At 56.1% G+C, this 104,511-nt stretch overlaps 7 protein-coding genes across 11 annotated transcripts; 5 read left to right on the top strand and 2 right to left on the bottom strand.

Moving 5' to 3' along the window:
• Positions 1 to 6,246: 6,246 nt before the first annotated feature.
• On the top strand, positions 6,247 to 12,242 carry C1QL1 (complement C1q like 1; the record flags this gene model as incomplete). Its single annotated transcript, XM_082332048.1, has 2 exons — positions 6,247 to 6,831; positions 12,063 to 12,242. Exons 1-2 carry the CDS (start codon positions 6,262 to 6,264, stop codon positions 12,240 to 12,242), a joined length of 750 nt encoding a protein of 249 aa, XP_082188174.1. The 5' UTR covers positions 6,247 to 6,261.
• A 1,625-nt stretch (positions 12,243 to 13,867) lies between these two features.
• Positions 13,868 to 25,811, top strand: KIF18B (kinesin family member 18B). Its single transcript, XM_082332039.1, has 16 exons — positions 13,868 to 13,874; positions 14,777 to 15,178; positions 17,193 to 17,350; positions 17,828 to 17,932; positions 18,207 to 18,317; positions 19,689 to 19,886; positions 20,107 to 20,283; positions 20,672 to 20,746; positions 20,866 to 20,978; positions 21,299 to 21,419; positions 21,686 to 21,801; positions 22,549 to 22,763; positions 23,538 to 24,081; positions 24,893 to 24,988; positions 25,187 to 25,275; positions 25,635 to 25,811. The coding sequence occupies exons 2-16, from the start codon at positions 14,863 to 14,865 to the stop codon at positions 25,748 to 25,750; spliced, it is 2,550 nt and encodes an 849-aa protein (XP_082188165.1). The 5' UTR covers positions 13,868 to 13,874; positions 14,777 to 14,862; the 3' UTR covers positions 25,751 to 25,811.
• Positions 25,812 to 29,752: 3,941 nt separating this feature from the next.
• Positions 29,753 to 34,477, top strand: GFAP (glial fibrillary acidic protein; the record flags this gene model as incomplete). The annotated part of the gene is made up of 9 exons (XM_082332041.1): positions 29,753 to 30,225; positions 30,851 to 30,911; positions 31,440 to 31,535; positions 31,618 to 31,779; positions 32,504 to 32,629; positions 32,843 to 33,063; positions 33,259 to 33,302; positions 34,017 to 34,102; positions 34,436 to 34,477. The coding sequence occupies 9 exons, from the start codon at positions 29,753 to 29,755 to the stop codon at positions 34,475 to 34,477; spliced, it is 1,311 nt and encodes a 436-aa protein (XP_082188167.1).
• A 3,049-nt stretch (positions 34,478 to 37,526) lies between these two features.
• Positions 37,527 to 38,771, bottom strand: FAM187A (family with sequence similarity 187 member A; the record flags this gene model as incomplete). Its single annotated transcript, XM_082331675.1, has 1 exon — positions 37,527 to 38,771. The coding sequence occupies one exon, from the start codon at positions 38,769 to 38,771 to the stop codon at positions 37,527 to 37,529; it is 1,245 nt and encodes a 414-aa protein (XP_082187801.1).
• Positions 38,772 to 41,019: 2,248 nt separating this feature from the next.
• DNAAF19 (dynein axonemal assembly factor 19) lies at positions 41,020 to 45,902 on the bottom strand (the record flags this gene model as incomplete). Its single annotated transcript, XM_082332172.1, has 3 exons — positions 41,020 to 41,493; positions 43,059 to 43,191; positions 45,760 to 45,902. The coding sequence occupies 3 exons, from the start codon at positions 45,900 to 45,902 to the stop codon at positions 41,020 to 41,022; spliced, it is 750 nt and encodes a 249-aa protein (XP_082188298.1).
• A 940-nt stretch (positions 45,903 to 46,842) lies between these two features.
• Positions 46,843 to 68,697, top strand: EFTUD2 (elongation factor Tu GTP binding domain containing 2). Its single transcript, XM_082331696.1, has 28 exons — positions 46,843 to 46,917; positions 47,242 to 47,347; positions 48,226 to 48,391; positions 48,892 to 48,970; positions 51,210 to 51,285; positions 51,547 to 51,612; positions 51,856 to 51,891; positions 52,784 to 52,874; positions 53,992 to 54,074; positions 54,567 to 54,733; positions 55,823 to 55,947; positions 57,610 to 57,673; positions 58,038 to 58,128; positions 58,540 to 58,675; positions 58,968 to 59,095; positions 60,080 to 60,273; positions 60,407 to 60,518; positions 60,736 to 60,876; positions 61,244 to 61,345; positions 61,854 to 61,936; positions 63,094 to 63,180; positions 63,473 to 63,599; positions 64,060 to 64,147; positions 64,655 to 64,773; positions 65,261 to 65,355; positions 66,177 to 66,330; positions 67,287 to 67,394; positions 68,074 to 68,697. Exons 2-28 carry the CDS (start codon positions 47,243 to 47,245, stop codon positions 68,167 to 68,169), a joined length of 2,919 nt encoding a protein of 972 aa, XP_082187822.1. The 5' UTR covers positions 46,843 to 46,917; position 47,242; the 3' UTR covers positions 68,170 to 68,697.
• Positions 68,698 to 71,368: 2,671 nt separating this feature from the next.
• GJC1 (gap junction protein gamma 1) lies at positions 71,369 to 99,237 on the top strand. Of its 5 annotated transcripts, XM_082332139.1 has the most exons (5): positions 73,685 to 73,798; positions 88,191 to 88,333; positions 92,961 to 93,074; positions 94,850 to 94,925; positions 95,059 to 99,237. In XM_082332139.1, the coding sequence occupies exon 5, from the start codon at positions 95,078 to 95,080 to the stop codon at positions 96,257 to 96,259; it is 1,182 nt and encodes a 393-aa protein (XP_082188265.1). In that variant the 5' UTR covers positions 73,685 to 73,798; positions 88,191 to 88,333; positions 92,961 to 93,074; positions 94,850 to 94,925; positions 95,059 to 95,077; the 3' UTR covers positions 96,260 to 99,237. The 5 variants fall into 5 exon arrangements, with proteins under 5 accessions (XP_082188268.1, XP_082188265.1, XP_082188267.1 ...); XM_082332142.1 differs by lacking the exons at positions 73,685 to 73,798; positions 88,191 to 88,333 and adding an exon at positions 71,369 to 71,424; XM_082332141.1 differs by lacking the exon at positions 88,191 to 88,333 and having other exon boundaries at positions 73,695 to 73,798.
• The last annotated feature ends 5,274 nt before the right edge of the window (positions 99,238 to 104,511 follow it).

Below are 104,511 nucleotides of genomic sequence, written 5' to 3'. Positions count from 1 at the left end.
GGGAGCCCGGCCCCGCGCCGCGCGCAAGCCAAATATTTAACTGCTGCAAATTGGCGGCTGGATCAATGGCGCTGCGGCTGGCGGGGGCTCGTGACGGACAGACGGACGCCCGTCCCCGCTGCACCCCCTCCCCAGCACCCACCGCAGGGCACCGCCGGGCTGGGGGCGTGCGATGCGGATGTCCTGGAGCTGGCGCTTCCCCCGCCACGGGGCTGTAGGGACAGGGTGACGTCCCCCAGTGGGGACTGTCCCCAAGGGTGGGCTGGGTGGGGGCCCTGGGACGCGTGGAGGTGGCACTGCGTGGCACTGGTGTCACTGCGTGGTGCCAGTGTCGCAGGTGTTGCCGTCCCCGCGTGGTCCCTGGGGCGTGGCACGGTGTCACTGTCACTGCGTGGTGCCAGTGTCGCGGGTGTCACCGTCCCCGCGTGGTCCCTGGGGCGTGGCACGGTGTCGCTGTCACTGCAGCGCCCCTGGGGCGTCACAGCGTCACCGCAGCTGCACAGTCCCACTCGCGTCGCGCAGCGCTGCCGTGCAGCCCTGCGGTATTGCACAGCGTCACTGTTGCTCCCTGGGGTGTCACATGGTGTCACTGTCACTGCGCGGTGCACAGGGTGTCACTGTCACCGCGGGGCTGCCGGCTGCCACGCAGTGTCACTGCAGCTCCCGTGGGTTGTCACACAGAGTCACCGTCAGTGCCTGGTGCATGGGGTGTCACATAGTGCTATGTCACCGCATGGCCCACGGGGTGTCACCCAGTGTCACCGTCACTGCCGTCCCGCAGCGTATCACCCAGTGTCGCTGTCGCTGCGTGGCCCACGGGGTGTCACCCACTGTCACCATCACCGCATGGCCTGGGGTGTCGCGCACCGTCACTGTGCAGGGTACCCCCCAGCGCCACCCCTGCACGTCCCACGGGCTGTCACCCAGTGTCCCTGCGCACCCCCGGCTGTGGCTCACCCGGTCCCCGCCAGCCGGGGGCCACCCTGGGGACACCGCCGCAGGTCCCAGCAGCCCAAGCCCCCGCTACACCCGACCCCACGTCCCCCCTGGGGGGGACGCGTCTCCGAGCCCGTCCCCGCCGCCAGCCCGTCCCCGCCGCCGGCTCCTGCCGCCAGGCGAGCGGCCATTTCCCATCGCTCCCCGCCGGCCCCATCAGCCGGGCGCTAATTAAGTAGCCGTGTTGGCAGCCCTTAATTGCCGCGCGGCGGGAGGGTGGCGGGCCCCGCCGCGTCTGTAATGAGAGGCAGCGTGACGGGGACAGGGATGGGGGGATGTGTCACCCCCACCTTGTCCCCCCGCCGGCGGCTGGGCTGTCGCCATTGGGCAAGGGACGGTGCCCGGCGTTGGGCTGGGACGTGCTGGCACATACCCGTCCTTGGGGCCAGGGCTAGCCCAGCCGGCTGGCTAGCCAATCAGCCCGCTGCTGGCCAGTCAGCAAACCCCGTGGGTCAACTGGCCAGCCACCAGCCAGCTAGCCAAACAGGCTGTCCATCAACTGGCCAGAGAGTTAGCCAGCTAGCCAACCAGCCAGCTAGCCAACTGGCTTGTTGGTAACTGGCCATCCAACCATCCAGCTAGCCGAACAACCTGTTGGTCAACTGGCCACCCAGCTGGCCAGCTAACCAACCAGCCTGTTGGTCAACTAGCCATCCAACCATCCAGCTAGCCAAACAGCCTGTTGGATCAACTGGCCGGCCAGCCATCTAGCCAACCAGCCAGCCAGGCAATCAGCCAGCCAACTGGCCAGCTAGCCAACCAACCAGCCAGCCAGCCAACCCACCACCTAGCCATCTAGCCAGTCAGGCAACTGGCTAGCCATCTACCAACCAGCCAGCGAGCCAACTGACGAGCTAGCTAGCCAAGCAGCCATCTAGTTGGCCTTCAAACCAACCAGCCAGTTGGCCAACCAGCCAGCCAAGCAGCTGGCCAGTCATCAACCTGCCAGCCAGCCAACCAGCCGTGTGGCTAGCCACGTAGCCAACTGGCCAGCTCTCTAGCCAAGTGTGCAACTAGCCAACAAGCCATCCATGTGTCCAACCAGGCAGCTAGCCATCTGGCCACCAGCCAACCAGGAGCGCTGCCTGCCCATGTCCAGCCTTGCCCTCACCTCTGTCCCGCAGCCCTGTCCCCGCGTGTCCCCGCGTGTCCCCGCGTGTCGCGGGCTGTGCGTGGCGTGGGGCCGCCTCCATGTGTCTGCGCCCGCACCGCTCACCTCCCTGCTGCCCCGCTGAGCCCTGACGCGCTCATCACAGCGAGCCGAGACCTGAGCGTTGGCTCCTGCCGGCACCGTCTTCACCTCGGGATCCGTCCCTGGTGGCTTCTCCTGCTCCTGCGCTGGTCCGTGCTGGTGCCACATCTCCCCAGGCATCGCCGCTGCCCCCGACGAGGTGGCCGTGGTGTCCCTTCTCAGGGATGGAAGCGACGCAAGTCTGGAGGCTGTGTGGCGGGGGGTGGCGGGTGTCCTCTCCGGGGAGCAGGGGACAGCCTGGACAGGGCGCCCGGCCTGGTCCCCCCGCCCCGCTCCTGCAGGGGGCTGGTGGACGAACGGATGCGTGGATGGATGGATGGATGGATGGATGGATGGATGGATGGACAAACGGATGCTTGGATGGATGGATGGATGCAAGGACATGAGGATGGATGCATGGATAGATGGATGGATGGATGGATGGACGGACGGACGGACGCACGGACGGACAGACACATAGCTGGATGAATGGATGCATGGATGGATGCATGGACACGTGGGGATGGATGGATGGATGGACTGATGGGCGAACAGACACATGGCTGGATGCACGGGTGCAAGGACGTGAGGATGGATGGATGGATGGATGGACGTGTGGGCGGATGGATGGACGTGTGGGCGGATGGATGTGTAGATAGATGGATGTGAAGATGGATGGAAGCACGGATGGGTGGATGCATGGACGGGTGGATGGAAGCACGGACAGGTGGATGCGTGGACAGATGGATGGAAGCACGGATGGGTAGAAGGAGCAATGTGCAGATGACTGCATGGAGGGATGGAGGGACGGAGGGATGGAAAGAGGGATGGATGGAGGATGGATGGATTCCACCAAGGCGGTGGGAACCAGCAGAAGAAGCCGCAGGTGGGAGCTCAGGAGACCCGGCCCCTTCCCAGCTCCGCCCCAGCCTCTGCAGCCCCGGCCGCCATCGCCCCGCGGTGCCCTGCGCACCCCGGCCGGGGGCCAAGGCCCAGCCCTGCCCTCAGCGCCCACAGCTGAGTGTCCCCCTCCTGGGGACGCAGCGTGATTTGGGAGACAGCACCCAAACCCCTCAGGGACAGCTTGCGCGCGCCAGCTCCCTCCCCAACCTCGTCAGCGTGGGCCAACGCCGGGGTCGTGAGTTATTCCTGGCTCCGAGTCCTAATTACTGCTGAGCCGCCAGCGCCGCCCACCCGCGCTAACCCACGGCGGCGGGTGCCACGGTGCCACGCGGGCGCAGGGTCCGTGTCCCCCCTGGCCACGCACGGTCCCTACGGGCAGCATCTGCAGCGCAGCTGCAGCAGCGGCTCCCGCCCGGCCACAGCACCGGGAGGGGAAACTGAGGCACGGCGCAGCGCCGACTGCCACCAACGCCCCCGTCCCGACCCGGCTGCCCTTGCTCTTCCCCCAATCCTCTGTAATGAGCTCCCCAGCGGGCGAGGGGGGTACGGCCACCCCCCCCCAGCCCAACCCGCGCCCCCCAAGCATCGATCAGGCCCCCCCCCCCCGGCCACCGGCGTCCCCTCGGCGTCGCCCACCCGCCTCCCCACGTCATGCTGCCAAAGCAAACAGCCGTGGGCTCGGCCGCGCATCGATTCTGCGGGAGCTGCTGTTTGCTTAACCTTTGCAGAGGAACGGCAGCGGCTGGCGTCGAGCGGAGCCGCCGCCGCAGCCGCCGCCGCAACCACTGCAGCCACCGCTGCCACCGCAGCCACCGCTGCCGCTGCTGTCACCTCCCGGCTTTGTCCCTTTTCCCCTCCTGCGCTCCCAAACGTGGCACTTCGGGCGCTGCCGCTCAGTTGCGCGTCCCCGGGTGGATGGAGGCGGCTCGGGGGCTGCGTGGCCCCCCCTCCCCGGGCAGGGCTTGGGGACAGGGACAGGGACAGGGACAGGGAGCACCCCGGGGTCTCCAGCAGGGTCACCCGGGCTGTTGCCCCCATCCGTAGGGTGCTGCCACCCCAGGGTGGTGCTGAAGCCTTCCCGGCTCTGCAACCAGGCTGTAGGGACGTGGCCTGGGGATGTGGTGGCCATGCCATGGGGACACGGTAGCCTAGGGACGCAGTGGGCTGGGGTGGTGGCCATGCCATGGGGACACAGTGACCTGGGGATGTGGTGGCCATGCCATGGGGACATGGTGGCCTGTGGTGGTGAGGTAGCCTGGGATGGGGACCTGGTGGCCCAGGGTGGTGAGGTGGCCCAGGGTGGTGGCTATGACATGGGGACACAGTGATGTGTGGTAGCGAGGTGACCTGGAATGGAGACACGGTGGCCTGGGGTGGTGGCCATGCCATGGACACATGGTGGCCCATGGTGGTGAGGTGGCCTGGGGTGGTGGCCGTGCCGTGGGGACACAATGGCCTGTGGCAATAAGGAGACCTGGGGCTGTGGCCGCCCCACGAGGACGCGGCGCTGGGCCAGGCCCCGGGATGTCCCCTGCTGCTCCAGGTGAGACGAGTGCCCTGACGCAACCAGGACGCGCCCGTGTCCCCTCCACATCCCCGCCGCAGCCGCCCCGTCCCCACGCAGAGCCCCCTGCCCACCCGGGCCACCGCGGCACCGTGCCGACGGGTGACTCACGCAGCCCGTGACCTCGGCGAGGCGTATTTTTAGGCGCTCGTTAAAAAAGAAAGATAACGAGGGGGGGGGACACACAACAACGGTGGAGAAAAGCACCAGGGAAGGAGCCGGTGACACGACGGTGACAGCCTGGGGGCGGAGACGGGGCTGGCAGCACCCCCACCCCAAAACGCTCTGCCCCCCCGCCTCGCCCAGCGCCCAGCAATAATTGCCTCCTTAAAGGCGGCTAATTGATTTTCGCACGCTGATTAAATTAAAGGCTCTGCGGGAGCTGGGGGGGGACACGGGGGCGATCGATGGGCTGCCAAGTGTCCCCTTCGTCCCCCCTCTTTGGGGCTGGGGGGCCGCGGTCTGTCCCCCGTGTGTCCCCCGGGGTTTGGGGACACCGCACGGGCGTGGCACTGGGTGGGGACGGGGGTTTTGGGGGCCCCATGACCCCACAGCTCCCATGGATGCCACCGGGGTTGATGCCACCTTGGCGGCGTCACCTGAGGCCACCGAACTGCCGCGGCAGGCGGCACCGGCATCGGCCCCTGGGCTGCTCTACGCCCGTGTGCCCCCCGGCCCCGCGTCCTTCGCTCACCCCGGTGCTGGCGGCGGCTGTCGCCTGCCATCGCATCCCGCGTCCCCGCCGAGGCTGACGGAGATGGCAGGCGACGGAGCGGGCGCAGCCGCGTGGCCCCGTGTCGCGAGCCCGCCGGCGCTCAGCCCCCGGCGACGGCTCTGTCGCGTGGCTGCCACCCCCGGCGAGGCCTGGCCGTCCCCGCGCTGGCACCCGTGGGTGCCCCGTTGTCACCGCGGCCTTTGCACCCTGTCCCGTGACCCCGTGGCTGACCCCAGTGGCTGCTCCGGGATGTCACCCGGGGCCGTCCCCAAGCGCGGGTCCCCTGAGACCCCGACCCGCGTGGAGGGGAAACTGAGGCAGGGAGGAGGGAAGGGCGCCGGGGAGGCCCTGGGGACCCTCCCCCGTGGGAGGCGACGGCTCCCGGGGTGTCCCCCGCTCAGGGGACGTGGCCACCAGCTCGGGGGCACGGGAAGGGGCCCCGGGGGGGGGGGGGGGGGGCCACGCAGGGCCCGGGGGTCGCGGTTGGGGCGGGCGGCGCCGCGGCCCGCAGGGATGGGCGGGGCGGGGGCGGGGCAGCAGCGGGGGGGGCGTGGCGAGGGGGCGTGGCGGTGGGCGTGCCAGGGAGGGGGTGGGCGTGGAGCTGGGCGTGCCCTGGGCGCGTGGGCGTGGCCTGGGCGGGCGCGGGGCGCACCGGAGCCAGCGGAGCGCAGCGGAGCGGAGCGGCCACCGCCGCCGCCGCCGCCCCGGGCCCCCCCGCCCGCCGCCGCCGCCGCCGCCGCCCTGCTCCCCCCCGCCGGCACCATTCCCACCCCCGGGCGACAGCGCGCCCCGGCCGGGCGGCGGCTCAGCCTGGGCCGGAAAACTTTACTGGCGGCAGCGGCGGGGGTGGTGATGGTGCTGGTGCTGGTGGTGCTCATCCCGGTGCTGGTGAGCTCCGCCGGTACCGACGGCCGGTACGAGATGTTGGGGACCTGCCGTATGGTCTGCGAGCCCTACGGCCCCGCCGCTGCTGCCCCCGCGCCGCAACCGGCCGAACGCGGCCCCCTCTCGCCGCCCTCCACCCTGGTGCAAGGTCCCCAAGGCAAACCGGGGCGACCGGGGAAACCGGGACCACCGGGACCGCCGGGAGAACCGGGGCCGCCGGGACCGGCGGGGGCACGGGGTGAAGCAGGACGACCGGGACCCCCGGGCTTACCGGGCCCGGGGGCTACAGGTGCGGTGAGCGCGGCTACCTACAGCACAGTGCCACGCGTCGCCTTCTACGCCGGCCTCAAGAATCCCCACGAGGGCTACGAGGTCCTCAAGTTCGACGACGTGGTCACCAACCTGGGCAACAGCTACGACGCCGCCTCCGGCAAGTTCACCTGCGCCATCCCCGGCACCTACTTCTTCACCTACCACGTCCTCATGCGCGGCGGCGACGGCACCAGCATGTGGGCCGACCTCTGCAAGAACGGGCAGGTAAGGGCTGGCCTGCCTGGGCCACCGGCCCCGCCGCGGGGACGGGGGCTGCCGCTGCCCCCCGGGCACCCGAGAAGGGCTCTGGGTGCTTCCCCGGGGTGCCCTGGCCTCAGAGATGCACCCCCAGGGTGCTCCATCCTTTTTCCCGGGGGTGCTGATGGGCTCTGGGTGCATCCCTGGGGTGCCCCATCCTTCTCCCGGCCTCGGAGGTGCCCCCCCGGGGTGCCCCGTCCTTCCCTGGGCCCCGAGGTGCCCCCCCGGGGTGCCCCGTCCTTCTCCCCGTGGCGGTGACGGGCTCTGGGTGCGTCCCTGGTGGGGTGCCCCATCCCTCCCCCGGCCGCAGAGATGCACCCCCAGGACGCTCTGCCCCTCTCCCGTTGGCAATGGGGAGCTCTGGGTGCGTCCCCAGGGTGCCACATCCTTCTCCTGGCCGTGGAGATGCACCCTCAGGGTGCCCCGTCCTGCTCCCAGTGCCATGGTGGGCTCCGGGTGCACCCCGGGGCGCCCCGTCCTGTTCCCAGTGCCATGGTGGGCTCTGGGTGCACCCCCGGGGCGCCCCGTCCTGCTCCCAGTGCCATGGTGGGCTCCGGGTGCACCCCCGGGGCGCCCCGTCCTGCTCCCAGTGCCATGGTGGGCTCTGGGTGCACCCCCGGGGCGCCCCGTCCTGCTCCCAGTGCCATGGTGGGCTCCGGGTGCACCCCCGGGGCGCCCCGTCCTGCTCCCAGCTCTGCAGATGCACCCCCAGGATGCTCCATCCCTCTCCCCGCAGCGACGACGGGCTCCGGGTGCACCCCCGGGGTGCCCTGTCCTGCTCCCAGCCCCGGAGATGCGCACCCAGGGCCCCCCGTCCTTCTCCCAGTGGTGGCGGTGGGCTCCGGGTGCGTCCCCAGGGCCCCCCGTCCTCCTCCAGCCCCGCAGATGCTCCCCGGGGCCCCCCGTCCCTCTCCCAGCACTGCGGACACGCTCTGCCACCCATCCTGCCCCGATGCGTCCCCCAAGGGTCCCCTGGGTCCCTTCCTTGGCTCCGGAGACATGCCCCGCCATGCCTTCGGGGTGCCTCGGGGCGTCCCCGCTGTGTCCCCGGGGTGCCCTGCCCTCCCCGGCCACGCCATCGTCCCCGCTGGGGCTCCCCGGGGGACACAGGGCTCCTCCGCAGGGGACAGTGCCTGCGGTGGCCTGGAGGGGGGCAGCGCCTGCCCCGCTTTTGGGGCGCTGCACCCCCCGCCCGGAGCCGGCTCTGCCGCTGCTGTGGCAGGAGAGACGTCCCCATCCCCGGCGGGGCTGCGTGGGGACACCACGGGGGGACACCCCGAGGCTGCCTCCATCCTTGCCGCCCCCCCCACTCCGGCAGCCCCCCCCCGATCCCATCCCTCTGAAAATCCCCCCGATCCCAAGGCGCAGCCTCCCCATCCCCGCGGTTTTCAGGCAATGCCCGAAACGCTGCCCCTTTCCCACGCCGGGTCCCCCCCCGGGCCACGACTCGAGGCACAAGAGGTGGCCGCGACCACCGAAATGTCACCCCGGCTCAATTCCCTTGGGTGTCACCGCAGCCAGCATCCTCGCCGGGATTCATCCCACCCCGCTCCCGCTTCCCAGCATTTTCTCCCGGCATCAAGCCCCGCGGCGCAGCCCCGTCCCGAGGATGTGCGACACCGAATTAACCCAAAACTGAGTTATCAACCCAAAAAAAAGCCGGGGGCGTGGGGGGGGAAGCGGGAGCCGTGGCACGGCCACCGCGCTTCACCCCTCGGCTCCGAAAACCTCCCAGCCGGGAGCGCAGCGGGGGCAGGAGCCGCTCGGCATTTTTTTCCATCCAAACAGTTTAAATTTTCTTTTATTGGGGTTTTTTTGCCTCCCCCCCGCCTCCAGCCCCAAATTTTGGGGGTCCCGGTGACGCTTGTCACCGCCGGCTGTTTCTCCTAAGCAGCATCCGTGTAACTCCGGACTGAGCATCCCCCCAAAATCCACCTCACCCCTTTTTTCCTCCCCCAAAATCCCACCCCCAAAATATTTTTGGGGACCCCCCCAAACCTTCCCGCCCCCCGCCGAGCTCCGACCCCCCCCCAGCGCGGTGGGGGATCGACGCGCCCGGGCGCTACCGGATGAATTTCCAGAAGCTACGGAGCCCCTCGTCGAGAGGAACCGCGCTCGGTCGGGCGCGCGATGCGGCTTAATTAACCGGTTGTTAATTACTAACGAGGTATCGCCGCTCCGATATTTATAAAGAAGCGGCTCGGGAGGCGGGGGAGCGCTTTGGCGGGCTGGCACCGGCGGGAGAGTTTAAAAAAGGGACCCTAAAAATGCCCCAAATAATTAAAAAATGGGGTTAATTAGGGGTTTGTTGCCAAAAATACCCCATTCCCGGCGAGGCTGGGGGGCTCCGGGAGTGCCGGGGGGGTTTCCCGGTGGATAAGGGTCGATCCCGGCATCCTCCAAGGGAATTATAACTTGGGGGGTCCCCTCTGACCCCCACTTTCTTTCGGGCGCTGCCGGTTTCTGGCGCAGCCCATCACCCCTGCGTCGGGGCTGGAGTTAATGAGAGCCAGGGGAGCCCCGGCGCTGGGCGGGAGCCGCTCCTGGGGGTTAATTAGCATTAATTAGTCTTATTTGTATTAGCCCCTAGAGGAGAAGATGCTGGATGGACGGAGGGACGGAGGGACGGCGGGGTTTGGAGCCGGGCGGTTTTGGGGTCCTCGTGTCGCCGAAGGGCTCGGGGGGGTCCCAGCCATGTGGGTGACGTGGGGACGGTCCCCAAGGGGCCCTGTCTGCAGGGGTGCACTGGGGGGTGCTGGGGGGCACCCGCTGCCGTGCCCGAGGAGCCTGGGGGGCACCCGCCACTGCGCTTGGGGGTCCTGGGCCGCCGTGGCCCGTGGCACGTGGGGCACACGGTGTCCCCGAAGCACTGAGTGTCACCGCGAGTGGCTCAGCCCAGACGTGGCAGCGCCCCGCTGCCCCCCGTCCCCCCAATGGCCCAGAGCCCTTGGTTGCAGACGGCCACGTCGGGGACCATCCCCGTCCCACAGTGTCCCCGCGGCTGGTGGCACCACCCCAGCAGTGTCACCGGGGTCGATGACAGCGGCTGCAGCAGAGCCAGCCGCCGGGACCGGGGGCCGTGTCCCCCCCACGGTTCCCTGCTCTGGGGGCTGCGCCTGGCCGTGGCCTGGGGAAACTGAGGCACAGAGCAGGACAAGGGGGACGAGGCCATCGCGGGGGGACGTGGTGCCAGCCCCCACCTCCTCTGCCGCCGCGGTGCCGGGAGCGGCTCAGCCCGGCCCCGGCGCTGTCATTTATCTTCCCTGGTTAGCGCGAAGGGCTGGCGGGCGCGAGGTGACGAGGCGGCTCCTTAACGAGGGAAGACGGATGGCACCGGGTGGCTCTGGCTGCAGCCGGGGGGGACGATGGCGGCAGAGCCCGGCGCCAAACGGCTTCTCCTGGTTCTCCTTCCCCCCTGCTTTTTCCCCCCTCCTCTTCCTTGGCACGACCCCAGTTAAGGCAGCATCCCCCAGAGACTGGGGTGCTGTGACCGACTGAGATTCACCATGTCCCCCCCCGGGGATGGGGACCCTCGTGGCGGCAGGGTAGACAGAGGGTGACTTTTAACAGGGTGACAGCGTTGGTGACGGCACAAGGGATATGGCTGCGGGGGTGAGAGCAAGCCGTATGGGACCAGCTGCTGGGCCATCAGTAGGTTCCAGAGTTAACGGCTTCTGGCTGGTGGGTTATCACGCCAGCACAGGCTGCCTGTGGAGTTGGGAAGACGCCGCTGCGATTCCCGAGGAGGAGAGGACCCCCAGGACCCCTGCCCCAGGGGCAGAGGACAGGAATCCGTGGGGACACCCCTCCTTCCCCTGCCAGCTCTGGGACCCGCAGCCGCTTGGCGGTGCTCACCCAATTAAGAGCCTATTCTCATGGGTTATAATTAGGAGCATCTTCTCCCCGCTACATCGCTTTTGCATTTCACTTGGGATTTTACCTGCCGGCTTGTCACTGTCACCCAGCACCGCGCGATCTCCCTGCAAGGCGCCGGTGTAGATTTGATTACCCAAATAATTCTGCAGCGGCAGCGGGCTCCAGCCACGGAGCCTCTTTGCCAGGCGGTTACGGCATCTCCGGCTCTGCCGGCACCTCCTGGCCTTGTCCTCCGGCACCAAGGAAACATTTATCAGCGGGTTGGGATCTGGGTGAGCAGCAAGGGTTGTTTTTGGGGGGATTTGAGCTCAGCCAGCTCAGCCCTGGCCACATGCTCGTGGTCCCCATGAAGCTCATGGGAAGATGCGTGGGGATGCGGCAGGTTCATCGTGTCGGTTCGGGGCTGGGCTGGAAGAAGGGGTCCCGTGTCCAAGCCGTGGTCTTGCATCCAAATCCGGAGACAGGGTCGTGTGTCTGAGCCGCGGTCCTGAATCCAGAGCCAGGGTCCTGTGTGTCCAAGCTGTTGTCCTGCATCTGAATCCAGAGACAGGGTCCTGTGTCCGAGCCGTGGTCCTGCATCCGAATCCAGAGCCAGGGTCCAGTGTCTGAGCTGTGGTCCTGAATCTAGAGCCAGGGTCCTGTGTCTGAGCCGTGGTCCTGCATCCAAATCCAGAGCCAGGGTCCTGTGTCCAAGCCATGGTCCTGAATCCAGAGCCAGGGTCCTGTGTCTGAGCCGTGGTCCTGCATCCGAATCCAGAGCCAGGGTCCTGTGTCCGAGCCGTGGTCCCAAATCCGGAGCCAGGGTTCTGTGTCTGAGCTGTGGTCCCACATCTGAATCCAGAGATGAGGTCCCATATCTGAGCCGTGGTCCTGCATCCGAACCCAGAGTCGGGGTCCCATGGTGGAGCTGTGGTCCCACATCCGAATCTGGAGATGAGGTCCTGTGTCTGAGCTGTGGGCCCGTGTCTGAATCTGGAGCCGTGGTTCCACGTCCGTGCCACGGTCCCACATCCGAACCCGGAGCTGTGGTCCCATGTCTGAGCCATGGTCCAGCATCTGAACCCAGAGCCGTGGTCCCACATCCAAACTGTGGTCCCACGCCTGAGCTTGCCAACTCAGGGAGAGGCTCCGGGCGATGCTCGGAGAAGCCACCTCCATCCGGGACCTGTTCACCCACGGGTGGGGATCCAGGGCACCCCACGCTACCCCGGAGCTGGTGGGTCGTCTCCCTGGCTGTGGGTAAACTGGGACGCTGGGTATCCCATGGGATCCGAAGGCTGAGCTGTCCCCTGAGCTGGGTAACGCGGGTGTCCCCTGCGCAGGTGCGGGCCAGCGCCATCGCGCAGGATGCTGACCAGAACTACGACTACGCCAGCAACAGCGTCATCCTGCACCTGGACGCGGGGGACGAGGTCTTCATCAAGCTGGACGGGGGCAAAGCCCACGGCGGCAACAACAACAAGTACAGCACCTTCTCTGGCTTCATCATCTACTCGGACTGAGCCTGGACCCACGGCATCACCCCACGGCCCTTCAGCCCCATGGCATCCCCCTGCTGCCGTCCAGCCCCACGGCATCGCCCCGCAGATGTCCAGCCCCACGGCATCCCCCAGTGACCACCCAGCCCCACGGCATCCCTCTGCCGTGGTCCGGCCCCACGGCATCCCCCTGCTGCCATCCAGCCCCACGGGCACTGCTGTCCTGCCCTATAGCCTCCCCTTGCTACCACCCAGCCCCATGACGTCCTTCTGCGGTGGTCCAGCCCCACGGCATCCCCCCACAGTGCCCCAGGCCGTCTACAGTGCCCCAAACCCCCCCTTTCCCATTAGCTCACCCCACGGCTGCTAATTCGGGGCTGGGGGGCCACAGGGGGCTGGGGTCCCCCCCACACTGCCCCACTGCACCCCCATCCCCTGGCTAAGCGCCCTGCTTGGCCCCACGGCGCCCCGCTCCCCGCTGCCTCCCCCCAGCCGGGGCGATGCCGGGGGTCCCCGCCAGCGTGTATATATGTACAGGATGCGCAGATGTCAATACGGGTGCCCCCCGCCTCGTCCCCGGCCGGCCCCGTGCTGGGGGGCTGTGTGGGGAGGGGGGAACTGCCCTTGCTGCCCGACCCCGGGGCGATTCCATGGTAAAGCAGAGCTGTGACCTCTCCCCGTCTGCTGTTTGTGTCCCCACGGGGGGCAGAGCCGGTGTCCCCCACCCTGGGGACGGGGTCCTCCTGCCACCCCCCTGCCAACCCACCCCGCTTGGCTTCCCAAATCGGCCCAGCCAGGGGTGCCAGGAGGGGCTCACCTGTCCCCGAGCGCTGATGTCCCCTCTGCCACCTCCAGCGGGGACACTGGGGGTGCCACCACCGCCGTGTCCCTGTCCCCAGAGCCCAGGTGTCCCCACGACGGGGTGTCCCTTCAGGGACATGGCGTCCTCACTGCATGGGGGGGGACACACGCACAATAAGGCCATGCAGGGCCATGGGGAGCCTCTGGCACATCCGCCCGTCACCGCTGCCTCGGCACTGGCAGGACGTGGCCCAATTAGAGGTGACAGCAGGCGCCTGGGGCCACTGGCCGCCTCCTGAGCGGCTGCAGTGGGGTCAGAGGACGCCACTGGGGACACATGGGTGGCCCTGGGGACAGGGTATGGGGGTGAGTGTCCCCCAGCGCGTCCCTGGTGCTCGTTTGTCGGTGCTAATTAACAGGGCCGAGGCGGGAGCCAGGCAGCGGGGGATCGTTAGGGCCGGGGCTGTCAGCTGTGAGGAAAAGGCCGCCATTAAGGCCTGGCGCAGCTGCAGCCACCCACTCTGGCTGGCACCAGGGGGGACCCCGACCCCCTGAGCTCTCCCCGGGCCCTTGGCTGGGCTCTCTCCGCTAGACAGCGCTTGGGCCATCGATTCTTCCGCCGTCGGGGGCCGCCCCGGCCCGGTGGCCACGGCGGGGACGGGGATGGGGCAGGGGACAAAGATGGCGGCCGGCCCAGAAACGGCGGGACTACAACGGCCGTGAGGCGCCGCGCGTGGCGGGCGGGGCGCGTGGCGGCGGGGGAGCCAATGGGAGGGCGAGGCGGGGCGAGCGGCCAATCAGGAAAGAGGGCGTGGCTTGCCGAGACGTTTGAAAGCGGAGCGGCGGAAGTGGCGGGTGAGTGGCGTTGGGGGCGAGGGGGGAGGTATAGGGGCAGATATAGGGGCCCGGGATGGGGCTATAGGGGCCCGGAGGGGTAGGTAGGGTTGGGGAGTATCTATAGGGGCTGGGGGAGTGGTCTGGAGTTCGGGAGGAGGCGGTGTGGGGGTCCGGGGGCGGTAGGAGGGGGCCTGAGCAGGGCAGAATAGAGGCCTGAGGGGAGTTATAGGGGCCTGAGGCGGGGTATGGCTGCGGGGGGGGGGGGGGGAGGCGGGCGATAGCGGCCTGAAGGGGGGAGGTAGAGGCGTGAGGGGGGGGGCTATAGTGGCCTGAGGAGGAGGGGGTCGGGCTGCGAGGGGGGCTATAGGGGCCTGAAGGCGGGGAGGCAGGGCTGTGAGGGGCCTGTGGGGGCCCGAAGGGGGTGTAGGGCCGTGAGAGGGGCTATAGGGGCCCGAAGGGGGGTAGGGCTGAGGGGGGGCTATAGGGGCCTGAGTGGGGGGGGCTGGGGCGTGAGGAGGAGGGGGTCGGGCTGTGAAGGGGGCTGTGGGGACCTGAAGGCAGGGAGGCAGGGCTGTAGGGCTGTGAGGGGGCTATGGGGGCCTGAAGATGGGGTAGGGCTGTGAGAGGGGCTGTAGGGGCCCGAAGGGGACGTATGACTGTCGGGGGGGGCTATAGGGGCCTGAAGGAGGGGGGGTAAGGGTGTGAGGAGGGCTCTAGAGGCCTGAAAGGGGGTGTAGGGTCGTTGGGGAGGCTGTGGGGGCCTGAAGGGGGTGTAGGGCCGCGGGGGACTTATAAGGGCTTCTATAGGGGCACTGGCCGGGGTTAGGACAGGGAGGGGTTGGGGGTACAAGGCCTTGCCCAGCCTCGGGCTCCCCCTCCAGTGCTTCGCTCCCCGGCTGACCCATTCCCCACCCCCCCAGAGCGCGTGAGGTTCCCGGGACGTTCAAGCCCAGAGCCGTGTTCTCCAGCCAGCACTGTGCCCCTGCCCCAGCTTCTCTCTGTCCCCATGGCGCTGGGCTCCCCGCCCGAGGAGGGCACCGTGGCCGTCATGGTGCGCGTGCGGCCCCCCACCCCCTGCGAGCGAGAGCGGGCCGCGCACCCCGTCCTGCACGTCGTCGACCAGCACATCCTCGTCTTCGACCCCGAGGATTCCGGTGGTTTCCTGGGCAGCGTGCTGCCCACCCGTGGGCCCAAGCACCAGGGCAAGGACCTGAAGTTCGTCTTTGACCGGGTTTTCGGGGAGGGAGCTACACAAGAGGAGGTGTTCCAGCACACCACCCGTGACGTGTTGGACAGCGTCCTCAATGGCTACAACTGCTCCGGTAAGACCTGGCGAGCACCTTCGATCCCTGCGGGAGCTCCTGCACCACCCGCTCCTGGGCTGGGTGGGCTCAGCGGAGCCGTGGATTTATTTTGGGAGCTCCCAAGAAGCTGGGGAGGGGGGCACAAAAGCAACACTAGGACAAATAGCTTTAAACTTTTTGGTGGTACCAAGCTGGGGCTATTGCAAGTGGGGTCAGGATGGGGATGTTCCTGACATGGAAATGCTGTCTAATCTCGGTACGTGAATGAAGGGAAGCGAATCGTGAAGTGCTCCTATGGAATCACAGGGTGGTTTGGGTTGGAAGGGACCTTGAAAGATCGTCCAGTCTGACCCCCTGCCATGGGCAGGGACATCTCTCACTGAATCAGGTTGCTCAAAGCCCCGTCCAACCTGGCTCTGAACACTTCCAATGATGGGGTATCCACAGCTTCTCTGGGCAGCGCGTTCCAGTGTCTCACCACCCTCATCATAAAATATTTCTTCCTTATGTCCAATCTAAACCTGCCCTCTGTCAGTTAAAAACCATTACCCAATGTGGGGAGCCTCGTCAGTTTTTCAGTACTTAAAGGGCAGCTACAGAGAGGATGGCGGCTCTTCTGTCACAAGGAGAAGACAAGGGGCAGCAGGTACACGTTGCTCTGGGAGAGATTTCATCTCGGTATAAGAAAGACATCTTTTACGGTGAGAACATTCACTGGAACGGCCTCCCTGGGGATGTAGCGGAGTCCCTGTGGCTGCAGGTGTTCAAGGCGCCACTGAACAGGGTGCGAGATACTCATCCAGACTCCCTTTCCCACGAAAGCTTGGACCAGATGGTCTCTCCAGGTCCCTCCCAGCCTGGGCTGTTCTGTGGTTCTGTGATAATGGGGGCCGCAATGGTGCTCGGCGCTTTCGGAGATGTGATGTAGAGGATGGAGGTGGGCCTTGGGGTAGAAAATGAGGCTCGTCAGGTGCTTTCCAGGCATTTTGAGGACAAGGATCCCTTGTTCTCCACCTTCCTGGGGCAGGAAGGTTGGGAAGAAATCAGGTGGATCCATGGCACAAAGAGCACCGTGGTTTTGCCATCCCTTCCTACCACAAATTGCTGTGATGGGCAGAGCTTCGGGAGGATGCTGAGTTTTGGAGCGGGATCTGGGGTGAAGCACACACATCCTGGGGTGCTTTGGGGGCTGCTGTGCCCCTCGCGAGCATATCCCAGGCTGGCAGTGCCATAAAGCCGGGTCTGGAAAGCTCCTCACCGGGTGTGAAAGCTCCTCGCCCGATGCCGCAGACCCTTGTGCCATTCGCAGGCTGTCAGCAGACGAGTGGCTTAACGAGCACATCACTTCTGCGAGGCAGGCACTGAGCAGGAGACGACCGCTCGCCTGTCTAATCATACGCTGGGCCGGGCAGTGGGACCGGAGGATGCTATTCCTGGCTCTCCGGCATGCTCTGCAAGCCGCTAAAGGCTGCCTCTGTCACCGTGCCCACCTGGCAGGCACGGCTCGTGTCTCTATCTGCATAAAATAACTCCAGGATCCTCAAATGAGAGAGTCACGAAGCACCGAGTGCTGCTAATGGGGAGAAGAGCTGAGGCTCTCTAGATTAGTGTGTCCTGCTCTGATGGTGATGCTTCAAAGAGGGTGTTGAAAGATGGGGAGGGAAAATGAGATGAATTACATGGTCTGGAAGAAGAAACACCTTCTGGTAAGGGGGAACGAGGCTGCTTGGCTTGTTAAAGGGAAGGTTCAGGGGTGACTTGAGCATGGTCTCCAAGCGGGTGATGATCTGGGGACTCGTTCTGTCTCTGTCTGCTAAATTAGAGAGGCTGAAACGAGGAAAAAAAAAATTGCACTAAAGGATAGTGCAGCCAGCACGGAGGGTAATTAGCTTTGCCTTGTCTTCGCGAAGCCTGCGAGTGACCCCCGCCACAGGGGTTGCTGCGGGAAGCTCTCCTCTCCGGCAAGAAGCCAACATTACGCTGCTTCCATTAATTAACGATTGTTTCAGCCATCCACCCTTTCTCCTCCCAGTGTTTGCCTACGGCGCAACGGGAGCAGGAAAAACCTACACCATGCTGGGCTCGGAGAAAAGCCCCGGCATCATGTACCTCACTATGGTGGAGCTGTACAAGAGGATTGAGGCCAGAAAGGAGGAGAAGAGCTGCGAGGTCCTAGTCTCCTACCAGGAGGTACGCTGAGGGCGAGCCGCGTCCCCTCCTGCCTCCGGGTCACCGTCGCTAAGATTTGGGGTTGATCCGGACCCTGTAGTGCTGCGCTCGGAGTACCTGCTGCGCTGCCAGCTGTGCCTGGTGTCCCCTACAGCCTGACTGTAAGCAGCCTCACCCACCCAGTTCGGTGAACTGGTGCTGCTGGCTTCTCCCATCTGGAGTTGGGGAATTTGCTCTTCCTTGCTGCGGTCCACATGGCAATGACGGCTTCCCGGCTGAAAGGGCTTTAGAGAAGTGGTGGTGCAGTGACTTGCCAGTAAAGCCCTCCCGAGCTGTCCTCTGCGTTTAGAGCACCATCAGCTGCTCTGGGTGTAGCAAGGTCCCGGAGGTGGTGTTGGGGGGACACCAGGTTGTGCATGACCCTGGGGTACAAAGCTCCTCTCCCTGCTCACCACCGGGCAACCAAACCTCAGCCTTACATCGACTTCCCTGCTCCAGGTGTACAACGAACAGATTCACGACCTGCTGGAGCCCAAGGGCCCTCTGGCCATCCGGGAGGATCCCGAGAAAGGAGTTGTGGTTCAGGGTCTCTCCTTCCACCAGGTGGGTATAAAAATGGGCACAAGGTCTGGGTGATGCTGCGCCTACACCAGCTCTGAAGGCGGATGCGTGTCCTGGGGACGTGGGTGCATGTGAAGACACGGGGGTGCTGTCTGCAGGGCTCCTGGCTGGCAGCAAACGTGACCCCGAGCTGAAACGAGCCCCACAGAGCCGTGGGATCTCTCAGCCTGAGTCGCTGTGGCTGCTTGGTGTCGGTTTGTCTCAGTGCCTGCGTACGGAGTGCGCTGATACCTCCCCTCTGCCCCTTCTCTCCCAGCCCGTGTCGGCAGAGCAGCTCCTGGAAATGTTGGCCAACGGCAACAAAAACCGGACGCAGCATCCCACTGATGCCAACGCCACCTCCTCCCGCTCGCACGCCGTCTTCCAGGTGAGGGCTGGTGGTTACAATATCGCTTGGGATTTGCGCCGAAAAGGGGGCTAGGGATCAAGCCCGTGCCCGGATCAGCATTGCAGGGTTCCTGCTGCTGCTCCTGGTGTGCCACAGGGAACATCAGAGTGGTCGTGGCTCCAAAAAGAGAGTTATGGGGCTGGGCAGGCCACTAGCCTGTGGGAGCCATACCTAAAACCTGACCCAGAGCGAAGGGGGCCGATTATCGCTGGCTTCTGCTTGTGCCTCCCCGCAGGTGCCCTGGGCAGGCTGTCTTCTCCATCGTGCCCCCCTCAGCACTGAGCCAGGAATTATGCTCCCCAGGGGTCTGTAAATTTGCTCCCCCCTGGTTTCTCAGTGCTCTCCTATGCAACCTGCAGTTGATTTCAATTCCAGCCAGGCCCTTCCCCAAATTAGCAGGGCCGTCACGGCTGCGTGGGGAGACGGAGGGCTCTGACTTTAATTTCACTCTGAACCTGGTGCCTTGCCTGTTACTGCTTCCAGGGGGGAAGTCCAGGTGTCTGGATGCTTTCCCAGCCAGCTTCCCAGCTGGGCTTGTCGGTGGGTGCTGGATTCCTGCCTGCCGCGAATCCATTAGCTGTGCTGGAGATCTGCCCTTCCCACTGCTGGCTCTGTCTCCCGGCAGGCAAATCGCAGTCTGGTGAGGATGCAGGACCGGTTACCGGCCTCCAGCATCTCCGTGGCACCTCCAGTCCATGCAGGAGTTGCTCCTGGGGGGGCCGAGGGTGTTACAGGGTGGTGGGGGAGGCGTTTGCTTCTCCTGGGAGATCTTTATGGATGCAGAAGGGGAAGTTACAGAGCGATGCTGCCAGGTGAGTCTCAGTGGCTGTGTCCCTGCTTGCCCGCACCAGCTGGGAACTGGGCTCAGCACTGAAAGCCCTGTCTGGATGTCTCCCTAGGGGCACTGCAAGACTGTGTCTAGGGGCTTGCAGCCCCTGTTGGCATCTGATTTTCCTGGCAAAATCCACAGTCAGAGTTGGGGCTGGGGCTGCCACCGTGCGTGAGCACTTCCCGGGTCACACTGGGGCTCTGGCTTGGCGTGTTGGCCCTTCGGGGACCCGAGCAGCTGCACCCTGCTCGCTCACCCAGCGTAGGAGATGCTGATTATTTTCTGTAGCTCTGTCACTTGTGAGATCCCTTCCATGGATTTGCTGCTAGTGTCATCGCCAAGTTTTTGGCTTGTCTTCTTGGTGTGCCAGGCTCCTCTTTTTCCCCCCCCTGCTCAGTCTCATGGCCTGTGTGATCCTCTTTGCCATCCTTTTATAAACATTGGAACTGGTGATGCTGGCTCCAACCAGCGACGCCGTGTGCCTTGTGGAGCTGCAGCCTCACCGACCTCTGTCCCTGCAGATCTACGTGAAGCAGCAGGACCGTGTTGGCGGCCTCACTCAGGATCTGCGAGTGGCCAAGATGAGCTTGATTGACCTGGCAGGCTCGGAGCGAGCTTCAGTCACCAACACCAAGGGAGAGCGGCTCCGGGAGGGTGCCAACATCAACCGCTCGCTGCTGGCCCTCATCAACGTCATCAACGCGCTGGCTGATGCAAAGGTAATGCTGTTCGCGTGGCCCCGCCAGGCTCTGGCTCTCTGGGGTGGGTGAATGTGAGGGCTGTCCTCAAGTGATGGTCTAGCTGGTGCGGCGCGGGTGGCAGCCTGGGCTGGGCTCTGAGAGGTGCTGAGATGGGCACAGCCGTCCCCTTACGACACAGGATTTGGAGCTGAGCACCTGAGGGCCAAAAGCTGAGCAGAGCCTTGATCTCTTGGTACAGAGCAAGAAAACCCACATCCCATACCGGGACAGCAAGCTCACGCGCTTGCTGAAGGACTCCATTGGCGGCAACTGCCGCACCATCATGATCGCTGCTGTGAGTCCCTCCGCGCTGGCCTACGAGGACACCTACAACACGCTCAAGTACGCCAACCGGGCCAAGGAGATCAAGCTGTCGGTGAGGACCTGGCATTGCGGTGGTCATCTGCCACGTGTTTGGGAGCTGCTGGGGATGGGTGGGAAGGAGCCTGCTGCATCGTGGGATAGATTAGTGGGTACTTCCCTTCTCCAGCTTGAGTTTTCCAGCTCTGGGGGTGCTGCTCTGGGCAGAAAGCAGCTGATGAAGCTGCAGATGCTGTGTGCCTGGTCTTCTGCTAAAGCTCCTCAGCTCAGAGCCCAAAAAGGCTCGTGACTCGGACAGTGGGTCCCTGAGCACAGATCATGTCCACTGCAGCCACCCTGGGGACGCTGGCGGAGGCTGGGTAGCTGTGCTGCTCCAGTGTCCGCAGAGGGGTACGTGCTGCCCCAGTGCTTCTTTAACCTCTCCCTTGCCCTTGTCTCTGCAGCTGAAGAGCAACGTGCTCAGCTTCGACTGCCACGTTAGTAAATACGCCGTGGTCTGTGAGCAGCTGAAAGCGGAGGTGAGATGCTGACGGGGAGGGTAGGGCTCTGTCTTCAGCTGTGGTTTGCTTGGGACGCGGACCTCTGAGCTCCTGGGCATCGTGAAACCATCTGAGCAACAGATGATCCTTCCTTGCAGGTGGCAGATCTGCGGGCGAAGCTTCGTGCCTACGAGGACGCTGCCCGGGAGGCAGAGAACCAGGCACTGGCACCACTGGCTCCCTTCGGCTCGAGCCCAGTGGGGCTGCCCGGGTGAGGCTGGTGGGGAGGAGGGACAGAGCTTGGTGTGAGCTCCTGCTGTCCCCCGTGTCAAGGAGCCTGCAGGGTTTTAGTGCCAGTCAGAGCCTGGGTGTCCATCAGAAAGCAGATGAGCTTCTCTGCTGGTGTGCACCACCATCTCGACTGCGGTTGGGTGTAGTTATGAACCTGACGGACCACAGCACGCAAGCACCAAGGGAAACAGGGTTGCAAAGGCCAAATCTTCTGTTTTATCTATCCCAAAACTTCTTGTGCAAAATGAAGGCTTCACCAGAGGATCTCTGGCTCAGTGGCTTCATCTCGGGCTTCTGTAGGTTGGAGGAAGCTGTCCCGAAGACATGCTTGGCCCTGGATGATCAGAGGGAGGGTGGCGGAGAGCAGCGGGAGCTGGAAGCTGGGTGGCCTGTTCAGCTGCCGGTGGAATCGGAGAAGGAGGTGAGAGAAGGGGTGGGCAGCGTGGGAGGGCTTGGCATGACAAGCAGGGCCCGGAAGAGGCTCTGGGGGGCTCACATACCCTCGTGGGGTACACTGGGCGTGCTGGGAGGGGGCAGGAGCTCAGCCGGTCCGGGAGGTCCTGGCTTAGTGGGTGCTGGGCTGTGGATCGCTAGCGAAACCCCTTAACTTCCCAGCTAACAGGGAGTTTGGGGACCAAACTCAGCTCAAATACGGGCTAATCCTGGGCTTTTGGGTGATTGCTCCAGGCTCCAGAGGAAATGCCTCCCAGCAGCCCCAGAGCCACCCACCCGACAGATGGCCAGCTGGAACCGAAGAAACCAAGCCACCTTCTACAGGGGTTGTCCGACAGCCAGAGAGAGAGGTGAGTGTCCTCGTGCCGTCCCCATGTGCCACTTCCTTCTGTTTGCCTGTGGGTGGGCAACCCACCCTCCCGTGTTGCATGTGGCCACCCTAGGGATGGTCTAGATGGACATGGGACCAAGTCTTTGCTTGCAGATGACTGCCTGCCCAGTAAAATAAGGGATTTGGCTCCTGGGGATCTAATCCCATGGCACAATCTCTCCTGGAAATGCCAGTAATGAAGGTTTCCAGGCACAGCAACTGTGTGAGCCTTAAGTGTGCGTTGTTAGTCCTGAAATTGCCTCTGTGAAGTCTCTCCTCCTGCCTCGGCTCCTCCAGGTCCTGTCCTGGCAGAGCTCCCATGGCACCGTCTGCTGATGTCTGCCCCAAGCATCTTGGCAGAATGAACCTCTTTAGAAAGGTCTCTTGAGGGAGGCTGGCCCTGACGTGTGCCTGGATCTCTGTCTGCCTCTAGCCGAGCTAATGAGCGTCTGAGGCCCGACAAAAAGTCTGTGGATGCCATTTGGCCCCTTGTAACCAACAGGTGAACACACAACTCGCAGCTCAGGTTCTCCAGTAAGAGATTTACAGCTTGGGTATCTCACAGCTTCAAAGTTTGCCTCTCTTCCCCCAAAACTCTGCTAATGGGTTCTGCCCCACCCAAGGAGGTGTCTCAGAGGTGATGCTGGTGGTGCTGAGCCTCTGGTACGGGTGACACTGGCTCACGCTCACCTGCTAACTGGTTCTTGGGTCTGTCTCTCTGTCCCAGGCTTGTAGCCGCTATCCTGAGTGTTGCCCGAAAGCAGTATGCCCTTCTGAAGGCTGCCAACCTCCTGACTCCTGACATGGCCTCTGAATTTGAGGAACTGGAGCGCCTGGTCCATCAGGAGGCTGGTGTAAGCCCGGGGCAAGCCACGTCTCCGAAGAGACCCACAGAGGTCAGCGAGGCCACCCCAGCCCAGAGGATGCAGCAGGGCTGCGATGGTGAGGATTTGGATTTGGGACAGTCAGCGCTGTCCCCTCGCCTTTGTCTCAGCCTGTGCTGGAGGAGCTGGGGCGGGGGTGGGGGCAGCTCCTAGCCATGGGCGCAGGGCAGACGGATGAGTTTCTCCTGACGCGGTGGCCAGCGAGGCACGCCGAGAGCGGCTCCGCCTCGCTTTGTAGAGCGATTCAGGCTCGCCAGCATCTCTGGCAGCCCGGGGCACGGCAGGAGCCGTGAGCAGCCCCTTTCCCTGGGGAGCCTCGCATGTGTGTGCAAGTCAGCTTAAACGTGAGTGATATTTCTGCTCCAGGAGACCACAGCAGCAGTTCTGATCCTTGTTTTTTCTTGTCTTGTTTACTCCTCCATGGTACATTTGCCCAAGTCAGCCTGGGTGTAGCCTCCCAGCTGGCAGCCTGCCTCTGACTGGGGCTGAGCTCTTTCTCCTCATCCTCGGTGCCAACACATGAACCCGATAGTGAAGCTGCGGGCTCTGCAGACCCTGTTTTCTGCAGACAGACCGGGCATTGCCACGGGCACTTACTTGGGGAGCAGTCTGGTGCCTTTAGGCTGGCAAGGCGCAGGATTATTTATGCTGGCTCTTTTCCTCTGGGTTTAACACGGTTTGATGGAAGCCACCGCTGGCAAACAGCTGCTGTAGGGCTCGCTGGGCAGATCTCCGCTGAGCTGTGACGGGGGGCGGAGGGGGATGCCCCGGGGTTTGGGGGTGCCTGGCAACTGCAGACAGGGAGGTGACTGTTTCTTCTCCGCTCCTTTAGCAGAGATGTCTGTCGCCGTGCCCAGCGCCCCTGTGACGAGCGCTGCCCTGCAATGCTTGGAGCAGCTTGCTCCGCTCTCCATTCTCACACCAGTGGCTCCCAGCCCGATTAAGAAGAGGAGGAGGTCTGAGATGAACAACACTTCCCAACTGGGAACTTCCCGCAGCCTCAAAGCGCGGACAAAACGCCAGCGGAGAGGTGGGAAAGCAGCAGAGACTCCCAGGGTGACGCAGAGCCCAGGCTCCCCCTGTCTCAAAGCAGCAGCCCAGGCACTCCCTGTCTCCCCGGTGCCATCGTGTTGCACCCCCAAAATCTGCCCGCTGACGGTCACCAAAAGCCGCGTGCCCCTGGCGATGTCGGCTGCCCAAAACCGCTGCAGCCTGTCCGCCCTGCCTGTCCACGACCTGAACGTGACTTTTGAGGTCCGCGAGGACAACGGTTCACCCGGTGTGGCCAACCCAGCTGCCTTCAGCCTGCCTCAATTCCCTGTCTGGGAGAACGTCCAGAGCCTCCTAAACAAGCAGGATGGCCCCTTTGCGCCCAAGTAAGTGCTGCCCTGGATGGCTCACCCGTGGTTTTGGGGATCTCCCCCTCCATGGTCTTGCTGTCTGGGTGAATCCTTTGTGGATCACTGCAGCTCTGCTGAGAGGGGAGGGTGGGCAGAAGACACGGCCTGCGGACAGGCAGCCAGCGGGCCGAGCTCCTGTGTGAATCGCTTGCAAAGATACAAAAAGCATTCCAAGAAAATCTATTTCTCCTTCTCCGTTTCCCTTTGGACATGGAGGAGCATCCTCCAGATGGCTTCTGGAGCCCCAAGTACTGGGTGGGCAGCAGGTGGGGCATCGCCTCTCCTCCCGGGGAGGCTGGAGCGAGGGTTGGGACCATGCAGTCTGGGGTTTTTCATTTCAGTTTTGTTTGTGTGTGGTTTTTTGTTTTTTATATTGCTGGTGCTTGAAAGAGGCTCTGGCTTGTACAGAGCTGCGTGAATTTGTGTGACTATCCAAAACCAGAGATCGGCATGCCCTTGGGAATGCAGGACACCCTTAGGTCTCCCTATCTCCTCCTGTAGCTCTAGGGAAGAAAAGTTCCTCTGGTGGGTAACTGGGGAAACTGAGGCACAGGGGAATGGCCCAGCCACCTCAGGGAGCAGCAGTACCCGCGCGGCTGCCACCTCCTGCGCGGCTCTCCTGAGGATTTATCCCTGTTTGAATCATTTTCCCCTACAAAACCGGGCAGGTTTCCTGTGACTTCTGTTCCCTGCAGGTGGATGGCGTTGGCCCGGTTGCCTCCCAGCCTCGCGAGGGCGGGCGGTCAGGATCCGGCCCTGGCACTAACCCCCTTTTCCTTGTCTGCAGAGCCTGCGTCTCAGTGTTCGCCATGAGGGGTTCCTCCATCCCCAAGCCCTCCTCTGTCTCCAAAGGATCCGCGCAGAAGCGGAAGCAAGCGGAGAGGTGAGACAGCTGCTGGCACCCCGTGCCCCAGAGCGCTCCGTGCAGGCAGCAAGGGCTGGCAGCTCCGGCCTGCGCTCCCCTCTGGGGCTCGACCCCCCATCCCTGCCTGCATCAGACCTCACCTGTGACATCTGGGGATGATGGGGGGCCTCCGCCCTGAGCCTCGGGGGTTTAAAATGGCCCCTTTCTCTCTCACAGCACCACTTCCTCCCTGGGTGCGCTCCAGAGCCGCGTCGCTCAACTCCCGAGCAGCAGCCAGAGATCGGCGCAGCCCTCCCGCCTCCCAGGTGAGTCCTGCGCCCCTCCACACCCAGCCGGGCTCACTGGAACCCCTCTCCCCACAGCACGATGGGCTGTGGGAGTTGATCCCTGCCTCGGGGCAGGCAGCAAACTGGTGCTGTGCCAGCCCCATTCCAGTTTTGGGGGGAAAATACCTGGAATCTGGATGTTTGGTGCTGGTGGAAGATGCTGTTTGGGGTTTGCTGCTTCCTGGCTGCAGCCACAGCCTCGGGGGAGGGCGGTGGGTGCTGGGCCAGGGGTAGAAGGGAGGAGGGAGCTGGCAGCGCCTGGGTCTCCGTCAGGAGGGGACCTGGCTTTGCTGCTTTTACCCAGGAGCTGCCTCATCCACTTCTCTCCCTCCCCTCAGAACATCCCTCGGGCGCTCTGGCCTGGAAGGGCAGGAAGAGGACCACCAAAGAGCTGGCGGCACTCAGCAGTGTCCCCCCTGCTCCCACCCCCCAGCCCATGAAGCTCCTGTGCTGATGGCTGCACCGCCCAGGATCCCTCCCCATGTCCAAACCCAGGTGCCAAACTTCTCTCTCTCTTTTTGGGAGCCCCGTCCCACCCTTCCTGCAGCCCCAGGAGGATCCCCTCAAGCCCTTCTACCCCTCAAGTTTCGGCCCCCTCCCGTGTCCCCCATTGCGCGTACCCCACCTCGGCGCAGCCCTGTGTGTTTCTGCAGCAGATGGATTATTGCTGTTCCCTCTCAGCCCCTCTCTAATCCGCGCCGGGGTGTCGAGTGCTAACAGATGGGTGATGCTAAGAAATAACACACACTTTTATTTTAATAAACCCTTTCGTTTTCAACTAGAGGGGTGAGGGGAGACGTGCGGTTGTTTCTTCTCGCCTCCCCCTTGCGCAGGGAGCCGGGGTTGGGTAGCGCCTCCTGGCTGAGCGGGCCTGGAAGAGGCCCTTGCTCCTGGGGCTGGGCTCTATCCTGGCTTCCCCTCTTCCCCCCACATCTCCTGGCATCGTGGGGACGCCCGGGTGCCTCCTGCCCCCTTTGCTGGGCCTGGGGGGCTCTGGGCCACTTGCTCCGTGTCCGAGGGCACAGGCAAGAGGCGGTGGCGGCTGCCTGCCCTCCCGCCTCCTGCTGCTTTGCTTAGAGAGGGGGGAGAGCGTTTCCTCTGTTTCCCCGCTGCTAAAACCCTGTCCCTGCCACCCCTGGTCCTGGGTAGCATCCCTACCTGGGGACCGTGACTGTCCCCTAGCCCCCATGCGACCCCCTTCCTGCCATGGCAGGGCACATCTGGGCACCGGGCCACATCTGGCTGCCTGCACCAGCTCCCCGTAGCCACCCCCAGAGGTGACCAAGCGTGGCAGGAGCAGGATGGGGAGGGCGCCGCTCTCCCCCGGGGACTGGGGTCACCGGCTCCTCCTGCTCTGCTTTCCTGCCTGGCAGCGGCAAATCTCGCCTTTGTCTTCTCAGAGGCTGGAAGCTTCTAATTAAAACTTCCAGCCTGCTCCCAGTTCGTTTGCCTCATTAAGAGGGGGCCGGGGAGGAGGGGGAGAGCCACCGGGAGTGACAGCTTTCCCTGCTTTGATCCCGGCTGCGTAGGAGCCGGGAGAAAATAAATCCCTGGAGAGCAGCGCAGGGGCTCGTGCAGGACCCCAAAGCCCTCGCGCCCCTGCTCTGTGCCCCCCCCCGGGGCCTGTGCACCCCAGGGGACTTCAGAAAGTCTGTAGGGAGGGAGGTCCCCTGCCACCACGGACTGTCACGCAGCATGGGTCCCCAGGGATGTCACTGTTCTGGCGGGGTGGGGACGCCAAGCGCCATGTGTGGGGTACGTAGGTGCCCCAAACCGGGCGTTTCTGTGGGAAAAACCCCTGCCCGCTGCTGGTGACACTGGTTGGGGACAGCCGGGGGGACATGGGAACACCCAGCATGGGGATGGAGGGCTGGCAAGAGGTTGTCCCTGGGCGTTGCCCCAGTGCCACCAGTCCCACCCGTACGTCCCCACAGATTGCACCCACAGGGACAGGGCTGTTGCCACAACCCTCCCTGACCGGCTGCTGTTGGTGGCCCAGCAATGGTGGCCGTGGGCCAGCGGGGCCTGGCTGCGTGTCCCTGTCCCTGGGCGGGCAGGGAGCCTTTCCCGGCCATCGGCTGCCACCTAGCTGCCAGCCGGCGAGACCTGTCCCCGTCCCTGTCCCCACGGCGTCCCCACCAGCACCCCAGGGACCCCTGTCCTCATCCCAGCTGCCCCTCGGGGCACCCACCCCGATGCCACCACGTGTCCCTTATGTCCCCGTGTCCCCAGAGCACCCCCATCCCCCGCTCGCACTGTCCCCAAGGCCTGGCCGTGCCCTGGTTTGTGGCCATGACGCCGTGGCTCTGAGGGGCCATTGCCGACGGTGGCCCCGTGCCCATCACCGCCGCCGTGCCTGGATCCGTCCCCCCGCCTTTCCCGGCACCGCGGTGCCCCGGCACAAAGGCACCCCACGGCTGTGCCCGGCAGCACCGGCTCCGGCCCCGCACAAAGCCCCTTTCAGCTGCCCGGGGAAAGCCCCTGGCACCCAGCCCCTGCCCAGGGAGGGGTCCCGGCCCTCGCTTCCCGCGCAGGCCCCCCAAACTCATTGCACGTGTGACCGGTGACATGGCCACGCACAGGCAGTGCAGCCGTGGCAGGATCAGGCCCCTGCCAGAGCTGGGAAGGGGACCCGGTGTCCTGAGCCCCAGCCAGGCTCCAGCAGCGACCGGCCAGCGCTTTTACAGACCCACTGGGGTGGAAAGGACTTTGGAGGCTTCAGCCACTTAATTAGCAGCCTGCCTTAATTAGCAGCCTGCCCGCGCTGCCAGGCTGCCTGCAAAGCGCCTCGGCCCGCGGGGGAGACGGGGCTTCGGTGGCTGGTGCTGAGCTGCCTGTCCCGGGGGGATGCGACGCGGGGAGCACGGGCGTGTGCGCACGCGTGTGGGCCTGCACGCATGGCGGGGCACGCGTGTGCGTAGCAGGGTGGCCGTGCGCGTGCACATTGTGTGTACGTGGAAGGGTAGGTGGGCGTGGGCAGCGCTGGGCGTTGCACACGTGGTCGGGGAAAGCAGTGTGTGCACACGTCTGTGCACGCTGCGTGTGCACACACGTGTGCAAGGGTAGGCATGCGCCCATGCGTTGCACGTGGCGTGCGTGTGGACATGGGTATGGAGGGATGGACGTGCGTGTGGACACGGGTAGGCACGTGCGTGCATTTGTAGGTGCACGTGTGTGTGCACGTGCAGGTGTGTGCACATGGGTGTGTGCGTGCACGCGTGTGGATGCATGCACGGGATGGGGGGGTGCTCACGGATCTGTACCAGCAGCGTGCACGGGGGTGTGCACGGGTGTGCGTGCACGGCAGGGTGTGTGCACACACAGGCAGGTGTGTGTGCACGGGGGGGGCCGCGCATGCCCGAGCCTGCCCAGTGTCTCTGCCCTGAGCACTTCGAGACGTTGCGGGGGCCAGGGGTGTCGGGGGAGCACCCGTGCTGCCCCATGGCACCGCACCCAGCGCCCGTGCTGCCCCATTGCATCACATGCAGCACCCGTGCTGCCCCGTGGCACCGCACCCAGCGCCCGTGCTGCCCCACGGCACCGCACCCAGCACCCGTGCTGCCCCATTGCATCACATGCAGCACCCGTGCTGCCCCATGGCACCGCACCCAGCGCCCGTGCTGCCCCATTGCATCACATGCAGCACCCGTGCTGCCCCGTGGCACCGCACCCAGCACCCGTGCTGCCCCACGGCACCGCACCCAGCACCCGTGCTGCCCCATTGCATCACATGCAGCACCCGTGCTGCCCCGTGGCACCGCACCCAGCGCCCGTGCTGCCCCATTGCATCACATGCAGCACCCGTGCTGCCCCGTGGCACCGCACCCAGCACCCGTGCTGCCCCATGGCACCGCACCCAGCACCCGTGCTGCCCCATTGCATCACATGCAGCACCCGTGCTGCCCCGTGGCACCGCCCCCAGCACCCGTGCTGCCCCATTGCATCACATGCAGCACCCGTGCTGCTCCATGGCACCGCACCCAGCACCCGTGCTGCCCCACGGCATCACACGCAGCAGCTGTGCTGCCCCATGGCATCGCACCCAGCACCCACGGCACCCCATGGCAATGCACCCAGCACCCATGGTGCCCTGCAATGTTGCACCCAGTGCCTGTGGTGCCCTGTGGCACTGCACCCAGCCTTGCACCCAGCCTTGCACCCAGCCCCCACCCACCGGCTGCCCTATGGCCACTGCTCTGCCTCCTGCCCTGGCGTGTGCCCCAGGCCCACCCTGGGCCCCGGCAGCGCCCGCCGGGGGGGCAGGCGGTGGGCAGGGGGCCGTGCCGCAGCGCCCGGGCTGGCTGCCAGGGCACATCCACCCCCGCCGGGCGCCACAAAGGCCGGCTTTTGTGCCGGGCCTCTGGCTCCCTGGCCAGCGGCCAGCGCCGGGGCAGCCGGGGGCCCCTGGGCTCCATAAAACCCCTCGGGCCGGGCACATTGCGCCCACCCCTTCGGCATGGAGAGCCAGCGGCTGTCCTCCTACGGCCGCCGCTTCGGCCCTGCCACCCCGGTGTACCGGGTGCTCCCCGCCAGCCCCCCAGCCCGGCTCCGGGCCCCCCGCAGCACCCAACCGGGTCCCCGCGTGGGTGCGCGCCTGGGGTTGGGCTTGGGCAAGATGGACTTCTCGCTGGCTGCAGCGCTCAACTCGGAGTTCAGGGAGACGCGCACCAACGAGAAGGTGGAGATGATGGAGCTCAACGACCGCTTCGCCAGCTACATCGAGAAGGTCCGGCTCCTGGAGCAGCAGAACAAGGTGCTGGTGGTGGAGCTGAACCAGGCGCGGGACCAGGAGCCCTCGCGTCTGGCCGACGTCTACCAGGAGGAGCTGCGTGACCTGCGGCGCCATGTGGAGCAGTTGGCCACCGCCAAGGCCCGTCTGGAGATCGAGAGGGACAACCTCGCCGAGGACCTCGGCAGCCTCCAGCAGAAGTAAGGCACTGCCCAGCTTGGGGTAGTCCTGGGGACCAGGGTGGCCACCAGGAGCAGGATGGCCCCAGGGACCAAGGTGGCCACCAGGACAGGACTGAGAGTGGCCACTGGGGTGGGTGTCAGGGTGACTACCAGGACCAGGGTGGCCACCAGGACTAGAGTGGCAGCAGGGACAAGGATGGCCACCAGGATGGTGATCAGGCTTGTCCTGGGGACCAGGGTGGTGATGGGGACCATGGTGGTGGCAGGACCAGGGTGACCCCTGGGACCAGGATGGGGACCGGGGTGTTCCCAGGGATCAAGGTGGCCACTGAGACAGAGACCAGGGTGGCCACCAGGACCAGGGTAGCCCTGGGGACCAGGCACTGATGAGCACCAGGGGGGTGACAGGGACACGGGTGACAACAGGGACCAGGGTGACCCCTGGGAACAGCATGGGACGGTGGCAGGGGCGTGGGATGGGCACAGGCACCGATGTGGGGTGCGGGTGCTGGTGGCATGGGGTGGCGTCGACCCGGGGGGTCCGTCCGTGGGGCTGAAAGTAACGAGTAACGGTGCCTAACGAGTAACGGTGCTGAATGGGTAGCGATGCCGGCCGAGTAACGGTGCCTCTGCTCCGGCACAGGCTGCAGGACGAGGTGACCCTGCGGCTGGAGGCCGAGAGCAACCTGGCTGCCTACAGGCAGGTGAGGGCAGGGGCCGGATCCTGCGTCCTCCATCCTGCACCCCAGGGGCTCAGCCCCCAGCTCAGCATTCCGCAGGGATGAGGCAGGGATGGGCAGGGATGGGGAAGGATGGGGAGGGATTGGGAGGGATGGAGTAGAGACGGGGAAGGGATGGGCAGGGATGGGGCAGGGATGGGGCAGGGATGGAGTATGGATTGGGCAGGGATGGGCAGGGATGGGCAGGGATGGGCAGGGATGGGGCAGGGATGCGCGGGGATGGAGTATAGATTGGGCAGGGATGGGCAGGGACAGAAGGGAGAGGGATGGGACAAAGATGGGCAAGGACAGGGCAGGGATGGGCAGGGATGGACAGGAGCAGGCAGTGAGGGACTGGGATGCGTTATGATGGGCAGACTGGGGCAGAAAGAGGCAGGGATGGGCAGAAAGAGGCAGGATTGGGCAGGGGCGGGCAGGGCCAGGCAGCTCAGGAGGGAGCAGACCCAGGTGGCCAGCCCTGGGGACGGTCCCTCCTGTCCCCCGCGGTGGCAGGACGTGGATGCCGCTGCCTTGGCTCGCCTGGACCTGGAGCGGCGGGTGGGGACCCTGCAGGACGAGATCGCCTTCCTCCGCAAGGTCCATGAGGAGGTAACCCCGCTCGGGGGGGTCCCGGGGCTTGGGGGGGTCTCGGGGCTCCGGGGGGCCGGGCTGACCCCCGCTGTCCCCCCAGGAGCTGCGGGAGCTGCAGGAGCAGCTGGCCCGGCAGCGGGTGCACATCGAGGTGGACGCGAGCAAGCCGGACCTGACGGCCGCCCTGCGCGACATCCGCAGCCAGTACGAGGCCATGGCCGCCAGCAACGTCCAGGAGACCGAGGAGTGGTACAAGTCCAAGGTGCGGTGGCAGCCAGCCACCCGACGGCTGGGTGGCCTGGCTGTCCCTCCAGGGATGTCACCTTCTCAGGGCTGCGGTTGACCCCCCTGGGGTTGGGTGGCTCTGCTTGGTGGTGGTGCATGGGGTTTGGCATCCCCGCTGATGTCCCCTGTCCTGGTTTGGTCCCCATGGGGAGCAGGGATGTGTCCCCAGTGGTGAGTCACATAGGCACGGTCCCTAAGGAGCTGTGTTCACAGTGACACGGCCCACGTGCACGTCCCGCAGGAGCAGGGACGTGTCCCCTGTGACATCCCACAGCACCATCCCTCCCACCCACAAAGCAAGGACATGTCCCCAGCAACACCGGCTGTCAGGGATGTGTCCCATCTCCACTGTCCCACCAAGAGAGCACGGGATGTCCCCTTTGGGGACGTCCCATGTGTCCCTTCCTGCTGTGGGAACAGGGACGTGTCCCCAGTGCCACATCAAGTGCATGTCCCATGTGCATCGTCCCCCTTCTGCCACGGGAGCAGGGACGTGTCCCCAGGGACACATGGCACTGGGGGGATGTCCCACGTGCACCGTCCCACCACCCTGCAGTAGTGGGGATGTTTCTCCATGCCATGTGCTACTGGGGCCACGTCCCTCCTGTGGAGCAGAGCTGGGTCACGTCCCCACACCACGTGCCACCGGGACACATCCCTGCCGCCTGGTCCCACCCCATGGCATGTGTCCCCTCCACCAGTTTGCAGACCTGACGGATGCGGCCGCCCGGCATGCGGAGGCCCTGCGTGCGGCCAAGCAGGAGGCCAACGAGTACCGGCGCCAGCTCCAGGCCCTCACCTGCGACCTGGAGGCTCTGCGGGGTTCGGTAGGTGATGGCCGTCGGCTGCAGGGAGGGGGACACGGCCTCAGGGAGCTGCCACCACCACGGGGTTCCCTGGCACGGCGGTGGGGACCACCAGCCCATGCTGGGGGAATGGCTGGTCCCCAAGGATGGGAGGTGGATGGGCGCCATGGAGAGCCCCTAGCTCCTGGGAGAAGGTGGCCGTGGAGGGTGTCACCTCCCCTCTTGGCCCCCCAGAATGAGTCCCTGGAGAGGCAGCTGCGGGAGCTGGAGGAACGCTACGCTCTGGAGACAGCCGGCTACCAGGACACGGTGGTGCGGCTGGAGGAGGACATCCGCAGCCTCAAGGAGGAGATGGCCCGGCACCTGCAGGAGTACCAGGATCTGCTCAATGTCAAGCTGGCCCTTGACATCGAGATCGCCACGTACCGCAAGCTGCTGGAGGGCGAGGAGAGCAGGTGATGGCAGACCGGGGGCTCCATCCTGCCCTCTCCCCCTCCCTGGCCGTGGCCCAAACCATCCCCAAGTCCTCGTGGTCTCACTAGGGTGTCCGACCTGCTTGGGGACCACCCTGCAGCTCCTGCCCCAGGCCTGGGGGGCGGGGGCCAGCAGGACCCCAATGCTCTTCCCAACACCCCCCATTGCTCCTGCAGGATCACCATCCCTGTGCAGAGCTTCTCCAACCTGCAGATCCGAGGTGAGGCCGTGGCCACGCGTGGCGGGGGGCAGGGTGGGATGGTGGCACAAGCGGGGGTATCTTCTGGGTGCTCAGTGGGAGGAGGCGCCGTCTTGGCCATCCCTGCCCCATCCAGAAGGACCGGGAGGTTTTCCTCCAAATCTCAAGGGACCAGGACTCCTGGGTTCTCCCCAGATGGGGGGAGGAGTGTGCCATGGCCACATCCCCCAAGCCGAGCATGTCCCCAAGGCCAATGACGTCCCCGAGGCCAAGTGTGTCCCCAGTGCCAACTGTGTCTCCAAGGACAACCCTGTCCCCAAGCCCAGTCACATCCCAAAGCCACCCACGTCCCCATGGCCAACCACAGCCCCAAGGCCAATCGTGTCCACAGTGCCAGCTGTGTCCCCAAGGCTAACCACTTCCCAAAGCCAGCCACATCCCCAGTGCCAACCGCATCCCCAAGGCCAACCATGTCCCCAACCGCAGCTGCAAGGCCAACCATGTCCCCAACCACATTCAAAGGCCAACCATGTCCCCAAATATATCCCCAAGGCCAACCGTATCCCTGAGGCCAACAGTGTCCCTGAGGCTGGTCATGTCCCCAGGGCCACTGTCTCCCATGGTTCAGGGTTTTCCAGCCCAACCTGTTCCCTTTGGGCCCCTCCACTTGAGTGTGGCTGGAGGAGCCATACCCTGGGCACCAGGTCACTGCCATGTCCTGCCCATGTCCCCTAGAGACCAGCCTGGACACTAAATCCGTGTCAGAAGGCCATCTGAAGAGGAACATCGTGGTCAAAACTGTGGAGACCAGAGATGGAGAGGTGGGAAGTCCTCATCTGTGGCACCCACGCTGTCTCCCCTTCACCCCTGCGTCCCCATGGGGTGTCCCCAAGGGGGTCACTCGTCGTGCACATGGGGCCACCATCCCTCAGCCCCAGGAGCAGCCCGGGCAGGGAGCCAGTGATCCCAGTGCCCTGAGAGCACGGCATGAGCTGGCTCTGGACCATGGTGGAGCTGAGCCTGGCAGCTCATAAAGAAAACTGTCCCCGTCCCTGTCCCCATCCCTGTCCCCAAGCTTGTTCAGAACCCAGGCAGGCTCAGCCGGGGAGGAGAGCCCGCGCCCGGGGTGATGGCCCCTCTCCCTCTGCCTCCAGGTGATCAAGGAGTCCAAGCAGGAGCACAAGGAGGTGGCGTAGGGTGGGCGAGCTGCAGCAGCCGCATGCTTGTAGCCGTAGCTCCGTAGGTCTCGTCTGATGCTGCGCGGGAGCCCCACGGCCAGGCACGGGGCGCAGGAGGAGCCGGGGGTGCTTTGGCAGGGGGCATCTCCTTCCTGCCTGCCCTTCGCCTCTCCCACGTCGCCCCGTGCTCCCGGGACCGCTGACACCCTGTTCGAGGCTGGCTGCTGGCAAAGCACCCGTCTGACTGCCAATGCCCGGGGGAGGCGAGTGGTACCGGGCAGAGCCGATTGCCCTGGCCAGGATGCTGCTGCGTTCCCACGGCATGGAGGGACCGGTGGTTTTGGGGCCGTGCTTGCGCTCGCCCTGGGTCTCCAGCTCGCCAGTGCCCAGGGAGAGAGTCCGTCCTGTTTCAATCTCCGTGCACAAGTCGTACAAGATGACGGTGCCAAGAGCATCTCTCCCTGCATCCCACCTTGCTGCCCTCTCCCTGGTCGGGGAGGCCACCCCGAATCTCCCTGGTGCACCCAGACCCCGAGCATCTTTGGGGGGGCTGCAGGGGACAAGGTACCAGCTCGTGAGGGACATTTCCCTGTCACCGAGCATCGGGTGGGCTTAGCCAAGAGGCACGGGCAGGAGGAAGGGGAGGATGGAGAGGCAGGGTGCTGTCGGGATGGCGTAAGAGGGTGATGAAATGGGGATAATGAGGGGTTCTGGGGATGCTGGGGCGTCCCAGGTGGTTTGTGGGGTGGGAGCAGTGGTGGGCACGGCAGGCTGGGTGGCCTCATGGGCTTCTGCTGGCACAGTGCCATGGGGCTGTCCTGACCCCCACTGGGTGTCCACCACCAAGGTGTCCCCATCGCCGTGGTGGGGAAAAACGGTCCTAAGGGCTTGTGGCGAGGGGTGACCCACGGCCGTGTGCCTGGCCCCTCGCCTGGGGGGGTCCCACGCAGGTGAAAATGGAGAGGAGGGGAGTGCAGAGGAGGAGGGTGTCGGGGCACCCATGGGTGCTCTCAGGGCAGGAGGTGCCTCCCGCAACCCAGGAATGACGGGGGAGGACAGACGGAGCCATCCTCATCCCGCCTGTCCCACCCGGGCTCACACTAGGAGCCAGGGGGGCCGGGGACCGGGGGCTGCCCCGTCGCAGTCCCTGCCACACATGGAGCCCAGGCCCACCCCCTGCATGGGCATTCAGGATGGGGTGGAAGAGATCCCTTGTCCCTGGGCTCCACGTGGCCCTGTCCCCCGGTCCGTCCTCCCGCCGGACCAGCACATGCCACCGGCCCAGCCGGGGCCATCACCCAGCCCGGTGCTTCCCCGCAGCCCCTGTCCCCACCTTTGATTTAGCTACTGACCATGAGCGAAACCTGCCCTGATGCCACCTAACGTCGGAGCAACAACCCAGCAGCGCTTCTCATACCCCATAAGTCCTTTGGGATGAGCACACGGGATGCCACTCGGATGCCATCCCCCTCTGTCCCCTCTGTCCCCTTCGTCCCCTGGCTCAGCCGCTGAGCCTGCTTTGCAGCTACCAACTCCAGAAAGGCCGTTCCTGGGGCAGGAGACGTGACAGGAGACCCGGGTGCTGCCCAGGTTTGGTATCTGGGGTGGGATGGTGGCGGCCCGGGGGGCTCGGTCCCCTGCGAGCAGCCTCCGCCTGGAGCTTTGCAGCCCACGTCGCTACTGAATTAATGCACTAACGCCCGCGGCAGCTTGAGATGAGAAATAAAGCTAACGCAAGCGCTGTGCTTCCACGGTCGTGCCTGCAATCCACCTCTCCGCAGCCAGTGCCATGGGTTATCTGGGATTAGCTGGGGTGGTGAGGCCCTTCTGGAGGCCAAACTGGGCTCAGTTTCTGGGGGACGCAAGCTCAGCGCTGTACCCCAAGGCATGGCCAACGCTTCATGGGTCAGCGCCCGTAAGGGATTGCACCAGAGGGGAGGCGGGTGCAGGCACAACCTGCCTGGAGCTGGCAGGCAGGCAGCAGGGTGGGAGAGATCCCCTTCCCGGGAGGGAGGGAGGGAGGGGAAGAAGGGATCTGCTCGGGGGTCTTCAGCCCCAAACCCAGCTCCTTCCCCCCACGAACCCAGGCTGCGGCTCCTGGGAAGCTCCTGGGATCGGCTGCAGCTGTCGGGACTGATGGTGGAGTGGAGATCCTGCACATCACCTGTGTGGTGCAAGTGCCCAAGCATCGCTGGGACCCTCCAGGCTGCCCGGCCTCCCGGACAGTGGTATTTCTCTTGGGAAAGCTGAAATCGCCAAGCCACGTCCATGAAAAAAGGAGTGGAGATGAGCTCCGCGGGGAAGTCCTGCTCTACGCTGAGGTGCAAACGAGTTGCCATCTAAACCCTGCGGAGATGCCATCCTCTGTGCAGGACATCTTTTGTCAGGCATAAATATCGACTCACAAGTCTGTGCTGAGACAGGCAAGTTAAAAAAAAAAAACAAAACACCAGAGAAATTTCTGAATAGCTCCACCAGATTCATTTGGAAATGTCTTTTTCCCCTTCAAAAAGGAAAGATTTAAAAAAAATGGGTTTGCTCCAGCTAAGGAGCTCAAAGGAACATTGAGCGTTTTGAAATGTTGGCACTCAAAGTTCCCATCAATGAAAAACAGTTAAAAAAAAAAAAGGGTAAGAAAAGCAAGAATTAATTGGATTTAAATAGTTTGGTGGATCTTTTTAGCAGCCTCTTAGAAAACCAGCTCTAATAAATCACTGATGCAGTTCGAGAAGTCTGTAGAGCTTGGCCAGAAAATCTTGCAACAACTCCAAGTATTCTTTTGAAAAGGACTGTATTGAGCTTAAAACCCCACCGCAAGCCAGCGGCAGAGCCAGGAACAAGTCGTGAGGGTGTGAAATGCCCGCCTGTCCCTACCAAGCCGTACCAATCTGCAGCTCGGGGAGTTTTCCGCATCGGTCCTCGCTATCATGCTCTTGACCCAAAAGGGAGGACAAGCAGGTGCTGGCAGAATTTGGTCACATTGATTTCTAATGGTCAGAATATTAGAGATTTCTAACAAGAATGATCCAAGGTGTAAGAGTGACCTGTCGGGACCGTGGTGGAGATGCTATGTCCTACCAGGGCACCTGAACACCCGCCAGCAGCAGCGGCACACGTGGATGACGATGAAGATGATGCTGATGAGGACGTAGCTCGTGCCGATCACCTTGACGGCGTAGATCGTCTCGGGATCATTGAGCGTCCGCCTGCGCCGGCGCCGGTACATCACACTGAGACGGAAGCCGGCCACCATCTTGCCCTCCCGCCAGCAGAAGTAGGTGCCTCTGTCGCTGACCCGGACCCGCTGTATGTGCAGGTGGTTTCCGTGGTCGATGAAGACCCGCATGCTCTTGTTGACACCTATGAGGTAGCGGGAGCGGTAGAGCCGGACAGAGTCCTTGTCCCAGGCGACGGCATGCTCAGGACGGGCTCCTGGGCACGCGATGATCAGGTCAATTCCAATGGGCTGCTTGTGAAACTGCGTGGGGACGTGGGGCAACCAGGGCTTCTCGCCCACCTTGGAAATGACATTGGAGATGGCCTGCACGCCTTCCTCAGGGACCTCCTCCTTCAGGCAAGGGGTCAGGCAGCTCCGGATGGCCACCTCGGGTCTCCGGAGGCGGCCGGCGCGCTGGAAACGGGCGGGGACAGCCCTTGAGCCACAGGACGTGACGTTGGGCACGGCGGCACGATAGCGAGGGTGCAGCTGGGCACTCTGCACATAGCAGAGCCCGATCCGCCGCTGCTCGCCTCTCACCCCACAGCGGTCACATCTGGTCCAGTCCCAGAAGGTGGTGAAGAGGCTGAAGACCTTCTTCGTGTAGTCATCCTGGACGTGCTGGCCTCTGTCCACAAAAGCCACCGTGATGTGCTTCGTGGGCTGCACATCCACGTCATAGCCATAAAAGAAGTCCCCTTTCTTAGTGCCGCACAGGTAGTGTCCCGAGTCCGTCACCTGGGCTCGGAAAACGATGAGACTGAACATCCGGATACTGAAACGCTTCAGCACATCGCTGCCCGCGTGGATATGGCCCGAGTCGACAACCACAGTGCCGGCAAAGTCCGTCAGGACCATGGTTTTGTGGCTGCCCATGTTCTTCTGGAAGTACCAGACGACAGAAGAGACCTCTTCGGGTTTGCAATTGCAGGGAAGCTCAAAGGTCATGTCAGCCAAGTAAGCGGCGTTGTCGAACATCAGGAAAGCGGGACAAGCCATCCTCTTGAACACATCTCCTTTCTCTTCAATCGCAAAAGCGTGGAGAACATCTACCAGGCAGAGGAGAACGGCAGCTCCTGGCAGCCTCGTCACCATCGCACCAGGCGGTCTCTGCAGTCAGCAGAACCAACCCAGCCACCACGTCCTCAGCGGGGACGGCAGGAACCCGCGCGTGGGGTTAGCAGTGCCAGCACGGGGCAGGGATGGTGTGCACACCAGCTCGCTCAGCAAAGATGGGGTTTGCAAGTGACCCCCCCGTCTGCAGTGCAGGTGGCTGACAGCAGGGATCAAACAGTGGCTGAAATATCCCATCTCAGCCGAATATCTGCTGGGAAGCACTCTGTCCCGCCCTGGGGCGGGCTGTCCCCCGGGACACGGACTCTAGAACCTCTCCTCTCTCCCGGCTGCTCTGGAGTGTTGTCCGTGCCCTGGACAACGAGCAGGCAGGTCGTTCATGCAGCACAGCCACAGAGGGAAGATGCAGTGTGGTGAGGACAAGGGAACTGCCGATGTTTTCTTGAAAGACTCGCGTGCAGTAAATGTTAAAAGATTGCTCTGATCCCTCTGAGAGCAACGCACCCAGATAACACCCTCCTCTGATGGCAGCTGACCTCCGTAGTCCAGAACAAGAGGTTTCAAACATGGTATTTAGACTTCTACATCCTCCCTGTTGGCTTTCCAAGGATTTGTGTGCTGAAGCCCTCTGCGCAGGTAACATTTGAGACTCCTCCTCGCTAAGTGATTGAGCGAGGCTTTTCATTCGCATCACCCTTGCCTGGGCTGATGCTGGAACCAGCCCTGGAGGCCTTAAATGCTTCTCTCCTACGGTGAGGGTGAGCTATTTGCTCCCCACTGACTCTGGCTGGACCTTCAGCTCAGCTTTTGGCACTTCTTAAGCAGACGCTCAGCTCAGACCATGAACTGACGGATTGGGAAACTGATCCCAGCTGGTCCAACAGCCTGTCCTCCCATAAACGCTCACACAACTTCTCCTGTACTTCATTTCTCCTGAGTCTTCTCACCAAACCATGGTGATTTTGCCTTTCCCCAAGTGATGGGGACGCAGCAGGCTGCTCCCATCCTTGACATAGGATGTGAGTGCAAGCTCTGAGCACCCGGACTGCTGACAGCACTGTGACTGTTCCCACCAGAGCTGTAACTGCCGTGCCGGGGCCGTTCCTGCACCAACATCCTCCATCCTGACCTTGGGAAACTCCAGGATCTTCGTTGTTTTGTTTAAGACTTCAGTGCTCAGCTTTCTGCTAGTCCTCAGGTTTGCAAGTGTTATGCAAAGGCAAGAAGAATGGCACCCACAACAGATGGCAGGGACACAGGTGTCCCCAAGATAGATGCCACAAAGCCCAACATTCAAGTGCCAGACCGCAGAGGATAAGCAATTAGGTGCCCAGTGGTTTCTACCGAGAAGGTGGGAGAGGGATGGTTATAGTCTGCCAGGCTGACTCTACCTTTTGCTCCTCTAGCTGGGTTTTGCAACAAAACGGACCTGACAGTTGTTTTTGAACTGAATTCAAGGGAGTCTGAGCACTGTAACATACACTGGGCGCCTCAGCACATGTGGGAGAAGCTTGAGGATCCTCCCAGACCAGAACTGCAAGAGAGCTTCGTGGGTAGGTGCTGAGCTGTGCCATATGAAGGCCTCTCTGGTCGGCAGCCAAAACAGAAGTGCGACTCAATTTAGATACAGTATTAGGCAGTCCTGGAGAGTCTCTTTGTTGGACTGATGCCTGCCAGTTCTGTCTAATTTCAATTTATGCGGAATTTCAGCAAATCAGATAGTGTCTGAGATCATAGGACCATGAGGTGACAGGATCTCTAAGGTTTACCCCATGGCCTGCTGGTTGGGGTAGATGAACAATAAAATAGCTGGTGGGGTAGTCCCAGATACGCCACCTTGCACTGCATTGCCACCTCCATCAGCCCATTCTAACCTCAGCGGCTGCACGGTTAAACACAAAGTGTCATTGATTACATTTCTTAAATCCTCTGAGTGACAACAGACAGAGATGAAAAAGGGAAGGGACTATTTGGGTTTTGGTTTCTCCATCAAAAATACCAGCCTAGTTGGTCTTTGTTCTCCTCATCTGAGAGATTCTCACGGAGCCATTCTGTGAGGACACCCTGCCCCAGAGATCACAACACAGTCCTCTCAGTAACTAACCTTTATTTGTGCAGAACTACTGCTCTGGGTGGCTCCCAGCTACAGAGAAAGGTACAGCAATGCTCCAGAAGTATCTGATTTAGCTGTCTCATACAGTGATGCCAAAGGCAAGCTTTGAGCTTCTTTTGCACTCTGTTTCTGCACGACCCTGGTGCTTCTGCTCCTTCAGGTGACCTGGTAACATTTCATCAGCTCCATCACTATCCTTTTCTCCTCGGCTTCTTCTTGCAGGCCAGTGTCCATGACGTGGGCTTCCCTCTCTGCTTTGCTGCTGGCTGGGCCACTGGGCTGGCCAGTGGTCCAATAATCCCCGCTCATGCTCCGCAGCTTCCTAAACAAATCCCTGCTGTTCTCCTTCTCTGACTCGCTCAGAAGATCCACGTTTAACCCGAAGCGCTTGGTGCCCGAAAGGCTCTGTAAGATCTGAAGGACGGCGTCTCTGTCTTCATGACAGACGTTCTCTGCCAGCACCGTAAGGAATTCACCCAGGAGGCCAAAGCCCAAGTCAGCCTGAAAGATTCTGCCCAAGGCCTCGCCCCCGAGTTCAAGCAAGAGCTGGTATTTTTCTTTTCTGCTTTTTAAGCATCTGCGCCAATCTCTGTAAAATTCAGCAGAGGTTCCGGGCAGTTGATCCAGTTCCTGAAGGAAAAAACAGTTACCAGTTCCTTTTGTTTTGTTTCCACTTGAAGATTTTTATACCCCCCCACCCCTCGATCAACCTGTGGATGGCTGAGATGTTTTTAATACAGGCTTTGATAGCACAAAGGGCTGCATGAAGCTCCTGAGGTGGCAAAACATGGAGAAAGACAAAGAAATACCAGGTTCCTCAAGCCCCATAGAAACCAGAGAACTTCAGGGGAAAATAATGGAAGAATGGACAAAACCTGAAGCCCAGCATGGATGAACACGGACCAGTAGTGGAGTAACCCCAACCCTAACCAGAACCAGACACGCTGCCCAGTCTGGATCCACCATCACTGCTCGGGAAGGGATCTCCTGGAGACTGGGGTAGCTCAGTGCAAACCTCTGCTCCATCTCGAGCACCATGAGGCAAATCAAAGGGGTGAGGAAATAAAAGATATGAGATGTGAAACCCAGAAAACAGGCAGATGGCCCTAACACAGCGTCTCCTAACATACTGCATTCGTACGGTCTGCGGCAGGGAGCTCGCGCTAAAAGAGAGACCCAAGCTCAGTGTGGCATCTCCAGATAAAAGGAAATCCTGTTTTATACAATACGTAATTGAACTGCTGAACTCATCACCACTGACTTAACTGATGCACAGACGGAAGGAGGATTAAAATGTTTAGGCTTTTATACAGATAGCAAGAACAAGGCACAGCAACATCAGGCTGTGTCTAAACACAAAATGGAGAAGCCCTGGAGATCAGAGCCCAAGCGCTAATGGGATTAGGAACAGAATTTGCTCTGGGGAGATCATTGCTCAGTCCAAGAAAACACAAAGCTGCCTAGAAGAGTTGCAAAAGGATTTCATAATAAACAGGCAAATGAAATTCGGTGTCAAAAAATCCATGAGGAACATCTATGGGAAACATCCCTGGCTACACGTCCAGTGACCAGGACTCTCCAGCGTGGGCAGAGCCCGCCGGAGGGGACAGGACAGAGGTCACTCAAATCACAAATGACCTGGATAGAAAATGTTGAGTCACTATTTCCCACAGCTGGAGAACGAGGAACATCCAGCGAATTCGTCAGGCAGCAGGTTTAAAATAAAATAGCACTTTTCCATATCATGCATAATTAAAGTGTGGGGTGAAAAAGAACTGGCTACGTTCACAGAAGATCTGTGGTCTGTGGCTATTAAATGTGATGATCCAGATGCACAATGCTGGCGCTCGGTCTCTAAACTGCAGCCAGCTGGAAGAGTGCGGTCAAGGGAGGGCACTCTTCCCCAAGAATCTGTTACTGGCCACCATCAGGGTATTGGGAGCACTGGTCCGACGCTGTGCAGCTGGCCTTAGAGTCCCACAGGGTTGAAGCAGACTCTTCTTGAGGCAGCTGGTGCAAGTTCTGACCAAACACAAAGTAGGGGCCAAGACTGAACACTGGGGTTGTCTAAACACCAGTGTTCCTGGAGACTTTGAGGGCTTGCTCACATGTAGAGATATTTCTGTAACTCTTGCATTTTAAAATAATACCCAATTTTTAGGTGTTGACAAAGTCCCGGAAAGCGTCTCCCTCACCTGGGGTATCTCCATGTCGTTGGCTTGCGGGGCCTTGGCACGGGCTGCACAGGGATTCCACAGCACGTTCCTCCCCTTCCCCGTCTTGTCCTTTTTCTCCAGGGGCTTCAGGTGTGATGCCAGCACAATGTTCCTGCAGGCAATGAGAAGGGGATGGGATACTTAGCAAGATCAAATACTTTGAAGTTTCAAGCTTCTTCTCCGAGGCAATTTCTGAGTTTGGGCCGTACGCATCATCCAGAGGGACCAGAGGCTGGAGGAGCGGGCCCATGTGAACCTCATGAACTTCAACAAGGCCAAGTGCAAGGGCCTGCACCTGGGCTGGGGCAGTCCTCAACATCAGCACAGGCTGGGGGATGGATGGATTGAGAGCAGCCCTGAGGAGAACGACTTGGGGATAGTGGTGGATGAAAAGCTGGACGTGAGCCGGCAATGTGCGCTCGCAGCCCAGAAAGCCAACTGTCTCCTGGGCTGCATCAAAAGCAGCGTGGCCAGCAGGGCGAGGGAGGGGATGCTCCCCCTCTGCTCCGCTCTCGTGAGACCCCCCTGGAGCCCTGCCTCCAGTCTGGGGTCCCCAGCACAGGACAGACATGGACCGGGCAGAGCGGGTCCAGAGGAGGCCACGGAAATGGTCCGAGGGCTGGGACAGCTCTGCTGTGGCGAGAGGCTGAGGGAGTTGGGCTTGCTCAGCCTGGAGAAGAGGAGGCTCCGGGGAGACCTCACTGCGGCCTTGCAGTACTTAAAGGGGGCTTACAAGGGAGAGAGAGATTTTTTTTTACCAGGGCCTGCAGTGACAGGCCAAGGGGCACCGGTTTTAACCTGACAGAGGGCAGGCTTAGACGGGACATAAGGAAGAAATGTTTTGCGATGAGGGCGGTGAGGCGCTGGCACAGGCTGCCCAGAGAAGCTGTGGCTGCCGCATCCCTGGAAGTGTCCAAGGCCAGGTTGGACGGGGCTTTGAGCAACCTGATCCGGTGAGAGATGTCCCTGCCCCTGGCCGGGGTTGGACTGGGTGATCTGTCAAGGTCCCTTCCGACCCAAACCACCTTGTGATTCTATCAAACAAGATCAGGATTCAAATGAGATCATGAACCATCAGAGGGGGGTCAGAGGACAAGAGAAGATATCGCATGGGGCACTGGGCAGGCACATCCTCCTCACACCTCAGTGTTAATCCAGTCGTCAGGATCAACACGGCAGGAATTTCCCCGTAGGCTGGACTGCTACCGAGCACCGTGGTTCCTCCGCAGCACGGGGAATGGCTCGCTCCCCAGGAGCTGGGCATTTCCACCCAACGGTTCCTCCAGAGCCAGGGCCCGAGGAACTGGCACAACTGTTTCCTCCTTCCCTTCTCTTACAATACGCTGCAGTTTCTATGGCTTTGGGACTTCCAGAGGAAAGACCCTAAATTCTTACAGGGCCTGGGGACTGTTCCGTAGCTTGCAGCACGCTGGGCAGGTACATTTTTGCGGATTCATTTGAATTCAGCATCTTATTACACTGACATTTGCGACTAACTACAGCAGCCCAGACTCGGTGGCTCGCGTGGTTCCTCGCATCCCGTGGGATGAATCCCTGCAGTTAGGCCTCCCAAGAACGGGCAGGAGATCTTTGAAGAGGTCCAGGTCTCTGCTCCCATGCTAGTGTGGGCTACGCAAGTGAAGACGCGGCACCCACAGAGAGAAGCTGCTCCGTTACCTTCCTCAGATTACGTCTACCGTTACCAATACACTGATAAAACAGCTTTAAATCACTGAGAAATCCTTTTATAGGGACGGCAAGAAGGTCGGGGGAGAAAACACCATTTTAAAGTGTTTTCCTGCCTGTCAGGGATCAGACGGCACGACTGAATGCAGCTGTGAATTTGTGTAAGTCTGCCAAGGGGTGGTCAAAGTCCTGGATCCACCTACAGATCCGTCTGTGGATGTCAAGGGACAGGGATTTCCCCAGAGAGATCTAGAGGTGGATCCGGGACTTTGGTGGGTGTTGGGAGAGCCCTGCGCTGCCTCTGCGGAGCCTCCCTGCCATCCCCGGGCCACAACCTGCTCCCGAACCACCGTGGACAAGGCGGCGCCGGGTTTGGGAGCAGGAAGGTGCTGGGTGGGGCGCCCAGGGACCGGCGTCACCCTCTTCTGCGTCGCCGCCGCGGCATGGGGCGTGCGGGGGGCAGGGCGGGCAGGGCAGGCTGGCAGGGCTTGGAGGGTGCGTGCTGCACCCAGGAACAGGGCGAGAGGAGGGGACAGCGAGCCGTCCCACTGCCGGTCTCCGGCTTGGCCACCATGGGGACCTGCCCTGGAGCTGGAACATCTGACATCGTACCCCCACCCCGGCAACCTGTTTTGGGGGCAAATCTTAAAGAAGGCTGGGTTTCTGCCCCAGCGGGGCTCTGTGCCACAGGGTTGTGGCCTTGTTGGGAAGCCCGAAGCTGAGGGTGCTGCCCTGTCAAGCCGCGCTCACGGTCACCCGGAGAAGAGCGCACCGACGATCAGTGCGACCGCCTCCGGGAGCGAGGTTTGAGCTCAAAACCCGCCGGGTGACCACCGAAGTTCCAAACGAGCTCCAAAAGGGCTCAAAACCCACCCGTGAGGTCAGGGCGGCCCCGCGGCAGGAGCACCCGGCACTTGGTGACGGCGCTGGCAAAGCCCTTTGGGGTAGGGAAACCCCGAAACCTCCCCGCTGCCCCGGGCGGCCCCCGCCGGACCTGAACTCCTGGTAGGAGGGGAGGCGCTGGCGCAGGGCCCGCAGCTTGGCCTGGTTCTCCCTCTCCCGCCTCTCGTCGGCCGCCACCGCCGCCCGCAGCTCCCGCTCCAGCGCCGCGGGATCGAGGGCTCCGTCCGCATCCATCCCGGCCCTGCTGCCCACCAGGAGCGCGGGGCTCCGGCGGGGATCCGGCGGGGCTCCGGCGGGGCTCCGGCGGGGATTCGGCAGGGATCTGGCAGGGATCCGGCGAGGACCTGAGGCCTGTGAGGACAGGGGGGATGGGGGGAGACAGGGCCACCCCTGGGTGCACGGGGACCCCACTCCTGTCGTGGCAGTCCTGCCAGGGCTGGCCCTGGTGACCTCGCTCCTGTCACGACAGTCCTACTGGGGCTGGCTTCAGGTACCCTGCTCCTATTGCAATAGTGCTACCAGCCCTGAGGACCCCTCTCCTATCGTGACAACCCCTCTCTTATCATGACAGTCCTACCAGGGCTGGCCCTGGGGACCCCACTCCTATCGTGATGACACCACTACTATCGTGACAACCCCACTCTTACCGCAACAGTCCTGCCAGGGCTGGCGTTGGGGACCCCACTCCTATTGTGATAGTCCTGTCTTGGCTGGCCCTGGGGACCCCACTCCTATTGTGATAGTCCTGCCAGGCCACACGCACCACCAGCCCCAGGGACCCTCGCTCCTCTCGCGACAGCCCTGCCAGGCTGTGCACAGGGATGGCAACTGGGAACTCCGCTACTATCGCGACAGCCCCGCCGGGCCACGCCCACCGCCGGCCCCGGGGCCCCTCACTCTATCGCGACAGCCCAGCCGAGCTCCCGCCGCCGCCGCCGCGCGCGGGCGCCGCTCCCGTCGCCATAGCGACAGGGCAGCGCGGCGCGAGGCCCCGGCGGGGCTGCCCGGGCCGCGCCTGACAGAACCGGCCCCGCCGCCCCCCGCGGCCCGGCCCGAGCCGCGGCCACCGGGACCCCGCCGGGACCCCGCCGGCACCGTCCCCGGCCTCGCCCGCCCCGTCCGCCCCTTCCTTCGCGGGCGCGGCGCTGACAGCGGGCGCGGGCGGGCTTTGTCGCGACAGGCAGTGAGGGCAGCCCGGGGGCCTTCTGCGGCGGTGTCGGCGGCGCCGGCGGCGAGGGCAGCGCGGAGGGTGAGAGCGGGCCGGGGCCGGGGCCGGGGCCGGGGCCGGTGAGGGTGGGGAGAAGGAGAGGGAGAGGGACCCGGGGAGGAGGCGGTGAAGGCGGAGGGCGCTCGGCGGGCAGGCCGGAGCCCTCGGGGCGGTTCAGGGCCCCGGTGAGGGGAGGGAGGGCCTGGGGGGCCGCGCAGGCTGCGGGCCGGGGCCGGGGCCGGGGCCGGGGCCGGGGCCGGGGCTGGGGCCGGGCAGGGAGCCCCGGTGCGGTGGGTGGCTCTGGGGCCGGGGAGCCGTGGGTGCGCGGGGCAGAGCCCGCACCGAGCCCCTGCTTCCCGCCCTCAGCATGGACACCGACCTGTACGACGAGTTTGGGAACTACATCGGGCCGGAGCTGGACTCGGACGATGATGATGACGAGCTGGGGAGAGAGTCCAAGGACCTGGACGAGGTGAGCGGTGGGGATGGGCGGAGGGGCAGCAGCTCGTGGGGGCCTCATCCTGCCCCGCACCCCCCGCGGGAGCCGGGGCTGAGCACTGCAATCTTCACAAGCTGCCAGTGGTTCCTTTTCCGTGCCGGGCTCTGGCTCTGCAGTCGGGCTTTGTTCAGGGGCGGGATTTGCCTCCTGAGGATCAGAGGGATTTGGTTTTTAAAGGATTCAGCAAAAGCTGCCGTCCTGTGCCTGTCGTAGAGGGAAAGACGAAGTTTCTGCTTGGATCGCGGTTGGAACCGGGAGCTTCTGTAGCTGAAGCCGCATTTGGCTTTTTGGTTTGTGCTCGATCAAATGGAGGAGCCGTATCCATTCAGCGAGGGCTTCAGGCCTGTAGTAACACACACCAACGCTACAGCAGCTTCGCAGGGAGCTCAGCTCCCAGGTGGCGAAGGCAGAGCAAGGCTTCACGGACACCAGAGAGGGACGAGGGCAGGGAGGGCAGCAGAAGCTGCCGTGCCACGATGGGGAAAGCGTCGGAGGACCGAGGAGCCCCTTCTGGTCTCCCATTCCTGCAGTTTGTCTGAAAGTGGTGTTGTGTGTGACCGGAGCTGTGTTGTGTGTGCGAGCGAGGGGCGGGAGCCGCTGCAAGTGCTCTCGCTGTTCCTTTCCAGGCTGTGCCACCGTCCCACAGCGGGACGAGGTGCGTTGCTTACAGAGGGCACCTCTGCAAGCTGCTCTGCCGCCTGACGTGAGGCGCCGGGGCCGCGTTGCTGGTTCCCTGGCTGGGTTTGTAGCTCTCTTTTGATGTACGACTCGGAGCCTGTGCTTTCTGGGGTGAGCGGTGTTTGTAAAGCGCTTCGGTGCTGGCAGCAGCTGAATGTGAGCATTGGTTGCAGCTCGAGGATGATGATGATGATGACGATATGGGGGACCATGACGAGGACCACCCTGGGATGGAGGTGGTGCTGCATGAGGATAAGAAATACTATCCCACCGCTGAGGAGGTCTACGGGCCCGAAGTAGAGACGATAGTACAAGAGGAAGACACGCAGCCTCTCACTGGTAAGTGGTGAGGAAGCAGCGAGTCAGGTACGGAGGAAGGAGAAGACTCTTGGTGGATCCTTGGGAAAGGGAAAATAATCTTCCCTTCCATTCTCCCCATCGGTTTTAATGCCCCTTTCGAATTCCCTCTCAGCCCCAGGAATGCAGAGACTCTTGTTTGTCTAGTGCTGCACACGTTTTGGCACTCGGGATTATTACAAATGCCAAACGAACTTATCTTTTGAAGAACAGATATCAGCAGATACTGGAAAGATATTTAAGGAGAAATGAAAATGCATTTAAGTCGTCTCATTTGATCCTTCTAAATAGAATAGAATAATTCAGTTGGAAGGGACCTACAACGATCTAGTACAACTGCTTTTATAAAAAGCTGAGAGACTCTGTCAGCGTAAAAATTGTGGTTTTGTCTGCAAGAGTGCAGACAGAAACGACCGTTTCTGAGCCTGCTGGGTTCAGGGTCTCTGGTAACAGTGGTTTATTGTTCTTTCTCTTGTTTGCAGAGCCTATTATTAAACCCGTGAAAACCAAAAAATTCTCTCTGATGGAACAGACGTTACCGGTCACTGTCTATGAGATGGAGTAAGTAATATATAGGGGTTTTAAGCGTGTACGTTGGCCCAAGCCATCTGTGCTGCGATTTCCTCACTTTTTGTTGTTTGCAGGCAAAGGTGGGGAGGCAGAGTGGTGTGTACTATGTGGAGGAGGCAGATTTCGGGGGGCATTGGCTTCGTTCCTTACTGACACCAGCAACAGAACTGAGTGCAGCCGCTTCCCAGGTTTTGAACCAAAAAGAAGAGGAGGAAAGTACAGGACTAACCATTTTACAGATATTTTGCCCTCCACATAATGCAGCGTAGTGCATAGTTTTCTGACGCTGGGATGTAAATGTTACCTCGACAGCTGATACAAAGCTCGATAATCGGAAACCCTTGTGGTGCAGGTTTGCTGGAAGCAAACTTTCTTGACTGGCTCAAGACATATTTATACGGTCAGTGCGTGGCACACCTCATACTGGGCTGTTTTGGTTTGATCCCAGTGACCATTGGCCTACTGCTGTCTCAAATTAATTCCCGTCTATCCTGGAGGAGCTTCCGGGGGGAATTTTTATGCCACCGGTTGTATGCAAAGTTGCATCGTAGGTCAGCGTAACGCTGCAGCTAAGCTGCACTTCTGCTGCACTTGATCGTCTCTGCTGGTTGTGCCCCACAAAGCAGCTGCTGGGACACCGGGGTTGAGAGAAAACCCTGGGAAAAATTCCAAACAAATTTAAAAACTGAGATATAATATCTCACGCAACTTTGGAAAGGAATAAAAACAGTTGTTTACTTTCCCTATTAAAAATATATAATCTTAGCGTCAACATTTTGTCGCTGGGCGGAGGGGCTCTGTATCCCTGCGTGTATAGTGTTTCTGTATCGTCTTCTATTTGAGGATGAACAGATTGAGCTGCGTGAGCGTCTTGTTAGCCTCATCTTTCCATACGCCACTTCATGGCTAGTCAGAGCTTTTTCCAATTTTTAATAGCCGTCTTCAAGTGCAGATCCTGGAACCAGATGCAGGCTGAGTAGCAGTTCCCCATGTGCCAAACAGACCCCAACGTGAGCAGTCCCTCTGCGTATCATCAAGGATCCTGTTATTTTCCGGCAACAGAATTTCGCTGGAGTTCGTATTCAGTCAGTTGGTTACTTGGATGCCCAGGAATGGCAGCTTCTCGGGGCTGTCCCCTGATACTCTCAGTTTGGCCGTGTTCATTGATCAGAGAGATTTTTGGTACAGCCAGATATAAACCAGAAAGCCGGCTGGGTCTTATTTTTCGAAGCAGTACATTTTGCTCTTAGTCAATGACCTGTACTCTTCATTATCTACCACGTTCCTGATCCCTGTGTCCTCTGCTCCTTCCATCTGTAATGAATTCCTCGTCATCCTGCTCATTGATATAAATGGTTAGGATGGGGCCAGGAGAGATTCCCTGTGGGACTTAACCAGAAACTTGCAAGCTTGGTATTGATTTCCCATTTAGCCTTATTTTAAGACCAATAAGCAAGCTTTTAATCAGTATTATTATTGATTTTTGTATTTTCTAGCTCTTAATCAAAATGTTGTCCGTTAAGAAGTCTAGCGCATCAGTGAAAATTAAATCTTTTTAAAAAGGAGATTATTTGACAGCATTTATTTTCTGCAGACCCATAGCAATGAATACTTGTTTTACAGCCTCCCGTTATTTTTTAAAGGAGTTGGTAATTTAGTATCTCAATTATATTTTGGCCAGGATCCATGCAGAAGTGACCAGCCCATCATTACCCAGCTCATTTGCTGATTCTAAAAAGATTTAAATTTCATTACTGTTTTCTTGAGTCCCTGGGAACATCACTGTTTTAAGACCTGAAAACCAGAATTCATGATGGTCTGCGGAGCCCTGTGGCTACCTTTTAAAACTGCGTGGGCTGCTCGTTATCCAGCTCTGTGATTTACTTGACTGCCTGCCACTATTTGAGTGGAAGTATTTAATCATCTGAGTACATGGATGTGACTTTTGCTCTAATACCGACTAGGAGAGAAGAAGAATATTCAATAATATTCCATTGCTGGCAGTTTTACCAGCTCCGTATCCTCCCACCCACTGCCATCTGTCTAGGACTCCAACTCTCTTGTCCTCCCCATCTGGAAAGTGGGATTCTTCCTCCGCAGGGCATTGGCAGAGTGAAAGTTTGGAGAGGATTCAGGGGGCACCTTGGATAGAAAGTGTAGCTGAAACGGCTCCTACTTTTCTTAGACACAGCAGAAGCCTCCAACAGTCTTTTGTGTTTTGTTCCTCCAGTTTCCTGGCAGATCTGATGGACAACTCGGAGCTAATTCGAAATGTGACTCTGTGTGGGCACCTTCACCACGGCAAGGTAGTGTGAATTTCCAACGTGTATCGGGTAGTAGTAACGATCTGTTTGTTGCTTACTTTCACCATTGCTCTTGATCCCTCGATCTCCGCAGCAGCAGTCTCTTTCTGCTCCCCTTGCCAATGCAGTTATTTCTAGGTTTTCTTTCAGCCACGTGGAATAAATAACGTGCCCAACTTTCTCTGTGCTGCCACTGGAGGGATGGGATTGTACTTGTATTTATCTGTCGGAACACAGTCACCTCCTTTCTCTGCTATTTTTCAGACGTGTTTTGTTGACTGCCTCATAGAACAGACGCACCCAGAAATCCGGAAGCGCTATGACCAGGATGTGAGTGAGCTTTTTGGTGTATTCCTGCCCTGGGGAACGTGGCTTGGGTGTTACACTCCGAGGGAGCATGACTGTACGTGGGGAAAATGTGGTTTAGTGATTGGAAGGCCAGAGCTCAGTCCTAATTCCGTCTCTGTCACGTACTTGCCACCTTAACCGTGTGTAAAGAGTTATTGCGTCCTGCTTCAAACTTAATATTTGATACCCAAATGTGATGTTCTGACTTTTGTTTTGTCTTTGCAGCTTTGCTACACTGATATATTGTTCACAGAGCAAGAGGTGAGTGAGTCTTGTAGAACAGGCAGTGATTTTTATCCAGTTGTCTCATGCTTTACTCAGTTACTTACTGTAAGCGGTTTCCTCTTCCATTTTAACAGCTTTTTGTGCCTTCCACGTTTTGATTATTTTCTTTATCAATAAAATGATCTGCTCCTCTTGTTTGCCTCTGTAAGGTCCCTGGTCGAACTTTTCCATTTCCTGCAACCCTCATCTCCACGTAGGATTTTATTTATCTGAGGTGATAACCTGTGTAATCTCTACCAGAGTTATCCCGGCATATGGGTAACTCCTATTTTCTTTGAGGGGAAGAGGTGGAAGGGATTCACAGCAGTGATGGATGGGGAGAAAAACTATGATTTCAAAATAAACATATTTCTCCTCTGTTTCCTTTGATGGGAACTCTTAGCTGGGTGCTCTGAATCCATGTGGTTGGGTGTGAATGGGAATCTTACTTTGTCCTACTCGCTAAATATTGTCATGACCGGAACAATCCTATGAAGCATTTCTTTCTCTTCGTCTTAATGCTCTACTTTATACTCTGGGTGATCAAATCTTACGCTTTGAGGTATAACTTGATAGCAGCAGAAGGGCAAAAGCACAGAAAACCATCCATCTTCTGTCTCTGGTGTTGCATATTCTACTTCCTCAGCTGAAATGAGGCATGGATTGGGCAGTGGTAGCTCACCAGTCTGAGCCAGTATGGATGGAGGAGCTGGGCTGGATACTGCAGCAATCTGGGGTGGTTATGTGCTCCCTGGGAGTGACAGGATGTCCTGGATGGATGTTTCCTTCTTTCCATCTTTCTGATTTTTCTTTGGTTGTCTTTTACATCTTTACATGGTGATGTGTTTGTTTTTCTTTTAACTGGTAATCCTGGTTTCCTGTCTTTCAGAGGGGAGTAGGGATCAAGAGCACGCCAGTGACTATTGTTCTGCCAGACACCAAAGGGAAGTCTTTTCTCTTCAACATCATCGATACTCCAGGTGATTGTGTAATCCTGAAAATCCTGGTTTGGGATGCATTAGCTGAAGGCAGCTTGATGTGCGGAGCAGATAAATGACCATGTGAACCAGGGTCTCTCTCCTTATTAAACCCCTTTGGTCTTCAGGATAGTGCTATTGGCAGGAGCAGAGCAGTGAAAACCTGTACAGTGATGGCTAACGAGGGCCTTCAAAGAGCTTTTGTGTTGGATTGTGGTGGGGTTGCATAGCGCTGACTCTCAGAAAAACAAAAAAAGAATCTGTACCCTGAAACCTCACTGATTCGTCTGGAAACGTCACTTGGGTGCAATGAAACCCTAGGAAGTTTTCTTTCACAGATGTAAACCCGTGTTTTGTGTTTTTTGTAGATGATTCCAGCCTAGTCCTGAGCTTTTAGCTAAGTTGATTCTTCTGAAATCACTTCCAGCAGTAACGACTGTGCAGCTGGCTTTTAGTCAGGCTTGTGTCTCTGATTAGCAGGCCTAATTGAGGGTTAATGGGGCTGAAAATGTGTTTTGCTCAAGTGTATGAGGAGCACACGTAGAATTGGATTTTCCGGGTATCATGCACGGTGGGGACCGTGCTTTTCTCAAACGCTGTCGCCCCACAGTGAGACTCGGCAAGTTCTCTCGAGCCTCTGACAAGCTCCTGTGAAGGGAACATAATCCTGGATCAACTTGTAAGAAACCAAGGCCAAAGTGTAGGAAAGAGCGTCTTGGGACACATCTGTTGAGTTACAGCTCAAGATGAGGGAGGTTAGAGCGCAGGAGGAGACTGGAGGGAGAGGCATCTGTTGTTCTTTGGTGAGAAGTAATCTTCCTTCTTTTCCTGAAGTACTTGCACGGAGCTGTGAGAAAAACAGTAACAAATGTGAGGAAAAGTGCCTGTTAAATGAGTTGTGTTTATTCTCAAAAAATAGCATTAAAGCTGAAGCGAATCCCTATACGGAGCTCTGGCAGCCGCTCCCGGGTCCCTGTCTGAGGAGGAAGCAGTCTGTCTTCTGCCTCGCTGGGTACCAGTGACCAGAGCAAGCTGCGGAGCAGAGGGACGGCTTTCCACCCTCTGTGCTGCCGGTGGCGGGGCTTACTCTTGTTCTCACTACCGTTTTGTGTTTTTGAAGGTCACGTCAATTTTTCTGACGAGGTGACAGCTGGCCTTCGTATTTCGGACGGCGTTGTACTTTTCATTGATGCAGCTGAGGGGGTGAGTGCCAGGTTCTCCTAGGGCTTAACTTCAAAACCTCTCTCTCTGGAGTCTCTGATCCTTAGGATGAAGGCCTGGGATGGGTTTAGCTTTCTGGGGTGAAGGGTTTTTGGAGGACAGTTTGGGAAGCGAGAGTGTTTTCCAGCCAAAACAGGGAGTCCAAGCCTCTGGCTTCTGTGTCCAGGGCTGATGTGATGTGTGTGACCTGTAGGCTGATTATCTAACTTGTTTGCATCGCCATTCCCATGATACCTAAAATTGAGCAGCTTATTTATATCAGAGATGTCCAAGGGGTAGGATTCAAGGAATTCGGTTGGGTTAGCACCTACTTCTAAATTTCAGGAAGATTAGCTTAGCGCTGGTGGCTGAGCTTAGGCTTTTCTACAGAGTTGCAGCCCTGCGTGTAAGGGTCGCTGCTTTGTCTGTCACGCCCTAGATAGCATTTTGTGGCGGGCTTTCGCTAGGGGCGTTTGCGCTTGTTATTCCCTGCAGGTGATGCTGAACACAGAGAGGCTGATCAAGCACGCGGTGCAGGAAAGGCTCGCAGTGACCGTGTGCATCAACAAGATAGACCGACTGATCCTGGAGCTGAAATTGCCCCCTACAGATGCTTATTACAAACTCCGGCATATCGTAGACGAAGTTAACGGTCTGATCAGGTATGGGTGTTTGCGATGATGTGTTGTGAGTGCTTGCTGTCGCTGTTCCATTGCTTTTCTTTGGGAGCCCTGTGTGCGCCTAAGAACTCATGAGTTTGTCTCTTGATATGGTGAATGGTAGAAAATGGGGCAGGAAGAACCATTGGAAATTCGTCTCGGCCAATATATTGAATTATGCAGGAGGGCCCGATCCTGCCTGAATTCTGAGAAGCTTCATGGGATCAGCTCTTTTTCCCCCATTAAAAAGTAGGGAAAGTGGAGATATGACCAGAGCAGGGAACTTCTGTGCTCCAAAATGTCTCAAATACACTGCAGTTGTCCAGGCTGAGATGTCTGGCTGCCAGGCTCCTAAATGTTTGTTACAAAACTGATAGGAACTCGCTGCCCCAGCCCCTAAACAGGGACTATGGTCGAATTTCCCTGCAAGACCCTGCCCGGAGAAGGGAGGGACGTCTTTTCTAGCTGTCACAGGAGCAATGCATCGTTTCTGTGGGTTCTTCTGCATCCAGGTGCTGTTCTTAGCAGCACTCTTCCCTTCAGTTTGTGTGTGTCTGCTCCGTAGCCTGGATAACCTCAGACTGAATTTGCACAGGAGCTCACTTGCGTGTGTCTCTGTTTGATTGCTACTGGCATCAGACAGCTCAGAGCGGGATGATTTATCCTGTCTAGCATGCTTGTGAGCTCATTAAAACTGTTTCCATTCAATTCTATCCCTACGTTATTTGCCTTGTATTATCTTTTCCCTTGCTTGGTTGACCAACTTTGCTGCCTTTTTTTAGGGGAAGAAAAACTCTACCTGGCAAAAAATACAAAGCACTTGTGCTGGTAACGTTTTAGGTCTAGATCTTTAAATATTTCTTTGTACACTCGTGCTTTGAAATTTATAGTCATAAAATGATACTGACCCTGCAATTCCAATGGCAAGCGTGCTGCAGCCCGTTTTAAGATGCCGTTTGGCAGTGTAGAATCCTTGCCTATCACATACTGCTGTTTGGTGTGGGAAGTGGATTTAAGTGTCTTCCTTGGTTCATAACACTGATTTTTCTTTTTTTTTTCCCCTCCTTTCTGTAAAAAACTGTCTCCTCTCAGCATGTATTCCACCGATGAGAACCTCGTTCTGTCTCCCCTTCTGGGGAACGTGTGTTTCTCCAGTTCGCAGTACAGCATCTGCTTCACGCTGGGATCTTTTGCAAAGATTTATGCAGACACATATGGTGAGGATTATCCAGAAACCTTGTACACTTTAGCATCTCGTTTCCTAACCTATTTTGTTGAGGCTTTCTAAGCCATTCAGCTTTGGCTTTCACTGCACATATATGGCCAGTATATGCGCTCTTGAATTTCTAGAGGTTGAAGGTTACTGCAGATCTGAGCCCTGGGTGGTAAAAAGCAAAAATACAGTTCTGACTTGGTTTTAGCTAGATAGTTTCCCTGATGAATGTTTCTTGAGTCAGAAGCCAATATTTTATACATACCCTTAAGCAGAAAAAACAAGTCCTGCTATGGCAGTCAAAGGCAAGTGTATGTGTTGTGCTTTGCCTCCGTATCAGAACAGCTCAGAAGCGAAGCAGTTAAGTTCTGCCTGCCTTTTCACAAAAGTCTCCAGAGTCTGAGACTCAGCTGCAGCCAGGCGCAAGCTTGGCCCACAAGGTTTTGCACTCTTGCCCTCTTTCTTTTTTAAGAAACTGTCTTTTTCTGGCTTTGATTTAATTTTCTGTTCCCCAGGTGCCCGCTCAAGGCAATCTGCCACTTGTAAAAGCGGGCCTTTTGCTCGCATTAGCCAGCTGTACAGCCAAGATTTTTGAAGTCTCGCACTGGGGAATTCGGGGTGATCTGTAGGAGCCGTGAGCAGGGGAAGAAGGATGCTGTAAAGCAGCTGGCCTGGCTCTTGCAGAGAAGTTAGCCTGAGGGAGGATGAAGTTGTAGAGGTCAGGGACTGATGTGTCAGGACTATCGTGTGTCCTCGTGAGTTTGGAGAAATAAATGAGCTCCCTGGGTGTCACAGCGTTAACTCAGTGCCTGCTACGATGATACCCCTTCTCTGGGGGACTGATGGAGATGCAGGCACAGTCGGCAGGAGATGCCATCCATGTGGGGCGGACATGAGCTGAACAGGTACTTGAAGTCGGTAATATTGGATTGTGGCCACCAGGGATTTTATGTGCAGCCACCGCACTTCAAATAACATGAGTTATAGTAGTTTAACTGTCAAAACCGCAGCCACCATGAAATTTCTTATGCTTGCACATCTGCCCACAGCAAAAGCTTGTTTGGAAACTGCTGTAAATTATCGCCGCTGTCTTATTATTTGTAAATTCACCATGACAGCCAAGGACTGCGCTATTCCTTCAGCACTTGGGTATTTGGCTATGCGCTTAGTGCATCAGCTGAAAAAGAGAAAAGAACCTGGAGATGTTCAGCGAGGCAGAAAATGCTTGTGATAAGCCCGCGGGGCAGATGAGGTGTAAGCCGTCCCAGCACCTTGGCTCTATGGCGTCAGGTTGCAGTGTTAACGTTTGGAAAATGAAGCAGATGTAACTGGGTTCCTGCGGCGCGGTGTCTGGCAGGCTAGGTCTTCTCAGCTCTAACCTTCTGTGTAATTGAGAGGGTTGAAACGTTCCTGAGGAGCAAGTGTGCGAACCCGCGGGGTACCTGGGCTGCTGCTGGCGTCCCCAGTGGACTGTGTTCTGCCTGCCTCTCTGCCTGGTCTCCCAGGTGAGGGCTTAATCATTTATTCAGAATTGGGACCAAGTGTTCACTCACCAGCATCAGTCAAATCCTCAGGGTTGTTTTAAAAGCCCAAACCCAAAGATTTCCAAGATGAGAGAAATACAGTGACATCTGAGATACTTTTGTCATTTGTTTTTTCCCTTTAGGAGATATCAATTACCAGGAGTTTGCAAAGCGGCTTTGGGGTGACATCTACTTCAACCCGAAGACGTAAGAAGCCTGTTTAAATATCCATTCGTTTATTGATGGGTTTCCCCCCCTTTTCCCTGTAAAACGTGGGCTAGGTGACCACCCCAGGTCCCTTCCAACGTGAGTTGTCCTATGATCCTGTGATGGAGCCGTGTCTGGGAAGGGTTGAGTCAAGTCTCCTGCTTGGTGTGAATCCATGTGGTCCTGAATCCCGTAAGTGGGAGCAGAGAGCCTTTTCTGGCCTTCGTTTGGAGTAAGCATGCCTCCTGTGTCCGTGACTGCTTCCCAGGGAGGTTGGGAGGGAGAAGAGGCTGTGTTTGCAGTAGGGGTGCTTGCAGGTTGCAGAGCGCTTGCTCCTCACATCTCTCCTTTTGTCCCCCAACAGCCGCAAGTTCACTAAGAAGGCCCCAACGAGCAGTTCCCAGCGCAGTTTCGTGGAGTTCATCCTGGAGCCCCTGTACAAGATCTTGGCTCAGGTATGTGGCGGTTCATTCTCCTTCCCGCAGTTCCAGATAGGAGCAGCCAAGGGCTGAAGACTGGATGGTGGTGTGGCTGGTGCCTGTGGGACTCGCCTGTCCTGTTATGCAGCGGGATCTTCAGATTTCTGGGTTTGGGGGTGCAGAGCAAGGGTGAGCAACTCCTTAACAGTTGCTCCTTGCAAATATAGCCCTATGTTTGTGCAGTTAATAGAACTGCCTTTGCTCTTTCTACTATGCTCTGATATCAACCAAGTGATAATTTGAACCAGCCAGCCAGTTCTCGTGTGAGCTCTAAACCAGAGCAGGTCGAGAGCCCTGAGGGGGAGGGCTGGTGTGTGAAGCTGCACCTGGGAGTTACTGGCTTGGACCCCCACAGCAAAGCTGAGAGTGGGGCTTTTTGTCTTGCAGGTGGTGGGGGACGTGGACACAACCCTGCCGAGGACTCTGGATGAACTTGGCATCCACCTGACCAAAGAAGAATTGAAATTGAACATTCGGCCCCTCCTGCGGCTTGTCTGCAAGAAGTTCTTTGGGGAATTCACAGGTAAATGCTGTTTATCTTCCCCTCCATGATCTTCCCAGTACCCTGGCCTCACATCAGCAGATTCAAGGGCTGTGTTACAGCTATGGAGTGCTCACTTGCACAGATCCCTTCTCAGCTTTCCAAATATAAAATATTAAGCCATTTACCCAAAGGACAGCTTGAGACACTGCTCACATCTTCCCCGTTGCTGTGGGTGCACTGCAGTCAGAATGACTTTGCCTTGTGTTTATTGGAGTCCATTTCTTTCCTCTGCACTGTTTAATCGTGTTCTCATGAAGTATTACTTTTCCAGGCTTTGTGGACATGTGTGTGCAGCATATCCCCTCCCCGAAGGTGGGAGCCAAGACAAAAATCGAGCATACCTACACTGGTGGCGTCGACTCTGATCTAGGGGAGGCCATGAGTGAATGCGACCCTGACGTAAGGAAACTCTTCTGCTTTGCTCTGAGTGTCCAAAAGCGTGGCAAATATGCCCTCCTCTCGCTGCTTTGACAGGGCAGCTGCCTCCTAGGCAGCCATCTGCCCAGATTTGACTTCCAGCAGTTTGAAACCTCTCATCCGATACTGAAACAAATCTCTTCACTCTGAGAAACTTTAGCTGCCTGCCAGGGCAGCCCTTGAGAGAGAGAATTGTTTGACAGTGTTCAGAGAAGAACAGGACTAGGTCAGGACTTCAGAGCACGTGGGAGCTGCAGGGTGATTTTGTGTCCTTTTGCTGCCTTTTTGTCGCTTTTCCTTGAAGTTTGATTCTCTCTCCAAACTCTGAGAAAATTGATCTGAACTCTGCTGATAAAAATAAGTCTACATTAGTCAGCACCTTTCCTATCAAAGCCTTGCAAAAACCTTCCTCCTCAAACAGCTTGTACTGAGCTGTCATTCAGAGTTGTCTAGAGCCACCAACGCCAGCCAGCAGCTAGGGAGGAATTTTCCCCGTGACTTTTGCTCTGATGTCTGGAGAGAAAATGAATCGCTTGTTTTAATGAGTTGTAATTACCCCCACAAAACTATAGAGTGGTGACTGTCACTAGATCGCCAGTTGTGGAGTGACCTTATGGGACTGAGAGCTGTGAGCTGTGGAGGCTCGGGTGTTCTGCCCTGAGCTGGTTTGCAGGTCAGCAGATGACATTTCTTCTCATGGCCTTGTTCCAACCACTGTTTACTACTCCACAAGAGGAGGGAGGATTGCTCCAGAAAAGTCCACCAGAGTCATTCCAGGGGTCTCCATACAGGGCAAGGAGATGTAAGGCTTCCAGTGGAAGGAAATGAAGGACTTGGCAAGTTAAAACAAGTATTTCTAAGTTCCAGCCCATTAATCCCTTTGTATCCATGAGTCCTACCAGGTCTGCATCTGTTTCTTTACTGTATTTTGAAAGAGGCTTATTTTTCTGTCTCTCTCCTGGAAAGGGTCCACTGATGTGTCACACAACAAAAATGTACAGCACGGATGACGGCGTTCAGTTCCACGCTTTTGGCAGAGTGCTCAGTGGTACCATCCATGCTGGGCAGCCTGTGAAGGTCCTTGGAGAAAACTATACCCTGGAAGATGAGGAGGATTCCCAGATCTGCACCGTCGGACGCCTCTGGATCTCGGTTGCGAGGTACGGAAAGCTCTGGCAATGTGTTCGTTTGGGAGAGGAGTCGTTGCTGCCAGGGACAGGGAGGAGGGCAGCGCTGCAAGGGGCCTGAGGCTGGCAGCAGCGAGCGCTGCAGTGATGCTCCCCTGCCTTTTAGGTATCACATTGAGGTCAACCGCGTTCCTGCTGGCAACTGGGTGCTGATAGAAGGAGTGGACCAGCCCATAGTGAAGACTGCAACCGTCACGGAGCCTCGGGGCAACGAGGAGGTACTGTGCGTGGCTGGTATCGCTCAGCCTTACGGAGAGTCAAGGTGATGGAGCGCATCCCGAAAGCTCCAGCGGTGAGGTTAGAGAAACGTTGTCTGCCGAGGTGCCAGGGCACAAGAGCCACTGAGGGAAACAGAACAGCTTCAAACGCCGTGTCTAAGTCCAGTGGCCATCTAATGACGGAGAGATTCAGCTCTTTGTCCTTATCTGGTTTCAGGCTCAGATCTTCCGTCCTTTGAAGTTCAACACCACATCTGTCATCAAAATAGCTGTAGAGCCGGTCAACCCCTCGGAGCTCCCCAAAATGTTAGATGGTCTCCGCAAAGTCAACAAGAGTTACCCCTCGCTTACTACTAAGGTATTTATGGTGTACGCGTGGCTGGTTTCAGCTCATGCTGTGGGCTACCTTGTAGGCTGATCTTAAAAATAAATTTTTTACTGTAGGTTGATTTGTTGCGGGTTTTTCCATGCTGTTGCAGTTGATCTCATAAATCATGTGGAAATAGCAGAAAACTGTAAATCCAGCAGAAAAACACGCACCTTGCTGTGCCGGGGAAGCAGCTTTCTGCAGAGCACATCAGCACTTTCTGCTAGAAAAGGCTGTGGGAGCTTTCCTTGGGGTGCTCTAATCCTAACCAATTTAGTTAAAGCTAATACTTCCTCGGGCTTGTGTGGGAGCCTGGAAGGCAAGGGGCTGTGAGCAGTAACGCTGTCTTATTTTTCAGGTAGAAGAGTCTGGGGAGCACGTGATCCTGGGGACGGGGGAGCTCTACCTGGATTGTGTGATGCACGATCTACGGAAGATGTATTCAGAGATTGATATCAAGGTGAGGAAATGAGAGGGATTTTCCCATCTGGGGAGAGGGTTTTGTCCCCCTATCTCAGAAGAATGGGAAAATAAACCTAGCCGAATGTATAGCATGGATTTTGTCAGGTCCTTTTAAAAGGAAAAAAAGGGCTGCTAGGATGCAACAGTAACTCTTACAGCCTGACTGTGTCACACCGTTGTGATTGAGAGCCTGAAAACCGGCTTGGAGAGGGGTGTGTGACCATGTTCCAGCCTTTTCCTGTACTTCAGCCATTGCCTGGCTAGCATCAAATAACTAAATTGAGCAGGATTTTTCATACCTGGAATTAGGTTTAAATGTTCCTGTCTCGTTTGAATGAAGGAATTAGTAAAGCTGCCTGCGCAGGCCTCTGGTTCATATTGAAGGCTGATGAAAACACTGGCAGATCAACCAGTTTTTTCTTGTAGGTGTTCAAAGGGGTCAAACAGTCTGTTTAAAAGCAAAAAAAGTACTTGAAAACCTTACAAACCTGTTGTCGTTATCCCAGGTTGCCGATCCAGTTGTGACGTTCTGCGAGACAGTGGTGGAAACGTCCTCCCTAAAGTGCTTTGCTGAGACACCCAACAAGAAGTAAGAGCCCGTGGGCGAGCTGGGCATGGGAGGGGGGCAGATGGAGGGGTTCACTGGAGATGGGGCTTCGCCCCCTCTGAGGGGTCTGTTCTCGGTGGCCGTTGTCCAGGCAAGTGGCGCGGGCCCGATTTGGCAGCCTGCCGCTGCAGCAGCTCGGCTGAACTCCTCAGTAACATTCCTGAGTCCCGGGGGTGTTTCTGTGCTTTGTAGGAACTTTCAGAATGGAGGGAATAAAGACAGATCCATATCCTCTTTTTTTTTTTTCTTTTAACTAAATTTCACACTTTCTCAGCAGTTTTGTGGCGTTTCCAGAACTAGGAGATGTATTGGGATCCTAGAGCAGGTGCCAAAGAGCCCAGTGCTGCCTTCAGTAACTCCCCAAACGTTTTCATGAGCAAAAGCTTTGTCTTCTCTTATTCGTTCTTAGTCTTGAAACAGATTTTTTCCTTCCTGCTGATGCACTGGAGTCTTACGGCCTGGTCTTGTCGTCTTCCTCCAGCAATGCGTTGTGAGATACACGTGTTTGAAAGACAGAGGCCCGGGAGGGAACACAGCTCTGAATAACTATGAAATCTAGGAGAACAGGGCATTTTAATGCCTGAATTTTCAGGGAAATCATCATCTGTCACATGCTGAAGATGGCTTTCCTGTGTTCCCCTGTGGTTTTGGGTTCTTCTTACCCTCTTTTATTTGGTATACTCTCTCCGTGGCTGGCAACCTTTACTTTTGGGAACAGAAGGGTTCCAGTCTTAGGTCAGTCTTTGAGCTGTTGGGCTTGTGGAGTGACCTGCTGTGGGGGCAGGTTACTTGCGTTGGTGGGGCTCTCCAAGGCAACGTCCCGTGTGTCGGACACGGCGAGTGCTGGCTCTGATAGAGGCCTGGCCCATGGGCTTCCTCCCGCAGCCCGGACGAGCGCTGGACATCTGGCAGGAGGGATGGAGCCATGCTGTCCCTTAGCAATCTGCTTCTGGAGGTGAGCAGCCTTCGGAGAGCAGTCGTTAAGCGCCTGGGCTGTCTTTACAAGACGGTAACAGCGAAGGACACGGATGGCTTCATCTCCCTAGCTGTGTTCGAGGCAGTGCGCAGTCCCTGAGGTCCTGCCAATTACTTCCATTTCCATCATTCTGCGGACTAATTGCAACTGTCTCTCTTCTCAGGAACAAGATCACGATGATTGCTGAGCCTCTGGAGAAGGGACTCGCAGAGGACATTGAAAATGAAGTGGTCCAGATAACGTGGAACAGGTATGACCGATCTGCGGAGAGCAGGAATCCATCTAGAATCAAGTAATTGGGGGGAAAAAAGGGAATGCTGGGATCTGCAAGGTGCACAGTATCAGCCAACAGCCTCTCGGCAGGGGTCCTGGGCTCAGTATTGCCACCAGCTAGTCTGTGAGCACCCCTGCCCCAGCAAACGAGTTGCTCCAGGTAAAAAACTGAGACCCTTTTATGCCTGAAGGGAACAGGGTCGTAAATATATTGTGAGTGCAGGTTGGATACTTGTTTCCTAAAATTTCTTCCCTTCTTCTTCTATCAGAAAGAAGCTGGGTGAATTCTTCCAGACCAAATATGACTGGGATTTGCTGGCTGCCCGTTCCATCTGGGCCTTTGGGCCGGACGCCACTGGCCCAAACATCCTAGTAGATGACACGCTGCCCTCAGAGGTGAGAAACACGGGCAGGGGGGTTACGTTTCAGTGAGGTGTTTGTCCTGTGGTGCCAAGAGGTGACCACTCCTTCCAGAACCTGCAGCAAGGCATGCTGCTGGAGTGCTTGTTGGTTGGCCAGATCTCAGATCTGCTGTGCTTTCTCCGCCATGCTCCTGCACTGGCTAGCAAATCACCTGTTATTTTTCAGGCGTTGCTATTTGGGCTGATGTCCTCAAAATTGGCTACTAATCAGCCTGCCTTTCAGGATTACCAAAATACGGACTCTCTTAATTTATAGCTCTAGTGCCAAACTCTGAAGATGATGCTCCTGAGCTGTGAGAGGGAGGGATGGACATTGCGGGTATCAGGGGACATTGCTGCTCTTCTAGGAACTGGCTTTTAAACACTGGGGTCTGTCCGTTGCTGCCTCGTGATGCAGATTTGGTCTCTGAAGCAGTCTGTCTCTCTGTCTGTAGGTGGACAAGTCGCTGCTGGGCTCTGTGAAGGACAGCATTGTGCAGGGATTTCAGTGGGGGACCAGGGAAGGGCCTCTCTGTGATGAATGTAAGTAGGACCTGCGGAGAAGTGGAGCTAATAAGATCGATTAAATTCTTCCGTCCCTAAGCACTCAAGTGGTTTTGCTGGTGCGGTCCCTCGGTGGCTGGTTCCCTTTGCACGCCACAGTTGGGGACAGCTCTGGGGATGGGTGACAAGGGAGATAACAGAACCTCTCCCTTTTTCCTGGCTGCAGATGCCACCCAGGCACTGGCACTTGCCACCTGGCAAGCTGGCTCCCCCAGACCTTGGCTCTGTTCCTCATATAGTTCAGGTGCAGACCACTGAACACCCTGCTAGATAAGCTGCTGAACTGCCCATCTTGGGTATGCAGGGTTAGGACATGGTCCTGCCTTCCCTGCTGGAATTAAATTTAGGAGAACTTCTTTGGATGGCTCTAGGTTTTTGTCTGGATGTTTGCTATGTGCTCAGGCTCTCTGGGGATGCGCGGTTGGTGCTGGTACGGCAGAGAACGTCCCCCTCGAGTCACTCACTGTCATTTCTGCCCTTCCTCAGTGATCCGGAACGTGAAGTTTAAGATCCTGGATGCAGTGATTGCTCAGGAGCCCTTGCACCGGGGTGGAGGACAGATCATCCCGACGGCCCGGCGAGTGGTGTATTCCGCTTTCCTGATGGTGAGGACTACACCGTGCATGACAAAGACTGAGCCTCACGCCGTGCTGGCTCCCGTGGGCTCCAAGGAGCGCGGGTTGCACGTGTGCTGCGGTATCTGCCCAAGGATGTTGGTTTAAACTGACTCATTCATCCATTAATGTTTCCAGCACCCTGTGGGCTGGTAGACGGGTGTTACAAGCGATCACGTTCCAGTCTGGCTGGAAACTTGTGTGCATCTGCTCTGTCTCCCCTCTTTGCTACTGTTTGGCTTGCTGGGAAGGGTGGGCGTGGGGGAGAGGGAAGCGTATGACTCATGGCCAGAAGGAGAAAAGCTCCTTTCACTGTTGGTTTGACGTTGGTTTTGGGCGGCCACGGGGCAGGAGGAACCCTTTCATCCCCAGTCAGACGCTGCGTTTGACCAGAGCGTGCTAGTCCCTGACTCTTACTTGAACCAAATTGTGTTGGCACTGCTGAGGCTCAGTGGCTCGTGTCCCTTTCTCCCCACAGGCCACCCCTCGCCTGATGGAGCCCTACTACTTCGTGGAGGTGCAGGCTCCTGCCGACTGCGTGTCTGCGGTGTACACAGTCCTGGCCAGGCGGAGGTGAGCTGCTCTGACCACTGCCATCACCTTAGTATTGCAAAGCAGCAACTGCTTGCTTGGGATCTGGGTTGCTAGAGACACTCACGGTCCTAGCACTGCTTGTAAAACAAGGGGAGAGGGTGAAATCTGTATGAAGTGACAGCTGAAAGCTTCCTCGACTGATCCCAGCCCCTGTGCTGTGTGGGGAGGGGATCACTCGCAGCCTTTGGTTTGTAACTGGTTCTTCCTGAGTGTCAGAGAGGAGGATATATAAAGGGACATGAGACCCCACTGGGAGTACTGCGTTCAGCTCTGGAACCCCCAGCGTCAGAAAGACACGGACTTGCTCAAACGGGTCCAGAGGAGGCCAGGAAGATGGTCACGGGGCTGGAGCACCTCCCCTGTGAGGGCAGGCTGAGAGAGTCAGGGTTGTTCAGCCTGGAGAAGAGGAGGCTCCGGGGAGACCTCACTGCTGCCTTTCCGTATATAAAAGGGGCTTCTAGGAAAGACGGGAAGGACTCTTTATCAGGGCCTGTAGTGATAGGACAAGGGGTAACAGTTTTAAACTGACAGAGAGCAGGTTTAGATTGGAGATTAGGAAGAAATGTTTTGTGATGAGGGTGGTGAGGCGCTGGCACAGGCTGCCCAGAGAAGCTGTGGCTGCCCCATCCCTGGAAGTGTCCAAGGCCAGGTTGGATGGGGCTTTGAGCAACCTGGTCTAGGGGAAGGTGTCCCTGCCCATGACGCGGTCGGAACTGGACAATCTTTAAGGTCCCTTCCAACCCAAACCATTCTGTGATTCTATGACGTAGAGGAAGACTAATGTTTTGATGTGTTGGCAGAGGCCACGTGACGCAAGATGCTCCAATCCCGGGCTCCCCTCTCTACACCATCAAAGCCTTCATCCCAGCCATCGATTCATTTGGGTTTGAGACAGACTTGAGGACCCACACGCAGGGACAAGCCTTCTCACTCTCCGTCTTCCACCACTGGCAGGTGAGTCCATGCCCTGGGGAGAGTGGGAAGAGGGACACGGTAGGATCAGGCACCAGGTGGGTGCTCTCAGCAGAGCTCAGTGCCACGGCTCACACAGGGCAGGACAATTTCTCTGGAGAACATCCTCAAAGGATCTCGAGTTGGGGAGGCTTTGTACGCTAGCTGCAAAGTGTCTGCCAGAAGCCAACGGCTTTGTTCCAAATCACATCACTTTTTGCCCCAGCGAGGCAGCGCTGAATGCTGCTGCTTGCTGAGCATAAGGGTCCTCCAGGGAGAGGGGACATCCTTGTCCGGGAGAAGGGAAGCTGCTTGGTGCTCTTGGTGCTCTGCAGCTTGGGGAGCAGAGGGCTTGGAGCAGGGCTCGGACCCGTCAGTCTGCTGTAAGGCATGGGTTGCCACACTTTGGCTTTGCCTCTCAGAGAAGGCTTTTTAAATCTATGGAAAACAGGGTTTGGGGCAAAATACCATCCTCTGGCCACTTCCCTGTCTGGGGCAAATTGAGTCTTGTGGGAGCTACCCCTGTGAGGTGCCCAGCTGCTTGTGGTACAGCCAGGCAGGAGCAGCAGCAGTGACTGAGCCTGGCTTAAAGGTCAAGATGTGAAAGCCTGAGGCTTGGTTCCGAAAAGAGTGTGTGCCTGATTTCTAGAGAGGGTTGCGCTGACTGGGACCCACGTGGGTTGTTTGGTTAGCAGGTTTTTAGAGGTCTTAGAGTACACCAACAAGTGGGGAAGGTGGGCCGTGTTCTTGGCTTGGGTCAGCAGCACTGTATTAGTAACTTCTCACAGGAGTGATCACCAGTAGTGACATGATGCCAGGGGAACAGATGGGGTGTTGGGGCTGTCAGACCATGGCTGGGGGTGTCGGCAGGGCCCGGGGGTGTTTCCCGTTGCAGTTCAGGCTCTCCAGGAGGCTGAAGCAGCCCCCAGCATCGCTCACGTCCTGGCCCTGTGTTTCAGATTGTGCCTGGTGACCCCTTGGACAAGAGCATCGTCATCCGACCCCTGGAGCCCCAGCCAGCCCCGCATCTGGCCAGAGAGTTCATGATCAAGACCAGGCGTAGGAAGGTACGTCTGGGAGCAGTGCCTGTAGTGTCCCTCCGTCTGTCTGTAGCAGCAGCTGAGCTGTTGCAGTGTTGTCCCTTGGGCATGCTGCGTCCCCTCTGTGTTCCCAGAGTGGACCAGTGTCCTTTGTGCCTCGGGTCTTCCCTCACTCCTGATCCCTCATGCTGCCTGGTGGTGCCTGTGATGGTCCCGGTGCCTGTGATAGTCCTGTGAGCGACTCATCTGGCAGCGACTCCAGCCGAAAGCAGGGTCCTGCAGCATCCACTGAGCCCCGCTCCCTTCCCAGCGCCCATCTGACCCCTTGGTGGCCTGATTTAGTCCATTTGTCCTGCAGAATAAAGCAACAGTTGGTTTCCGTGCTGGTTTAGTGAGCTGGGCTGGGGGGTTGGAGAGGCACCTGGGACCACACCGGGAGCAGAGGGAATCAGGCTCCCCTTTGGGAGGGCAGCGAGCTGGTAGATGGGCTCAGCAGCAGCAACCACACATTTGCAGCTTCCTGAGAGACTGTTAGGTGTCTTCAAACCGCTGAGGAATGCCTGACCCCTTGCAAATTCTCCTGCCTCCTTGGAGCCTGAAAATTTACCTTACTGTGGGACACCAGGGTTTTCTTGTGAGATCTCTGCTGTCTGTATGAGTGCTGGCTGCCGGAGGAATAACCTCTGGTTTTGCGGTTACCCTGCAGGGCCTGAGCGAGGACGTGAGCATCAGCAAGTTCTTCGATGACCCCATGTTGCTGGAGCTGGCCAAGCAAGACGTCGTTCTCAACTACCCCATGTGAACGTGCTGCTGCGGCGTGAGGGCTGACCTGAGTCCTGGCCGGCGTCTGTCTGTCCTTCCCCATCCCTGCTTGCCCAGCCCTGGCTCCTGGACGCTCAGGGCATGCAGGGAACTGCTCCTCAGGTTGCTCTTCCGTGGCTGTAGAAGTCTCCCTGGGCGTTCAAGGACTGTGTGCCCCGTGCAGGGAGCAAGCCCAAGCGCTGATGTTTTTTGTATTATTAGTCTTCAGCCATTACGGCCTCCAGCGAGGAGATTTTCCCTTTGGATAGGCTCTCTCCAGGCACATGGGTTATCCCCGGCTGCAGCAGAGCAGCGTGAATATAATGTCGAGGTTACTAAGGACTGAGCGTAAACGTGCGTCAAGCATTTGAGCTTTCTGCTAACCCTCTCCTGGCTGCCTTGGGCAAAGCGCGTTGTTGGGCAGCTGAGGGAGGTGGGGATGCTGGGGGGGGGGTGCTTCTACCAGCCTCCCCAGGAGAAGAGGCAAATGTGGCTTTTACCTTTTTTGTATACCTTTTTTGAACCCTCGTAAACGTTTAATACAAACTTCCAGGCAGGGCTCAGTCTGATTGCGCCGAGAGAAGGCAGCGCTGTGAGAGGCTCTGCCTTCACCCGTGCTTAGAGCCCGCGCTGCCCCCATTCCCGCTGTCCTCAGCGCTGTCCCACCCCCAGGGGCTCCGTGTCCCCCCGCCATCCCGGTCCTGCCGGCAGCAGCTAACTGACCCAGGACAATCCGGTGCCGCACTAAGATTTTCTTCCTTTCTTGCTGCGTCTTGGGCTCCTGCTGTGTTTTCAGGGGATCTTATCAGCTGCTCGTGCTCTGAAAGGTTTCCAGGGCTCCTTCTCCTCTCCCTTGCGTCTGGACTCGGCCCCGGGTCTGCTCCCGAGCGCGTGCTGTGAAAGCAGGGCTGGTTTGCACCTCGTGGAGGCTTTTACCCCGTCTCTCTCCCCTGGCCCTGCCCCCCCAGGTTGAGCCTCGCCTGGGATCGCCCTGATGCTGTGCTGAATTTGGCCACGGCAGCCTGGCCCGGCCCCAGAGCATCCCTGCGCTCAGAGGGGCTCAAGATGGCTTGAGGGGGGTGCGCTGGGAGCAGAAGGTGAAGCCAAGGATGGCCCCCCAAACCTCCCAGCTGCGGGTGGAAACTGGGAGGCACTGGGCTGACGTAGACACGGGGGGGATAGGAAGCAGCCCCGGGAAAGCGTGTCCAGCCATCCCGTGGCGTGCCAGGTCTCTGCGGAAACTGGATATGGCGGGGGATGATGCGGGGCCACCGCTCGCCAGCGGGGCTTGGAAACTGGGGAGGGGGAAGGATTTCCTGCCGCTGCCGGCGGACAACGGCATCGCCCGCGCGTGCTGCCCCATCCCATCCACCCGGTGGGAGGGCGCGCGGTGCCGGGGGCTCCAGTCCTATCTCTGGGCTCAGCCTTTCCTGCTGGGCAGTGCCGGGAGGTTCCCCATCGCCTTCCGCATCCGCCCTGGCACCGCGGCCTCACCGGCACCACCGCCTCACCGGCACTGTGGCCTCACGACGGTGTGTTCCCCCTCTGCCCTGGGGCAAAGCGGGGTTCAAGCCCTGCCTGGTGCAGGCAAGACCAGCCTTACACCCCAGCCAAGCTGCCTGCGGCCTTGCTGGGGGTGCTTTTCACTTCCCAGTACAGCCCAGCACCAACCTGGGCCCCTGGGGACCAGGCCCGGCGTCTCATGGAGCGGTGCAAGCTCAGGGCTGCAGCAGGATCAGTGCCCGCAGGGCCAGCAGCACGCTCGGAGCTGCACGGCACGTCCCCGGGGTCAGGGGATGCGACCCCCGGCTCTGGAGCCAAGCGCTCGGCCGCTCCATCCCATCGTGGTGAGGGGTTTTGTCCCAGGAAGGGGACATTTGTCATCCCCCCGGGTGGCTCCAATCCCAGCCCTGGGCTCTCCAGGGCTGGATAACAGGGCTGGAGGGTCCCACGGGGGCACCCATACACCCACGGGCATCGGTGCCGGTCGCCCCTGCCCTCCGGAGAGCAGAACCACGGCGCTGGGATGCCCGACGGATCCCTACGGATCTGAGCATCCCCCCGGCTCTCGCCCCAGGAGGGGTGGCAGGATGCGGCCCGGGCAGGCGTGGGAAGGAGCCGGTTCTCACGCATGCAGTTCCCAGCAGCTGGAAAACGCTGACCCGCGCTGGGGCCCGAGCGGCCCTCTCGCAGCTGAAAACCCGGCCCCACGCACACGGGCTGGGAATTTTCCACAGAAGCGGCTCTTCCCTGGGAATGGGGTCTGTGCACGGCCGGACCCTGACCCCCAGCCCCTTCTGAGCGGCTGGAATTTCCCTGCCGCCGGCACAGGAGCTTTGCTGGGCGCAGGGTGCCCCAGGGGATGCGCTGGCCTGGGGCAGTGGCGAAGGTAAACTGAGGCACGCCAGCACGCAGAACTGCTCGGAAGGCAGCGGGTGCTGGGGGTCTTCCGTCCTTGGCATGAGTTCATCGGGGCTCAGCACCAGGACCCGCCAAGGGGGCAAATACCCCCGTCGGCAGCGGGGTCATCAGCAACGAGTGACGCTGGCCTGACCCCTCCGTTGTCCTCATTCGTCCCTCGTCCCCACTGACTTCACAGGTCCCCGGGGGGACGCGCTGCCTTGAGCAACGAGCTCCCAGCGGGGTGAGCCCCAGCCCTGCTCCTGGTGGCCCTATCCCCACCCTGCTCCAGTGTCCTTGTCCCTGTCCTGCTCCCGGTGTCCCTGGCTGCAGCCATGCTCCTGGTGTCCTTGTCCCCATCCTGCTCCAGGTGTCCCCATTCATGTCCTGCTCCAGGTGTCCCTTGCTGCAGCCCTGCTCCCAGTGTCCCTGTCCCACTCCTGATGCCCCCAACTCCATCCTGCTCCCAGTGTCCCTGTCCCTGTCCTGCTCCCAGTGTCCCTGCCTGCAGCCCCGCTCCAGTGTCCCCACCGCGCCGCTCTCCTGCTCCCCGTCTCCCCGTCCTGTTCCGGAGGTGACCCTGGTCCCCGAGGCCGTTGCTGCTGCCACGCGTGTCCCTCTGCCCCACCCCAGCCCCGCACAGCAGCTCCCGGGCCGCGCCGCCGCCGCCATCTCCAGGCCTCCCACGCGCGGAGCCTCCCGCGCGGCGGCCGCGGGTGGGCTCACGGGGAGAGGGGGCTCCGCGCATGCGCCCCGCGCCCTCCGCCCGGGCTCGGCGGGCCCCGCCGCGGCGGCGGGAGTGGGCGGCCGAGGGGCCCCGCCGCCGCCATGGGCTGGAGCCGCGCGGGACGGCGGCGTGAGTGGGGAAGGGGAAGGGGCGGCTCTCGGCGGGCCGCGGGGCGGAGGGGAGGCGGGAGAGACTGAGGGGACCGAGCCGCGGCCGGCTGAGGGGAGGCGGGAGTCTGAGGGGCGTCGGGAGGTCTGAGGGGACCGAGCCGCAGGGGGCTGAGGGGAGGCGGGGGGCTGAGGGGACCGAGCCGCGGGGCTGAGGGGAGGCGGGAGCTCTGAGGGGACCGAGCCCCGGCGGGCTGAGGGGAGGCGGGAGGCTGAGGGGAGCGGGGCGCTCTGAGGGGAGGCGGGAGCCCGAGTGGAGCCGGGAGCTCTGAGGGGACCGAGCCCCGGCGGGCTGAGGGGAGGCGGAGGGCTGAGGGGACCGAGCCGCGGGGCTGAGGGGAGCCGCGGGCTCTGAGGGGACCGAGCCGCGGGGCTGAGGGGAGCCGCGGGCTGTGAGGGGACTGAGCCGCGGGGCTGAGGGGAGCCGCGGGCTGTGAGGGGACCGAGCCGCGGGGCTGAGGGGAGCCGCGGGCTGTGAGGGGGCCGAGCCGCGGGGCTGAGGGGAGCCGGGAGCCCGAGGGGAGCCGCCGCGCCCTCCGCCGCCGTTGCGAGGTGCCGGTCGCGCCCCCGGAGCCCGGCGGCTCCCGCGGGATCCCCGCTGCTTGCCCGCCGCTGGCGCCGTCGGCTTTTGTCCCTCCGAGCTTCCCCGGCGGGCGCCGGAGGGCGGGGGCGCCTCGGGTCCCGCTGCCGGGAGGCGCCTTCCCGGGCCGCGTTTCCAGTGCGTTTCTCCCAAGTGAAGAGGTGCAAACCCTCCTCGCAGCTTTCTGGCGTTAGAGAGAAGGGTGCTGGTAGTACACAGCCTGCGAGGTGTTTTTACCGCCTTCAGTGGTAAATTTTGCTTTCTCCTGGGATGCTGATCTTAGTTGCAAGTAACAGGTATTTTTTTTACTTTAAGAGACACCGACTGTCTCCTCGCCAAGCCGGCTCTGCCATCCCAACTCCTCAGCCGGGCAGGACGGCGCTGGGCAGATCCCTCAGCGTTCAGTCCACGGCAGCAGACGCTGTTGTAGCACCAACACAAGCTAAGAAATCAGCAGCTCCTTGCTCTCCTTGGCCAGATAAATGTTCCTCATGCTGTTGACAGCCTGGGTTAACCCTGTCGCGAGCTGTCTGGGGCTACAGCCGTGCGGTTTGACGTTTCTCTGCGCTCGATCTGAATGCAGGGCATGAGGAGAAAAATCTGCCCACTGTATCGAATAATGAAAGTTTTGGGCCTAACTTTCACCCATTGTCATAAAATTTCACAAGAATGACACTTGTACAGTTATTTTTACTGGCTTTGTTTTAGCCAGTTCCCTTTTCTACTGGTTGGAATTAGTTCTGACTCTTTCTGGCCATTGCGACCTTGCTTCCCAGGGAAGTGCTAATTTTGTTCCACCGTCAAATTGATTACAAATAGGAGATAGTGCACAGAGCTTTAATTAGGGCATGGATGGCCAGTATGGATTCTTGAGCAACAGTTGGTATTACCGGGTTTAGCTTTTTCATTGCGTGTTTAGTTAGTGTTTAGAAATAAGAGGAAGAACAAAAACCTTGTATTTTACAGACAATTGATTATTATTATTATGATTTCCATGTCTTCTGCCCACTGTAAGTCAAGGATAATTGGTAGAAAAAAAATCTGTCCCTTGCTGTTAGAAATCTGTTTCACGGTGATGTTCGGCAAACTAGCCATCAGTCCAGCTGCCAAAACCCACCTTTCTTCAGGCCATTTAAAAGGGCAAAGCTGTTGTTTTCTGTCAAAACTTGTGATTAGGAAAATGAAAGGTGCCCTTCTCTGCATTTTTGATTCTTTCCAGGTATATTCTAAAGTTATGCTTGTGCTTTCCTGGGAGGACAAGTTAGCTCCCTTCTATGAGGTGGGATATGTAAGAATTTAAAAAAAAAAAAAGAATATACAAACACACAGGTAATTTGAGCTTTATCGTGCTGTTCCTTATTCTCCCCATATGACTGCAAACAGCTGAAAGTCCTGTATTTCCAGCAATCCTAAAATTAACTCCAGCGTTTCTGCAGTTCTAAAAAGGCAGGAGGGGACGATGTTTGTTTTCCCCCTCGCGTCGTGCTGGTGACTGAAGCGGATCCGGAGGGCTTGGCGGTGGGTGGGGTGAACCGTTACATATTTTCTGTGTCTGACGAATGCGCGGGCTGCTCGGCGCCCGTCCTTCTCTTCTCTCTGGTCAGCGGTAAAGCTCCTAACGAGTAGATAGATGGTCCTGACAATTAAAGACGGGGTAGAGTAGTTGGACTGCAGGGATTTCCCGTGCGGCAGTGCGGCCGGGGATCCTTTATGGCCAGGGACTTCTGACCATGTCTGCGGCCGAGGAGGAGGCGAGGTAAGGGGGTTCGGGGGCTCGGAGCAAAAGCTCAGGTGAGCTGGGGTGGATGGCGTGCTGAGAGCGGCTGCGTGCGCTGGTCAGTTGAACGAGCAGGGGCGTCTGCCCTGGGAGTATTTCGGTGGCTCTTTGGAAGAAAACGGTCCCTTTGCAGTGCGTTTCTCGGAAAATGGTAACTTGACTGACATTTCTGAATTGAAATGGCAACGGATGGGGCAAAACGGAACAAGGAACGTACGTTAGTACGCTTTGACGTACGTTTGAAGGTTTGTGTTTCAGATCACGTGAAACTTGTTTTACAAGACCGTCTCCGATTTTTCAACTGTGTTGAAAATGCATTCGGCTGCTGTTGTGGCTGCTTGGGTTCATCACCCGGCTTCTCCCATCCTTGCAGTGGCTTTTAAAACTGGCTTTATCAAGTTCCAGATCAGTTGAAATCGTGAGAAGTTACTAAAAAAATCTTGGTAACTGGCTGTACCCTTGTCAATGTGGCTACCTTTAGTACTTTTAACACTAAAATTGTGAGTTTGTACTATCACTGATGCAGTGGACTATTGAATTATTGCTAATAGACAAGATTTTCGTTTTAAAAACTAAGTTTTCTTAATTGATGCAGCAACATTAAGTTTTTTGTTTTGGTTTTTGTTTTTTTTAAAGCAAGTCACAGGTCTGAATGCATGGTTATAAATGAGGAATTCTCGTGAAATATCTGTTTTCTAGATGGGTGCCATTGGTACCTGTTCTTAGCCCTTCGTTATTTTTGCCTGTTACTTCTAAGCAAACATCCAGCTCATCACAGATAACTTGCAAGTGGTGCAAATACCAGTAAATAACTGAAAAGTTGCGGTCACAGACTGAGAGCACGGTGGCTCGCTTTGAAGGAGTTAGAGAAGAGCCCCGAAAGGGTCGGAAACGTGCTGAGAGCGAGGACTTCCCGTTGTCTGTCCATCCGTCTCTGAACAGAGGGAAGGTTAAAAGAAAACTCGTTAACAGTTTATGAGCGCGTTGGTGAGGACGGAGGTGTAGCAAGGCAGTGATCAGATGCTAGGCAAGCTTAGACCAATTTTAAGAATTTAGCAAAGGTTTTAGTACATACTGAAGAGTTTTAATTATAGACACAGTTTTTCCAAAGAATTTTCTGTGGTTCAAAAGGTAATTGGTTTGGGAATTGTGTTGCTTAGGTGAAACTTTGTCTTAAAAGGTCTTTTCTGGCTTTGTACGGTTTTATAGCTGACAAGGGCAACATTCAAGAGCAGAATTCTTACAAGCTGTGAAATCTCATCGCTGATCGAGAGTTTGCGGTGAATTTTAACGCACAGATTGTTGATTTAGTAATTTACTGACTGCCAGCAACTTCTGAGAGTCCAAAAAAAAAAAACCAAACTCTCTTAAAACATCACTTTTTGCCAAGCAAAGGATGAGGTCCAGTGCACTTCTTGTAGTGCCTGCGGTTGTACCTAGGTGTAATTCAGCCACTCAAGAGCAACAGAGCAACCTAGAAACACACTGTCGGGAGTTGTTTAATCCTGAAAGCGCCTGGGTTGGGGACGTTAAGGACGGGGTTACTGAAACTCCTGTGCCTCGGGTACCTCTGGGGGAGCTGGAGCCAGCAGGCGCTCGCAGTGCGGCTGACGCTTCTTTTTTGACCAAGCCGCGATGCTGGAGGGTAAGGACTTACTACACCCTAGTGGGCTTTCATCCGAGAGCTGCTAGAGCACAACGGGGTGGGTGTGAGCCGGGAACAGGGGAACCCAGGCGGCTGTGCTCAGCAGGTTGAAGTCTGGTGATTTGCCAGCGTTCCCCTTGCGATCATTACTACCTGCGAGGGGTCGCATGGCTGAGAAGAGTCATGAAATCAGTCTGTAGCCTCACTATTAGCGTCGAGCCGGGCAGAGGGAAGCAATTTTGTGGCTCTTTCCTAACGCCACATCGGATTTTCCCCATCTCTTTTTCAAACCTCAGCAACACAGAGCGAGTTGCGGCAGGTACCTCATTTATGCCTTCACCTTATTGCTCAGACAGGATTCCCTGGATAGCGGCACAAACTTGGACACCGATCGTTAAACGGTTGGAGGAAAACCCTGGGCAGATAATGGACCCCTTTGTTGTCTGGCCGCTCTGCGGCCCAAGAGGATGGGCGCTGCTGTCTCATTAGGAGGGAAGGTGATCCTTTCTTCCCACCCTGTTTCCAGCTTTTGTGTTTTGTGCTGCCATTCAACAAAGTCCCTTATGGAATTTGTGCTCCAGATTTATTTATTTTTAATCCGGTTAATAGGAAGTACATTATTTATTATTGTATTTATAATTTTATAAATATATTTTATAAATTTATTATAAATTATAAATATAATTTGATTGTTCTATTTATAATATTTATTGTTTTATTATTATTTATTATCAATATTTCCTACTTTTCATACATTCCCCTTCTCTTGATGCCTGCGCTGGCTTTAACACTGCTGACCTGCATGGGGAAACATGATCCTCCCTAGCATCCCTGCCCAGCACAAAGGAAGACTCCCTGACTTAGCGATGCACCTCCAAAAACCGATCCCTGGGCCACAGCCCGGTCAGCTCCTCGAGGGCGGCTGCACCGCCGCCTCCGTGCGGGGAAACCATCCTGTTTGCCGTGCTTTGTGAATGCATATTTTATTGCAGAACTCTGCATCATTATCAGTCTTTCCAGCTGGTCTTTGCACTTCCCGTGAGCAGCAGGAGTGGAATTCCACTGTCCTGTACTTGTGCTGTGTTTGACTCAAGTTGTGGTTAATAATGGTCAAATCCTATTAAATCACATTGCTGTGTTCAGTATTGCTCAATGTCTAAATTCTGCCTCTGAAAAAACTCCATGCTTTTTAAATGTCTAAATTATCTATTCATTGGCCATTCTTCGTCATGGTTTTGGTAGGCTGTTTGCGTTCTGTTAAAAGCCACAAAAAAGAATTTATCTTCAAAACGCTTCTTGGAGGGGAAGGTGGCAATGTTAGGTTTCCTTTTCTGACCTTCTCGTAACATAAATATGAATCGTTATCACTGCTTGGGCAGTGACGCATGGTTCTCCCCAAATTGTGGACTGTCTGGAAGATCTGGTTGGGATTTTTAAAAACTTGGCTTTCTTTTGTGTAAAACAAAGATTGAAGGTGAAAGTTCCCGGGTGCGCTCTGGGCTAAATTGGCATACAGCAGTGTTATGACGTTACTAGGTATTTTCTGGTGAAGGAAATACTGAGAACGGTAAATATTGTAGCAAAAAGAAATCCCTTTTCCTTCTGCAAACGTAGATAACTTAGTTTCATACCTCAATATTGGTTAATAATTCCTTAATGATTACATTTCAGAGAAGAACTCAGGGCTTCAAGTAATAACGCAAGTTATGAGGTTTTCTGACCCTATGAATAAAAAGCTATATTTAGAAAAAACGAATAGTGTATTTATGGACAAAACTTTAATAAGGGAAATGTGATGGAAAAATTGAGTCAGATGAGCTGATGTATGAGGCATTTCCCTATGGAGTCATTGGACTGAAAAATGGTTTATATGCCTAAACTTGAACAGATGCTTCAACACACACACACACACACACACACAGAGACGTGTGCGTGTACGTTCTTCCCCCCCCCCCCCCCCGTTTAATATTAGCAGTTCTGTTCATACCACTGTGATTAATTCACGAACCAGTCTGGTTTAGTCTCTTTTCCGGGGGCTATCGGGTATTTTCAGATCATCCGGGTACTTAAGCCCGTGCCTAACTGTGAAGATGCAAGCAGCCTGGTTATTAGCAGGATTTCTTTCCAGCTTTACATTAGGCATGCACTTAAATGACTCACTGACCTGGGATTTACATTTTTACACAGGAGTGAAGGATTTCTCCTGATTACCTTGCTTACATGAAAATCACTGGAGTCAGCCAGCTTTTTTGCCTAAATAAGGACATGATACCAGCTTTCGGCTCTTCAGATATTAGTTCCACCTTTTTAGTTACCAATTTGTCAGAAAACAATTCTGAGTGTGTGTGCCTGACCTCGTTTAAGACACTGTGGAAGTACTAGGAGAAGACATACATATGGATGACCAGCAGATTGTGCCTACTGTTCTTTTGAGTACAAGTATTGTATTCGGTGGTGCTGGAGAGGTGGCTGACAATTGCATTTTATTATTTTCCTTTGAGCACCCCTTGGGGTGTTCCGCTCAGCCGTTAATCCGCGTTCCCAGGGTGGTTTTATTGGCCTTGCAGGTAGCTGCACCCAGCGCTTCCTCTCTTCTAAAAATCCCCAAAGCCCTCCCAAAAAATGCAGCACATTGGAGCTGGTTGTTTCCACTTTGCTTTTCTGATCGAGCTAAACTGATGAAGGAATGTGGGAAAATGACGTCTGGGTCTAAACGTAAGGATAGCTGCGGTGCGCCTCGGGAATACACGGCTCGCAGGATGACCGATGGTGCTTGTGGCTCGGGGTGTGCTGACTCCCGCTCACGGTGACATCCCGGTGTTGGACACTCATGAGCGGTGCAGCCATGCCGGACTCGTGTATAACAAGTCATCGTCTGTACAGATCTGTATCTCTCTCGTGCTTAAAATAGTAGAGAGCCTGGAAGGGTGATGTGTTTCTTGTGTGTAGATGGTTTCCATGCTACCTTGAGGGTGAGTTTCTGACTCCTCGTTAGCTCCTGGAAGCCTTGCTCTGTTACACAGCTGACGAGTAGCGCTGCCTGATCCGGGGGCGTGAGGTTAGAGAAACGTCTGTAGGCAGGCAAGGGGCTGGGTGGTAGACTGTGCACGTGGGGCTGGCCCCAGTGCTAATACTTTTTTAAATGGTGTAAAAATAAAAACATTAAGGTTCTTAATGTGTGTCTTGCAGGTGTGCTGTCTTGCATGCAGCATCTCCTCCTAAAAATCTAAAAATCTCCTGATTTTCACGGTAAACATTTTTAAGTAGTTGAGAAATGACTAGATTTTAATTACAACAGACATTCATTCAGAAGAGTTAGTTAGCCAACATTCAAATACTTAGTTAAACTGTTTTTAAAAGGAGAAGAATTTTCATAGTGGAAACTGTGGTTCCTGGGATATTAAAGAAATGAAATAAAACTGAAGTGTTTGGGAGGAAGTACACAGTGGTCTTCCATGTAGCCGTATGGAAATGATCTTTATTCCTTGGTTCATGTAAAGTCTTCACTCCTTTGGGACTACTTGAAATGTCCACCTCTGTGGCGATACCCAGCTTGATTTGTATTCCTCAGCCTGCTCTTGCTCTCTTTGCAATCTGTGGCAAAACCTTATCGATCCGGATGTCTACAAAATCCGATTCCCTGGAGGATTGTGCTGGAGAGTTATCGACAGAAACAAATCATTGCTGCCCTTCAAGTGTGCTGATTGTGTGAGGTTTGTCCGACAAGTAAATACTGAATACCAATCAGCTGTAACTTGTCAATGATTAATGACCTGAGATACCAATTTTTTTCCCTTTTGGCTTCTGCTAGTGCCTCTCTTTCAGATGATTCCTTAACGCGCTCTTCCTGCAGCCCCCTGGGGAGATGCTCGCTCCTGGCTCCTTCAGAACAGTTGCACTGGATCAGACTGAGCGTCCGCCTGGTCCGGAGTCCTGTCTCTGACGCTGGCTCAAGCGGAGGCTGCAGCAAAAGTGCAGGAGAAGCGCATGTGAAACCCCTCTCGCATTCTGACCGCTTTCTGCCTAGAGACTTACCTGTTGTGTGAAGCACTGTCTCTTTCTCTCTGTTTTTCAGGGGCTTTCCTTCTCCAGGTTACTCCAGATTTTACAGCTCCCCCCCCTCAGCCTTCTCGTTTTTCCACTGTTCTTCCTACACCAGCCAGTCCATACCTCTTCTCCGAAGCTCTTTCTCTTCCTCTCTATTTCCGTGATGAGGGATGGCGAGAGTGACCAGAGCTGTACACCACGGCCGGGATGCGGGTGAACCACGGGTGCTCAGGGTGACACAGCAGTGTCCGCTGTTCGTGCGCTTGTCCTTCTCTAACACCGGTAAAGTGCTGTTGGGTTTCCGGACCGTGCTGAGCGGCGCTGGAGCTTTCATGGAGCAGCCTGCCAGCCCCAAGATCTCCTGCTTGCTGAGGCCATCTTAGGGCACATCTCTTTTTAGTGTGAAATTAAGATTTTTTTTTTTTTTTTTTATTGAATGTATGCATCGCTTTATCTGCATGGAATTCCATCTGCCATTTTATTGCCCAGGTTACTTAGAGTTTAAGGTCCTTCTGCCGTTCTTCATGGTTGCTTATCTTCCTTGCCTTGAATATTATCATCAGGATCCTTGGTCACATCCCACCCCACCTCCCTCTTGCGTTTTTCTCAGACAGTGTCCTGGTCCGGCACAGGTCCCAGCCTCTCTCCCTGTGAAACTCTGCTCCGACCCCCCTCCCGCGCAGGAAATGACCCTTTACTCCTACTCTTTGTTATCTTTCACCCAGTTGTTTATCCGTGCAGGGACAGTCCCTTTTCCACTGTGGCCTTTTGGCGTCCCTACAAGGAGCCTTTGAAGAGAGAGGCTTGCAGATCTTAAAAATCCAGGTAGTCTGGAGCCTTTTGTGAGGCTGGGAGTCCCTTTACGGAAGCCACACTGATTTTTTTCCCTAGTGTATTGTATTTATACAGATATATCAATTGCCCACTAATTCCAGTCTGTTTAATGTTATCTAATTAGTCCTGTATGAGTGTTGGGTTTGGAGGCCTGCAGTTTACCAGAATTTTCTTTGCCACCCTTGCCTTACAGAGTTGGCATCGCTCTTGCCTCCACGTACCAAAGGCGATTTTAAGAAAGGCTGTAACCAGGTCGGCTGTTCCAGCTCTGGGCTCCGTTAGCCTCTCTGGTGGATGCCACCCGGTCCCCCCCGCTCGGTACTCTTCCTTTTGGCTCTTCATTCCGTAACCTCCTCTCCACTCACTTCAGCGTGAGCCAGTTTCCCAGAGAGTCCCCGGCGGAACGGGGCTGGCGAGGAGGCTGGCTCTGTTTCTCGTACTGTGAGTAGGTGTCTAAAGAAGTCACATCATTTCTCCTGTGTGGCATTGTCGTCTCTCTTAGTAGCATGAAGAAATGAACCTGTTCCTGGTGGTGGTTTTCTGCAGGGAGGCTCCCTCAAGATGCGGATGGGTGTCTGAAGCGGTAACAAAGTGATGGGGGAGAAGCTGTTTTAGTCATAGGACAGAAGGCAGCAGCGTGGCCAGCAGGGTGAGGGAGGGGATGCTCCCCCTCTGCTCCACTCTCGTGAGACCCCCCTGGAGCCCTGCCTCCAGTCTGGGGTCCCCAGCGCAGGACAGACATGGACCGGGCAGAGCGGGTCCAGAGGAGGCCACGGAAATGGTCCGAGGGCTGGGACAGCTCTGCTGTGGTGAGAGGCTGAGGGAGTTGGGCTTGCTCAGCCTGGAGAAGAGGAGGCTCCGGGGAGACCTCACTGCGGCCTTGCAGTACTTAAAGGGGGCTTACAAGGGAGAGAGAGGTTTTTTTTTTTTTACCAGGGCCTGCAGTGACAGGCCAAGGGGCACCGGTTTTAACCTGACAGAGGGCAGGCTTAGACGGGACATAAGGAAGAAATGTTTTGCGATGAGGGCGGTGAGGCGCTGGCACAGGCTGCCCAGAGAAGCTGTGGCTGCTGCATCCCTGGAAGCGTCCAAGGCCAGGTTGGACGGGGCTTTGAGCAACCTGATCCGGTGAGAGATGTCCCTGCCCCTGGCCGGGGTTGGACTGGGTGATCTGTCAAGGTCCCTTCCGACACAAACCACCCTGTGATTCTGTGAACTTGGCAGCGTAGGTATGAGTTGTCTTCGTGAGGGAATCCACCAAATAATCAGGAGGAATTACCTTGCTTGCAGCTAATCCCCCTTTTCTTTGCGTGAATGAGGAGGTGCGATACAGTGGATGCTCAAATATCCTTTGCGTTAAGAATATTTTTGCAAGCAGACCTCCTCACCTCCGCATTAGAAAATGGTTGGGCCCCTTGCGCATACCAGTGATTGAACCCTTCAGAGAACGGGTGAAGCGACAGCTGGCGTAGTTGGTGATAGATCTTTGAATATGGGCTAGGTGGTCTGGTAAGGCTGTGTCTGCTTTAGTGATGAATGCAATCTAGTGTGTTCACGTTTTTTGTCTCTACTTCTTATTTTCCTGTGAATGTTTTATTCTGGTAATGCAGATGGGAAATTACTCGTATCCAAACTTGCAGCATGGCCTTAGCCAGACTTGGGAGTGAACTGGGTCATCCAAAGACTGCAGAGGCCACCAGGAGACTCTTGTTAGTACAGGTTCTGTTGTTCTGTGCTCATCTTACCTTCTTTTAATTATAAGAAAAGTAAGGTTTTTTACAATCTTTGGTGTTCTAGATATTTTTCTAAGTAAGATCTTTTAAGGCCACACCGCTGACCTGGTCAGTGCTTTCTAATCCTGTTTGCACTGACGCCCACTCTGTGTTAAGACGGCGAGTTGTGATTTCTCTGTGGTCTTGCTGAATGGTGGTGATCTGCTGTCTCCTGCTTGGAGCTTGAAGAGAACACGCCCAGAACCAGCACGAAGTTCATTCGGTGACTACCGAGGTTGTATCAAGATGCGACCGCCCTCCTAAAATCTTGAAAGCTTGGAAATAAGAAACTGGGGGAAGCTTGGCACTGTCACGTTGCCCACAGTTGAGCCTGTAGTATCTCCGTGTGCTTTTTTCCATCTCCAGCAGGACCAAAAAGCTGGATATACCATAGCCTCGCCCCATTGGCGCTCTCATATCAAGTCACATGCCCGGCTTAAGCAGTTTCCATGCATTTGGGAGACTAATCTGCCTTAAATTTGCTGCTCATTTTCATAATCTGTGTTGATAATAAGTCTGATAAAATCCATGGCCATGTAGAGCAGTCAGGTGGCAAAAAATGACCTGCCTGCTGCTTTGTGCTTGGTGAAGTGCGCCCTTCTCTGGCACGAGGCATGGTGGGAAAAGGGCTTCCAGCTTCCTCTCATAAACTAGAACTTATTTGCGGCTATTCTCAGAAAGAAAAAAACCAGTTGGTACGTGTTTTCTCCCATCTGGTGTGATAGAGTGTAGGGAGTTCGATCAGCGAGTGCTTCAAGTCTCTTCCCAAGGGGGTCTAGGATAGTATTCCAAGTCTTTCAGAAAATGACAATTTGGGGTTTCTTATTTCACTACAGGAAATAATTTTTTTTCAACAACTAATTCACTTAGTGAATTTATGTGTGTATTCTAAATTTTATCTTTGGCAAAATAAAGCTGTTAAGACTCCTGTTGAACTCAAGCTGGAGTAAAATCTTAATACCAGTATAGCAGTCTTCTCTGATTTACTACACTCCTTTTCTCAAAACAAATGGTACTTCAAACCAATGCACTGAAATGAGACTCTTCAATTATTTCTGCACTGCAGTAGCACTTGAGAGAAGCTGAAGCAGCAGGCCGGTGTTTGGCAGGAGAGCACGCGAGCTTGCCTGGAAGCTTGTGTTTTTGCTGCTATCTTGTTGGACCCCTCGCTCTCCGCACGGCACGCTGGAAGGAGCATCTGCCCTCTGCGCGCGCAGCCCGTGCAGCGCACGGCCGTGTGTGCGCCGGGCACTGCGTCACTGCAGAGGGTGGTTTTGATGGCGAGGCGCTGTCATTCCGTCCTTGGCTGTAGGTGTTCCCAACACCATCCTCATGGATTGTTGTGGTGTACAGGTGACCGACGGTGAGAAGATGGCCTTCTGGCCTGGCTGGCTACCTGACTTTAGTGCCCTCCACCTAAGGAGACGTACAGTTCTGTAAAGTCACAGAGCTCTGCAAAGCTTTCCTGTCCTCTGTATCTCAGCAAGTGGAAAGTCCTGACTGAATAGCAGAGCTATTCCAAGTGCTGGGTGTCTTGTAAAGCAGTTGGCGGTGAGGGTTTGCAGTGTCCACTGCAATGTCCTCATCTGCCTTCTGAACATCCTTCCTTCTCTGTCCAGCTTCGTCGCAAAGCTGCTGTTGAAGAAAACATTAGATGGATTTGGTACAATTGTAGGGTGAGGCGGTGTCTTGTGCTAGACCAGATGACAGAGCTGGGAAAGAAAAATCTTTTTTAATTCGGGTCACAGTGAAACAACTGCCATCGTTAAATGTTGCAGAACGGGTGACTGGGGACCTTGTGGCAGACCGTGTGTGTGGTATCTGTTTTATTTGCAAGCCACTCACACTTGTTTTTGAGGCTTGTCTATGAGGCAAATGCTATCATAGTTTCTTTTGACTGTTGTAATATGGTGGTGCATGAATTAGGTGTTTATCCCCATTCGATTGTATCCAGCTCAGCTGAATGAGAGCCATTTGACGTACAGGAGCCGACAGAATTGCTCTCTTTTGGCTTCTCTCTCCTTTCCTGAAATGGCTGTGAGAGTGATATTTGGGTCAGCTGCCTCGAGAGTGTCATTTTCTTTTGACACTCATCCCTCTGAGCACATAGGAGGAGCCCGATGGGGAAATGCCGCGGTGCTGTTGGCTGCAGTGGAATCAGGAATAGTTAAAGGGGTGTTGTGGTTATTCGAATCGCTAATCACATCAAGACAGAGAAATCTCTCTGATGCCTGACTGAAACGGTATGCGAGTGAAGATGGCCTTGCCCAGGCCTCGCTGCGAGAGAGGTGCAGGGACCCAGGTGAGCGCAGGAATGCCCGAGCCCATACCAAGGCTGTTGCTCTCCAGCAGCACGTGTTCCCCGGTGGCTTTGCTGTGGGTGTAACACACAATGGTACTTGTGTGTTCTTCGATTTGGACCAGAGACCTTTCGGGTCCGTCTGGGAAAATACGATTGTTCCTTCTTTTCTTGCTGCGGTGCTCTGGGTCTTGGTGTGGAAGTGCCTGTCCCTAGGTCTGAAGCATCAGGTAGGCATCGTGCTCCCGTTTCCTTTGAGTGCACCAGTCGTTTTGCTTCTCCTGGGCTCTGCTCTTCCCCTGCCTCTCTCCGGGTGCAGCCCTGCGTGACGGTGCTGGGCCTGCCCGCACAGGTGCTGTTGCAGAGTTTGAAGCAGGACGCCGTCCCACAGTTCCTTTCCCTCCGTTGCTCACAAGCTGGTGAGCGCATCCTGAAATGAGCTGACTCTGTGGGATTTGTGGGTAGGTGTGTGCAGGAACCTCGGCCCCGCCATCCATCACGCTCTGTCAGTTGGGAGTGGCGTTGGTCACTTGGTACCTGCCTTTTGTCGTTATCCCCACTGCATTTTTTCCGTACCACTGCCTGTATTTGTTAAAATAACAGCTGAGAACACAGGTGTGGTAGTCAACAGTACAATATTTTTAATATTTTAATAAAGTATTGTGTTTATATCATGCCAATGCTAGTGGAACCGCACAGGGCATGTCGGGGTGACCGCACAGCAGCAGTCCGTGCTTTTTTGGGCAGTCGTCCCGCACTGTGAATGGGAAGGATCTTGGGTCACAGTATCACTGGCCAGCGTATTTCCAGTCCCTGGAGCTTGTCGCCCCTCTATTACCTTCATTCTTACAGGAAAAATTGCTTTGCTGCTGGTGTCCCAGGCTCTTCCCAGTGGTACCCAGGGAACGGTGACGGGCACAGATTGAAACACAGGCAATTCCACTGAAACATAAGAAAAGCTCTTTTACTGTGAGCGTGGTCAGATGAAGGAACAGGTTGCCCAGAGAGCTTGTGGAGTCTCCATCCTCGGAGGTATTTAAAACCCAGCTGAACATGGACCTGCCAACCTGCTCTAGTTGACCCTGCCTTGGGAGGTAGAATTGGTAGTTAAAACTACCAGCTGGCAGAATATTATACATTTCTTAGGGTAATGCATATGGGTGTAAGGGAACCTAGAGGTTAAGCATCTTCAAAATATAAATAAGTGACTGAAGTAAATGGGTGGTTCTGTCGCTTACAAATAAGCTGTCGCAGCATTGGGCTTGTTGGACGTTTGGTGTGTTTGATCTCTGAAGTATTTTGGCAAGCGGTAACGCTTCGTGTGTCTGAACCAGGGTTTAGTAGCCCTGAGCTAAGGAGCACCTGGTGTCTTAGCAAATGGATATCTAGTTCGGGAGCAGCTCCTGGAGAGAACCTGGTATTTGGGAGATGAGTGCTGTACATATGTGATGATCTCGTGGAAAGGCCTGCAGGATCCACTTGGTGTGGAGTAAAGGGAATTGACAGCTCCCAGTCGGGAGTGTTTTCTGACCTCCCTTTGTGAGGACAAGGCTTGATGGGTACAAGTTACTCCCAGGGAGATTCCAACTGGGCACGAGAGGAAAATTTTTCACAATGAGAACAGTCAGCCATTGGAATAATCTCCCTAGGGAAGGGGTTGATTCCGCTACGCTGGACATGTTTAAGACTCAGCTGGACATGGTGCTGGGCCATCTCGGCTAGACTGGGCTAGAAAGGTTGGACCAGATGATCCTTGAGGTCCCTTCCAACCTGGGATTCTGTGATTCTATGAATCCATACTGACACCATGCTCAGCCACTCTGTTGGTCATTTTAGTTGGTAGGAACAGTCTTTCTTGAGAATACCCTCCTGATCTTTGGATTTTAAGGGTACAAATTGAAGTCCCTGCCCACGTTGTCTACAGACAGCCTGGGCTGGCAATCTGAGAGCTCAGGTTTTCGTTAGACGCTTGGCCTTGATCTCAAACCAGCAGTGTGGGGCGTTTTCTCTGGTATGGCTTGAGCTTCAGATTCAAACTCTTCGCAGATGAAATTGCCCTTTACCTAGCCTTCTTTCCTTGTTTTCATCATCCAACTAAATTACGCAGGGAGAGAGTTTTGCTGTACGTTACTGGCTCCTACGTAGTGAGGAGCAAGTGTGGCAATGCTGAGGCCAAGGGCAGGGCAGGGCCCAGGTTGGTAAGTCGTGCTGCACCTGCCGACGCTGTATAAGGCCAGTTCATGTAGGAGCTACTCAAAACCATCTGGGCTTAGCAGGGTTAAACTGTATTGTAGAGAAATGCTTTGAGGTGTGTGAGACTAGAAAAGCGAGATGGGTGAGACAGAGAGGGAATGCTCTGGAGAGCTCAGGCAGAGTTAACTCCCGGGTTGTTTTTGAGCTCCAGTGTGGCAGCTCCTCCCGGGTTGGGTTATTCCGAATGCACGAGCTGTGAAGGGAGAGGGGCTGCTCGCGCTGCAAGCTTCAGTCCCAGTACTGTACTGGTACGACCAAGGTTTGGTGCGACGCCGTGTCGGTTTGACTGTGGCTTGTTGCCTCGAGGATCAAGCGTTTCATTGCAAAGACTGTCAAACAGCGCACCGCGTCTCGCCGTGTCATCTGCTGACCGGGTTATTTTCTCCATTATTACATTTCACATCACCACAGAGCGAGCATCACCTGGGGCTTGCTTCTGTTTCTTGATACCCTAAGTCTGTAGGACAGATCTGATGAGCAGCTGGCTCAGGTTTGCTAAGCATCTGACAGCTCTGTCCCGAGTCGCTACAGAAATGCCAGATTTGGGAGCTCGCTGTACCAATCTCCGAGCTGGTACACCTCGGAAGCGACGCTGAATGCTGAGCGTGTATGAAGGCACTCAGGCTGACACAGACTCCAAAACATGTCTCCAAAAATCTCGTGGGATAACAGAGACTCTGCAGCTCAGCCTCCATTTTTGATGAAGTCTGTTGTCACTGCAGGCTTCCGCTCTCACATGAACTCGAGTCAGGCTTGCAGCTCGTCCTGGCCTCGTGCTGCAGCCCAGGGTGCACGGGCTGCCTGACGGCTCCCGCTCTTCCAAAGTCGGGTCTCGTGTGCTCTGGGCTGGCTGTCCTGGAAACGCTGTTCCGGGAGGAGCGTGGTTGCTGTAGGTGAAGTAAATGCTAGTTTGGGCCAGCACGAAACATGTCGCGATTTCATTTGAATTGTGTCACTGTGGGGGAGTGTTGCTAAAATTGTCACTTGGCTTTCCATGTTAGCGTTACCTAGAGGGCACGCTGGGGCTACTGGAGTTTCATGTCTTATCTGCAAATTCCAGTTTATCTTTAAGCTGAATGCTCGGGTGGGTATGCGTATGTTGATTTTCAAAAAGATACGTCACTGACATCTTTATTTTTTTCACAGCACGAGAATCTTATTATATCTCTACCTCTTCCCCATATTTTAGTGTCCTATTTATATCCTGCATAGGATCTGCGGTCTCATAATTCAACGAGGGGTTTTTTAGACTTGAGGGGATTGGTCTGGGGATCAGCAGAACCTTGTTAGCATGCCTGGGATTTGAAGGCACCGTTCAGAAATTATTTCCAAATTGACATTGACGCTGTGGCTTTTTCAAAACCATTCTCTGCTTTTTGCCTCGTGCGAATTGCCAGACGACCGAGCATTTACTTGAAAAAGCACTGTGTGTTGTCCAAAAAGTCCCGGCCTTTTCACTCCCAAATAGTCTATAATATAGCTTAAAAAATAAAATTCAGTGCAGTTGTTTTCTTTTTTCAGCTGCACAGTGCTGTAAACACTTCTGAACCCACTTGGTCACAAACGATGGAAGGTTGGTAGCAGTGAATTCTCTTATCCCAGGAAGATCCCTGCATCCTTCCCCTCGCGGCGGCTGGGAGGACGGACGCTGGAATCCTGCTCAGGTCAGGAAGGCAGGTGGCATCAGTGCAGTACGCAGCAGTATCTGCGGTGTGCTTGTACCTTGCCGGTGCTGGGTCTGGCTGTGACTTTCTCCTCTCTTGAACAGTAAAGTCTTACTCATTTTTCAGGTTAAAAAAAAAAAAAAAAAAAAAGGACCCCTGTGCTTCCTCAAAAATAATTGCAAATCATGCAATTTCTTACATTTCAATGTAAATGAGTTTTGAATGAATAATGCTGATTATTCATTCAGCCTAATTCAAATCCTATTTTAATTAGCCTGTGGGCCCAATTTTACTTTCATGCAGCATGAAACCTCTTTTGATTATCAACAGAATTGCCATGCATTTATTTTTGAATTTTTTTTCTGCTCAGCGCACATCTTTTTTAAACTGCTTAAAAACAAAACAAAACAAATATATCATTAATAAATTAATCAGATTTCATTAGCATGACATGGGAGGACATATTTTAAGGGAAAAAAAGTCTTCCTGTAAATATATTCCCCTTAATAACTGCCGTTTGGCTACAAAATCTTTCTCCCACAGATGCTGTTTAAGACACACCTTGTCTGGAGAGGTGCTGGTGAACTGCTGAAATTCAGAGAGACCCGGGAACTTCAGCTCCCTGCTCCCCTCTGGGAGCTGGGTCTCGGGGCTGGAAGGTGCGCTCCCGTGCTGCGCTTCACCTCTGCTCCAGGGAAAACTCGGCTGGGAGCTGAAGCCCGTAGCCGGGTGTGGCCTCGGCCAGGGGAGGGGGTCCCAGCTGAGCTGCGCTGGGAAGGGTGGGCCGGCCTGTGCCTTCGCAGCGCTGTCGGTCAGCTGTGGTGGAGAGGTGGGCTGTGGAGTCCTTCCAGCTAGAGTCAGAGTCACAGGGTGGTTTGTGTCGGAAGGGACCTTGACAGATCACCCAGTCCAACCCCGGCCAGGGGCAGGGACATCTCTCACCGGATCAGGTTGCTCAAAGCCCCGTCCAACCTGGCCTTGGACGCTTCCAGGGATGCGGCAGCCACAGCTTCTCTGGGCAGCCTGTGCCAGCGCCTCACCGCCCTCATCGCAAAACATTTCTTCCTTATGTCCCGTCTAAGCCTGCCCTCTGTCAGGTTAAAACCGGTGCCCCTTGGCCTGTCACTGCAGGCCCTGGTAAAAAAAAAATATCTCTCTCTCCCTTGTAAGCCCCCTTTAAGTACTGCAAGGCCGCAGTGAGGTCTCCCCGGAGCCTCCTCTTCTCCAGGCTGAGCAAGCCCAACTCCCTCAGCCTCTCGCCACAGCAGAGCTGTCCCAGCCCTCGGACCATTTCCGTGGCCTCCTCTGGACCCACTCTGCCCGGTCCATGTCTGTCCTGCGCTGGGGACCCCAGACTGGAGGCAGGGCTCCAGGGGGGTCTCACGAGAGCGGAGCAGAGGGGGAGCATCCCCTCCCTCGCCCTGCTGGCCACGCTGCTTTTGATGCAGCCCAGGAGACAGTTGGCTTTCTGGGCTGCGATCGCACATTGCCAGCTCATGTCCAGCTTTTCATCCACCACTATCCCCAAGTCGTTCTCCTCAGGGCTGCTCTCCATCCATCCATCCCCCAGCCTGTGCTGATGTTGAGGACTGCCCCAGCCCAGGTGCAGGCCCTTGCACTTGGCCTTGTTGAAGGTCAGGAGTTTCACACGGGCCCGCTCCTCCAGCCCGTCCGGGCTCTGGACAGCATCCCTTCCCTTGAGCGTAGCACTTGCGCCCCTCAGCTTGGTGTCATCCACAGACTCGCTGCGGGTGCACTCAGTCCCACTGCCGATGTCGTTGATGGAATGACGTGAAATGAGTCCTGGTATCGTACATTCCGAAGGTGTTTGGGATTCGACAGCCAGCAGTAAGGCTGTTCTTATAACTTAGCTGTGGCATGCTGCACCACCGTATAGGTGCCATACGTCTCAGGGGTACGGAGGCATTGCTGGGAGCGTTTCAGCAGAGTAACTGCGGTTCCACCCTCCGTTCTTCTTGTCCCACTGTCCAGCCCTGCCACACTTCAACTATCTCATCCGAGGGCAGGATTTTAAGGTTGCTACAGTAAACTGCTCCTCTGAGGTGCAGTTCTTCCCTCCCTGACTGGCGGGAGGCCACTACAGATAGATGAAGAAAGCTGAAACGTGATTAAATTAATCCCGTGTTTAAATTCATATTCAAACCCACACATGGGCTGGGCAGGGGAAGCTCCACGCACGAGGGGCCGTTCACTGTCTGTGTCTGTATGTAAACAACAGCCGTGTTAAAATAACTCAAGAGATTTCCTGCAGTGAATCTCTTAACCTAAAGCTGATTTTTTTTTTCCCATGTACCTGCTCCAAATTCTTCTTTATTCTTTCTGGATGACAGTGTCTGCGAAACTTTTAATACGCAGGAGCCAGCTTCCTGTCAGAGATAAGCGTTGTGTTATTTGCATTGTATATCCTGCCGGCGCTGAGAAGCCTCCTCCGCTGGAAGTGCTGGAATGAACTGATGACAAATACAAGGAATGAAAGTCTCTCTCAAGTGCACTTTCTGGCATGACTTAAATTAGCTGAAATTGCTGACATTTTGCCTTTTTCAGATGCGTGTCAGTGTCCATAGACTTTTATTTCAAACAATGGAAAATTACTGACTTAAATGTTGCCAGAACAACAGATCGGGGAGATGCGAAGTGTACGTTAGGTGAAGGTTACTGCAATATATCTGGGTCCTGCAGTACATGTGTTGTAAAGGCAGAAATGTGTAGTCCCTAACCTTGGCCAATCCCACGAAACTGAAGGATGCCACCATTTCAAATGCCATAATTCTGCCTGGAACTTTTTACTTTCGTATTATGTTTAATTTGGATGAGCTGAATGTTTCCAGTCAAAGAAGGTTTAATGACAGGTCATTTCACTTGAACCAAAACATTTCCTTAAAGACAAAGACGTTCTTTGCTTGCTGGTGGATTCTCCCATATTGGCGTCAGTAGCTCTGCTCTGGACTAAAACTAAATTTAGAATGAGTGACGCTTTCTTGTTGAAGAGAATCAGAGCTCTTCAGCAACATCACCTCTCCGCTGCCAGAACTCTAATCAACAGAAGTCTTGGTTATTAAACGCACAGCTGATACCGCCGTCTTCCGCGTCGGAAGGCTGTGGTTAACCTAAATGTACAAGTCGTAGAATCATATCATAGAATCATAGAATCGTCAAGGTTGGAAAAGACCCTTAAGATCATTGAGTCCAACCGTTAACCCAGCACTGCCAAGTCCATCACTATACCATGTCCTCGAGCACCACATCTGTCCATTCTTTAAATACCTCCAGGGATGGAGACTCAACCACTGCCCTGGGCAGCCTGTTCCAATGCTTGACCACCCTTTCGGTGAAGAAGTTATTCCTAATATCTAACCTAAACCTAAACCTCCCTGGCACAGCGGTCAGCGCCTCAGTCTGTGCGGTCAGCGTCTATACGTAGGTTTGTCACGCTGGTCATTTACGTCAGCGGTGGAATCCAGGACGTGAATCCCCGTCTTTCTCCTGAAGCAGGTTCTGGGGTGGGCCCAGCTCTCCCGCTCTGAGCGACGGCTTGGCTCCGCACCACGGCCGAGGGAGCCGAGGTGTGATCCACCCGCGTCTTCCTCTTTAGAGCTGGCGAGGTACGATACGAGCCAGCCACAGGTGTGTGGTCTGCAGATAGGAAACGCACCTTGAAAAGCTGATAAATACCTTAAAAGAATTCATTAGATGTCAAGGTAGCAGCTCGTCTAAAAGTAGAGATTGAGTGTCCCCTCTCTTATTGCAACCAGCGCTAATTTCAAACTTCTCTGTTGTTAACCGCTGGTAAATAAACATTGTCAGTGTCTGAAAATGTAAAGGCTAGCTCCTGCTTTTGTTCCAAATTTACATTGGCAACAGTATTTAATTAATTTCAAATTGACCCTGTAGTTTACTTTTAGAAAAGGGTTTGGCCCTAACATTTTCAGTGAGTGCAAATTAACCCCTTTTTAAACTCATTTGGGTTTTGTCTCATTTTTAATTGATGAATACCGACATGTCAGCTAGCAACATGTATGTCCCATTACGCACCCGTGCTTGGTGACTAGATTGGCAACGCACCTTGGTGTGAACGTGGGTGTCGTGGCTCTTACCTCTGGAATCCCCAGGTCAGATGGGGGTTTCGTTTGCCTTTTCTGTTCGGCATATTGGAGACTCATCAGGTGCATAGAGCACCCCCGGACTCCATCTACCACCCATTTTGACTCCTAATCTGAGTGAGCCGCTGGGAAATGCCGAACGTGCGGGTGCCTGCAGCGCTGTCTCCCTGCTGGCTCTAATGCAGAACTCGGGGCTGCACAGCTGTGCTCGGGTGCCGTTCTGAAGAGGGGGTTCAGAGTGTGAAGCCACCTGCTGCAGTACGGTGCTGCACTGGGACTGGAACCCTCTGGTCTTTTTTCCTGTTAAAATGTGTTTTTTCAGCCAGTTCTGTCTATGGCATAATGGTAGCATGGTTGCATAGAAAGAAGAGTGTTGGTTGTAAGCATTGGATTGATTGCATGCTCAATTGACGGCCGCTAGATTAAGTGATTGACCAGTAATCCTTTGGTTTTTTCCCATGTTTCCCAGCTAAACAAATTGAACTCTCTAAATCTCTCACTTTTAGGCATCTTCCCTGTTCTTCAGCTGGTTTCGAGACTAATATATTCACTCTCTGGTGTTTAAGCAACGTTTGAAGGATGCAGACACAGGCATTGAGTGCTGTCTTGCTAACAAGGAGGTAAGATCACCCTCCTTGCTCCTCTTTGCACGTGACACAGCCCAGGATTGCATTGATCATCTCTGCTGTATCGCCCGCTCTCACTGAGCTGCTCACCCATTAGGATCCTCGCTCCCCTCCCTGTTAACTGATGCCCAGAGTAACTGCTCTCTCTTTTAAAAAAAGACTTCAAAAAAAGACATGTAGCTGCATGTCTTTGCGCTAAGCTTGGTTAAAGCGGTGGTTTTGTTTCCGTGGCCTCAGCCTCTCGAGCAGTCTGTGTTTTTCTGCATCACTGATAACTCTCGTCTCTGTTTGTCAGCCTGCAAACTTCTGTGCCATTTGCAGATTTTGTCAGCAGCCATTTTCTGGTTGAGTCTGGGGAGAATACAGCCCAGCCTGTCCTGGTCTTTGCAGAACTTGCTGTAATGACACACAGTTGCTCTTGGTTCTAACGTGGGGATCATTTGTCAAGATCTTTGTTACTTTTAATCCACTTAATGTGGGCTTTTTTAATACTCTCTTGCACTATTTTTTTCTTACGCTGTTATGAAGTAATAAATCAAATGTCCCGCACAGCCCATCTGCATTGTGTCTGTGCTGTTGCCTTTTCAATGAAACATTGAATTTCACCAGAAGGGGATTACATTTATATCCTTTAAGTCTGTATTGATTGCATCCCCTCAAATTTCATTATTTTGCCTGTGAACAACTCTGTGGTTGTGTGGAAGAAGTTGAATAGTTGCAAATACTAGTTTTCTTCCAGTTTCCTGGAATTTCTCCAGGTTAAGAATAAATCAGTTTTAAGATCAGAGTGCCAGAGATTTGTCCAATTCTGGTTTTAGGATCTTCCACCAAATGCTGTTCTGATGTAAAAATTTCTATTAATAATGTTTGGCAAACTAATGTTTGACATCATCGGAGGACTGAAAGTTGTCTTATCCCGTGCTATAACAACGTCAAACAGTTCTTCCTGTGGTCAATATTTCAGCGGTTTTACGACTTAGAGCTCCAGCTGGGCCTGTAACGTCGCTAGGTGTCGTTCATTCTGATACTTCACAGTGTCGCCAGCTGTGAGTTTCCACTGATGTTTTTTTTACTGTTATGATTGCAAATTTATATTGATTTCTATCTAATATCTCCTCTAAAATTTTTGACAGATAACTTTTTTAAACTAGATTTTCCTTCTACTCTCCCAAAAAACACTACAGAATACATACTAACGTCTTTTCTGGCCCTGGAAGGGAGATTTTTAGCCTCCCTAAGGGACCGAACCCAAATCCATAGAACAGTTGGAGCACCAGGTTAGAAGTCAGATGTTCCTTAGGTCAGACCCTGTCTCTAGCCTGGACCTGCAGGGCAGCACCGCTGGGGTCACTCAGGTCGGTCCTGTCTTTAAATCACAGATAAAGCGGTTGCCTGTTTCTCAGGTTTGGTCTGGGTGATTCATTTCTGTCTGAAGACAACTGGCACTGCCCCGTGGAGAGAACGGTTCCTCTCCGTGGGCTGTGGTCGAGGCCGAGATCGCTAGCTCAGGCTTTAACAAGGCTTGGCCACCTCTGTGCAGTTAAAATAAATCTTACTGTTAGCGGCGGGACGTAGCCAGCAGCGCCCATAAAATTTCACAGGAGCTTAGCTTTCCATCCACTGTGTTTTGGAGACTTCAGCCTCAAGTGTAAATGTTTTTATTAACATTCGAAATCCAGAGCAGCCGCGTCTTTTTCTTCTGCTCGGGAGTAGCTTTGGGAGCACGTTTTGTTTGTGAAATGGCAGTTAACCGCTGCTTTTTTTTGTAGCGGACTTCTCAAAAGCCTGTGGAGGAGACATAGGATCTTCAAGCAAATTCTGGCAGCTGGAATTTCCCGGTAACAGGTGATGCTGCGAACGTGGTTGTGTGCTGGTTGTAAAATTCTTGAGTTTTTTGACTCTCTTGGTTGAATGTTTGCACCGCTTAGGCTCAAGCTGATAAACTCATAAATATTTGGGGGTTTTGTTTGTTTTTTAGGTAAAATTACTTGACCACCATGAGTTGGAGTTTTCTGACCCGTCTGTTAGAGGAGATCCACAACCATTCCACCTTTGTTGGCAAAATCTGGCTGACGGTGTTGATCGTGTTTCGGATTGTCCTCACTGCTGTGGGAGGAGAATCCATTTATTACGATGAACAAAGCAAGTTTGTGTGCAACACGGAGCAGCCTGGCTGCGAGAATGTTTGTTACGATGCTTTCGCTCCTCTCTCGCATGTGAGGTTTTGGGTCTTTCAGATAATTCTTGTTGCCACTCCGTCTGTGATGTATTTAGGCTACGCAATTCATAAAATTGCCCGGATGGTGGAACACAGCGAAGCCGACAGAAGAATCAGAAGCAAAAGCTTTTCCATGCGCTGGAAACAACACCGTGGCCTAGAGGAAGCTGAGGAGGACCACGAGGAAGACCCGATGATGTACCCCGAAATAGAGCTGGAGAGCGAACGGGAGAATAAAGAGCAGCAGGCCCCTGCCAAAGCTAAGCATGACGGCAGGCGGCGAATCCGTGAAGATGGACTCATGAAAATTTACGTGCTGCAGCTTCTGGCGAGGACTACGTTTGAAATCGGCTTTCTCGTGGGTCAGTATTTTTTGTATGGCTTTGAGGTCAGCCCCGTATTTGTGTGCAGCAGGAAGCCCTGCCCGCACAAGATAGATTGTTTCATTTCAAGGCCAACCGAAAAGACCATTTTCCTGCTGATAATGTATGGGGTGAGCTGCATGTGTTTACTTTTGAATGTCTGGGAGATGGTCCATTTGGGATTCGGCACAATCCGGGACACGTTGAACAACAAGAGAAAAGAGCTGGAAGACTCCGGCACTTATAATTACCCTTTTACTTGGAATACGCCATCTGCTCCTCCTGGCTATAACATCGCGGTCAAGCCAGAGCAAATGCAATATACTGAACTGTCCAACGCCAAGATGGCCTACAAACAGAACAAAGCCAATATAGCTCAGGAACAGCAGTATGGAAGCAATGAAGAAAACATTCCTGCCGACCTGGAAAATCTGCAGAGGGAAATTAAAGTGGCTCAGGAGCGCCTGGACCTCGCCATCCAGGCTTACAACAACCAAAACAATCCCGGCAGTTCCAGAGAGAAGAAATCCAAAGCAGGCTCAAACAAAAGCAGCGCCAGTAGCAAGTCAGGAGATGGGAAGAACTCTGTCTGGATTTAATGTTGCCTGAGTTGATATATTGTGTTTTTTCTCCTAGTTTATCATAACCAGCAACCCCTTGAATAATGGCTTCCATTACATAAATATTTGACTCTGCTTATTTTCAGGGATACCGTTGGCTAGTGATTCAACCTCTCAGAAAGGGTTTATATGCATATTCTAGGATTATAGAACTTTATTCTTCTGTCTTCCAAGTCAGGAGACAAATAGGTATATTTAAATCATTCTCATTGAACGGTTTATGCTGTATGTACAGTATTATGGTACATTTATTATGCACAATTTTTTGTATTTGTACACTGGATCTCTGATGTTACACTTTTTTATATTAACGAGGAGAAAGCAATGGGTAGCTGTTAGCATTTTGCTAGGTTTATTACCGTGGTCCGCAGTTTCGTCGTTGTTCTTCCTTGTTTTAAACGTAAAACTTTCTATGCTGCGTTTCAAAAGTGCCTTGAACACGCACACAGCACAGAGGAGCCTCCGGTTATCCAGGCAGCCCACGGCTGCCAGTCCCCGAGCAGCAGAGCCGTGAAAGATTCGGAAAACATCTGTTAATGGCGCTCTTGACTCTGTCTTTTACAAAAACGATGTGCTACGTATAAAATGGAAGTGTCATACTATAGCTGTTAGGCGCTACAGGGTTTTTTCACCCTATGGAAAATTACTTACAGGAAAAACGTACGTGTGTGAGAGCACTTGTGTTCAGAGCAAGAGTGCCAGCCATAACGCAGAGAGGGCGCCGGCCTCCCTGCGAGCTTTATGCAACAGGAGGGAAGAGAGGCTTCAAACTCTTGTAAAACATCCAAAAAAAAGTAAACAGAAATTACTAGATTCAGTAATTCCACATATTTATGTGATGTCTGTGGAAAGGGACGGTTTTGAGGTCTGTTGTTATGTAACCACCCGCTCCCCGAGGGCATGAAGTTGGTAGGATACTTTTTGGATAAGATTTCTGTCTTTTCCGAAGTAATCCGGTTCGATGGAGTCACGGTGATTTTGTTTCTCCGTGCATTTCACTCGAGGAAGAACCTTCCTCCCCCCAGCCAGGACACACAAGCTGTCCGTAAGAGTTTTTACAAAGCCCTTTCCGATTATCAGTGATATTGCCTTATTCCAGAGCCCTCTTCCTTCCATTATGTCCGAGGAATTTAGTTCAGACAGAGCAATATGTGTAATTTAGATTTCTGCTTGAGAGACCAGTCAGATTTGGCATTCTGTGGTTTTGGCATTAAACTTGAATTTATAATTAGAAAAAGGAGAATGCGGTATTTACTGCCTTTGGCGGTGCCTTTTTGGCAAGGATGCGCATTAATGTTTGAGAGATGCTGATAAATGTGTATGCTTTTTGCTACTATTTATAACGTATCCAGGACCTTGCTCCGCTCTCTTTTTTTGTTAGATTTTCATGCGTTTTAATATATTCTGGGGGCCCGTTTCAAGGGGGACTGTTCTGTTTCGAGGCTACCTCAGTCCTTAGTGCCCTCGTTACAGCCTGGTCAGGAACAGGATTGAGAAGAGGCTCCGTGGAGGACACAGGTAAACCCGTCCTCCGTTCTGTCCCACAGAACATCAAAGCGTAGGCTTTACATTAAATTTAAACTGAGGGCATACGAGCACGTGCTTGCAGTTATCCTCTGCCCAAGCACTTGCTGAAAATAGGTATTTTGCTGAGTTGTTTTCAGTCTGTTTTCGCTCTGGGACACCAGGCAGTCCGGCTGTAGATCCCAGCTGTCTTTCAGCTCTGCTTTGGAGAGGCGTAAGCGTGCCCAGAGCCGCCGCAGCCCTCCGCGCGAGGCCAGCGAGAGCGTCTCCAGTTCACCTCCAGCAGAGACGGTTGGAAGCGAACTTGCTTTTTGTTTAGCAGCGATGCCTGACCGCTGCGCCGGGAAAGGAGCAACCTCTGAATTTTGTGCAGAAAAGTTTCAGGGTGATGTCTTGAAGTAAGTAAAGTCACACAGTCAGTACGTAGCAGTTTTTAAAAGCTCAAGAGGGCTTGCGGGCAGGCACAGCTAGGCAGTGAGACAGGAGTAGCGGTGTGGGGTGAGAGGGGGTTTATTAATAGTGCTCCTCTAATTAAACAGGAGTCTGAAGAGAAGCACGCTGCCTGAAGATGGGCAGAGAAGCTTTGCCAGCAGAAAGCTGGGAGGGTGATGGAGAAGCTGGGTGGAAAAAACGTTGTCTGAAAGGACTAGAGAAAAACATTTGGAGCCTGGAGATAAACATGGATTCGTGGCTACAGTCCACTCATTATCCCCGCCGCTGGGGTGGTTCTTTTCAGCTTCCCAAAAGGGTTACGCTGCTCTTAACCCCGTGCGGTGGTGTCGGAACAGCCTTTCACCAGCCCAATGGCACGAAGTGAAAATCCTTTCCCCTTGCTGCTCTCTACGCAAACGGCAGCGATTTCTTATTAATGGCTTAAACCAGAATCAGTTCCTGACAGCCGCTTCGCCCGTCGTCTGTGTTAGCCCTTCCCAGTTAACAACCGCAGCCGTTGCCCGCTTCGGCCGACTGCCTCGGGTCCGGCCGGTGAGCTTTGGCCACCCCAGTAAATCCTCCCGTTAGTGTAGAGAATATCCCAATCCCAGTACTGGATTCATTCTGAAAATGCAAAGTAACGGAGCTGTTTCTATTACTATTTGTTTGTTTTAATGGTGTATAAAGTGCGCATTTTCTTTGAAACTGAGTGTTTGTTATTAGTAGAGGATCTGTTACAGCTCCAAACGTTCATGTCTGTGACTGTATTCAGTTTCAAAGTATTGGGCTTGATTTTTCCTTCTGAAGAAACGATACGTGCATTACTTTAAAATGCTCTGTTGCTTTGGCTTAATGTAGGCCATTCCGAAATAAACATTCAGAAGAGACTTTTGGACAGAAAATACTGAACATGACTTGGGTTTGTCTTGTCATTCTCTGGTTTTGGAAGCAGTTTGGGGGAAAAAAAACCAAACCACTATTAAATCCAGTGGATTACTCCAGTCTGAGTGAGATGGCTTCTTTTTTCCAGCAATAGAATATGCTCCGAGTATGTGAGGGAGGGAGAGGGATATTTTAATGATTTGTCTTAGAGCCACAACTTGGAATTTTTATATATTTGACCTTGTTTAGTGTAATAAAAGAGTCGGTTGGAAACAAACTGTGCCTTTCTGCATACGGATTGCTCTTCAGTGACAAACCCAATTGCATTAAAAAAAGAAAAATCTATAAACTTTGGAAATCAGGCCTCGAGAAGGGTGCCACTTAGGAAAACATGAAAATCTGCATTTGTGCATATGAATGAGCACGCTGACATTGTCCAGTGAACTGTGCAGCATTAGCTGGCCTAATTTAGCTGCGATTTTCGAAGGAACATACGGGAGCTGGCTGCCCAGCTCCTTTTAAAAATTGCAGCTGAATGCCCGTCTGTTTTGCCGTCACAAAAGATGGCTTTTGTAAGTGTCCCATGCTTTCCCCTCGCTGCAAATTTGGCCTCAAAATTGGAAGTATGTCTGAGGAGGCATGAAGCGGTTTGCCGTGTCGTGCAGCTGCGAGACAGCTAGAAGTCAGATGGATTCGGGGCGGGGGGGGGCTTGGAATAAAAAGCTGTTTGTTCAGAGTTAAAGAAAAAAGCAGCCACATAGACAAGGCCGCTGCTCCTGCTGCTCACAGCGCGGTGTGTCCGAGCCTCGGCGAGGGCTGGAACGGCAGAAATCGGTGACGGTGACCGAGGCAGGATCCAGCAGTAATCGCTCTGTGTGTTTTTTCAGCTGTCCGGTTACCCGAGCATCCCGCAGCCTCCGCAGGCTGGGAAAGGCGTGCGGAGCAGGGAGCAGCCCGGACGCGGTCGCCCAGGCGAGGTAACGCCGGCTTGAGCCGCCCGGTGCGGGTTCAAGCGCAGGGATAACCGAGGAGGTGCAGCGGCGCCTGGGCTCCTGCCGCCTCGCCTCCACTGCGCTGGAAGGACGCTTACCTCGCCGTTACCTTTAAGCTTGTCGTTATCTCTGTGTGAGGCAATGCAGCCAGCTACAGGCGTCCAGCTAAGCACGTGCTTCAGTGTTTTAAAGTGCAGAAGCCTTCATTTAACGATGAATTTGCAGATGAAAGAAATTCTGAAATGCTTCAGGCATTTAACTATCACTGAAAAAGAAGGGTACGGTGGCAGCGCTCTTCGCTTGCGATAACGCTTCTTGGGCAATCATCTCGTGGAAGCCATCATGCGATGGCTGTATTTGATCTTGAGCTCAGAAACAGGCCGGGAGCAGCAAAGCCCGAGGTCGCAGCTGGGATCGGGTGCAGGCACCCCAGGCTCGCCTGGGTCGCTCCGTGCGGATGCAGGGTGCTGCTGGCGATGCCCCTGGGTGTTGCGCGTGGCCTCCAGCTGCTGCTCCGAGAGGCCGCGTCTCCCAGGGGGCCTGCGTCCCATCTGCCAGCCCTGCGCGGATGCCTCGGGTGCTTGAGGGCCGCTCCGACGGCGCCACGCGCCTAGCCGTGATCCCAGCCGATCCTTTGTGTCTCCGGGCAGGCCAGCTGGCAGCGCCGCCTTGTTTTCCTCTGCTACAAAATGAGGATAACGCGACTTGTTTTGTACCGGGTATAGCAAGTACGCATCAGATCCTCTCTGCTGAGCAATTTTCCTGTTGGAAGCGTAGGTTAGGGGTTTCACGTGGTCAGCATTAAGTGTTCCTGCCTGTAGTTCAGCTGCAGTCTTGTAGCATCAACACCGTTCTTGCAGCTTGATTTGTTAATAATTCAAGAATTCTTGATACCGGGCGCATAAGTTGCCACCTACGAGGTTACTTTCAAAAGGAGCTGTTTCTTGAGATGCGCACGGCGGCTCTCGGGGCGTTCGTGGCGTGCCTGATTCCTGTGAATCGGACATGCTGTGCTTCGCACGTTGTGCAGTTCCCGTGAAACGCTTCCCGAAAGATGGCTCTGTTTGCGTGAGGTAAATTGCGGTATGCTGGCAACGGTGTAGGCAGACACAATCCACCTTTCTACAGCAGCATGGGACAGAGCTCTGGGGCTTCTGCTCCTTCGGGGCTTGCCATTCATTTTCTCCGTGTCAGAGGAGACTTCAAATACCAGTTCATCGTTGCTTGGAAAACAACATTTCCTTTTCTATGGCGTGACATTATCGTTGTTGTGTAAATTCCGTGTTGATAGCTGGGGGAAAATGCCTTAGAAGGGGGATTTAAAGGCATGTGATCAATGCTCATCGGTGCTAGGGAATAGTTTCTGTACAGTTCAGGTTTTGCTGTCCTCCTCCCTTTTATTTTTGTTACTGAACAGGGTGTTCTGGCTGCCCTTTGGCAAAGCACGTGTCGCCCGTTCGTGGGCCCGAGCCTGCTGCCTCCCCAGGAGCAGACCCGAGGCCCCTGCGGCTGCGTCCAAGTTGCCTTGCTGTCGCACGCCCTGGGGTTTTTACCCACGACCCCCGTTCAGGTCTGCGACTGAGCTGGGACTTCTGCTGCCTCGGGGCCTGGATTTCCTCCGGCTGGAAACGCAGGCTCGCCAAGCAGAAGCCGGAGCCGCGAACCTGCTTTCTCTTTAGCGACGGCCGCGGCGTGCGCCTGAGCCCCCGCGCAGGCGTGGGGCCGAGTCCGCGGTTCGGAGCGATGCAGAGCGGTGTATCGCCTGCGGCGCGCTTTGCCAGGAGGTTACTCGCGATATTCAGATGGAAGGTAGGATCCCAGTCTCGGGGGATGAATAAAATTTCTTAAGTCAGCAAACAAGCAGTGATACATTTTTAGCTTTGTTGCGAGTATTGGAAAGCATCGTGCCAGCTCCTCAGCTCTCATCTTTCCCTTATTTAAAGACATATTGTGACTTAAGTGCTTACTTCTTTTTTTCCCCCTCTGAGTAGTTCTTACCCCCAGAAATTCAGTATTCCCATTTAGGAATGGTTTCCAGGCTTCTTTCTTACATCTCTTCCCATAAACTTGAAATCACCTGGAAGTCCACTATCAGAAAACTTCTTTGAAAGCCTGTTCCGTATGGGAAACGTTTTTGGTGATACGTTGAGACGAGGTGTGGGTACGTACGTGTGGATCCGTGGTTCTGGAGCTACCTCGTCGCTGCTGGCTGTTGTCCCCTGACCTTTCGTGCAGGGATTTGGTGAGGGGGTTTGACCCTTGGTACCTGAATTTCAATCTGATGCCTCCAAGCTCTGAAACAAAATTCCTCTCTTGCTTTATATTGCCGATAGCAATATTTCTTCTTTCTCTCTGAAGCTGGTGTTACAGTATTTCGTTGCTGCGTGTATTCTTACGCCATATACAAAAAATGAAGACTTAATGCATAGTAGAGATCCTTGGAGTGGTTGCATTAATTGGAATTACACCAGAGACCACAGTAAGTCCCGCTGGTGCGCACTGGTGAAAAATGCTGTGAAAACAGGATGTTACAAAGAGAAGTTTGCAGGTTGTCTGTGGTTTTTAACGGAGGGAAGAGACCCCTGAAAGCACCGTACCCGCTGCTCGGGTCAGCTTCATCCAGCGTTCCTGCCTGGAGGAGGAGGAGGAGCAGCGCCACAGGAATCAACTTTCCTGGAGCTTGCTCAGCAAAGCACCGCGTTTCATTAATTGGTTCCAGCACTAATTGAAGGCGGGTGGTCCGATCGCAGGTACGGCAGATGTTTTATAAACCCCATAGCCTCCGGAAGAGGTCCAGCCTTTGGAAGGAGCGGGTTTCCCCTGCGCTGAGGGTCACCCTCCAGCCCAGGCACAGCCCTTCAGCTGACTTGTAAAGCACGAACCAGAAACCGGGGCTGATTAATCAACCGTATTTGGTCACGAACTTGTTAACGTTTCGAAAGGTCTTTGCGGGAGCTGTTGAAAAGTCAGTTTGATTACATCAGCTGCACGCTGCGTTTCTAGGGGCGTGTAGCTGGAACACCCTCGGCATGCGAGATTAACACAGAGGTTCCCTGGGAGTATATTTTCCATAGTCTCCAGGAGAAAAATAGGTAACTTTGCTGATATAAACGTGCAATATGTTATATATTATGTTATAGATATGTTATATATGCAATATTATATAAATGCTCTTAAAATAAGGTGGAAAGGTGTGGAAATGTACAGCAAGGATCTCTGAAAATTAGGGCTGGATCGATCGGGTCAGTTTTGTGATGATACACATGATTCAGAGAAGAAAAGTACGAAATGTAAACGTTCTGGGCATCGGTTGCTGCCTTGTTACGGTGCCGCGTGAGGAATTGTTTGGCCAGGTGCCATGGGTTATTCTCACAAGCCAGGTAAAGCGCACAAGAGCAGTGCCGTCGGTGATGGGAGCAGAGGAGGGCGAAGGGGGAATTGCCCGTGTGGAGGGCAGAAGGAACTGTGCTCTTGGTCTTTAGACCAAGATATTTTCATATCTTGCTGCAAATTTTTGATATTTTGATATTTTAATTTATATTCTCGCCCACTGTCAAATGTACAAATAAAATTTGCAGGTAGCATGGAACGGGGAGGCATTTTGTAAAGCCGGTGGAGGGTCGGAGACAAGGACCGCTGTTTTCAATGCTACAGACCTGGCGTCAGCTGGGTGGGCGGTGTTCCCCCTCCTCCCGCAAAACGGCTTCGCGGTGTGGAAATGTGAGCAGCCTTGCCCTGTTCATGGACATCCCTCCTCAGCCCTCCTGCAGGTGCTGCCTGCCTTCGGGCGCGTTCGAGGGAAGGTTGGGACGCTTCCAGTCCCATCGAAAGGCGGTGGCCAGAAGTGCTTCTGTTGAAAACAGGTAAGAGTACGTATTATCGAGGATTTTTGTAGTGTGGCTGGGCAGCTGCCAGACCACGCAGCAGCACCTGCAGCATCCTGCAGGATGGAGGACGCGCGGCCAGGAGCCTTGCAGCCGTAAGAAACTTCTCAAGTACGAACAGATGCGATGATTGTATCAAATAGAGGATGAGTTTATTAAATGAACCGCAGGGAGCGAGGTGCGGATAGCTGCTTTGCCTTAGCGTGATCCACCCGGCACAGTTTGATGTTGCACCGTGTCTGGTCCGCGGGAGGTCCTGGCTGCTGCATGCACTGCCATAGCGCCTAGGTGCTGCAGGGCAGGCTGGCGACCGGGGTGCTCTGCCGGCATAAAAACAGCCACCTTCTCCTGAATGTTAGAAGTAGGTAGCGAGACAGAGGGCAAGCGGGAAAGCTTTACACCGTGGTTCACCCAGAGCGTGGTATTTCCGAGAAAACTCAAGCTGCCCTGAAGTTTCCTTCGTCAGCGTGTCTGTTGGATCACGCTGTCCCCGATTATTTCTCCCCTGTATACTGGG

Source organism: Platalea leucorodia, assembly GCF_965183815.1.
Source record: "Platalea leucorodia genome assembly, chromosome: 22".
Lineage (NCBI taxonomy): Eukaryota > Metazoa > Chordata > Aves > Pelecaniformes > Threskiornithidae > Platalea > Platalea leucorodia.
Note: the sequence above shows the minus strand (reverse complement) of the source record. Positions and strands in the feature narration are given on the sequence as shown.

Bases quoted from the DNA above. Each gene is read 5' to 3' on its own strand.
- KIF18B (XM_082332039.1), top strand. From the start codon at position 14,863: ATGGCGCTGGGCTCCCCGCCCGAGGAGGGCACCGTGGCCGTCATGGTG. The intron at 17,351-17,827 runs GTACGCTGAGGG...TCCCTGCTCCAG, and splicing joins TCCTAGTCTCCTACCAGGAG to GTGTACAACGAACAGATTCA. The intron at 17,933-18,206 runs GTGGGTATAAAA...CTTCTCTCCCAG, and splicing joins AGGGTCTCTCCTTCCACCAG to CCCGTGTCGGCAGAGCAGCT.
- EFTUD2 (XM_082331696.1), top strand. From the start codon at position 47,243: ATGGACACCGACCTGTACGACGAGTTTGGGAACTACATCGGGCCGGAG. The intron at 52,875-53,991 runs GTGATTGTGTAA...GTGTTTTTGAAG, and splicing joins CAACATCATCGATACTCCAG to GTCACGTCAATTTTTCTGAC. The intron at 61,346-61,853 runs GTGAGGAAATGA...TCGTTATCCCAG, and splicing joins ATTCAGAGATTGATATCAAG to GTTGCCGATCCAGTTGTGAC.
- GJC1 (XM_082332142.1), top strand. From the start codon at position 95,078: ATGAGTTGGAGTTTTCTGACCCGTCTGTTAGAGGAGATCCACAACCAT.